The sequence below is a fragment of the Melospiza melodia genome, chromosome 12 (assembly GCF_035770615.1).
Source record: "Melospiza melodia melodia isolate bMelMel2 chromosome 12, bMelMel2.pri, whole genome shotgun sequence".
Lineage (NCBI taxonomy): Eukaryota > Metazoa > Chordata > Aves > Passeriformes > Passerellidae > Melospiza > Melospiza melodia.
Window position 1 is genome coordinate 7,902,067 of NC_086205.1, and position 121,489 is coordinate 8,023,555.

The following is a 121,489-nucleotide window of genomic DNA, read 5'->3' on the forward strand; positions in this document are numbered from 1 at the left end:
ACTCCAGCCATGAGCTGTGCACGTTCTCTGCCCGCTGGAGATGGCTCCTGCAAGCCTCAAGGGTGTCCTCAGGTCACCAGGAGCTGGTGTCACCATCTGCCTGCAGGTTAAGTGACATTTTTCTCCCTCCTTTCGAGAATAAAAGCATAATCCTTGTGGAATCGCATCGAGGACATGACTGGAGGCAGAAATAAGGGGCAGAATAATCCTGGCTGGGTGGGTGACAAGTGGCCTTGTGCTCTTAGAACAGAGCGTTGTGTGCAGGGCCAGGTGTCCCTTCCTGTGCTGAGGGGTGAAGGGCAATAATCTGAATTCCCCAGATTTTAAGGCAATTAAGGACACTTAAAGCACCACTCCTCCTGCTGCTCCATCCCACTGCCAGTCTTGCCTGGCATACGGAGATGGATGGAGTAGGAATAGCGGTGACGGGTGCTCAATGCCATGCCTACAGCAAAAATAGATGTGGTTGGGCTGCGATGATGCAAAGCCAGAAGAATCCTTCTCCTCCGATTTCTCCGGCTTTGCTTTCAGTGCAGCTCCTGCCTGGCTGTCATTTGTCACCGGTGCTCACAGCTCCTCCATCCCCAGTACATTTTTTGGGGTGATTTTAGGCTGAAATTGGTTGATAAAGTCCTTTTCAAAGATCTTGCTCAGGTCATTTCTGCCTCGTCAGGGATGAGCTGTCAGCAGGAATGGGGTAGGAAGCTGCTGGTTCATTGTGCGAGGTCACTGCTACTGGGAAGCAGTGGGAGAAACATGAGATTTTGGGATTAATTAGTGCCCACGGGATGCAATACTCATTTACTACTCCTCAAATCAGCCTTCTGCTGGAGCTGGATGTAACAGAGGAGTTACCTGCAGGAACTCATCCCTCCTGCCCCTGATTTTTGGCTTTGCAGAAAGAGCTCAACAAACTTCTGCAGATGCTTTCCCAACCCTATGGAGCTGATACTGTTTCCCAGTTTGGGTGGATCTGTCTTGGTCCAGATGTGATGTTCAAGGGAAATCTGTGCTTTAGGGAAGAAGATTTCAGAGCACTGGTACAAAACAGCTGGAGAGGTGACAACCAGATGGAAAAAAAGGTCCTAAAAGGGGTACAGGATCCAGCAGGAAAGGGAAAGCATCTTCCAAGGGTAGCCTTGTAGGCAAAATCATTCCTCCCTGGAAAGAGATGCTGGCATGGAATGAGTCTGGAATGCAGCAGCAAGACTGATAAAATGAGCAAAAGGCCATGAGAGGTTGAAGGAGGGTTTGTTTAGTCTGGAGAAGGACAGGATAACCCACTGTGTGTGAAGGGCTGCCTTGAAAAAACAGGACAAACTAGGAAAAAAACGGAGTGTTTGGTCGACTGGACACGGGAGGAGCAGGAGATGCTGTTCCTCAGCTGGAGGTTTTGGGAGGAGGTCAGGCAAACATCTGGGACTACCAAATCCATGTTGGGGCCAGCCCAGGGGGTTCCTGAGTCTCCTCCCAGCTCAGGAGAAACAGTCTGGCCCACAACTCCATTTTATCCCAAACCCTTGGTAAGCCTGTCTCAGCAGGCAGGTTGGGATCCACGAGATTCCATCACCCTGTTCTGGCAGACTGGTGTTACTGGGACTTGCACTCGGGGCACTGGTTGGGCTCCTGCTAATGGAGCAGCTGTGTTGGGGTCTCTCCTTGGATCCCACATCCCCAGAGGGTGTTGGGAACAGGACAGAGAAAGGACAGCAGGCAGAGGGAGGATCCTGCCTCGAGCCAGCAAGGATGTGGTGACTCCAGAAGTTACCCCAGGAGCTGCAGTAATCCAAGAGGGAAAAGCTCAGTAACCTGGCCAAGGAGAAACCCACCTCACCTCTCTGACCTGCAAGTTTTCCCTGAATCCTTAAGGATATTTTTCACTATTCATCACACAGAGAATCTCAGGAGAGCTTCATCCCACCCCTGCACTGTTGGGATTGGGAACAAGGTGGGAATGCAGCTGCTTATTGCTCCATGGGGGACACCTCTGGCTGCCGAGACTGCACAGGTCAGGCAGGGCCAAAACCAAGCCCTGAGTAAACCCTGTCCTAAAAACGAACCCATTTCCTTAAGGAAAGGACTTGGTTTGCTGTCCTTTGTTCTCCCCAGCCTGTGGCAGAGATGACTGTGCACAGTGGGACTGGGACATGCTGCCAGAGCAGCTCCCACCTGCCCCTCACCACTCTGAGCAAGCCACCAGGCAGCTCCAGGCTGGGCCTGATCCCAAATTTCCCTCATGTGCTGGTGATGAACTGTCTGAAATGCAATTTTTGGCTTTTAGAATCCTCCCAGCTGGAGAATGGTGCAGCTGCTATGGAGGAGAGGGAAGAGCATGAAGGACTGGCATGGAAGCAGCCCACCTTGGGAGACAGGAAGAGCAGAGCTGAGAAAATAATTCACAATTTGGTTGGAAAATGCAGCCATGCTTTTCAACCATTTTGCTCACCCTTTGCTGGGACATCAGTGAAAATTTACTCACTACTCACTGGATTTTAGAAGTTTCCAAGTCTGCAACAGTCAGGAATGCTGAGGTGGAGGGACTGGCATGGCTGGGTAATTAAATGAGTGTCTGTGTTAATTACAGCTGTGCTGGGGCTGAGCACGAGTGAGACATGAACGATGGGAATGGTGGACAGGCACCAGGAGCTCCAAGCTTTGCTGACTCTCCCGAGGTGATGCCAAAGGTATGGATCTGTGGGAACACGGTGTGGAGCACAGGCCAGGTGACACAGATTGGCACTAAAGAGGGTGCAAGCAGGAAAATGAAAGGATCAACTTCTCCCAGCTCCAAAGCAGCTCCACTGGGATGGATGGGAGCACCTGCATTTTATGTGATCAATCTGCAAAATAAATTGCTTGAACCCCAGTGAAGGAGATGCAAGGAAAAATGGGAGTTTTAGGAGCTCATGGAATTCCATGAGGAGCAGTGCAAGGGGTGCCTGAATATACTGAACCCACAACTGCCTCCATCCTGCACAGCTCCCTCAAGATCCACAATCCCTCCAGGGCCCCTCCTCATGGCCAGGGAAAGGCAGGAGATGCTGCAGGGACAGGAGCATCCCCTGCACAGGGAGAGGCTCAATCTGCCCCAGAGGAAATTCCACCTGCATGTGTGGGGAGAGGAGAGGAGAGCAGCACAAACAGCTCCTGGTTTCCTTTTTCCCCTCCACGTGCTTCCAAGGTTTTCATCAGTTTTCATCAGTCCTCTGCTGACAGGAAAGCAGGTCTGGAAAGGGCACAGCCTGTCACATCCAGCCAGCAGATGCTGCTCCAGCAGAGATTCCCTGCTGCCCTGGTGGGATTCATGCTGGGGGTCAGGGCAGGCTCCTCCTCCCATGGATGATTCCTGCCTTCCTGCTGGCAGAGCACCAGGCCAGCCAGCTGTGGGTTCCAGCACATATCCCACAGCCTCCTGCCAGCCGTGCCACAGGGCAACACTTCAGCCTGAGAGCATCAGAGCCTGGGCTGTTCCTGGACTGAGAGCCCTGGGAATGATTCAGCAGCAGGAAGGGCTGGACAGGCTCTCCTCACCAGCTACAGCAGCTCTTCCCCAAACCCCCAGAAAATCTTTAACGTGGATTATGGGGTGCACCTCAGCAAGCTGCTGCTCACAGAAAACACCCATTTCCTCTGGCACCCTTGGTGGGATTTTCATCTGGATCTGAGCCTTATCAGCACCCCCAGTCCTCACGACGACTTTGAGGGACTGGAGCGTGTCCAGGGAATGGAACAGAGCTGGGGAAGGGAATGGAGCACCAGGAGAGGCTGAGGGAGCTGGGAAGGGGCTCAGCCTGGAGCAAAGGAGGCTCAGGGGGGACCTTGTGGCTCTGCACAGCTCCTGACAGGAGGGGACAGCTGGGGGTGGTCGGGCTCTGCTCCCAGGGAACAGGGACAGGACAAGGGGAAACAGCCTCAAGCTGTGCCAGGGGAAGTTCTAGTTGGACAGCAGAAGGGATTTCTTCATGGAAAGCGTGGTCAGGCACTGGAAGGAGCTGCTGAGGGAGGTGGTGGAGTCCCCACCCCTGCAGGGATTTAAAAACCCTGTGGATATGGCTTTTGGGGACATGGGTACGTGATGGCCTTGGCAGTGCTGGGGAGTGGCTGGAATCCATCTGAGAGGGCTTTTCCAAACAAAACGATTCCATGATGCACCATGGCCTTGCAATGCTCACACCAAGCACAGACCTGGCACAGGGATTTGGGACACGCTCAGCACAGGAGCCATGTGACACACTGCAAAAAATGGGTCACCAGGAGCAGCCAACTCCAAAATGTGTCACCAGGAGCAGCTCAGACAATTTACAATAATTACTGCCATGGTCCTGTTGGACACTCTGGAGAGTAAAACCAGGGAAATTTTAACAAATACCTGGATAATTTTTAAATGCCTAAGACACCTGGTGTGCTGCTGCTGGCTACCTCCTCTCCAGGCAGCTGAAGCAGGTGGGGCCTGTTCCCTCAGTCTCTTTCTTTGCATGATGGCACACCATCCTCCTTAAACTTTGTTCCCTACATCCATACAAATACTCAGTTTTGAGTCTAGAAATTTCCATTATTTCCACAAAACCCCACATTCTCACCACAAAGCAATGTGGAAAGCTCCTCCAACACAAGATTAAAAAATAACTGGCTCAGAGATCCAAGTGCACAAATTCACTATGTGGTATGACAGATACACATGAAGTGTTGGCCCAAAAGCTTTTAAATACAAGTGGCAACAGCTAAACACTCAAATAAGGGATTCAGTGCTCATTTCACAATTGAGAAATAGACTTGAGAAGCACCTCAGATGCAATTTACTTGTGGATGTTTATGTCAAAAGACTGGTTCTTCCTGGAAGGCGTGGATGGCACTTGCCCTGGGATTACCTTCATGCTTTTGTTTTCTTGGCAAAAATAAGAAGGGAAGGAAAAAAAACAAACGTCTTTTTATTTTATTTTCTCACTTTTGGAAAGCATTTTACACAGGTTTGGATCTTGGGAATAACTTGGAATCAGTAGAAAAAACTTACTGAACAGTTTTTGTCTTTACAATAGAAACTTTTCAGGAGTCAAAATGGAGACTAAAAAAATACATGCAAAACATACTCCTTTCAAAACACAACTGGAAACAAAGCACCAAACTACACAAATATGCAGAATGAAACAGCATTGAACACCACAGAAGTTGTCTTCATAAAAGGTGTAAAAGTCACCTAATTCACTAGGCACTGTCACTTGGTTAAACAGAAGAGACAATAAAAAAATATTGTCCACAAACTTGCAATTTCAACTCAAAGGCTGTAGCTAGAAATTCCTCTATGTGTCATGCTTTAATAGCGACCTGAAAGACAAAAACCCAACAGTCAGACTTCATGGATTGAGAGATTTCTGGCTAAATCCACTGCCTCTCCTCAAACTTGCATCAGATCTGAGCTGATGGCCTAGAGGTAAGCAAACTCCCAAACTCCTGTTTTAACAGTTCTGGAGGAAGAAACAGGATCTTACACTCAAAACAAGGGCTGTTATCTCACTTGGTTTTCCCTAAGTATTTACTCTGCCCTCAAGGTTTCTCAATGAAGCAACAAAGGAACTATGGCTCAATAAAATATCCACACCAAAGTCCATCTTAGTGGACACAGCAGCTCAAAAGAAGTTCAAGGAATGACAAATTTACTTTTCAGACATGAACTTTGTGACTGGGCTAGGCCCAGGTACGGTAAGGCTGGAGGGACTTGGAGCAGCCTGGTCTATGGAAGGTGTTCCTGGCCCTGGCAGGGGTGGAATGGGATGAGCTTTAAGGTCCCTCCCAACCCAAAGCATTCCCTGAGGCCATGGCTACTTACGAGGGGAGTAGGACCGGGATCTGGACCGGGATCTGTAGCCCCCTCGGCTGTAGTACGGTGACGGTGACCTCCTCCTGTGACAGGGGTGACACAAACAATCCCCTGGTTAAAACCTGCACAGCTGAGTGGCACAGCTTTATGTGGGTAGCTCTAACCCCATCCTGGTCTCAGGAATGCTAACAAGCATGGGAGACCTGATCAACGTTTCTATTGGGTAACAAAGCAAAGATCTGAATTCTTTTTTTTTTGTTACCAGTATTATTTTTGACTAATACAACAAATACAAGCTCTTGCACTCACAATCTGCTTTCATGTGAATTTAGTTTGAAGCCAGGAGCATCCCACACAAGCAGGATAAGCCAAATCCACCTTCACTTTTAATCTGAATTACTTGTCCAAGGTGAAGATGTCCTTGACTTACAGCCAGTGCTACAGCCAGGCACCCCCAAATCCAACCCAAGCACTCCCAGGTTTTGTGTTTCCTTGTCCAGTTCCACTAATCCAGCACACACCTGTAAAACTGATCCCTGTCCTGAACAGCTCTCCAGCCTCCTCCGCCACCACCGCCTCCTCCTCTGCGAAAACAAAAGCAGAATGACTTTTAGGAATTTCAAAAATAGAAAGTTCACTGTACAAAACTCCTCCATCGAATAAGAAAATCATGTGAAGATAAGACAACATTAGTTCCTATACTGGGTGATGCTGAATTACTTAATTTAACATTGATTTTTAAACACCTATTCAAGGAAAACCCTCTTACGTATTATTTTCAAGCAGCAAGATCAACTCACTATCCAGAAGAAAAACATTTATTCCAAGGTGGAGGCAGGGAAAAACCTCCCATCCTGACATTTTAACATTTTAGAGTCACATTTAAACAAGAACTGTGATGTAACTTCTTCTGGAGAACAAAAACCAGACCATACAGCATTAACACTGAGTGGTTGGACTGGAACCTCCTCAGATTCAGATCAGCAAAACTTTACCAGGAGACTAAATCAAGTTGAAAGTCTTCCCCAGTTGTTTTTGGAGGATTGCTTTTTGAAGTTTATTCTCTTATTTACAGTTAGTTTTTCAGGCAAAATTAAACTTCCCACTGCAACAAGGAGAAACTGAAGTTTTAATAGAACAATTCCCATCTGACACTGCATTTCCCTTAGGGCATTATTTTCACACAGGGCAGGGAATGCAAAGGAATTGTTACCAATGGAATTTTTAGGGTGGGGTATGCAATGCTCCACTGCATCTTGAACAATTCCAACTCTTTCTTCCTCAGGGAAGCCCTGACAACACAGCAACACTTCTCTGTTCCTCAACCAACCCATGTCTGTAGGAGGGGAAAGTAGCACCATGACATTTTTCAAGTAGCCACAGAAGAGTCATTTGTGGCTCCATATTTCTTCACAGAATCCCAGAATGGTTTGGGTTGGGACCCTAAACACCATCCAGGGGCACACCCCTGCCACAGGCAGGGACAGCTCCCACTGGCTTTCTCCTGACCCAATAACAGCTTCTGGTAACATCCACAAACCCTATCAGAAGGAAAAGGCACCACTTAAGACTTGGGCACATTGTAACTTCAACACAGAATTCTGCAATTGCAGGAATGTTTGGTAGTGCACATAGAAAAAATCAACTCTTCTTTTTGTGTTCAACTTAAAATGGTCCCAGAAATTGTGAGGATTTTGCAGGGGACAAGGATTTTGCTAGAAAAATGCTATCACCAAAATCAATCATGATTACACACACATTCAACCTGGCAAGGGGTGTTTAAAAAGCCTTTTAATGCAGATGTCCAATTCCTTATTTTTGAGGTGCCATAATTATCAGCAGGAGCTACTGGGGACCACAGAAATTTCCCACTTTTTATCTACTACACTGTGCTCAAAATATAAATTGACACTGTAATACCAACTCAAACATTAATCTGCACTATTTCAGTGCTAACAGATGAACCTAAAGAATCTAAAATAAAGAATCTAAAATAAAACTACAAAGAACAAACTTTGTTTTTTAAAGCTTCAGTGCAGAAACATTTTGGACTAAGCTAGGCCACAGGTCAAACACCTTTAAGTATTTCTCAATCCAACCAACTTGATTTGTACTGAGCAATCATTTTGGTAGAGATGTCACAGGAAAATTCCAGAACGACATCGAGTGCAAAAATATTCTGGAATAGTTATGTAGGATGAACTGCCTAAAGCTTGCACAGGCAGATGAGAAAGCAGAGTTTAGAAAGCAGCAAAATATTGCAAATATGCTCACCTGTATGACCTGCTGTAGTAGTCACGGTCATCGTAGCCTCTGTCATAGCCTCTGTCGTAATAATCTCGTCGCCGTGAGCTGCCACTGCAGGGAGTGAAGGAAATTGCATTTACTAAGATACAGAACTTTAACTTTGTCTGTAGTCAGGTAAATTCACACTATTTAAACTAGATTGTATTATTATGTCCCATGCTTACAGCTGGAAGACTGTGAGCACTCCTGTTTTCCCATCAGTGCAGGTGGGAACAGGACTACTTAAATAACTGCTTTTTAAATGCTTGAACTTTCCTTTGTTTTCCTCAATCTTTATAAACCTCAACCTTCTGGTATCACAGGCACACAAGGAATTCCATTCTGAAGCAAGTCTTCATCCCCTTTTAACTCTGAAAAAGCTCCTGTTCTATCAACTTTGTGACTAAAAAAATCAGAAACTTGCAGTCTTAACATCACCATCAGTAAGCTGAAAGTCTTGGGAAATGAACTGGGGAATGACTTGGGAAAACAACTGACACTGCTGGCAACTTGAAGTCAAAAGTGCATGCAGTATGTGAAGACAGCACACTGCTAAGCCCTAATGCTAACTGAGCCACGCAGCTCCTTGACCAGCACTTGTTCACTCACTCTTGAAAACCTGAGCTTGCAAAGGACACGAATATTTGAAGGTACACAGGAAAACTTGACGTAATTTAGAAATTGTCAAAATGTCTTCCTGTTGACACAAGCATTACTACTGATGCTCATGTCTAGTGTTTTCAGTGTACAGCACAGCAGCCATGAATAAGGGAACACAACTTATGCATTAATGTGGAAAACCACTCAGAATCAGGTCTCAGAGGAGAAACAGGAATTTTTACAAAATAATGAATCCTATCCTGTACTGGTTGGGAAGGAAAAAACCCACCCAAACCACAGATAAAACTCACTAAGTGGGTCTTCCCATATAGATTCCAGGGGTAGGTGTGTGAGGTCTCTTTGTTATGGAAAAGTCTACCCGGATCCTTCTTCCATCCAGCTCCATTCCATTGGCACGTTCCTTTGCCTAAGGAAGGACAGAAGAGCATTAGCTGTAGGTATGAACTTTAACAACAATTTCTAACCACTGCTTTAAGTGTTAAAATGTCTTAAACACAGCTGAGTTTGGAGGCAGGTCTGAGTGTCACATCTTGCACTGAATGTACTGTGTGAGACACTCTAGGTCAGCTGAACTTCAGTGCCAGTAATCACTGAAAATGTGACTTTTAAGCCATTAAAATCCTGAAAGGAACACCACTGGGCAATTGTTTCAGTGCCTCTGACATGACTAAGAGCAATCTTTCAACATGCTGATGTAGGGAGATATAACTACTCCATCACACAACATAAAACATTTAAAGGTTAAAAGAACATCAATAAGGTATTCAAATACATCCTTCAAATTACCATAACCTTGAATAAAATATCAGAGTTACAAATAAAAAGTAAAAAACCAAAACCAATTGTGCTTTGGTTTATTTTTGTCTGGCAAGTAGCAGGACCTACATATCAAGCTGCAAACCAAAATGGAAGACTTCATGACCTGGAAAAAATGTGGAAGAGATGTGGAGAAGATGTGGAAAAAACTGGAGATTCTTTGGAGTGGAGTTTATGCAGAATGTAAGCCTTGTTCCAGCCCATAAAGGGTAGCTTTACAAGGATTGGTATGAGTGTAGGATTCTCTACTTTTTGAGAAGTGATTACAGAATTCCCAATTCATTCCGCAGCACTGGTAAGCCCAAATTCCACGATTACAAAACTCCCAAGTATTCTCCAGGCTATGAGTTTCTCCTGGCTATACCCTGTGACAGATCACACACCCCAGGAGCTCAGAGCCCAGCAAACACCTTATAAATACAAAATTAGAAGCCCACACTGTGCACCCCAACCGACCTCCTTGGCATCCTCGACGTTCTCGAAGTAGACAAAGGCGAAGCCTCGGGAGCGCCGCGACTGCTGATCGTACACGATGGAAACGTCGGCAATGGGGCCATACTTGGAGAAAACCTCCCGCAGGTCTCGTTCTGTAGTGTACAGACTCAGCCCAAACACTCCCAGACAACAGTTTGGATCAGGATTTGCCTAAAGGAAAGGACACAGATATTCAAATCAAACTGGGTTTATCTGCAGTGCAACGCGCTTCTCAAGTTGTGACTGTCAGAGCTTCAAGAAGAAAACAAACTAAGGTGGGGCTGAGATTTGGGTCATGTGAAAAACGCCAATCACTTGTTTCTTTTAAATTTTAGAAGTTTAATAGCAATAAAATGGTTACAAAAATAGTAATATAATTAGAGTAATAATAATTTGGACAATTTGAATTAGGATGAGACAACAGAGACAAAGAGTTATGGATGTCAGGATACCTTTTTCTGGGCAACACGAGCCAGAAAAAGGACACCAATTAACAAAGGATTAACCCTTAATAGCAATAGCCTGTTGCATATTCATACATGATGCATAAATTCCATTCAAAGACAGGATTCTGTCTGGTCATCCCCAACATCTTCCTCTGAATCCTAACAGCACCTTCAAGGCAGGAAGAAGTTCTTTTCTTCTGTTAAGAGGGCAATAAATTCCCTTATTCTGAAACATTTAAGTGTCCTGTGGCTGCTATCTCGCTGCGAGTCCCTTCTTTAAAAAAAATATCCTACATAGCATAGTTTCTATTTTAACATTTCTTATAACCTAAAACTATATTTAACACACTACTTAAGAGAATTAATACAGCATTACTTTCTAACACAACACATCTAATATTCATTTTAATATTTGCGAAAAGCCAATCATAACCCAGACATTTTTCACAGGTCACCTACTAATAGACAGCAATACATTAAACCTCCAGGAGCACAAGCATTTCACAAAGGCCTTTGTGTTGCTCAGGGCACAGAGCCCACGACTCATGGCTCACACACGTACCCTGTTCCCAATGTGCCGTCTGCGGGTAGACATGGGGGAATGGCTGTGGCTGTGCCGCCGCCGGTAGTCCCGACTGTACGACCTGCTCCTGGATCTCCTGTGCGAGCGCGACCGCGAGCGCGACCTGGTGTAGTGTCTGCGGGAACTCCTCCTCGACCTAGACCTGAGGGAAAGAACAGAGAGTGCTGGGCTTGTTGGGGTGTTCAATATTTTAAAAATCCAACAGGCAGTCACAAAAAGCTCAAATAATTGGTCTTCCAAAATCCTGCAGTACCACATACCTCAGGTATAATCCATTTACTCACTACTCTCAATAGATGAATCTCTCTACTCTCTGTGTGCTAAATCTTTACTATCAGATTACTGCAGATAGTCTCAGGGCATTCCTGCTGCAGTCCAGGAACTTGCACTTGATCAGTCAGCTCTTCCTTTAACAAAGCTACCTGGGTGTGACAACTTAGGGCTTAGAATATTCAGTGTTTAGGTAAAAACAAGTGGAGTGGCTTTCTTTTCACACTAATCAGTCAAATATGCTTTAACACAAAGCATGCACCACTAAGGAGGGCACTCTCTTTCTTAGTGCTGCCTTGGGTGACACTGAAATCAAATGTCCCTGGAAAAGAACTTAACACAATCTGAAGAAATCAATCCTGAGCTGGCTCATTTACCTGCTGGTATTTCAGCAGTTATTTGGCACTGTTTGTTCATGAATATTTACATGTTCTGACTCTTAAGCGCATTTATGCAACTGCTCACTAATTCTTTTTCCCCAAAAATATTTTCTTACATCATGAGCTCTGTGGACATGAGGGTCTGAAACTCTACAATTCCTTCTCCCAAAGCCTCATCCCTCCCAACACAGGCAATCCTAGAAGAAAAGCTGAGCACTCACACAGGGATACTACACCTGATCTTGGTCTGCTGATGGCTGCACTGAGTAACCTGTGCTCCACACCACTCCAAAGGAAAAACCCTCAAGGCTAAGAAGTGCAGTAAACAGTGTAAAAGTCAGTGGATCTGAGTCACAAATTCCAGATTTTCAGGCTTTCATGTCTTAAATGTCCCCTTCCTCTAATTCCACAGCAGCACCACCCCACTGGTGTGAGGGAAGCTCTGAACCTGAACTGCTTTAACTCCTGAGCATTTAACAGCTTCTTCCAAGATTTCTCACCAAGTGTCACCAGGCAGCCAAACTGTTCAATCTAGTTCCTCAAAAAACACCTCCAACCCCATCAGGAGAGAGTCAGAGAAGCTCAACTTAAAATGCATATTCATGTTCAGGAGAAATTAATTCAGCATGTCCCATTACAGCACTTCTCATTATGTATTTATAAAGAAAACATTATTTTTGGCAACAAAATAAAAAAAAAATAGAGAACTTCCCTGAAGCTGGGAAAACAGTAAAAAAAGAGAGAAAGAATATAAAAAAAAAAAGAAGCTCCACACATGCACACAGCCACATTTTAGACATTGATATAGGAAAAAAAAAATTAAGGCAAACAGAACTGATATTTCAGGTACCAGAATGGTATCAGCCAAAGATAGGAACGACAAACATCAATAAAAGTGATTTTAAAATCAAGTATATCCACACGCCAACTGATAAAAACACCAGGACACAGGTTGGTTCCCAAATCAAAGTTTAATTTATAAAGCTTGTAACTTAAAAATACATTTGCAACAGAAACTACCAAGAAATAAAAAAGTTATCACAGGGTTATTTCTCTGGGGAAAGCCAGAGTTCAAAGATCTGCCCATGACCACATCTCAACGTGTGACAGCACTGAACAGAGATTAAAGTAGGTTGTTTCTAAATATGTGCCTCGACACAATTCTGTCCAAATCTACTAATCAACACTAACTCTGGCACATAATTCCATTATTTCCAGCCAGAGGCACCTTCAAGATAGCTGTTAAATGCTCAGGAAGCTGTGGTAGTTATAAATTTCTACTGTTTGGTCATCAAAAAGTAAAAGCCAGTTGCCAGGGTATTATTTAAACACTGTTTATAGCAAAAGTAAGATGTGCCAGGTGTCTCATAAATTCTACATCTTCTATTTGCTTCCTCAGAATTGTGTACCATCTGTGACTGTATTTTCACTCAGTGTTGTGGTTATTCTGTAAGTGGGAAATATTTTAAGGAGTATGGAATCCCAGGAGTCATATGGATTAAAGGGCAGGAGAATAGGCTGGGGTGTATTGTTGTTTTAATATTAAAAGGTTTCCCCAAAGGTGTTCTACAGCTTCCCTGCCCTGAGGTTTTCAAACCCCAAGTGGATAAAGCCCTGACAGCAGGGTCAGAGGCCAGAGCAGGACCTGGGGCTGGGCCCTTCCTGAGCTGCCCCAGCATCTCTCACTGCTGGCACTCCCACAGGACACTCCAATTCCACACTCATTAATGGTACTACTCTAACAAGTATTTATTCCTTTTATTCAACACATTTCTTCTTACACTACAGGGACTGCCAGGTGCATGATATGACACTTGTGACTGTGCCTGAATTAAACAAAAACCTTCATTCTTCTGCTGTCACAGCTTCCCAATCACATTCCTTCGCACAAAAGCCTTTCTGTCTGATCTTGCAAGATTTAACACACTACTTGATTATGTTTTCAACCCTGGGTGATTGCTGACAGCACAGTATCTTCCTCCAGCCTGCCCCCCAGGCTTTGGCAATTCACTGCTTGTTCACATAGAAAGTCTGTTGTGAACAGCTCACCTGAAAACCACACTGCTGAAACCTCACTTTTTTTAGCCTGAATGTCTACAAATGAGTGAATAAATTATCAACACATTAATTACTGTAGTCAGCTGTCAACTACCTACTCTTTTTAAGAGGAATTCTGACCCTGCACACAGCTTGTTTGGCAGGTGATTATCAGGAGAGGTAATACAGTGCAATAGGCACATGGATATTTGTGCTGCCACATAACAAATACAATAAGCAAGTTCTCCACAACCTTTCTGGAAGAGCTTGCAGAGCTGTCTAATATTCAAAGCTTCCTACCCTGCTAATTTTCAAGTTAAATCAACGTATTTAAAATGTCAGACTGTGAAATTCCCATTTATCTCTACTGCTTCTTTCCACTATTCCAGGAACATCACTGCTTCCAGTGAAGAAATGTAATACAGGAATGTGGCTTAAAATGGGAAATCTGTTGATGCACAAAAAACTAAGATCTAAACTCCAGGCTCAGACACAATTTAGTACACCAAGAGATAAAAGGCAGGCACTTCCAAAATGTATCAGCAAGGATACAAAGCTCCATAGCTATTTAACTATTGGAAGAAGCAGCAGAAACATCTGAATTGATATAATTTGGCTTTCCCAATCCTGAAACCATGCATGCCCCTTTGCAGTCCATGTCCACAGAAGAGTCACTAACACTGGGAACAGAACTGGCTAAGCTGGGCCACCTCTGACAATCATCTGACTTGTGAGGAGGAGGAAGAGGTAAAAGAAGCAAACTCACCTGGATTCAGACCTGGATCTAGATTTTGACCTGGAGCGCCTGGAATCCTCCTTAGAGCGAGATCTCGCAGGGGTGTGCCTCCCCGACTTGCCAGACCCATGAGCACTTCCGCTTCTGGAAGCAGAACGGGATTCCTGCACGCAGATATTGAAAGCCTAATTTGTACACAATTCCTTGTTCACCTAGGGGCTGTAAACAAGCTCCAGTGAAATCAATGGTAAATATTCATAGCTATGTGTCCGGGCAGTCGGCATTAGCACTGCCTAGATTTTTAAGGAGGTTTTATTTTTATTTTTTTTTTCCCTGGTAGACACTTCTTTACCCTGCATGTACTTTTGCTATTAAACAGATAATGCATGCATGTTTAGCAAAATATACAGGGACACATAAACAGACTAGTAATTACTTAGCGTAGTGCTTTCAGATTCCAGATTACTTCTTATCTTAACTTCATTTTTATTCCTTTTCTTCATTCTTCCGTTTCAAATTCTGACTTCTTTCATCTTCCCCACTTCACACAAATTGCTCAATATTCTACAAGTGGGACTTCTGGTCTGATAATTAGCATGCATTCACTTTCTTTTTTTTCAAATTTCAGCTTCACTTATTCCTGAGCTTCAAATAATTCTCATTTATAAAACTTGTCAAATGGCGACTTCCGCATTTTCCTTCTTCAACATTAACCTTAATAGAAAAAGAACAGGATGAAGAATATTTAAGAACTCCAGGATAAAATCTAGTGCCAAAACTGAAACTAGAAAAAAAAAAGTGTTGTGGACTTTTACTATAAATGCAGTTCAAGAATTGAATCTACCAAAGCCCTATAATTTTATCAACAGGTTCAGTCAACTCAGTTTAACTTAACCCTAAGTAGCTGAATTTGCTATTTATGCCTGTATTTAACAGTAAGTGCAACTGGATCAACTGAGTACCTACTAAGGAATTGTAGCATCAGCAAACTCCAAATAATTTGCACTATCAGCCACACACTGAGACAAAATCACCAAGGAGTGACTCCAGTGAGGTCCTGCTGCGGCCACTGCTGGATGTGCAGAAAGCACAGCATTGGTCATTCCATGAACTCCAATTATCTGAATTTTGGGCCCCTCCTGCAGTTTGGCAGCCCTGGTGTGAAGGTTTAGGAGCACACACCCCCAGCTGCCTGCACAAGCGGCATTACATGTGCAGGCTTTGTGTTTCCACAGAAATCTGCATTCCCCACTGACCAGAACTGCACTGGAGCCCCACACTCAAACTGCTCTGGACTAACACCCCACCTGCTCTGTTATATGTTGGCAATCTCTTCTGGCAGTGACATGACCTAATTAGCAGTTTCAACTTATGTATTTTTATTTTAAAATCAGTAAAATGCTTGGTTTTAGTCATACGCCTTTAATACCTGAACACGCTAGTAGAAAATATTCTTCATTTCAAGGTATTAGAGAAAACTTAAAATTCAGCAGAATTGTACTTCTTTCTAAAAACAAGCCTTAATTTAGTGTAAATTCTGATGAAGCTCACCAATGACACTGGGTACCATTTTTTTCAAAAATCCCGTTTTAGTTTTCTAACACCTCTTAAACCTGAACACTAACTTAATGGGAATCCTGTAGCAAGCATTCAGAAATTCATTTGCTAACAAAGAAATTTACACACTTCAATCACTTCCATACAACTTCAACCAAATGTTACCATTTTACAATTCCCTTCCATACAGGGGAAAGAAACACGATGCACAGGACAAAGCAGGTTTGCAATTAATCCCAAGAGCAACAGAAATAGCACAGAGTTGGCCGAGGCTGTATTCCTCATACAGATGTTTAATGTTTTGTTTTAAACTACAGTTTTCCCATGTACTAACACTGCAAAGGGCAGGGGGAGTGTTTAGGAGCAATTTAAGTTACAATTAACTAATTTAATCTAAATCCATTAGTAACTTCCAAAAGAAAACACTCCACAGAGATGAGTTCTGAGTTAATACATTAATTTTGCCATAAGAAGTCTTAGCTCTTTAACAAAGTTAGAGAAAGCAAGATTGAAGAAGGATTAAAACCCAAACCAAGGCTGCTTTTCACCTGAGAAAAAATAATTCCATTCACAAAAGACAATCTGGGCTAAACACAAGGAGTTGTATCCAAGTACAGGTGGAGACCAGAAAGAAAAGGAGAAATGCAGGATTGGAGGGAAGCAGTTGGGAGGATTTTGCCCACAAACACACACCAAACCCTTTTTCAGAGCATTGAAAAGTCAAAAAGCTTTGAAAAAATGAGTAGAGAACAGGCAAATCTTCATATATTTGGTACATTTTTCAGGCAGTCTTTGCTGTACTATGCTAAGGTTGATATGGAATTTGGACACTGAGATGCTGAGCAGAAACTTGGGAAGAAAATGTCTAAGACAAATATCTACCAAAATAAAAACAGTTTAACAGCTGGCCTATTTTCACTCAACTCCTTTGCATTTCAAATTTTCCAGTCTTTAAAAATCCACTTTTTTTCCCAGATCATCCTTCAATCCACCCATTTTACAGGATTATTGCACTTCTTTATTCCAGCCTTAAAGGAATTCAATGCACCTCACCTGCTCTGGACAGCACCAGGACTGGTAATAAGCCCAAAATTACCAAGTTGTCCCTGTTTCACCCCAAGTCCCAGGAAATCCTCCCGATCCAAAACTCCAAGTACCAGGGGCCTGCAGCATTGCAAATTTATTTTACACCCTTGAGGGCTCACATCAGTCACTCCCACAGCTTGTTTCTTGCATCCTTTTTGGTTGTTCTTTATATTTGCTTTTCCTACTCTTTGCTCTTTCACTCTGTGAGTTTTAAGTTATTGAAAAATGCCCAAGTGTGCTCCTGGCATGACATGGGGAAGAGGGAACAAACAATTTTCTTACTCTGCCTATATTCCAGCACTGCTGGTCAGCACATCCAGACTTTTATTCACTAAACAATAACCATTTTTTCCCCCTAACCATGTCAAGTTGAATTTAACCTCCCTCCCCACATCCCCTGGTCTTTATCAACAGCTCTTCCCCTTCATCAGGCACTTCTGGAATTCACGTGGAAGCCCTGAAGCTTGTGGATTCCAAATGGTTCATTCCAGACCTTGAGCCCATTCAAACCGAGTGCTGGGGTGATTTTATCAGCTCTAAGCACATTCCCAAAGAGCCCTGCAGCCATGGACTCTGAGCAGGGAATGTCCCAGAGCAGGATTATTTGGGGGGCAGTAGGTGGGAAAGGTTTCCATGGACAGAAGCAGTAGATGATGGCCACAGTTCTTTGCACTTCTGAGATCCAGGTTTTCCTCACAGGAATCAGTTACAGATTTCAGTCAGTAATGTAAGATACAGAGAAATAAAAGTATTAAGGTTTTATAATCATATATTCCTATGAAATAATGTATTTCCACTTGTTTTCCTAAGAAAAGGTGCAGCCTCACATGACACTATCAGACCTGCAACCTCTTTATTCAAGGTGTCACTGTGCTGACTGCACATTCCCCAACCTCTCCCTGATGGAAGTTGCCTCCCTTCCCCTGAGGAACACGAGATCACTGCAGGGAGAGCAGAAACATCCCCTTCCACAGGTTTCCAAACTCCACACAGAAAGAACAGTGTGTTCTCAAAAATCAGGCCACAGCTTCCTCCCACCACCTGTGCCACCGGCTCTGTGAGCTCCTCCAGTGCCCAGGCTGGAAGGAAATTAATCCACCAGCAAAACCCAAATTATCTTCAACAGGTTTGGGCACTGAATGAGCTCCAGCCGGTGAGGGAGGAACACAGGGCACGGTCCATCCCTGGGGTGGCACTGAGTGATCAGCTCATCTCTAATCTCAAACTGCTTCCTCAGACCTCCTCACACAGTTTAGTAATAAAAACCACTCTTTCTTGAAAATACATGTATTAAATACCTTGTAAGTAATCTGCAAACTGAGCTTTTATACATAAAAAACGCCCAACCCTGACTTGCATATTAAACAGTTTCTGACCACATACCAAGCCATTACTACAATTAACTAATTCACAGGGCAGGATTCATTAATTTGGCCTTTAACCCATCTTCTTCCAAACCTTCCATGCCTAAATTCCATGTGTTTCAGTGAGAACAACTTCAGTGAAAACAAAATTAAGTTGGAAAACCATGACATTGCAACACAACGACAGCATCTCAAGTATATTCCAGTATTTAACAATTTACAGTTTCTTCAGTTCATCTCCCCATGGAGCAAAAGCTGTGAAAGAGAACTCAAGTGAGGATTTTTTCACCTTCTTATCTTTCCTCTCCCTTTTATAAACACCACAATCCAGAGTAAATTCGTGCTGCTGCTTAAACAAGTCCCATCCCTGGCAAAAGCACCTGGAATTTCTTCATCCCCAAAGCTGCCATGAGGGCTCAATCAAGTCAGGCCTGCAAACCAATGCAGCTGGAAATGGAGTAAAACAAGATCCAGCTGACTGAATTCCCAGATCTGACTGCCTAAGGAACACCAATAAAGGAGAGAGCTCAATTCCTGCTGGCAGCCTGCACCTGGGACAGTTTAAGACAGCTGCAATCATATTCCAGATTATTTATCCAAACACTAACTCAAGTCTGCAGAGACTCCAGCTTGGAAAAGCACAAAAGCCATTGACTCAGTAAAACATAAGCCTTTAGTAAGCAAAAAAAATCCATAAATAACACAGGCAAGAGCAGAAGGAAAACCAATCCCTGCTCCAGTCTGGAATAGCAGGTGTGCAGCTCTATGGTTTCACCTTTACAGACATGTCCATTTCAAACAACTTACCTATTTAAAGGTCACTAAAGTTCACACATAATTCATTCTAGGCACTGGCAAAGACTGCCTACAAATGCTTTCATACTTTTTTTATATTAAAAATATATTCTGCACAATTGTTTCACACAAAGAAACTTTGCTATAGACGCTTTATTATTTCCACTGTTTCTGACTGAAAAGATAATGCAGGTTATCCTAGCAAATTTTATTAAGACTACACTGGCTTCCAGTTTGACCTTCACAACAATTAAACCATCTTTTAAAAAAACTAACGCACAAATAATTCACCCTGAGCAAAAAACACCCCCTCACTAAAAAAACTTCTGAGTGAATGAAGATACCAATGAAAACCCAGGTGCAAGCACGAGCCTATTCCTTAATCCCTGTCTTTCACCATTCATTCCCATTTTTAGCTCCCTAGAGACCAATTTTTTCTATTTTTACCTACCTTGAAGTAGAAACACTTAGACATAACAGCTTCTAATAGTGAATTAATTAGACAAAACCGTATTCTAAGAAAGACATTGCTCAAAATTACTACGTTTTTTAATATTTATTGCCCTCTCTAATTTAAAACTTAGGAACTTATCACCTCCACAATTCCCTCCGATACTGCAACAAAATATTTGAATTATGCTAAAAAAATCCCCAAAACACAGTAATGACCCTAAATAAAGACATCAAAAGCTGATCCAGTACACAAAAAGCAACTACAGATGTGTATCAGAAACGTGAAGCTTAGCAAGGCATCTATTTGGACATTAATAAAAAGTCTTTTGGACAGTGAGATCTTTCCGAGGCTAGGAGCCCTGGCAGGGATCTGCTGCAGCTTTCACAAAGCCAAGGGATTGCCTCCATTAGCAAATTTAAATTAGAGGAGAGCCCAAGCCACCTGGACGCCAGGCCCGAGAAGCAGAGTTATTGTTACAGGGCAGATACAGCGAAAAGCGGTCTAAATTAAAGAGCAACTCAAGGGTGGATAGCGAGGCGGCTCTGGAGGGAGGATGATAACAGGATTCCCCGTCCGCAGGGCGGGATGGAGGGCGAGGGGCCCCTGAGGGCCCGGGGCCGCCATTTTGTCCCTCCCGGGCGCGCGGTCCCGGCCCAAGATGGCGCCGGGCGCCTCATGCGGGGAGCGGCCCCTCCGCCATCGACCCCGCAGCGCCGCCTCACCCGCCTCTCCGCTCCTGCGGAGGCTCCGCCACCCGCAAAAGGGTACACGGGGAGGACACGGGGGAACCGGCGCCACCCGAAGGCGATGGAGGGGTGTGTGGGTTTGGGAGGGAAAGGGGGGGCCCGGCCGCGCAGCGTGCTCGGGCTCCGTGTATTACCCGCTCGCCGTAGTTTTGCTCCCCGCTGTCGCTCATCGTCCCGTCCCGCTGCTCCCGACACCGCCGCCCGAACCGGACACGACCGACCCCGGCGACAGCGCCGTCCGCGCGGGAAGTGACGAGACCGCGGGGCCGCGCGCGCGCGCTCGGCAGGACACGCCCCCAGGGGCACATCCCTGAGCCGGAGGCCGAGCCCCCAAAGCCACGCCCCCAACCTTAGACCACGCCTTACAAAAGGGCCGCCCATGAGGCGAAACCACGCCCCCTACGTGGCCGCGCCCCTTCTCCCACCCCAAGCCCCTTAGCCGTCACTCGACTTGAGGCCACGCCCCTGACGTCAGCTGTGAGGCGACTGTCACGACCCCGCCCCCACTAAGCCCCGCCCCGCAGAGGCTCCGCCCCCGCCCTTTCCCCTCAGGTGAGGCTCCGCACCCTCGCCTCAGGTGAGGTCGCGGCCCTCGCCATGCTGCGGAAACAGTTTAAAAATGTGATTGCGAGGGAGTTTTTTTGAGTGTTAAAGCATTAGTTCAAAGCACGTGGGCAGAGAAGAGCGGGATATTTCTTAGGCACCCACTCGAGGGCAGCAGAGTGTCGCTGAAATGGCGGGTGGTCCTCTGTCCTTCGCATAGTTTCTCCACAAAATATGCACAGCAAGGAGGAGCATCACAAACGCCTCCATTGTATCTGTTTTATGTCACAAGCAGCACCAGTAAAGGGCCAGGACTGTGCAGGGATTAGTAAAGGACACACACACACAGAGGACCACCCGGATTTAAAACACACAGCTGTGGTTTAACCAAAATACTGAATCCTTCAGTGCTTTTCAAACTACAACACTGCACAAAGCTTGGAGCTGGGAGACAGGAGGAGACATTGCACCTGCTCAGCTCATCCCAGGGAGCCCCAGAATTGGCTAATTTAGACATGAAAAGCTCATCCATTTCCACCCCCTTCCACTAGCCCAGGAGCCTCAGGTGACCGGGAATTAGGGAAGCCTCCCTACCTTTGGGAACACCTGAGCCTGCTGTGCCTGGCCCCTGCAGCAGTGACACAGAGATGTGTGAGATGATCCCAAGGAGATTATCTATCTCCCTGCTCTCAGCAGCACTCAGAGAGCGAGCCTTTTGTGCAAGGAGTGCCACTGGATTGCAGAGGCATTTTTTTGTTTGCTTAGGCCACTTCCAGCTTGTATTGCAGTGCCAGTCTGGATTTGGGGGCCCCCTGGCCATGGTCTCCACAGATATATTCCTGCCAGAGTTTGTGAAACACCTTTTGCCGTTAAATTTACAGTCTCACCTGTGCTTGGACACTGTTTCCTACAGCGTTCTCCCTGAGAAACTGGCTGCTCATGGGTCCACTGTTAGCTGGGCAAAAACCTGGCTGATGGCTGGGCACAGGGAATGGTGGGAATGGAGTCACATCCAGCTTGGGCTGGGCACCACTGGAGCACCCCAGGGCTCAATGTTGGACTCAGCACTGTTTAATTCCTTTATCCGTGGTCTGGATGAGGGGATTGGCCACCCTCAGTACGTTCGTAGGTGACACCAAGTTGGGTGGGAGTGTGGAGGGCAGGAAGGCTCTGCAGAGGGATCTGGATAGGCTGGATCCATGGGCTGAGGGTCAACAAGGCCAAGTTCCTGCCCTTGGGTCACACCAAGCCTGTGGAGCTCCAGGCTGGGGACAGACTGGCTGGAAAGCTGGGACAGGCCCTGGGGGTGCTGGTGGCAGCAGCTGGACATGGATCCAGGTGTGCCCAGATGAGCAAGAGGCCAATGGCCCCTGGGCTGTCCCAGCCATGGTGTGTCCAGCAGGCCCAGGGCAGTGACTGCCCCTCTGTGCTGGGACCTGTGAGGCACCTCCAGCCCTGCGGACAGCTCTGGGCCCAGCAATTCAGGAAGGACATGGAGGGGCTGGAGTGTTCCAGGGCAGGGAACAGAGCTGGGGAAGGGGCTGGAGCACCAGGAGAGGCTGAGGGAGCTGGGAAGGGGCTCAGCCTGGAGAAAGGGAGGCTCAGGGGGGACCTTGTGGCTCTGCACAGCTCCTGACAGGAGGGGACAGCCAGGATTGGGGGTGGGCTCTGCTCCCAGGGAACAGGGACAGCATGAGAAGAAACAGCCTCATGGTTACAGCTGAAATGCTAAAATAAGGAGCAAGTTTCACTGCACCCAGTGCTCTGTAGAGACAGTTGTTATCAGTTCCTTTTGCCAATAGCATGCATCCTGTGAATACATTTACATGGGAATTGGGATCCTGCTGATTGGCAAATCAAAGTAAAATATGATGTTTCTTTATGCAGAGTGTGTGATGCTGTGAGATGCACAGGAAGGAGCCTGAAGGGATCAGGATGATATGCCCCTTTCTTATAAAGAGACCAAAAAACATGGCAAAAAGGCAAAACATTAGACTTAAGGTGGGCCAGGAGGTTCCCTCTTGCCTTCCTCCTTTCTGAGGATTTAGTGAAGGGAGCCCAAACAGAGTGGGAACTGTAGGGAATTAAAAAAGGATCTGGAGAAGGGCACAAAGAGGCACAGGGAGCTGAACCAGCACTTTTGTCCACCCAGATCTACCGAGGACAATGCTGCTTTGCAGCCAAGTTGTTTCACCTCTTAATCCTGTTCCTTCCTCACACCCCCCCTTAGGAGGTCAGTGTCATGCAAGAGCAAAGATTAAGTGATGATTAAGAACATGTAAGTGAAGATTAAAGATTAGGGACAAAGGGTGAGTGAAAATTCATGAGGAGAAAATGTTTGTGCCTCAGAGCTGCTATAACAGCTCCCAGAACAGCAATTTCCCTCTCTCCAGTTATGTGTAATTCCTAAAATTGATCCCAAGTGAAGACTGGCTCGTGCCTACACTGTTGAGGTCTCTGGGCTGCTCTGGCTACATCTAAATCAACTCCTGGTGGAAACCTTCCAGCTGTTCCTCAGCTGAGCAAAGGCTGAAGTACATCCATAAGTCCTGCTAATCCATGCTAATTGAGACTGAACTTTGAGGTTAATTTTTCAGGTTTTTTTTTTTTCCTTTGGATAACCAACCAAAGGAAAAAAAATCCAAAAAACCCATAAAAACAAAGGTGGGAATTACTTAAATTGGAAGTTTCACAAACCCACCTGCACAGTTTATTCTCAGGATTGATGGAATGAGTCACCTGCTATGCTTGCCATGTTTACCATGTAAAAGGCAAACAGGGATGCTCAGCTGGGGGGGTTGTGGCATTTGCCTGCTGAATTGCAGGCTGAAAAAGCCACACTTGTGAAGTTATGGAAAGGAGTTTGTCTGTTCCAGCAGCACACGTGTGCAGCTGCAGAGCCAGCCTGGCAGCTCCTGCTGCCCTCAGCCATTTCTGCCCCCACACCTCCCACACAGCACATGGACAGGCTTCCAGAGCAGCAGGAACCACAGGAGGCAGTGAGCCAGCTCAGGAATCCGTAGTGAATGTTGGTGGCTCTGCTGCTGAGGGGGACAGACCAGGCTCTCAAACAGCTTTTCCCTGGAGCATGTGTGGCACCTTTTCCACGTGAGCTCCCACTGCAGCCTTTCCTGGCTTTGTGCTGCCCACAGCTCTGCCACACCCAGCACCTGGGCAGCTCTCTGCTGCCAGGGGATCACAGAAACCATCCTGCTAGGAGTAACCTTTATCCCCAAGTCCCAGCTCAACTTCCTGCCAACAGAGCAGAGGGAAGTGAGCAGAACAGAATCATTTAGGTTGGAAAACTCAAGTTCAACTGAAGCCATGATATTTTCTGAAAAATCCTTTCCTTAGGATTTTTTTCTCCTGAGAAGCTGAGAGGCCTCAGGAACAAAATGTAAACAATGATTATCTGCTGCTGTGGAATGCAACAGGTGCATCTGTGATTGGTCTCATGTAGTTGTTTCTAATTAATGGCCAATCACAGCCCAGCTGTCCAGACTGTCTCAGTCAGTCACAAACCTTGGTAATTCATTATTTTTCATTCTTAGCTAGCCTTCTGATGAAATCCTTTCTTCTATTCTTTTAGTATAGTTTTAATATAATAGGTATCACAAAATAATAAATCAGCCTTCTGAAACATGGAGTCAGATCCTCATCTCTTCCCTCAGCCTCAGACCCCTGTGAACACCAATCACATTCAACCATCAACCTTACACTGCTAAGTCCACAACTTGTTCCCTGGGAACTGAGGCAGACTCCTGACCCTGTCAGGAGTTGTGCAGAGCCAGAAGGTTCCCCCTGAGCCTCTTTTTCTCCAGGCTGAGCCCCTTTCCAGCTCACTCAGCCCCTCCTGGTGCTCCAGCCCTTTTTCCCCAGCTCATTTCCCTTCTCTGGACTCACACCAGCTCCTCAATACTCGTTTTATGCTCTTGGCTGTGATTTCCCTTTACTATGGATGTCTGTCTTGGGAATTTATATTTGTTGGGTGAGATAGATCTTGTCTCTTGGGAAGTTTCTCATCCTGCTCAGTCCAATGGAGCTGTGCAGTGTCCTCAGATGGCTTCAGGTGTGGCTGTGGTGTCTGTAGAGCTGCTTTCTGGTGAAACAGAGCTAGTGCTGGTGTCATCAAAGGACAACAGAGGGAGCAGGAGTTTTCCTGGAAATCCTCTCCAAAGCTTTTCCCCAGAAATTCTGCAGAAGCTCCTCTGTTAATTTGGCACTGGAGTGCTCATCTGCCTCCCTAGCTCTGGAAGTGTCTTGTAGAGTAGACACAGGTGTTCCTCTTAGCTGGCTCTTCAGAGGGAATAAGAGGGAATATTTCCCAAAATGAAAACTGACAGAGCCTGTGTGACACGCCTGTCTCCATCCATCACTATGACATGATTATTTTGTTTGCTCTTGCCAAACTTTGACATTTCCTGCACACGTCTAAATAGTGATTGCACACGGTGTTCTGGACCCAGGGCAGTGACAGCAGCAGACAGGGCATGTCCTGTGGGTGGAAAAGCTGCTGGAGAGCTGCCATGAGCATCCTCAGAACTACAGCATGGCCAAGCCTGCCATGACCCCACACTGCCTCATTTCTGAGCAACAAGTTGTTCCTGTAACTGCTGCACTCTCAAATGCATGAGGCTTCTCCAGGGAAAAGGAAAGGGCAAGGAGCAGAGCCCATCTCAGGAGGGCTGAGCACCTCTCCAGGGTACCAGGAAAACAAAACTCTCCCAAAGCTATGTTGTTCCTCCTATCCTGTTTAACATCTTTTCCTCCATCAGGATGGTTCTTGATAGGAATCAGCTTCTGGAACACAAAGCTGCTGTGGGGTTGCACCAGAAGAGGTGGCTTGTCACAGACATCTTTTATGAAAAATCTTTTTTTTAAGATTTTTCTTCCTGAGAAGCTGAGAAGCCTCAGAAATGAAATGTAAACAATGATTATCTGCTGCTGTGGAATGCAACAGGTGCATCTTTGATTTGCTCATGTTGGTTGTTTCTAATTAATGGCCAATCACAGTCAGCTGGCTCGGACAGAGAGCCCAAGCCACAAGCTTTTGTTATCATTCTTTCTTTTTCTATTCTTAGCCAGCCTTCTGAAGAAATCCTTTCCTCTATCCTTTTAGTATAGTTTTAATGTAATATATATAATAAAATAATAAATCAAGCCTTCTGAAACATGGAGTCAGATCCTCATCTCTTCCCTCATCCTGAGACCCCTGTGAACACCGTCACAGTGGCTCTGGTTGCCCTCCCAGCTGCCAGGACTCAAGAGGTGTCTCCATACAGGCACTGCCATTCTATCTCCATCTCCACAAAGGGTTAGTGAGATCTGACATGGCCAATGGAAGAGAAAACCACTCCATGCAGGACCTGAAGGAATGTCAGCATGTTATGCTGAGGGGAGATTTGGGTTGGATAACAGGAAAAGGTTCTTCCCCCCCCGCCCCCCCCAGAAGTGGTGGAGCACTGAACAGGTTCCCAGGGAAGGGGCACAGCCCCAAGGCTGCCAGAGCTCCAGCAGCATTTGGACAATGCTCTCAGGGATGCCCAGGGTGGGATTGTTGGGGTGTCTGTGCAAGACCAGGAGTTGGACTGGATGATCCCTGTGGGTCCCTTCCAGCTTGGGGTATTGTGTGATTCTATGATTCCATGATACCTGGGAGGGCAGACAGCCATCAGTGACAAGCCTGGAGAGCAGTGTGGATGTCAGGCTGCTACTGGCAGCAAGGGCAGTCATCACTATCACTGGCAGTTCCCAGCTCCTTCAAATTCCCTGTGTGTGACCCCCACTCCAACAGCAATCCCACACCACATCCAGGTGGTTCAGTTCAGTAACCAGGACACTTGGGGGGGTTCTACCTTTTCCTTCTGAGGCTATTGTAGGTGAGCTGTGAGACCCTGCATAAAGGAATCACAGATCACAGAAATGTCCTGGTTGGAAATGAGAGGAAAAAATACATACAAGGATTACATGCAAGAAATGGCTTTCCTGCACGCTCCACAAAGCCATTAAACAGGTTCTAATAGGCTCATTTTATAAAACACTGATACAAAGGTGGAAGAGAAATATGAGGCTGCTGTATAGTACAGACCTGACTGAAGGTACTTCAGATATGAGCCCAAGTGTGCAAAGAGATTTTTGCTGTCTGGCTCCCACAGACTCAAAAAGTGTCCACAATCCAGCGCCAGGAATTAGGGGGTGAGGTGAGGCCTCATGAGGGCCATGGGGATACCTGACCCCTGCTCTGGAACATTGAAAGATCCATTAGTGACACTGCAGGGATGTGAGCAGGATGTGGATGTGATGTGCCATGGACTGTAGGTGATCCTGTGCAGCCTGGAGAGGCCACGTGCTCCCAGGCCTCAGGGGCTCTCCTGTTCTCTGCATGCACTTCACAAGCCTAAATGCATTATTTAACTGCTCTCTTTTTAAAAGACTGGGGCAGAGGTTTGCCTGAGATGATTATTGCTACTGCTTGCAGAATTAAACTGTGGATTTAAATAGGTTTTATTTAATTAACATGAATGAAATAAATGTTTGTGTCTGAATCAGTCTCAGGAGAGGTCCCAGATCAGACAGTGCCAGTAAAACTGACTGACCTGTGCTTTTTCCAGCAGGATGAGCACAAAAATCTCTCTGTGGCATCTAGACAAGATTCCTTAATCTCCTTAGGCTGTCTCAGGGACAGGCATAGCTGCCAACAGTGCAGGGGCTGGGATTGCAGGGCTGGGTGGGTAAAATCGTGCTTGGGTTCCACGTTCCAGTGGAAGTGAAAGCAGCCTGGGATTTGGTGAACAAAGTACCACAAAGTCCTGGATATTGCTCTTCCCTCAGGTCCTGCTGCTGCCCTCACTGACACACAGCCCAAGTGCCCCAATCCTGATTATCCTCGTGCCAGCTGGCCTGTGGACAGCTGCATGCAGAAAACCTAAAAATTCCAAGAATTGCTCCATCTGAGTGCTTGCATATCCAGCTCTAAAATCCTCATGCACCACCTGTGTCCTGGCTGTCTGTGGGTGTGATGGCAGCTCAGTGCTGAGGCAGAGAGAGGGAAGCGCAGTGGGATGATCTGCCAAACCTGTTTATCCCACATTTTTCCTGAAAAGTGTGTGCCCACTGATCCCAAACAATGTATCCCTCAGCCCTTCCCTTATCTTATTCCTTTATGGAAGTGTGGCAATCAAGAGGGGAGGGAGTTCAGTGCCACCCATCTCCTCTCCCAACACAAGGGCATCACCACAAACCAGGGTTCACTTCCAGCACGTTCCATAGAATCATTGAATCATTAAGGCTGGAAATGCTCTCTAATTTCAAGTCTAACCATTAACCCAGCACTACTGTGTTCACCACTGGCTCATATCAGGAACAGGGTGTCCAGCAGGCCCAGGGCAGTGACTGTCTTTCTGTGCTGGCACCTGTGAGGCACCTCCAGCCCTGGGGACAGCTCTGGGCCCTCACAGCAAGAGACACTGAGGGGCTGGAGCATATGCAGGGAATGGAATAGAGCTGGGGAAGGGAATGGAGCACCAGGAGTGGCTGAAGGAGCTGGAAAGGGGCTCAGCCTGGAGCAAAGGAGGCTCAGGGGGGACCTTGTGGCTCTGCACAACTCCTGACAGGGAGGGGACAGCTGGGGGTGGTCGGGCTCTGCTCCCAGGAAACAGGGACAGGACAAGGGGGAACAGCATCAAGTTGTGCCACAGGAGTTTCAGGTTGGATATCAGGAGGAATTTCTCCACTGTAAGGGTGCTCAGGCCTTGGAAGGGGCTGCCCAGGGAGGTTTAGAGTCCCCATCCCTGCAGGTGTCCAAGGAATACCTGGATATGGCACTCAGTGCCATAAGCTGGGTGACACAGTGGGGTGTCACAGCATATGTTGGAGTCGAGGGGGCCACAATATACAGAGCATCACCACACAAATTCAGAAAGCTTTAAGCGTTTGCTCAAGCAGAGTAACACCTTACCTCATCAGAAAGCTTCAGGCATCTGCCCATACAGAGTAACACTGTGTCACTCCAGACAGCTTCAAGCAGCTCTTTGCTGTTTTACAGTACAACCTTTTATATTCCTCATCCCACATGCCCTGCCCCTGTGTGCCCTCTGTTCCCTTTGGTGGTTGGTCAGTGCCCCTGGGCACTCCATGGCTCATTGCTGTCAGTGCTGCTCACCTGCTGCTCACAGCTGTGCCCATTGGGGCTCAGCCCCACCCCAACCACCACAAACTCTGTGCCCACAACACAGTTTGGGGATTGGTCACAGGTTGGACTTGATGAGCTTGGAGGTGTTTTCCTACCTCATTGATTCTGTGATTTTGTAAACTATGTCCCAAGGTGTCCCATTGCCACACCTGAACCCTTCCTTTTGCAGCAGCACCCAAACACCCACACAACCAAACATGGAACACCCAGCCTCCACCCTGCAGTTGCTTCTGTTGCCAAATCAGGTGGAAACACACCGAAAAACGCTGGGAAACTCTGAATTAATCCCTTTTTTTGACTAACCATACTGCTTCTCCAGATCTTTTTATTCCAGCTCTCCCATTTAACCACCTGCGGCTGTTACACCCCTGAAGATATAAATTGGAGGTTTTCCCATATCATACAGTGGTGTAGAAACCCAGGAGTCTAGAAGATTCCTAAATTACTTTGGCTCTGTGAAAACGAGTCCTGAGCCACTTGAGTCCCAAGGCTGAGTCAAAGGTGAGTGTTAGTTTTATTATTGCCACACGGGATAAGAGGAGTAAGAAACTGTAGTGCTGTATTAGTCATTCTTGAGATAGTCATAACTATTATTTGTACAATAGTTCAAGGGCTGAACTATAACCTGTTGGAATGTTTAGGAGCTGATTGAGGAGTGGGGAGCAGGCAGGGATGGGTGAGAGGGCAAAAATTATATATTTATTGTAGCAAATGTAGATATATTTTATTTATGCACACTGCATACATGCATAGATAGATGGGTATATGGGAATATATGTGTAAAGTCACATAAACCACACACGAGTGTATAAAATTATACACTCGTGTTATTCCAAGGCAGAATGGGTTCAAATTGAAGGAGTAGGTTTATATTAGATATTAGGGGGAAAAAAAATTCCCTGTGAGGGTGGCGAGGCCCTGGCACAGGTTGCCTAGAGAAGCAACCTGTGCCCAACTCTGGACATCTTCAAAGCCGGTCTGGACGGGGCTTGGAGCAACCTGGGATAGTGAAAGTTGTCCCTGCCCATGGCAGGGGTTTGGAACGAGATGGGTCCAAACCATTCCACGATTCCATGGTGATCCTTCCACATAAGCATACACCCACAAAGGCGCAGCTCTGTGTACAAAACATTCTCTAATAAACCATAATTAGACGGCTAATAGCATTTACCCGTAAACACCAATAACCACCTGAACGCGCGCCCGTTGCGGCAGCAGCGGTGCCGAGCCCGCGGCGGGGCGGGGAGGAGGCGAATCCAGCCCCGGAGCTGCCGCGGTGCCGGGGAGGAGGAGAAGGCGAATCCAGCCCCGGAGCTGCCGCCGTGCCGGGGAGGAGGAGGCGAATCCAGCCCCGGAGCTGCCGCGGTGCCGGGGAGGAGGAGAAGGCGAATCCAGCCCCGGAGCTGCCGCCGTGCCGGGGAGGAGGAGGCGAATCCAGCCCCGGAGCCGCCCCGGCCGGGCGGGGCCTGGGCCCAGCGGAGCCGCCCCTGCAGCCGCGGCCCGGCCCGGCATGAGGCTGAGCCGGGCGGCCGTGCTGGCACAGGCCAAGGCGGCCGCGCTCGACGGCGTCCGCCGCCTCAACTGCTGGTGGGCGCGGGGACAGCAGGGACAGGGGGCCGGGGGACGGCAGGGATGAGGGGGGACAGGCAGGGGTGAGGCTGAGAGGGCAGTGATGGAGAAGGGACAGGCAGGCCTGGGCTGGGGGCACAGGCTGGGATCAGGAGAGGGGACGGGCAGGGATGGATGAGGGGCGGCAGGGCAGGATGGAGAGGGGAGAGGAAGGGATGGAGATGGGATAGGCTGGGGACACGGGCAGAGATGGGGAGGGGGGACAAGGGTGAAGGGAGGGAGCTGGGTGTCAGGGATGGGGAGGAGAGACAAGGATGGAGGGAGGGAGCTGGGTGTCAGGCCGGGATGGGGAAGGAGAGGCAAAGCAAGGCCCATGGCAGGCTGTGCTAGAGCAGTTTGGTGGGGCCAGGCTGGGGGCTGGGGCTGTGAACCTGGCTGTGGGGGTGCAGGGGGAGGCTGAGCTGTGCTCTCCCTGACTCCCCTCTCCTCTTGCAGGGGCAGCCACCTGACGGATGTAAGTACTGGAGGAGCCAGAGCTGGAGCCTGGGCCCACAGCTGGAGCAGGGACACCGTGGAGGCCATGGGGTTGGCAGGGCACTGGGGAGGGCCTGGCTTCGGTCTGGCCCGGTGCCTGTGAGCTGCAGGGCTTTTCAGGCTTGATTAGCATCTCACACCATTAAAAAGGAAGTGATTGCTGCTGTTTCCACATTGGAAAATTTCTCTCCAAGGCCCAGCATGGAGTCTCGGAGAGCAGGACCCTGAGTCCTGCCTCTGTGGTGATTTTGGATGAGGTTCTGTCGCTAGGGGAGGGCTGGCAGGGGTGGGAGGGAGCCTTTCTTGCATGTGGAGGCTGCAGAGTTGCTGGAGCAGAAGAACAATGTGACACTGGCTGGTATCTGCACTTCCACTCCTGAGCAGAGGCTGGAGGAGCTGCTGACGCTGCACTCTCTGTGTCAGAAAATCTCTGGTGTTGTTAAGCTCGGGTTAGACTGAAGCAAACCCAAATTCCTGATGGTGCTTTTTGTGATTTCAATTTGGTTTATTTATATTTTCCCCCATGAGTGCCAACTTGTTGTTTCTGTCTCTCCCTGCTCAGATATCAATATGCCGGGATTTGCCCAACATCGAGGTGATCACGTTCAGGTGAATGCCAGTTTGCCAGCTTTGGAGAGGGCAGGGAAATCACCTTTTCCTGGGGGTTGTTTCTTTCCATGTTGCTGGGGTTGTGTGTGTGAGCTGCCTGGCTCTTTGTGCCCCATTTCTCAAGCAGCAGAGATACAGACAGGATTATTCCTCAGCAGCTCCTCTGCACTACTCCCTGTGCTCTTGAGAAAATATTTTCTGTTTTGACAAGTGATAAAACCCCTTAGGATTGTTGCTCCTGAAATTCTACTCCATAGTTTCGACAGGGATCTTCATGGCCTCTCTATGTGGCCTGTTTCCAAAATACTTGTTGAAATATTTTGTGGATCTCTCAAAGCTTTCCCTTTCCGTAATATGCTCAACTTTCACCTGTCCTGGGGATCCCATGGAGCGAATCTCTGTGAATTGGAGCCTTTTAACTTGGGAATCTTACGTGGGTTCTCCTTGGGTGGGTCTGAGGAGCTGCTACAGAAAAGGGGGCAGGTTTGGGGAAAGAAGAGGCTCTTTGTCATCCTCAGCAGGGTGGAGCAAGGGCTCTTTCAATTCTTCCCTCTGCTGACAAAGATGAAATGCCACAAGCCGTGGGCTGAACGCCCCTTGCTGTGCCCTGCTGGGGTGAGGCAGTTGCAGGAAGGGGCACGGGGCAGGATGGGCTCTGACTGTGTCTTTGCAGCGTGAATGGCATCTCAGACCTGGAGCCGCTGCACCAGTGCCAGAACCTGAGCGAGCTCTACCTGAGGAGGAACAACATCAGGAGCCTGGATGAGCTGTTTTACCTGAAGACGCTGCCGCGGCTGCGGGTGCTGTGGCTGGCAGAGAACCCCTGCTGCGGGCCCGACCCGCACCGCTACCGCATGACCGTGCTGCGCAACCTGCCCTGCCTGCAGAAACTCGACAACCAGGGTGGGCTTTGGTCACCTGCACGCAGCCCCGGGCCACCAGGGTGGGCTCTGTCCCCTGCACACAGCCCCGGGCCACCAGGGTGGGATTTGGTCACCTGCACACAGCCCCGGGCCACCAGGGTGGGATTTGGTCACCTGCACACAGCCCCGGGCCACCAGGGTGGGCTCTGTCCCCTGCACACAGCCCTGGGCTGCCAGGGTGGGCTCTGTCCCCTGCACACAGCCCCGGGCCACCAGGGTGGGCTCTGTCCCCTGCACGCAGCCCTGGGCCACCAGGGTGGGCTTTGGTCACCTGCACACAGCCCTGGGCCACCAGGGTGGGCTCTGTCCCCTGCACACAGCCCTGGGCCACCAGGGTGGGCTTTGGTCACCTGCACACACCCCCGGGCCACCAGGGTGGGTTCTGGTTACCTGCACACAGCCCCAGGCCACCAGGGTGGGCTCTGTCCCCTGCAAACAGCCCCAGGCCACCAGGGTGGGCTTTGGTCACCTGCAAACAGCCCCAGGCCAGTGCCACCTGGGAAATGGGGATGTGTTGGCTCCTCTTGAGGGCATCCTTTGAGTTTTGCTAGTCAGGGGATGTTAGGGGTTGAGTTAAATCTGGCGCTTCTAAGCTGTTTTCTCTCTGTCTTCCCTTTTCATTTATCTTCCCCTTTCCCATCTGCCTCCTCTTCCTCCTTCCCCTTTTCCTTTTCCTATCTCCTTTTCCTTTCCCTATCCCTGTCCCCTTTTCCCTTCCCTATCCCCTTTCCCTATCCCTTTTTCCCTATCCCTATCCCTTTTTTCCTTCCCTGTCCCCTTTTCCCTATCCTCTTTTCCCTTCCTTTCCCTTCACTATCCCTTCCCTATGGTAACAAAACAGAGTGCCTCATTATAGCTTGGACAGTACCACTAATTAGTGGTTTGTAGAGCTCTCTCTTTGCTGTGGCCAGACAAAGGTTCTATAACTGGATCTGCTGCTGTAGAAAAGCTTCTCTGTTTTCTTTTTCTTCCATCCAGTAGCAGAAATTTGGTTGCTTTTGGAGCCTTCTCCAGAGACAAGAAATAGTAAAGCACGTTTGCATCCCTCCCCGATACCCTTCTCGCTTTGGGAGGCTGGTGATTGCTTCCAGCATTCTCCTGCACTCTCTGCAGCAGCAGAACCTGCCCTGCTAGAGATGCCATCCCCCTGGGCTGCTGCAGTGGGTAGCAGCAGGCATTTGCTGTGTCCCTTGCAGCTGTGACAGAGGAGGAGCTGTCGCAGGCGCTGGTGGACGGTGTGGAGATCACGGCGCCGCCGGCCCGCAGCCCCCTGGAGAACGGCTGGTCCAGCACGGCCTGCAGCACCGCTGGAGCCACCACGGAGCCCCAGGGCCAGCTGCTCAGCTGCTGCCTGGAGGACACCAGGTGAGGGCTGGGCAGCTGCCAGCATGGCTGGGATGCTGAATTCGTGTGTAGCAAGAAAGGAGCCTGACATTCCAGGCCCACGGCCGGTGCAGCTTCCCACTGTGCTGGTTGCTGCAGTGGAGCCGTGCTGGTTCTGTGGGGCTGGTTCTGCTGTTGGGGGTGGCTTGGGCTCATCAGCTGCTTGTGCAGGCAGGAGTGGATCCTCTCCATTCCCTGGGGTCCTCCAGCTGGATTCTCCTTGCATGGCTGCCTGTGATGAGGAAGGGTTGGCCTGGCAATTCTCCCACCTGGTCATAATAACATTTGCTTTTCCTCCCTTTTTTTTAAGCAAAACTCAGGATGAGCTTGATATGAAGCTTGTTCCCAGGGATAAATACTCCTCCTTTTCCACTCAAGAGACAGACTGCAGCTGCAAGAAGACAGTGAGTATCTTTTAAAGACCAAATTGCTTTTCCTTGTACGCGGGGCTGAGCCCCAGTGTTGAAGGATGTGAAGAACTTTGGATGTCCCCAGAGGAGGGGAACAGAGCTGGAAGAAATGTCCAGGAGCAGCTGAGGGCTCTGGGTTTGTTTGATTTGGAGAGGAGGAGACCGAGGGGTGATCTCATGCCCCTCTGCATCTTCCTGAGGAGGGGATATGGGGAAGGGGTGCTGAGCTCTTCTACTTGGGATCCAGTGATAGAAGACATGGTGATGGTTCAAAGCTGTGCCAGGGCAGGTTCAGACTGGATATTAGGAAGTGTTTCTTTAGCAAGAGGAGATCAAACCTTGGGAAGTGGCTGCTTAACAGGAAACTTAAGTGGTTCCTCAGCCCCCTCCATCATGTAGCCTTGGATGAATCTGGATTTTGGTGGTTCAGCTGGGAATTGCAGAGTGCTGGACTCAGTGCCATTGCATCAATCAGCAGAGCAAGATCTAACCCATAGCTGCCTAGAGCAGCCCCACTGGCTCTGACCTTTAAAAATGGGAGAAGTAGTACCCCATTGCAGCTGAAGAGGCTCAGGTTGGATGTTGGGCAAAAGATTCTCCCTAGAAGGACAGCTATTTAGGCTGTGGAATCTCTCCCTGGAGTTCTTCAGGACATGATTTGACAGAGCCACGACCTGGCATTGGCACTGGTCCTGTGGCGGTGGCAGGGCTGGAGACCTTCAAGGGTCCTTTGCAGAGAGCACCAGCTCTCCTCATTCCTCAGAGCAGGGCTGTCCTTTCCCATCCTACACACACTGAGAGCGAGTGCAGCCGCTCCTGGCTGTGCCTCTCCTGACAGAAGGCAGGCTGGAGCGTGGCCGGCAGCCAGAGGCCGTGGGCAGAGCAGAGGATGGGTTTGTCCTGCATTCCAGCCTCATCACGTGCCTCTCCCTGCCTGTGTTTGCCCCGAGGGCTCGGCTGTGGCTGCAGGTGGCTGCTCCAAACTGCTGCCAGTCGTGGTGGTGGTGCTGGTGGAGGAGTTCCTAGAGAGAGCAGGGAAAATCGAGTGTCCTTGTCCTGGCTGGCTGGTCCAAAGCAGTGTGTGCCTTATCCCCACAGAGCAACGTCCTGGATGCCATCCTGCTTCTCATGAAGGAACTGGACGCAGAGGAGCTGGAGATCATCCAGCAGACGGTGGCCAGGAGGCTCCAGGCCTTGCAGAAGAAGGAGCTGCAGGAGGAGTGACAGCAGCCACCCCCCTTCCAGCCTCCCTGGAGCCCCAGCCCCGCCGTGCTGTCCTGCCCACACCCCTGGCTGCAGCCAAAGCCTCGGGCATGGCATGGGATGCTGCTTCTCTGGAGATTCCCTGCCACTGCAGCAGGCTCTGACACTGTACCCTGCGTGGCTGGGGCTCTTGGGTGGGAGCTGCAGGCACATCAGCAAGGCAGAACTGAACAGGGCTGCAGCCAGAGGTGCTGTGATTTGAGGGGGAGCAGAGCCTGCTGATGGCTGGGAGGGACTCCACCCTTCAGCCAGCCTGGGGGTGCACAGCACCGCTGAGGGCAGTTTGTACCACAGAGATTTGCTTTGGTAGAGTCTGACAGGGAGACGTTGCCTGAGATGGTCACCAAGACCTGTCTGTGCAGGTGCTGAAGGTCAATGTCCAGTTATTAATTTATTTTCCAGCTCCTGGCTGACTTCCTCAGGTCCTTCCTGGTGCATGCAGTGCCTGCCGGTCAGGCAGCCCAAAGGGAAGCTCAGAGCAGCCTAGGTGAACCAGGAATGACTCCCACATCCTGAATGCTCAGCTGTACTCTCACCCCAGCATTCCCTGCAGGCATTAGAGCAGCTTAAAGAAACATCCCAGTTAAAAGGCCCTGAGCATTCTGCCTGCTTTGGACAGGCATCCGGGGTGGGTGTTGCTCTTTAACTGATAAAACTGCATTTACCAAGTTTTGTAGAGCTGTTAAGAGCAAACTAAACTGTTGTGACATACCAAATAAACCCAATTATCCCTCAAGGCTGTGTGAGTGGTGGCTGGAGTTCAGCAGAGGCCTGGCTGGGGGCACTGCTCCATTACCTCTGGTTCAGGGAGTGCATTGTGAGCGCTGTGCAGGAGGAGGAGGGCTGTGCCTTCCCGCTTCACTGCGCCTCTGGAACGGTGAGCCTGCTCCCAGCACTGCCTGCAGGGCCACTGGGCTGCCTTACAACCTTCCTGCAGCCACAGCAAAGGCAGGCAGCAAAAGAGGTGCTGAGCAAAGCTCAGTGCAGAGCCACCTGGGCAGGATGTGGCCCTGAGATACAGGACACGAGGCCTCCGTGTCTCCCAGTGCTGCACTGGTGACGTGGCTGTTCCATGGCCCCTGTCCCTGTCTGAGCAGTGTCCAGCCTGTGCTACCAGGAAGGAATGCTCCTCAGGGATGGTGACAGCCTCCTTGTGTCCACAAGCCTGTTTGCCTGACCTTGGTGGGAGCAGGCACAGCTTGACCCTCATCACTCAGGGGGAGATTTGCTGATGTCTTTAACTCCTCTAAAGACCTTTGTTCTTGCCTTTTGCGTTAAACCCAGCTGCGCTTGTGTGATTTATGATGTCCCAGACTTTGACATCCAGGGCCTGGGAGACTCACCCTGCTGAGTGCAAGTCTTCTCCCAGGCCCCTGGCCTGTCCATGTCAAGGAACAAGGGAGTTGCTGTTGGGGTGAGCTGGACCCCCAGCTTCTCTGGGATGTGAGTGATCAGAGGAAGTGTCCATCAGGACCCGGTCATGGGGCTGGTGGAGCAATCACTGTGCCCTTGAGGCCACACTGACACAATTCCTGGAGAAGCTGGGCTGTTTTTTGCCTACGTGCTTGACATCCTTGGCTGTTGCTGGTGCTGCTGCCCTCGGGGCTCCCAACTGCTCCTTGCGGCATCCCCAGCGGGAGCTCAGCCCCTCCAGGGCCCTGGCAGCCTGCCTTCCCCTGCAGGATGCTTCTGGAGGCTCTGCCCTCTCTTCAGGGTGGGCTGGATGTGCTGGGAATCTGGGAGCACAGTCACGCCCCTCCTGCTCATCCTCGGAATTCAGTGGCTGTGCCTGTCCCTTTTCTCCCAGGAATTTGGCCCTCCAGGTATTTTTTTTTTGGTGGAAATGAGGCGTGGGGGCTGCTGTGATTCCTGTCCCTCAACATGCAGCTGGTCTGAGCCCTGTCCCCATTCACACCCCAAACCTGTTTGCTGCAGGGCAGTGCTGCAGACAGATTTTCCACATGACCTGCTGTCACCCTGCCCTGCCTCCGCCGGGAATATCGAGCGGTGAATGCAGATGATTCCAGCTCTGGAAAATGCCAGCAGCTGTGCTGAGCTGTTCCCTTCAAACCACCCTCAGAGACTCTGAGAGGCTGCTGGCGAGGCAGGTGTGAGGGCCATGGCTGAGGGAGGGAGGGAGGGAAGGAGTGGGCTGGGGCTCCCCCAAAGTGGAGTGGCACATGGAGAGTGGAAGAGCCCCTTTCCCACCCAGGAAATGGAGCTCCAGGAGAAGCCAGGTCTCTGCCTGGGGTCTCCAAAGCAGGTAGTTGATTTACAAGAGCAGCAATGTTGCCTCCATCAGCAAGGTCTGCTAGTTATGGGTCCAAGGAGGAGATAAAAGTACCATCTTCCTCCAGAGCCTAAAATGTGTTTAGTCAGGGGAAAAGCACTGAAATAATGGAATGGTTTTGGGTGGGAAGAGACCTGGAAGCCCATCTCATTCTACTCCCTGCCATGGGCAGGGACACCTTCCACTAGCCCAGGTTGCTCCAAGCCCTGTCCAACCTGGCCTTGGACACTCCCAGGGATCCAGGGGCATCCACAGCTGCTCCGGGCACCCTGTGCCAGGGCCCCACACCCTCACAGGGAGAAATTCCTTCCCCTTATCCCATCTAACCCTGCGGCAGTGGGAGGCCATTCCCCTTTGGTGTGTCACTCCAGGCCCTTGTCCAAAGTCCTTCTCCAGCTTCCTTGTTGGCTCCTTCAGGTACTGAAAGTGAGGTCACCCCTCAGCTTCTCCAGGTGAACAATCCCAGCTGTGCCAGCCTTTCCTCCCAGCAGAGCTGCCCCATCCCTCTGCTCACCCTGGTGCCTCCTCTGGGCTCTCTCCAGCAGCTCCAGCTCCTTCCTGTGCTGGGCCCCAGGGCTGGGGCAGCTCTGCAGGTGGGGTCTCACCTCAGCAGGGCAGAGGGGCACAATCCCAACCCCTTTCCTGCTGCCCACCCTGGGATCAGCCCAGCACAGGGGGGTCCTGGATGGGGCATGGCCAGTCCTCACCACCTGCAGCCCCAAGGCCTTCTCCAGGCCTGCTCCCTCTGCTCATCCCCAGCCTGGATTGATCCCAGGGTTGCCCTGACCCAGGGGCAGCACCAGCACTTGGTGCTGTCAAACCTCAGGAGATTCCCTTGGGTCCCTTCTGGAGCTTCTCCAGGGCCCTCTGGATGGCCCTGTCCTTCGGGAGTGTCACTGCACCCTCAGCCTGGTGTCACTGCAAACCTGCTGAGGGTGCCCCACTCCTCTGTGCCAGTGATGGAGACCCCAAATGTCGCTGGTCCCAGTACAGAGCCTGGGGCACCACTGGTCACTGATGGCCACTGTGAGCCACTGCCCCTCTGGATGTGACCCTCCAGCCAATCCCTGATCCATCTGACAGCCCATCCATGGAACCCAGCTGTCTGCAATGCAGAGAGAAGGATGTTGGATGGGATTGTGTCCAGGCTGTACAGAAACCAGGATAAATGTCATCCATAACCTTTCCCTTGCCCGCTGAGGGAGTGACTCCAGCAGAGAAAGGCAGGGGGCAAGTCAGGGGCAACTTTCACTTGGGGACAGCTCCATGGGGAGGACAAAATGCTTGACCCCAAAGGCTGTGATGCGTGCTGATGCTGTCCCACAGGCTGGAGCCGTCAGCCAGCAGCCCCAGGAGGGAAGTGGCCTGGGAAAGGGGCTCCCTGTGACCGTCTGGCACAGCCTGAGCATGCCGAGCTCAGCCAGAAGTGTGAGAAACTGCCTCACAAACAAGCCCAGCACCACCCTAAAGCACTTGGGTGGTTCCTTGGAGGTGGGAACCCAGTGATTTTTCTCTGGAATTGCAAAGCACTTGCGAAAGGATGCTGACCTTGCACCCACCACGACTTGGACAGGGAGGAACAGCTGCCTGTGCTCCCACTCTCCCAGGCTTTGAGGATGCACAAAACCAGGGAATGTCTTGGCCCAATGTAGCAGGCACAGGGCCTGCTAGGGCCCCGTGGAAGGCAGAGGCCTGAAGATAAGAAATGCCAAGTCATGGCAAGCCCGTTTTCCACCTTTCTGACCCCAGCTTATCTCTCTGTAACCCCCTAGGTCACTTCTCTTTAACCCCTGCTATTGGACAATTTTGGATCCCCCTATATCCTATGTAATGTGCTGTTTTAGCCCATTCTGGTTAGAAGAGCTGTCCCTGGAACCCTTTGCAGAACATCCAATAAAGACATCACTGTAGAATGCCAGAATGGCCTTCTCCTCTCTCGCCCTGACTCTGCTGGCCTGCCTGCAGTACCTTGCAAGCTAGGAGCTAGAATCACAAAGGGCTGATTGATAATCACTAAAAGAGCTGATAACCCTTAAGCTTGCTAAGACTGCCAGTGGCTACGAGCTGCTTGGGCTTTCAGGAGTCTGTCCCCATAAAAGCCTGAGCTATCTGGCCTTGCAGCCTGCCTGGGGGCAAACCAGCCCAACATTAACCCGGCTTGAGAAACCCATCAGGCTTTGGTGTTCCCCCCACCCCAGCCCTGTCCTGCCACCCGTTGCCCCCACAATGACCACTCCAGGAGGCAGGTTTGGCTCCAGCAGGTTTTATCTCTAGAGGAGGGGAGCAGCACCGTGGGTGGTGCAGGATCCAGGGTGAGGTGACGGACACGGCGCCCACAGCCACGCGGTGACGGTCGCAGCCAAGCGTCATGCAAGGGGACAGGGGCTCGCCAGGACCCCCGTGCTCAGCCCTCGAGACCCCCATGGGGGATGGAGCTCCGCAGGGACACCCAGAAGCTCCAAGGAACTGCTCCAACCCACTCTGATGGCTCTGCATCCTCCTCGCTCCCCTCCCGCACGTGGGGCAGGCGACTACAAGCAGCAGCAGTTGGCTCAGGCGGTCAAGCCGCTAAATAAGGACTCAAAATACCCCAAGATTAAATAATAATAAACTATAAGGGAAGATTAAGGGTCTGGGCTGCACGGCTGGCTCAAGCAACTCTTCTGCATCCGCACAGGGACCAGAACCTGCAGCAGTGATTGTGCCGTTCTGGGACACAGCACCAGGCTCTGCCTGCTGTAAGGGGTCGATGGCAAAGCTACAGGGCTACTGAGAACAGAGGGGACCAGTGCTCCCCCAGCAGCATGTGGGCACAGAGAGGACACGGCGGGGGCTGTGGGCCAGGCTGGTGGGACTAGAAGCCCTTCTCGATGCTGAGGGTGCGCCGGGTGACGTGCTCCATCTGGCCTGAGATGTACTCGGTGAGGCTGATCTGGTAGTTGGCGAGCATCTTCAGCATCAGCCGTAGGTTCAGCCACCACTGCTCCTGGGGCAGCCTGTGCCTGTGCAGGGGACACAGCTCTGGAGCAGACACCCCAGGAAGGTTCCCCCAGGAGCTGGTGAACCGCTGGGGCATGGGGACTTACTCAAAATCCGTGACTTTCTTGAGCTCTGTCACAGGGCTGAAGGCCACCACCTTCTTCCGCAGCCCAATCACACAGGCAGTGTCTCCAGAGTTGGCAAACACACGTCCTGGGAAAAGGACACTGCTGACCTTGGCCACCTCACTGGGGACCAAGCCTGGAAGCCTGGAGCAGCAGCCACCAGCCTTCCCTACCCCCTGTGGGATCCCCAGCCCTCGGCTCACCCTTGCTGTAGACTTGCTGCAGCTTCTCTGACATCCACAGCACCGCCTTCACTCCCAGCTTGGTCCCGTAGTTCCGGTCAAAGGGGGTCGGGGCTCCCCCCTGGGGACAAAGAAATGGGGATGTCAGGCCTTGCCCAGCTCTCAGGGCCAGCAGGGCCCTTGCCACCCTGTACCTCTGTACCTGCTGCAGGTGGCCCAGGACATTGATCCTGCAGTCGAAGATGCCTTTGCCCTCGGAGGAGTAAAGGTTGTAGAGGAACTCGGTGGTGTAGTGCTCGTGGCACTTCTCATTGCTGGGGAGCAGAGGAAGGGTTTGGGGGGCTGCTCCTTCCCCTGGCATGACCAGGGGATCTCCCTTTGTTTCCCATAACACCTTTCTTGTGGTGTTTTGTTCTCCCTGAGGCCCAGAACCCCAGTTTGTGTCTCCAGGACGACCCTGGGGCTGAAGAGGCACCCAGTGTCTCCAGGGCCAAGTGCCAAACCTCACCATGCCTAGGACCCCTCTCTGGCCATGGGAAGGGCTCAGCTCCAGCCTTGCTCCCTGCCGTGGGGCTGGGGTTTGCAGTGACTGTTCCCAAGTGCCCCCAACTCACCGCAGCACCAGCCCTCTCTGGATATCCGTCTTCATTTTGTCAGTCAAGTGCTCCACGTTGGCCTGCAGGATGAACACCAAGATGCCAGCAGCCATCCCACAGCCCTCCTGTCCTGACATCAACCCAGCACGGCCATGTCCTCCAGCCCTGCTCTGGAGCCCTCCCTTCTCCAACTTTCCTTCTCATTTTAGCCAGAGAGCCTCTCCTGCCCGCCCACCTTTAAGTCGTGGATAGTGAAGGGATCCTCGTAGACGTAGGCAGCGTCGGCGCCCACGGCGATGCCGGTGACCGTGGACAGGTACCCGCAGTAGCCCCCCATGGTCTCCACGATGAACACGCGGCGCTTGGTGCCCGAGGCCGACTGCTTGATGCGGTCACAGCTCTGCGCCCAGACAGGGGGAGGTCACACCAGGGAAAGCCACCTTGCATGGGACATTGGCCGCTCCGGGCTGTGATGGAAGTTGGTGGAGCACAGCGAGCTGTCCCTGTTGGTGTCCCTCACCTCCATGGCAGCGTTGACGGCCGTGTCAGAGCCCAGGCTGAAGTCGGTGCCGGGCACGTTGTTGCTGATGGTGGCGGGGATGACGCACATGACGATGCAGAGCTCCTCGTACTGCCCGCGCGCCTCCACCAGCTGCAGCACCCCCTCGTACGCCTGCAAGCAGACAAAGGATTGGGAAATGCTGGCCCTCCCTGCAGCCAGGTCTGCATCCCAGAAAGATTCCTCTGGGGTGCCCACAGCCACCATGGTCCCCACTGATTCACCTCAAAGCCCCCAATGACCAGCAGCCCCTGGATGTTGAATTTGCGCACGTTCTCCACGATCTTCTCCATGCAGGTCTTGGGCAGTGTCCTGTGGTGGGGGAGGGGGGCAGACAGTGGGGTGAGGATGGTGGGAACACCCTTCCCCTATGTCCCCGTCCCCAGGGCTGCACTCACCGCTTGGTGCCCAGCATGGAGCCACCACGGCCCAGCCATCCTGCCACGTCATGCCAGCCCACCTCGCGGACCTGTGGGCATCACCAACAAGTTAGGGGAGGGGAGAATCCCCCCATCCCCAAGCCCAATCCCATCCTCCAGGACATCCCAGGTGCTCCTTACCTGCCCCTTGGCCAGGCCCTCGAAGCCGTCATTGACCACGTAGATGGTGTGTCCCTGGCAGATGCCGATGCGCACGGCCGAGCGCACCGCAGCGTTCATGCCGGCGGCCGGCGCTCCCACGTTCAGAATGGCCATGCTAAAGGGGCTCTGCGGGGACAGGGATGGCAACAGCACATCCCCACATGTCCCCAGAGCAGGGATAGTGTACCCTCCTGCTCCCCGTCACCCCTCACCTTCTCCTGAGCCGGCTTCTGGTGCGCCAGCAGCTTGTAGATGTTCCAGTTGTTCTCAAAGCTCCTGCAAGGACACGGTGATGTGTCTGCAAGGCACGTCTGGGAGAAGGGGAAGTCTCCCCACCGCCCCTGGGTGTGACTGGGGACACCCTTCTGGCTGCAGGAGCCAACAGCTTCCCCAGAATGAGAAGCCTCTATCCAAGAGGGATGTCTCCCCTGGTCCTGGTCCCTCCTCCTCACCTTCCACGGAGCTGGATGGCCTCGTCGAACCTCTTCTCATCCATGGCCTTCTGCACATCCTTTGTCTTGAGGAGGGGGAAAGATGCAACACCATAACACCCACATTCACAGGGAGGGGAGTGAGACCCCCAGCCAGCTTCCCTGGTACTCACCACCTGGACACACTCCATGAGTGGCAGCCGCACCGACTGGTTCCCGGAGTGGCTGACCACACAGGCTGGGGTGTCTGGCGTGGCCTCCAGCAGCGCCATCACCGCCTCCATCCCCATCTTGCTGCTCTGCAAAGGGACATGGGCACCCCTGTGACACTGGGGCCCACCAGCGCCCGCTGGGTGGGATGCTCAGGGATACTCCCACAGGTTTGGAAACCACGTGGCTGCTGATTCACTGCTGGAAAGCTGATGGGTTTATTTAAAAATCCATTAAATTTGGAGTAAATGAGGAGAAATGGGTGCAGGGCCGAGCCCATGTGAGCCTCACCCCTTTCCATTGGGCAGAGGGATGGCAGGAGCAGGGTTCCCCCTCTCTGTGTCCTCCCCTGCACCTACCAGCACGCGGTCAAAGGCGGACGGGGTCCCTCCGCGCTGCACGTGGCCGAGGACGGTGACCCGCGTGTCGAAGCCCAGGCGCTGCACCACCAGCTGTGGGGAAGAGGGGACACCACGTTGGGGACCCGCCGGTGTCCATGGGTGCCAGGGTGGTGCCGGGGCTGTCCCTTACGTCCTTCACGTAGTTGGAGGAGATGGGTTTGCCGCTGCGGTCGATGGCGCCCTCGGCGATGATGATGATGTTGAGCCGCGAGCCCCGGCTGCGTGTCTGCCACGAGGGGAGGACAAACGGCCACCCCCTGAGCGATGTGTGAGCGCCCTGCCCTCCCCTTGCCACCCTCTGTGCTGCCCTGGGGGTGCTCAGGTCACGGGCAGCCGAGCCCCCAAGCCAGCGCTGCCCCTGGCACGCGAGGGCTGGATTTGCGCTCGGCTGAGTGCCCCGGCTCACAGGGACAATGGCGGCAGCTCCCGAAGCTTCGCGGGGGCCGGGCACGGCTGCAGGGCTCAGCCTGGGCCCGTGCAGGGACTCCCCAGGGGGAACAGGGCATGGATGGGATGGCAGGAACCCCCCCTCACCTCCCCGAGCCTCTCGCACATGAGGTCCTCCCAGCCGTCCTCTGGAGGGGATTCAGGGATGAAGAGCCAGTCAGCGCCCGAGGCCAGGCCGGACACCAGCGCCAGGTACCTGGGGGGACACGGAGGTGGGCAGCACTGGCCCCGAAATGTGGCATCCCATCCCACCAATGGCTTCCCCACCCACAGGGACTTACCCGCAGTGGCGACCCATCACCTCCAGCACGAACGTCCGCTGGTGGCTGCAAGGACACAGGTGAGAAGAGAAGGTGAGTGGGTGGGTGGGTGTGATGGTTGGGGCGCTGCAGCGCCCAGCCCCCCGTTCCCCTCACCTCTGCGCTGTGGTGGTGATGGCGTCCACGACCTCCATGATGCGGTGCAGCGCCGAGTCGGTGCCGATGGTCATGTCGGTGCCGCAGAAGTCGTTGTCGATGGAGCCCACCAGCCCCACGATGTTCAGGTGGCAGTTCTTCCTCGCCACCTCCTCGCTGATCTGCCCTGGAAGGGAGTCACGGCCACCACACCGGTTATTTCAGGGCACCATCACGGGGCTGGAGCCCAGGCCTCCTTGGGGTCATGGCACTGGGGTGACCCTCCGGACATCACCACCCCAAAGAGGGGCTCACCCACCATCTCGCACCAGCTCCTCGAGCAGCCCGGCCCACTCGGAGCGGAAGATGTCGGCCCCGGTGAGGCTGCCGTCGCCGCCGATGACGCACAGGTTGGTGATGCCGTGCTCCACCAGGTTGCGGGCGGCGCGGAGCCGGCCCGCCCGCGTGGTGAAGGCCTTGCAGCGGGCACTGCCGATCACCGTCCCGCCCTGGGGACAGAAGGGGACACGGGGCTCGTCACACACCTCTGGGGGGCTGGGAGCTGGAGTCCCGCGGCCCCACGGTGGCCCTCACCAGCTGGATGATGTTGGAGACGCTGAGCCAGTTGGCTTGCTTGATGTTGTCACCCCCCTCCACCAGCCCCTCGTAGCCCTGTGGAGAAGCAGAGGGTGGAGGTGAAAGGTACCCCAGCAGAAGGGGGGGGGAGATCCCCCCAGCCATGATGGGGAGCAGGGGGGAACCCCAACCTCGTAGATGAGGAAGACCTTGGCTCCCACGTATATCCCCATGCGGGTGACAGCGCGGACAGCGGCGTTCATGCCTGGAAAAGGGATATGTGAGTGGAGCATTCCCATGGAATCCTGCAGATATAGGATCCTACAGGTGACCCTGAGGCGTCCCTTCAAGCGGGGGGAACCCCATGGGACCCCGCATCTCACAGGGAATGCGATCCCATAGGTGACCCTGAGGTGTCCCCTTGAGTGGGCGGGGAGCCACGTGGGCTGAGAGCGGGGAAACTCAGCGCAGAGCCGGGGACGAGAAACAGCCCGGGAGCGAGAGAGTCGCTTATCCCGGGGGGAAACGGGATGGGGACAGGGACGGGCACACCCCCTCCGTGGGGCTGCCCCCCGTGGGGCCCCTGCCCTCCCACGGCCCGAGGGCGCCGGGGACGGGGACGCGGGGCGGGCACACGGCAGGGGGGTCCCCATCCATCCGCCCGCCCGGGAGCAGCGCGGGCCGCGGGCTCCGGCCCCGGGCGGTCGCGGTCACGGGCACGGACACGCGGGGACCCCGCGGGCCCGGGCCGAGCCCCCCGCCCCGCCGGGCGCACCTTGCGCGTCGCCGCCGCTGGTGAGGACGGCGATGGCCATGCCGGCCCCCGCCATCCGCAGCCGCTCCAGCTCCGCCGCCGCCGCCATCGCTGCGCTCCCGGTGCCGGCGCCGCCGCCGAGGACACGCCCCGGGACACGCACGGACCGGCGACACGCCCCGCGACACGCCCCGAGCCAGGGGACACGCCCCGGGACACGCCCCGGCCGCCGCCACGGAGCGACGGACGGCGGGACACGTCGCTCCATGTCGCGACATGGTGCGCTGTTATATCGTGCCGGGCAGTGGGGTCATGCCCCGCCGTCCCGCTCCGCGCCATCCTGCCGGAGATCCGTCATTGAATCCTGAAGGATTTGGCTGATGGAGCTGCCCAGCTGGTCTCCAGGATGTTTGGAAGGTCCTGGATGCCCGGTCAGGCCCCAGGTGCCTGGAATGAAACGGGGTCCTTGTCCCCATCATGAAGAAGGGTGGAAAGGAGGAGCCTGGGGCGCGGAGCTGCCGGCCGCCAGCCTCCCCTCTGTGCTCGGGAAGATGGAGCTGTCCCCAAGTGAAAGTTGCCCCTGACTCGCCCCCTGCCTTTCTCTGATGGAGTCACTCCCTCAGTGGGCAAGGGAAAGGTTATGGATGACATTTATCCTGGTTTCTGTACAGCCTGGACACAATCCCACCCAACATCCTTCTCTCTGCATTGCAGACAGCTGGGTTCCATGGATGGGCTGTCAGATGGATCAGGGATTGGCTGGAGGGTCACATCCAGAGGGGCAGTGGCTCACAGTGGCCATCAGTGACCAGTGGTGCCCCAGGCTCTGTACTGGGACCAGCGACATTTGGGGTCTCCATCACTGGCACAGAGGGGTGGGGCACCCTCAGCAGGTTTGCAGTGACACCAGGCTGAGGGTGCAGTGACACTCCCGAAGGACAGGGCCATCCAGAGGGCCCTGGAGAAGCTCCAGAAGGGACCCATGGGAATCTCCTGAGGTTTGACAGCACCAAGTGCTGGTGCTGCCCCTGGGTCAGGGCAACCCCTGGGATCAATCCAGGCTGGGGATGAGCAGAGGGAGCAGGCCTGGAGAAGGCCTTGGGGCTGCAGGTGGTGAGGGCTGGCCATGCCCCAGCCAGGACCCCCCTGTGCTGGGCTGATCCCAGGGTGGGCAGCAGGAAAGGGGTTGGGATTGTGCCCCTCTGCCCTGCTCAGGTGAGACCCCACCTGCAGAGCTGCCCCAGCCCTGGGGCCCAGCACAGGAAGGAGCTGAAGCTGCTGGAGAGAGCCCAGAGGAGGCACCAGGGTGAGCAGAGGGATGGGGCAGCTCTGCTGGGAGGGAAGGCTGGCACAGCTGGGAGTGTTCAGCCTGCAGAAGCTCTGGGGTGACCTCACTGTGGCCCTCCAGTACCTGAAGGAGCCAACAAGAAACATGGAGAGAGAATATTCCCAAGGGCCCTGACAGGGGGAATGGCTTCAAACTGCCAGAAGATAGGTTCAGATGGGATACTGGGAAGAAATTCTTGGCTGTGAGTGTGGGGAGGCCCTGGCACAGGGTGCTCAGAGCAGCTGTGACTGCCCCTGAATCCCTGGGAGTGTCCAAGGCCAGGTTGGACAGGGCTTGGAGCAAACCTGGGTGTCCCTGACTATGGCACGGGATGGAATGAGCTGGGCTTTCAGATCTCTGCCCACCCAGAGCATTCCATGCCTGTATTCCATGCCATGGCATTGATGCTATTATGTTCCATGCCAGGCTGTGCCATGCTCTGCCGATGAGACAAGCTGGACCTTTTAGCACAAATTTCCCATTTTAAAATTTTTAATTTATAATTATTTTAGATGTAATTAAAAAACAAACCTATGGAGGTTTGGCCCTGCCATTGATTTCTCATCCCCACTGCCCATCTCAGCTACCCAGTGTCACCCCTTTCCAGGGAGAGGGGTCCTGTTGCTGGATGCCCTCTCCGCAGGGGATGGGATCCTATAGGTGACACCCTGAGGTGTCCCTTCGAGCAGGGGGAACCCCATGGGACCCTAAACCCTTCAGGGAATGGGATGCAGGTGGGTGCAGTGAGGTGTTGGGAGGCTGCTCCCTCCAATGGTCCCCATCACCCTGCTCCCCCTGCTCCCCCACATCCCCCAGGGGAGTGGGACAGCGCCCTGCCCATGGGGAAACTGAGTCAGGTGCTGGCAGCTCGCCCAATTCCAACTGTGCCAGGAGGAGCTGGAGCCTCATCCTGCATCCTCAGGCACCGCGGGGCCCGGCACATCCGGCAGGGAAGGGGTGGCTCGGCTTAAGGAAATGGGAGAGACCTGGCCGGAGTCCCGCTCTCCTCCCCCCGCAGCCCCACCTCCCTCCCCGGCCCGCTTAACATCCCCCGGGCCAGCAGCGGGGACAGCAGAGCGATCCGAGCCCGGAGCGGGGCAGGGGCTGAGCTGCGAGCCGGGACAGCTGCAGGGACATCAGCGTGTCCCCAGCGCCGTGCCAGGGCTGAGCTGCGAACCGGGACAGCAGCAGGGCCACCAGCGCCGTGCCAGGGCTGAGCTGCGAGCCGGGACAGCAGCGCGAACCCAGAGCGGTGCCCAGGCTGAGCTGCGAGCCAGGACAGCAGCAGGGCCACCAGCGTGTCCCCAGCGCCGTGCCAGGGCTGAGCTGCGAGCCGGGACAGCAGCAGGGCCACCAGCGTGTCCCCAGCGTGTCCCCAGCGCGGTTCCCGTCCCCACGATGCTGCGGCTGCTGCTGCTCGCCGGGATCCTGGGCTGCGGGGCTGAGCAGGCAGGTAAGGCTGGTTGGGGACAGCGGGGCTGGCGTGGGGACACACGGGGCTCGGGGAGGGTGACGGGACGGTGGCTGATGTCCCGCGTCTCTCGCAGCTCCGCTCGCCTTCACCATGCTGCAGCTGACCCGCGTCTACAAGGGCAATTCCATGTTCCGGGGGAACGCCAGCTTGAATGGGCAGCTCAGCCATGTCCTGGAAGGGAATAATGTCACCCAGGTGATCCCGCTGGAGTCCCCGGACGCCTGGGCCCGGCGGCAGGACGAGGTGATCGCCTACCTGGGGAACTTCAGGCAGCTGGTGATGCTCTTCAACAAGGAGAGACCCACCGATTGTGAGTGGTGCCCGGGGGACGGGGGTGGGTGCCCCGGGGAATGGGAGCCTCTTCCGTGCTATCAGGGACAGATGGGCGAAGGGATGGGGATACAGCCATGTGCAAAACCTCCCTGTGGGCAAAGGGAGCCCTTCTGCCGAGCCGGGAATTTCTTACCCGGAGCACACCCTGTGAACGGGATGATGCCCAACCTGTTGCTGCTCGTCAGGAAAAGGGCTGGGGGCTGCAGCCTGTGGGGTGGTGAGGTGTAGGAACCCTGTCTGCTCCCGGCCTGTGCTCTGCCTGCATCCTACCTGTATCCCACTGACACCCTGCCTGCATCCCGCCTGCATCCCGCAGCCTGTGGGAGCTGTGGGACGCTGCTGCCGATGGTTTTGTGCTCCTGCTCGCTCTGCCCCACAAGCCCTGTCACCTCTGCTGCTCCTGCCCGAGGTGTCTTTTCCTTTTCCTTTTCCCTTTCCTTTTCCCTTTCCTTTCCTTTCCTTTCCTTTCCTTTCCTTTCCTTTCCTTTCCTTTCCTTTCCTTTCCTTTCCTTTCCTTTCCTTTCCTTTCCTTTCCTTTCCTTTCCTTTCCTTTCCTTTCCTTTCCTTTCCTTTCCTTTCCTTTCCTTTCCTTTCCTTTCCTTTCCTTTCCTTTCCTTTCCTTTCCTTTCCTTTCCTTTCCTTCCCCCAAACCGGTTTTGCCCCAGCCCCACACTCCTGTACCCTTGGGGAGCCCGGTGTCACCGCGGAGTCTCAGGCATGACCTGTCCCTGTCCCGGTGTCCCTGTCCCGGTGTCCCTGTCCCGGTGTCTTGCTCCATCCACAAGAGCCACGAGCAGCTCTGTGCCCAGAGCCTCCCTCTCTGCAGAATCTGTGCTGTGTGGGGATAAGGGAGGGGAAGTAATCCTGGTCACTGCCATGCTCAAACCGAGGGGAAGCAAAGCTGTGCCTGGTGCTGAGGCTGGGTGAGCTCCGTGCCCAGTTTGCCGCTGGTGCTCCGGGCGGGAGCGTGGTGACCCTGTTCCCTCCCTCTGTCCCCGCAGTCATCCATCACCTGTGCTGCCACCTCGGCTGCCGCCTCTACCCCAACGGCACGGCCCAGAGCTTCTACGAGGTGACCCTCAACAGGACGGCGTTCCTGAGCTTCCACGTCCCCAGTGCCACCTGGGAGCGGCGCTGGCCCGGAGAGCTCCCGGTGGCTGCCTTTGCACAGGCCCAGCTGATGAAATACCCCATAACCACGCAGGACCTGCAGTATTTCCTCAACACCACCTGTGTCAGCCTCCTGCAGGCTCAGAGCGCCAGGACAGGTCCGTGCTGGGCCGGGGATGGGGATGGGGACGTGGTGGCGCGGCCTGGTTGTCACCTCTGTCCCTCTCGCCTCTTGCAGGAAGAGTCAGCGGCCGATCGCGCACCCCGCTGGTGCTGGGGCTGGTGCTGGGCAGCCTCGGCCTGCTGGGCATGGCCCTGGGCATCTTCCTGTGCACGGGAGGGAGCTGCTAGTGTGGGCAGATGCCCCATGTCACCCCATGGACACAGGGGATGGACCTGTCATCTCCTCGTGCAGCCATCACCACCCCATGGAGGCAGGGGACAGACCCATCATGTCCCTGGGGAGGCAGGGATGGACCCATCATCTTCCCAAGGATCCAGCAACTCTCCACGGATCCATCATCACCCTGGGGAGTCAGGGATGGATCCATTATCTTCCCAAGGACCCAGGAACTTTCCATGGATCCATCATCACCCTGGGGAGACAGGGATGGATCCACCATCTCCATGTGGAGACAGGGATGGATCCATCATCACCCTGGGGAGGCAGGGATGGACCCATCATCTTCCCAAGGATCCAGCAACTCTCCACGGATCCATCATCACCCTGGGGAGGCAGGGATGGACCCATCATCTTCCCAAGGACCCAGGAACTTTCCATGGATCCATCATCACCCTGGGGAGGCAGGGATGGATCCATCATCCCTGCATAGAGACAGAGGCTGGATCCATCATCCCTCTGTGGAGGCAGGGACCAAGCCCATCCCTGACAAGGGATACATGTCCCCATTGCTGCAGGCTTTGCTCCCCAAGGACACCAGTGGCTTCCCAGTCCTGTCCCAGCTGGGCTGACCTCTCCAGCAGCCCCCAGCCCTGTGGATGGTTCTCACTTCAGGCAATGCACTGAGGATCCACACAGAAACATTGGGCATGGATGGGAAAATGGCGGGGGAGAGGCATGGGGGAAAGCAGCAGGAGGAACAGCCATGGAATGGTTAAAAGGATGGTGTTAAACCCTCATTCATCCCTGTTCCAGTGGGGATGGAGGCAGGATGTCACACCTTGTGTAATAAAACCGCCCATCAGCTCCCACCACACCTCTGGCTGCTCTTGTTTCCCCTGGCAGCACCAAAGTGGGGCTGTGGATCCATCCTGGGCCATGGCTGCTGCTGCTGCTGGGTGGGCTCGCTGGTGTTGCCAGCCCCTGTGCCAGACCCTGGGTTGTGTGCTAAGTTTTCCAGGTCCCTGGAAAGACACTGGTGGTGTTTGCACCTCCTGAACTCATTTCAACCCTCTCCCAGCTTTGGTTTGACTCAATTGAGTAATTTTCTCAACGTTTTTAATTTCCTTGCTCGATGTGAGATGCTGAGGTCAAGTACACACAGCTGTGAGGGGACAGTTTTCCACAATCCAAATCTGAGCTAAAACCTCCACTCTGACTGTTTAAACTTTGATTGTGTTGATAAGAAACTCTTGGCCACATTTCCCTTTCACCCAAAAGTGGATTTTGAGCTCTCCTGTGCATCTCCACTGCTCTGGCAGCAGGAAGGGAGCCAGGAGCTGGCTGGGGACAGCACAGGAGAGAGGCTTTCCTGGATTAGCTTCCAGCTCTTTCTTTCCTAAACACCCTGTGAGCAAGAGAGGGTGGGATGAGGGAAGATGAGAAAAGAGATGAGGGACAGAAGGGATGCGAGGATGACCTTAGGGGTTGGAGGGATGGAGGAGGTCACATCTCATCACCCTGGCCCCCAGCCACCCCTGGAGCAGCCCCCGCCTCCCCCAGGCTCCTGGGGCAGGGGCTGGGGCGCTCCCCGCCCTTGGCGGGCTCCGAGAGGCCGGAGAATCCAAAACAACGCGGCCGAGGCCCGGCAACGTCACGGCTCAGCCCTTGGAGCAGCGCCCTTGGCAGGAGCTGTGCTGTGGGCTGAGTGCTCCAGGCACATCCAGGGACACCAGGGCAGTGCCCAAGGTCACACGTGCTGCATCTGCTGCCTGCAAAGGCATGCAATCCCTTGCAGCTGGGAGGAACCGCTGCATTCCCAGCTCTGCTTTGAGTTTCACACTCAGATGTTGCACTGTGGTCCCCAAGACTTGGAGGGATTGCTGATCTCAGTCCCCTCTCCCTGAGCTGCAGCTCCTTGCTCTGGCTGGGATGGCTGAGTGTGGATGCAGTGGGGTGCCCATGGCTGGGATGGAGCAGGGATGGCACCCACAATGGACAGACCCAGGGGGCAAACACTGGAACAGCAGAGCTTGCTTTGCCTTTTGCTCCAGAAATGTGTCATCTTTTGGACAGATGAGCAAGTCTGAGCTTGCCCACTTCACACAGCTCTGGAAAAGCCTTTTTCCTGCCCCCGAGCTCCCTGTGTGTGTCTGGAGAATGCTCCAGAACAGAGCTGACCCTGCTGCTGCTCTTTAGTTTCCACAAGGGACTGGGCAGTGAGGATCCCCCAAAAGTGCAGAACCCCAAGGAACAGCTTCATCTCCATTGGTGTCCATGGGCAATGCACCCAAACCTGGCACCTCCACCCCAAAGCAACTCCCTGGCAGTGACAATCAGTGTCTGACCTGGATGTGGGGGCCAGCAGCAAAGGATTATGGTGGCAGCATCCACCTCCAACACATCATAGCCCCAGAATTTCTCTTCCTCTCCCCAAAACCCTCAAGTGCCTCATGGTGAGGCCTGTCTGGGTGTGGCAGCTGGGGACAGTAGTTCAGCTGCCTCAGAACAGGGAGCTGGGCTCCTGTTCCACACACACTCCAACAGCAGCCACATGCACAGCTTATCCCTTCCCAAATTTGGTTGCTCTCCCGCTCCGTTCACAGCTCGGGACAGGCGCCAGTGTGTATCCCATCAGCGAGGGATGGTTTCAATTTTCTCCTTGGAGGACTTCTGGGCTCTGCAGGAGGGTGAATGAACCCACATGGAAGCCTCTGGCAGCTTTAGCCAGCTCCCAGAGTGATCCATCCCTGTTATCTGCAGGGATTGCTGGGCAAGGCTTTGTTTTCCATGCATGGTTTCCATCAGCCTGCTCTGCTGCTGCTGTCTTGGATAAGGGCTCAGATAAGACACCCAAGCCTTGATCCAGCAAGTGATCCTCACTAGTTCCAGTGAGGCAATGTCCTTGTGCACCAGCTCTTTCCTTCAGCCATCCCATGGGGAACTTGGATGGGATGGGCATCACCCTGTTTCCTTTTGGACATCAGCTCCCTCTGCAAGGTTGGTATCTCCACCTGTGTCCTTTGGGAGACAAAGGGCTGGATGGCTCCAGGAGCTGCCCAAAACCAGACTCTGGTGTCTGCTGGGGTGGGAGGGGGGGAAAAAAGTGGGGCTGATGGGATCCATCTGGAAGGAAGCGGGATTATCCCTGTAAACACCTCTTACGCACTCGGCGCCTGCACTGGTGTCATTGTGGCTTTTCAGGACTAAACAAACCCCATCCTTCCAAATCCTCAGAGGTCACAGTGTCACAGCCACAGATGTTTGAATTCCTGACCTTTGGGACGTGCTTGTTAACACCAGGGGCTGCACTGGGGGTGAGGGGATCTGCCTCCCAGCAGCCTCCTGCTCCCACATGGGAAGGAGCAGCTCCCTGGAAAGGAAAGCCTCTGAGCACAGGGAAGGGCCGTGCTGGCCACTCCCTCCTCGCAGGGCCATCGGTGCCCAGCGCTGCCCTCTTCCCTTCCTGCTCACCTCCCAGGTCAGCAGGAGGAAAGGGGAGGAGAGAGCTGGCTGCTGGCCAGGAGCAGGGAGAGGTGGCAGGCAGTGGGTATCAGCCACCCCACACCTCCGCCCTGCCCCTGGGGGCTGCTCCACCAGCCCCTGCAATGCAGGGAGCAGGGATGGGATGGAGACTCCTGGCTGGGAATCACAGTCAGGATTCCAGCAAAAAATCATTGCTTCACCTTCTTTCCCAGCTGGAGGTTGCCACTCCAAACCCAGCAAACTTCTCCTGGCACCAGTCCCTTCTTCCTCCACTGCCCAGCCCTGGAGCAGAAAGGCTCAGAGGGAGATAAACATGTGAAAAAACAAGATTTTTCTTTGCAAAAAACCCAAGCTTGCTTTCAGAGAGGTTTCCCTGGAAAAATGGCTGTTTGGGAACATTTTCACCCACTTCCCAGAGTTGGGAGCAGCCTTTGGTGTGACTGAGGCCATTGGGAGCAAAGCCCTCCTCCAAAGACCCCCATACTATGGGTTGAATCTCTTTGGAGCAGCCCCAAAACTTCACCATCCAGCCTGGGATGGGGCATGTGTTTCTCAGTGCAGCCAGCCCAGGCTGTGGAGGGACAGAAAACACAGACAAGGCTGCAGGGCATGGTGGATCTGAGCCCTGTATTCCCTCCCATCATCAACCTGCTATGGAATCCTCATCCCATCTGCTCCTTGCCCTCCCCTGGGATGGGAGGGATCCAGCCAGAGGGTGGGAACACAGCTGATGGAGGTGATGACATCTAACAGCCAGCCTGTGGTGAGGCCCTGAAAGAACACACACAGCTTTGGAGGTGCTGAAAACCATTCCTTTCAGGAATAAACCAGGACCCCATCTCAGCCAGGCCTTCCCAAAGCAGCAGGGACTTCTGGGAGTGCATTCCAAGGACAAGTGTTTTCCTAGAAGACTTGAACAAGATGCCTTCATCTGAACCCTCACAATCCTCACTGTTCCAAGGATTTAGGTTAAAAGAAGCCCAGGAAATTTGTGTTTATTTGTTCCAATTTGGGAATGGCGTTGCTTAGAAAGGACTGGAAATTCAAGCTGTGCATTACAGAATTCCCAGCCTGGAGGTTCAGTCAGGATCCTTGTTTGGTGCCAGAACAAGATATGAACATCTAAAACTCATGGCAAGCATTTCTATGGGTAAAGGAGTCCACGTGTGCCATAACTTGCTCCCATCAGCTCCATGTCACAGGAGAAGGGGACAGAGGACACCCAGCACCCTCTGCAACCCCAGTCCTTGGAGGACAAATATTCCATGTGCTGAAACAAGCACAGTGAGTGGGCCAGGACCAAAACCACTGGGAATGTTTGAACAAGCGCTGCTGAGGCTGCTGGGCAACAGCATGGAACCCTGGAAGCTTTGTCTGGAGGTGGGAAAGGCATTGGAAGCTGGCTCTGAACACACCCCATAGCATGGGGGGAAGGGTGGAAGGAAGCAAGTGGTTTTGGTTGTAATTTGGGGCTTTTTTTTTTCCTGCCTTTCTCCCTGCTGGTGTGCAAGCTGGGGCTCTGCAGCCATTGTTGTGTTCTCCAAAGAGTCTGGCCCCACAATGCAGTAAAAACAAACCACAGGAAGGAAAGGAATTAGCAGGGAAAGGAAAAGCAGCAGTGGGAACAAGAACTCAGGCCCAAAATAAACCTGCATGCTGCTGCTGGGGGTGCAGGTAGGAGAGGTTACACAATGGAGCTTAGGGGTAAAATCCTGGCTTTTTGGATTTATTGCTACAGGTGAACAGGGTTGCAAGGGGCTGGAATAACAGGAAACGGTCCCAGGAACAGGGATATGGGAAGGAACTTCTTTGAAATTTGAGGTTTCCTAGAAACTTGAGCTAAGGGGGAGCAGAGGCAGCACCTGGAAAAGACTGGGCATTGTGGGCAGAGGAAGCAGCCTCAGCTGGGGTTACCACTTTATCCTTATGGATTCTGAGCAGAAGCAGGAGTTTGGCATTTGGGGTTGGTCTCAGCTGCTCTCCAAGCCCCTGCTGTGCTCTGCCAAGGCAAATGTACACAAGATCCAACAGGAAATCTTCCCGGGGCTGCTGCTTCCCCTGCGTCACTGTCCTGGAGCTGCAGGGAGGGTGGGACTTGCTGGAGCAAGGGCAGCATGGACACAGGGGCTGTGCCCACCTTGAGCTGCTTCCTGCTCCCAGGGAATAAACTGAAAACAAAACCACCCCGAGGCTGCATCTGCTGCTCCTCAGCAAACACCTCCCTGCAGGCAAACCAGAGCCCATCCACTTCCCAAAGACGGAATGGAATAGGGAGAAGGTGGAAGATTCACAGCCCCAAGATTCCTGAAGGAATTGGAAGGAGTGTGGAGCCAGGTGACATTGGGCTCTTCTCCCAGGGAACAAGCAACAGGACAAGAGGAAATGGCTCCAGACTGTTCCAGGGAAGGTTTAGATTGGAAGACAGAAAATTCCTTGCCTAAAAGGGTGGTCAAGCATTGGCACAGCTGCCCGGGGCAGTGGTGGAGTCCCCATCCCTGAGAGGTTTCACAGATGTGTGGATGTGGCACCTGGGGACATGGGTTAAAGGTGGCCTTGGCAGTGCTGGGGGAATGGTTGGACTTTACCTCAGAGGGCTTTTCCAGCCTTACTGATTCCATGATTTCTGCTGCTGCCTGGCACAGGGAAGCCCAGGTCTGTCCCAGAAACACATCACCAGGGAGGTTTTGCCATTCCAACTCCAACAAACACTTTATTCCCATCAGCCTCACCCGTCCTCACAGAGGACAGAGCGCAGGAGGGGAGGGAGCTTTTCCAGACTGGTTCCATGTGGGGGCAACGAGGGACAACCAGGGCCATGAGGAGCCATTCCCAAATTCCACCATGACCAAGGAGTCCTTGCTAAGCTGGTGCAACTTCAAATTTCAGATCAATTTTTGGGACTTTGTAGTTAGGAGAGCCCACAGAGGCCTTGAAAGATTCTTTTCCCAATCAATTGTGGGGCCTGACACAGCCCAGTGCACTTCCAACAGCACCAGTATTCCTGACCCAAAACCAGACTCTGAACCAATACCACACTCTGGACTCAGAGGGGAAGGGGAGGAAGGGCTAGGATTAAAAATATCACCCCAAAACAACAGGAATTTGGAAGAAATTGACACGAAGGACGTAAAAAGCAGGAGCAGCTATGAAAATATGTTGAGATGGCCAAGAAAAGTCACATCAAAATATATTTAAAAACCAGAAATTCCAATCTGTGTGGAATTTAAAACTCCTTTCCCCCACCTATGTTTTCCTGCTCAAGGAATCTCTGTTGTTCCAGGACGTGGAACATGATAGGCAGCACCAGTTATGTCCTGAAAAAGTATTTCCCCAAACTGTGAGCACTTCCATAATTTACAAACCAAAGATGAGCTAAACCTCAACCATCACCCCCCTCCCTCTTCCCCCTTCTACAGTGGGCAGGAGAAAAGACTGCAAACAAATCTGACTTTGCATTTCCAGGGAAGTCCAATTTTTCCACACATCAATATCCCTGCAATCCATTGTAGACCTTCTGCACTGATCCTTGCTTCAACAGCTGCTTGAGACCTGCAAGGGAAGGGAGAGCGTCACACACAGAGCACAGCAAAGATGGCAGGATGACTCTTCCAGCACTTCTTCCCCATTCCTGAAATCCCATGCACTAAACACTCCAAGGAACAGGCAGTTCAAGGATCTGGCAGTATCAAATTCTTACCAAACAGGCTAAAGAGTGAGTCAGCCCTTCAATCCATAATAGCTCATTCTCCTGGGGTCGGCACGACAGGGAAGGGCTGGCAGGTCTCCACTGCTGCCTAAAGGGCAAGCCCAGAGGGAGCAGAGGAAGCAGAGTGGCAAGGGTGGATGTGTCACTGTTTTTCCAGAGATTACAGAGGGAGTCCCCTCTGATGAACTCAGCCTGGTCACTCACTGCCCTGGAACCCCTCAGGACACAGCTCAGAGCAGCCTCAAAAACCACTGAGCCCAAAACAGAGGGAAACTCCCAACACTGTGGGCGACCTTCAGATAACTAAAAGAAGGACATTGAGGGCTGGAGCGTGTCCAGAGAATGGAATGGAGCACCAGGAGTGGCCTGAGGGAGCTGGGAAAGGGGCTCAGCCTGGAGAAAAAGAGGCTCAGGGGGAACATTCTGCCTCTGCACAACTCCTGACAGGAGGCAGCCAGGTGGGGGTCAGACTCTGCTAAGGAGAACAAGTGACAGGATGAGAGGAAATGGCCTCAAGTTGCTCCAGGGGAGATTTAGATTGACTATCAGTAATGAAACCAACCAATTTACTTGTACAGAAGAAAATTCCAACCTTCAGGCATGCAAATCCTTCAGGAAATCCTGCTAAAAAACAGTTTGTCTCCCTGCAACCCTTGTCCTGCTAGTCTATCCTTAAACCTTTTCAGCTACACATTCTACTGTCCTTGAAAACCAGTGATGGGATGCATAAGGGTCACAGCAGCTGTGTTAAAATCCTGGAAAACTGCCCTGGAAGTAGTAACTGGAAGCAGGATGTCTCTCTGCCAGGCAAGAACTTCTCATGCCTAGCCTGATGGCCAGAGATTCCTGAACTTTTTTTAGGAACACCAGGACAAAGTGAACTCCTGGCAAAGAGCTGCTCATTATTAGAACAGGTCATTCTCTAAGGCAAATTCACTTCCTGAGGAGCCTTCAAGTCACTTTCCAGCTGGTGGGTGAGACGATGTGGCACCTGGGTGTCTGGTTCTTAGAAAGGAAGGCTGTAGCTGGAGAAAGGTGTAATCCTGAGAAAAACTGGGATTAGCACCATCCCACACCTCATTTCCCAGCAGCTCCCACACCTCTGGCGGAACACCCCCTGTAGTGCACAGGATATTTCATCATGTACCAGAGTTTTAATTAGGAATTCCAACCAGGAATCCCAACAATTGGTGCTACTGCACTTCCCTGAAGTGCAGCCTGAAGTCAATTTTTCCTTTGAAATGTTGTTGATACCAACAAGAAGTGACAGGTTACAGCACAGAGGGAGAGGAAGCCCCGATCAGCAGTGATCAAGTCCATCTGCAGGAAAGAAGGGATATTATTTCTGTGACTCCAAAGCTGGGGGTGGTGCTCTTGGAGCCAGAGTATCTTCTGACAGCCCCAGGAGCTGGATATGTGGTCAGGAGATAAGAAATGAGGAGCACTGCCAACAATAAGGAAAAAAGGGATGTTTTGAATTCTGAAGCCCACAGTTTTCCACTGAATGTGTACACTGAGCTGCTGCCACACACAGGGATAGACCTATTCCCTCATAAAACTCCTGATATCGTGGATGTTTGGAGATACCCAGCACACAGAAAGGCATCTGACTGCCTACCCAGTCACCTTCCCCTGGGAAATGTGTAATTGCTTTGGGAGGGAGAGAAACACCCAAGGCCCTGTGCCTGAACACACCCTTGCCAGTGCCATCATCTCTGTTCCTGGATATCTGTAGAGGTGTGTGAGCAATTCTGTCAAAAACATGGAGGCTTCTGTCACTGCTCCTTGCTCAGTGTCCTCTAAACTGCCAAGAGCAACAGCTGGAATAACCTCACATGTGTTTCAGAGCTGCTGTTGCCTGATGAAGCTTCTGGAAGGGCAGCAGAGCCTGGACTGAGACTCCACAGTGAGGAGGCCATTGTGCCCTGTACAACACTCTTGGAACAGGGATAAATCCACAAAGCAGGATCACACTAAGCCCAGCCCAGAGGTACAGAGCTCTCAGCCCTGTAGAGCTGCAGGAGGAGCCTCAGGACATCTGGAGCTGCAGCCACCAGATGGACTGCACAGGGCAGCTGGAACAGCGTGGCCAAGGCAGTGGAATAGAAAACTACTGGCAGTGGAATAAAACACCACTTGAGGAGTCCAGGAAATCCACTAAAAGAAGTCAATCCACTTCAGAAGAAGCCCTGGAAGAAGTTCTGGGGATTTCCTAAAGAGCTGCACTAGTACATGCCAGGAATAACTTTGTCCCATGGCAGAGGATGAGGCCCTTGATTCCTACTCTGATGTGGAGCAGCAGAACCACAGAGGCTGCTGGAGCAAAAAATTCCCTGCTGGGAGTACAGGATTTAAGGATTTACCCTCCTGGAAATTTTAGGATTCCGACATGGTTCATCAGGTTTCCATTTGAAGCTGAGCAGCAGATCTAGAGGGAATAGGGTGGAAGGAGCTGTGGGAAGGAACAAGCTTTCTCCTGACAGTGTGACATTCCTTCCCCTCAGCAGCAGAGGGATTTCCACAAGTCTTGCCTCCAAGAAAGTAGCAGCAGGGGCTGGAAAACCCTTTGTGATCCCATTCCAGCCGAGGCAAAGCAGACAGAGGCTGAGCCCAGCAAGGCTGTGGGGTCAGACAGATGGGCAGCACCAAAACAAAGCACTGCACACTTGCCAAGAGCTGCATTCCAGCAGCAGCACATCCCAACCTCAGCAGCCAAGCTCCCTCACTTCCAAGGGATGTGGGAGTCCATCACAGGCCACCAGCCAACTGTGCTATGTTGGACAAGGGGCACAGGGACAGGAGAGCCCCTCCTGACTGCTCCAGCCCCTGGAGGAGCTGTGCCAGGGCCAGCCTGAGGGCTCTGGGCGCTCACCTTCCCGCTGCTCTGGTGTCAGCTGCTCCTTGGGGAACTCCACATCAAAGGTGATTATTAGGGAGCCTTTGATGTTGTTGTTATCAAAGTTTGGAAGCCCTTCTCCCTTCTTCCACAGCTTGGCGCCGGGTTTTGTGGTTTTATCCCGCACAATGTGAACCTGGAGGGAAAAGGAAAGTTAGAACATTAGTGGTGTTACAGGATCACTGAAGTTTGGAAAGACTTCCAAGATTACTGAGTCCAAGCCATGACTGATTCTGACCTTGTCAACCAGAAGAGAGCACTGAGGGCCACATCCAGATGTTCCTTGAACACATGCAGGGATGGGGACTCCAGTACCTCCCTGGGTAGTCCATGTTCTGTGTGTGCACCCCAATACTCCAACACTCTTTCCAACCCACTGGAAAGCTCCAACTGGCATTGATTCCTTGCCAAAACCAGTGATATCCCATGGGCTGTTTCACTGGACACATGCCAGAACTAACACCACCCTCTGCTGCTGGGACAGCATGGAAGTGAGGCACCCCTCATTGGCCTGGAATGCTCCAACAGAGGGAATACTGTAGATAACCAGATCCTAAGCAAGCCAACCCTCAGCACAGAGCTGCAGGTGAAATTTGGGATGCACACAACACCCTGGGCCTCACCTTGTGCCCATCCAAGTGGGCAATATCCATCTCAAAGCCTGTCAGTGCCTCGACCAGCGAGATTGTCACGTTTGTGTACAAGTCATCTCCTCTCCTTTCAAACACTGGGTGCCTGTGGAAATAAGAGCCATTGAACTTTACTCCTTCCCCAGAGGGGAAACAGGTCCTCGAGCTTCTTTCCTTCCATTTGGGAGGTTGGAGAAATCATAAATAGGAGGGGAAGTGAGGAATGAATCAAATTTAGCTTCATTTTCCTGTATAAGATATGCACTGATAAATGCCTTTTCTATTTCTAGGGCACTGAGTGGTGAGGTGTGGCAAGAAGTCCTGACTCACACAGCAATTTTCTTAGTAGTGCATTTCCTTACAACAGCAACATTGTGTGCTAGGGAAAAGGAGATATTTGTTCTGAATCACACAAGGTGAATTCAAGCCAAAAACAATAAGATACTTTGATAATTCTACTTTTAACAGCATCAAGTCCAGCTCCTCCAGCACCATGAGGGCTGAGCATCCTGCACAGCCCTGAGTGCCAGACCTGCAGCTGCCCTGCTGAAGGACAAGCTCCATCTGGCCAAGCAAGAGCACACCTAGGCCAGAGACTTACTTGAGAACTTTTATTCGGAAGCGCAAATCTCCTGGCTCCCCATCCACGTGGGGCTCACCTGTAGGGGAGAAAAAAAAGTTTGGTTTAAAGGAAATAGTTAGGAATGAGTGGAGAGACAAGCAGGATATTACAGTTAAAGGAAAAAAAACCCCAACTAATTGATCTTTAGATGATCAAAATTCTGCTTAAACATCTCCTAAAGAGCTTAGGGCTTTATGGGTGTTGCCTCAGCAAGGTCACAGCTCTGCTTTTCTGGAAGATCTGTCTCATGTTAATGATGTCCTTTAGCCACAGAAGGGCAGAGGGGATCCCTTCAAAGCCAAAAGCTTGGAACAGATGCTCCTGCTCAGGTGTTGTGCATCTCCCCACTCCCAGCTAAGGGAGTGGAACTGTTAGGAACATGCTCCTGGATTTCAGCACATGCAGAGAACACTTCCAACCACATGGAAACCATGTGCCAGAGGAGCATGGAGGAGAAGCAGCTCAGAGCTGAGCACACACTCACCTTCCCCAATGAAGGGATACTCCATGCCATCCCTCACCCCTGGCTCTATCTCCACTTCCAGTGTCCTCTCTTCATTCACCAGCCTGAAAACGGGAAGAGCAACTCAGCACTCAGTTTGCAACTTTATTTATTTATTTCAGCTTCATCTCAACTTTTTATTTGTGTCCCTGGGGTAAGGAGAGCACCCCCACAAGCTCACACATACTGTCCTTGCTCACATCTAAACCTAGAGAGTCAGAGCTGCCTTTTTGGTGAGCTGAGACTCAGGGAGCAGAGAAGGTGAAGTTGAAAGCTCCCAAATACCCAGCCAGCACCAGGGGGTGTGCTGGCATTCCACTTCAGCATGGCATTCCACATCCAGCTGTTCCCAGCTGTGTGCTCCCCGTTCAGATCTAGCTGTGGAACTTTGTGCAAGGAATAAAAAGCTGGAAGGGGAAATTGGGGAGCTCTGCATCCAACAGATGTAAGAATCAAGAGTGGCTCCCTGGAAATAAGAACTCAGTGTTAAACCTTTTCCGAAGTGCCCAGCTCTCCCTGGGAACGCAGGCGCGCTCCCCCATCTAGCGGTGGGTTTTGGAATAAACATCCCTACACTGACGTCCCTACATAAAATCACGGAATTTAGGATCCTGTGGAGCAGGAAAGAGCACCAAACTCACTTGACGTTGGGACACTCATCACAAACAACTTCCTGAGTCATCTGGAAGCGCCCAGGGCCCAGCTGGGTGGTTCTCATCTCCTGCCTGCAGTTGCATTTCCGTTTGCCAGGTGCCTGTCTTGCCACTGGCTTGTTCCTGACAACCTGCAGGGAAGAGGGAGAGGCTGATGTCAGTGTTCCTGGGTCTCCACAAGAGTCTGGATTTCTCTGAACAGAGAATTTGGGGTGGAAGGGACCTTAAAGATCACCTAATTCCAGCCTTGTGCCACGGACAGGGACATGTTGTGTGGTGCTGCCACAATAGCTCCAAATGTGGCCTTGGCAAAACAATGACAAGTTTTCACCTTGTGATCACATGTTAAACAGCAAAAAAACTCCCTGTGACATCACTATTGCCATTCTCTTTCCACACTTTTCCACACAGGAAAGGTAACTCTAGGATGGGACACTCTACACTTTGGTTATGATACTTCCTTGCCCCACACAATGGAGAAATTATCTGGACACAACACAAAATCAACCAAAGGAAAGCCAGCCAACAGACAGGAGGGACTGTCAGCACCAGAGATGGAGCTTGCTTGAAAGAAAATAATAATTTTCCACATACTCTTCTCAGTTATATAATCTAGAAACTTGCAGTGGCACATTTGGCAGTAAAGAGAGACTGAAAAATCCTCAATGTGGTTTTACAAGAATTGCAAAGCGAATTTGAAGCTTATCAACAGCCCCTGAAATATTCCTAAATTCTACAGAGGGACAATTTGCACCTCTTTCAAGTGGGCTGCTGCACTAATCAAGCTGAGCTGGTGACTGACAGCCAACAAATCAGTATTATCACATTTATGGAGACACTGCCAGATGCAAAAGATGAAAAAATGTGTGGGTTTTTCAATAAACAGCACCACAACATCCTCCACTGCCAGCACAGAAATGCAGCATCTATTTCAGCTCTAATTTTTGGGAGAAGATATTCTGTACTCTGGTCAGGCACCTCAAACCTGGGAACAGAAGAAACACTGAGAGAAATAAACTTACTTCTACAAAGTTTCCTGAATACACCTCCTCCAGTGTGACCTCCAGGTCCACGATGATGTCACTTCCCCGGGGAATATTCCTGTCCTGCTGCCGAGGGCTCCCTCCAAACATGAATCCAAAGTCCCCAAAGAAACTGGAGTTAAGCACACTGGTTAGCTCAGGAAGGAATTCTAGACAAATGCTTCTACTCCACTAAAAAGCATCCTCCTGGCAGTCCTAAAGCTCCAGAGTGAACCCAGAAACCTCTTTTTGTTAAGACAACTAAAGTCTTCAAACGCAGCAGCCATTTTGGAAGAGTTTTCTCTACTAAAGAAAATAAAATTTGGAGCAAGACACTCAAATTCTGACCTCTCCACATTGCACTGCTGCTCAGCTGCCATCACTAAAAGGTGTAAACTCTGAGTAGCACTGCAAGGTACTGCTAGCAGGTTGGTTTTTTGTAGTTTAAAGACAAGAGGGATGAGGAAAACTCCCTAGGAATAATGTCCCTCAAAACAGAGCAGAGCAGAGCAGAGCAGCAGTGCAAGTCCTCATCCAGTATTACAAGAACTGAGCAACTTCTGGAATAATTTTAGGAAATTTATCCAAAGAGACAGAAAATCAGGTTCTGTCCAAGCAATGTGTCAGTGCCTTTGGTTTTTAATGCTCCAAATTCTACAGGGGCTGTGCAAGTAACCACAGCATTGCTTTGCAGAAGGCAACGTGTCCCCAAAGTGATGTGTGACAACAGGTTAAACCCCAATCACACACAGATAACCTGAGAAAGTTTCCACATGTTTGAAGCAGGTGCTGCACCTGAAAAATCACCCACAGTGCCCAGAGGTGCCCATGTGGGAAGTCTCTACTGGATCCTGCTTGCAGCAAGGAGTGGGGCACACCAAAACTGGAAATTACATGTAGTGCATCTCTTCAAATTCTCAACTTGCACATCAGCAACCTTGGGCCAGGTAAAACTCCCACCAAAAGGGTGCTTGAGCATCACAGAATCAGAGCAGCAGCTGCAAAGGGGTGAAAACAGCCCCAAAGGGTTAAAACTCCTTACTGGGAGAAGATGTCTCCATGGGAGCTCTGGTGGCCATCCTTCAGGCCCTCCTCTCCATAGGCATCGTACTGCTTCCTCTTCTCCTCATCTGACAGCACCTGGAAAAGGCAGGGATGGAGCAAAGGCTCACCTGGAGCTCAGGGGAGGTGTTGGACAAGGCTCTGAGGGCCCCCAGCACTTTTCACTGGGGACTCTACAGGAGCCCAGCTTGCTGTGCTGTCTGCAAAAGGTAACCCCATAAAAAACATATTTCATTCACTAAAAAAGCAGAAGCAGCCTGGAAAACATAAACATTGAGTTTATCTTAAATATTAAAAAAAGAATCACAGGGAATAACTCAAATTCTACAAAGCAGGACATGTTGAGACAAATAATCACATCCCACCATGCCTGTGTCTCAGCCATGACTTTTAAGCATTGATTTTATTTCCTAAGTTTTGATCTTTGCTCTTTCCTGCCTCAGAGATCCACAAGTCTCTGGTCACATTTAGTCTTCCTTGCCCTTCCTCCCTCATTGATCAGATTTGGAAAAGCCAGAGTTGACAGGTTGGCTTTCAGAAGGCTGCAGAGGAGTGGGAACAGATGGAGAAGCAACTCAAAAGGTGGAGAAGCAACTGAAAGAGGAAAAGCAGCTGAATTTGGGGTGTTTGGAGAAGCTGTGGCTGCCCCATCCCTGGAAATGTCCAAGGCCAGGTGGGATGTGGCTTGGAGCAACCTGGGATGGTGGGAGGTGTCCCTGCCCATGGCAGGGAGTGGAACTGGATGGGCTTTAAGGTCCCCCCCAACTCAAACCATGCTGAGATTCTGTGAAATCATAACCACTGATAAATGTTAGCAACAGGGGAAAATTAGCAGTGACTTCAGCAATTCCACCCAGCAGGTAAGGGTTCACTTGAGACTCCCATGGAAACTCCTCCCAAACCCATCCTGAGACTCATGGCTCTTTGCAAAAGAGTCTCACTCCCTCTCCTGGGATCAGTCTCTTTCCTGGTTCCAACAGCTGAATTCAGAGCACACAGCTCTGGGCTGGAATCACTGAGCCTGTGAAAATGAACACACTGAGCAGGTTCATTAACCTATTTTCCCCTCAATTTTTTGGGAAAGCTTTGCCATAATCAGCTACCCAGCCCCTGAGCAGCAGTGCTATTAACAGAGGCTTTATGGTGAGGAAAATTCTGCTTTATAAGGGACACCCAATTCTGGTTCCATTCTGCCCAAAAATCAACTCACTGTGTCCCACAGCTAACTCAGCAGAAGGGTTTCCAAGCTGTCCTGGCTAAACACAGATAAAAACCAGGCAGGGAGGGCATCAAAAGCTTCCTCCAAACCTCACACACATGAATACTGGATTTCTGATTTGATTTTACAACCATTTTTTCACTCAGCTCTTAAATAGAAAGAATAATCTCAGCTGCTGGCAAACACTTAAACCAGCTGGAACTCGAGGAAGAGGCAGAGGAATCCTCTGCCAGCAGGAAGTGCCAACAAGATCCCAGCTCACAGAAGCAGCACCAAGCTCACAGCTCCATCAATCCTGAAGTGCTCACAGTTCCATCCTGAGGTGCTGCAAATGACAGAGAATTACTTTTTCCCACAAAAAATGTCTTTATGTTCATTTTCCCTGTGATAATAAAGCCAGTTTGTTTAAGTCAGAACCAAAAAGGGGTCCCAGCTTTTAGAGAAAACAAAGTGAACAGTTTTCTTTCTCAACACAAAGAAACAAATGCCAGCTGTTCTCTCACTTCCTCTTTTGGGGCATATTTGCATAGCTGAGGAGCACCAGGGATGGAAGCAGGAGCCAGGCTGCAAACCCTTTTTCCTGCAGCTGGGTTTTTCCCAAAGGACCCCAAGCTCCCACCCAAAGAGCAATTCACTGCTAGGAATTTCTGCTAATGGAATTTTTCAGCATCATCTTCCTCTCTGCTGCACAGGGGGGAGCAGGAGCAGATGGAGTGACAAAAAGGACAGAAAACATGGAGGAAACAGCCTCTGTTCCATTCACTATGCATGTACAGCCAAGGAAAGCAGGCTTTCACTTCACACCTTTGGGCAATACAATGATCTGAATTTGAATTATTTAATGCACTGGGCTATTAGTGTGGGGGATCATTTGCATGCCACAACATCATCATGGAATAACAGGAATCCTGCTGTGTCCCACAATTACTTTTCTCACTTAATATCCTCTGCACCCAAGGCCAGCCCCTTTCACTTCCCATCAGCTCAGACTAATCTCAGCCAGGCCCTACACACACTTGGAGCTGCTGCACCTCCCTTTAGGAACTGGGAATAAATTCCAAAGAACTTTAATCTGGTGCCTTGGCTTCCTCCTGGCTGAGAGAGGTGAGAGGTGTTGGATTGTCCTCTGGCAGGAGCAGCTCTCCAAGCAACCTGGTAGGCTCTGGATCTCTGTTTTTTATTTGGGAGAGTATCTGGAACTGGATGTATTAACAGGGGCTGGATGGAATTTGGTGTAGTAATAGGGGGAGGATGGAAAGCAACCTGCCCTTCCTTGCAAGGTCTTTATCAGTGTTTAGCCAGGACAGCTTGGAAATCCTTCTGCTGAATTGGCTGTGGGACGCAGTGAGTCGATTTGGTTGTTCTGGGTGAAATGGAACCAGAATTGGGTGTCCCTTTTAAAGCCACTTGGTATGCTCTGGATCTCTGCTTTTCATTTGGGAGAGTATCTGGAATTTGTTGTATTAACAGAGGCAGGATGGAATTTGGTGTAGTAATAGGAGGAGGATGGAAATTGATGAGGAGGAGAAGGAATAAAGGAAATTTGATGTGGAAGGTGTCCATGGCCATGGTGAAGGGATGAAATGAGATCATCTTTAAGTTCCTTCGAACCTAAACCATCCTGGGATTCTGTAACAATAAGAGATGTGGGATAGAATTCAATATATTAACAGGGGGAAGATGGAATTTCACATGGTACAGGGGAAGGACGGATTCCAGCTGCACCTTGGGGAAAAGCCTTTAATTCCCTACAAACCTTCTTTTCCATCCCCTGAACGCTCCAGGATGAATCCTACGAGCCACATCCACCCATCCCAGCCCGGGGAGGCCATTCCCGGCTCCCTTAGGGACACTCCCAGCTCCCGGCCTCACCTCGTAGGCAGCGCCCAGGTCCTGGAACTTCTCCTGGGCGCGGGGGTCGTCGGGGTTCCTGTCGGGATGGAGCTGCAGCGCCAGTTTGCGATAGGCCTTCTTGATGTCCTTGATGGAGGCGCCGCGGGACACCCCCAGGATCTTGTAGAAGTCTCTCCTGCCGTGGGGGGAGAGAGAAGGTGAGGGAAGGGGAGCGGGGACAGCGTGAAGGAGAACGGGGATGGGAGAGGCGGGAAGCGAGAGGGGAGAGGGGGAACAGGGGAGCGATGAGGGGAAGAGAGAGAGGTCCCGTCAGCGCCGCGCCCGCCGACCCTCAGCAGGGGGAAGGCCGGTGCTGAGGCGGAACCTGCGGGCCGTGGGCGCGGCCCGGCGCACTCACCCCGCGGCGGCCTCCCCGCAGAGGCACAGCAGGAGCAGGCAGAGGCGGCCGATCCAGGCGGGGGCCATGGCGGGCCCGGCCCTGCCGGCTGAGGGGGAGCGGCGGGAGCGGCGCGTCCCGGCGGCTCCGCAGCGCCGCGGCCCCAGCCAATGGCAGCGCCGGGTGTTCCACGCTAGCCAATCCGAGCGCGCCGCCGCGCGACGCCGGCCAATGGGCTGCTCACACTTCACCGCCGCCGGCCAATCGCCTGCCGGAGCGTCGCCGCGGAGCGCGCCGGCCACGCTTCGCCGCCCCTCCGGGGTGACTTCCTTCCGAACAGCCAATCAGCGAGCGCACCGCTTTTTCCCGCCCTCGCGCTGGCAGTCTCAGCCAATGGGCGGCGGCTCCCGGCGGGCGGGAACGGCCGTCTCTATGGTGCCCGCGGCGGAACTCGGAAGTGGCGGCGGCGATGGCGGCGGGGCCGGTGCGGCTGTGGGTGCGCACGGAGCCGTTCCTGGTGGGAGCGCTCCCGGCCCCGCCGCCCGCCCGCCTCGCCCCGCACTACCTGCGCAAGGCGGCCGCCTACGCCCGCGCTCGGGCGGACCAGGGCTGCTTCCCGCGGCTGAGCTGGCCCAGCTGGCGGCACCTTGCCTGCGGGAAGCTGCTGCTGAGCCCCGACATCGCCTGGCTCTACTTCGAGCTCTACCGCGGCCTCCGCGGGCCCTCCCCGCCGCTCCGCCTGCGCTGGGCCGAGGCTGAGGCGGCCTGCAGCAGCGCCGAGGAGCTGGAGTGGGAGCGGAGCAAGGCAAGAGCCCGAGCCCGGCCTGGGGCAGGGGGAGCCCCGACCCCGCCGAAAGGGGAGCCCGGCCCAGGCTGACACTTCTCTGTCTCTCCGCAGCTCTCCGTGGACACGCTGCAGTTCCTGCTGTTCCTGTACGTGCAGCAGTTCCACAACGTGTCCCTGCGGCGCTCTCTGCTCGGGGACGAGTGGCCCAGCCCCAGGACCAAGTCTCCCTGCCTGTCAGAGAAATCGGGCACCGGGAATAAGGTACTCGTGCCTCCGGGATTGTCCGTGTGCAGGAGGAGCCTCTTCTCTCTGAGGGGGCTTGGGAAAGGGGCTGGTTTGTTCCCCGGAGGGTTTCACCTGTGAGCAGAGCTCCAGCTGCAGAGCTCCTGTTCCATAGTAAACAAAGTGAAGTTGTTGTGATCTCTACAGTTTATAAAAAGCTTCTTTAAATTTTTCCATGAGACTTTCCTGGAGTCCAAACCCAACTGAATATTCCCTGAGAGTCTTAGCAAATCTCCTTTTGAGAAGCAACAGCCTTTTTTGTTTTGTTAGTCAAGCAGGGTGCTGTTCTCATGCTCATAGCACCTTTCCCGTGATCCAGTGTGGAATTTTTGATTCCAGGGTGTCACATTCTGTTTCTGAGAGGGGAGTTGGTTGTTCAGCTGTAGATCAACCACGTGGAAATGCTGTTTCCTTTTAAAATACTGCCAGGTATTTAGGAAGGAGTGGGTTGGATGTGCCCTGTGGATAGCTCTGTGTGGGGGAATGCATTACAATTTGCAACCCTATGTAAGGCCATGCCAGCCTCTGGAATTCTGGCACAGATGTGCTGCTGTGAGTGGGTGGGATGAGCTGGTGAAATGTAGCTTGGGGCAAGTTGGAGTGATTAAAAATAGGAGCTGGATAACTTTATCCTGAAATGTTGAACAAAAGTGGTGAGGACAAGGTGTAATCACAGCCCTGTGTTCCTGCAGCAAAACTCAGCTTTATGAAGCTCTGCCTGAATTGCAGTCTCCTGCTTTTATTGGGCTAGGGCCTTTTAAAATTTGAAATAAGGATTCTTTCAGAGGGTTTGGTTTATTGGAGAAATGACCCTCTGCTTTTTATCCTGGCACTCAATCCTGGCTGCAGGGATTTTCCATTGAAGCAGCTCCAGGACCTTGAGTGTCAATTATTGATTTGTGTCCTCCCTTTGAATGCCAGCAGCAGTGGCCTGGGTTTGTGTGGGGCTGTAGAAGAGCCTGGTGCTACTCTCTAGAATGAAATACTTGGTACTTGAGTTGGAATGAAATGCTTTATTTTGAGTTTTTGGGAGGAGGTGTCTTTCCAGCTTTGTGAGAGCAGAGCAGCAGGAATGAGCACTGTGTCTGACTGGCTTTCCTTCTTCTAGAAGGATTCTAAGCAAGGATTTGTATCCATGATGTCCTTGCAGCTTCTTGGAGAACTCACCCCCTCCTGTGTTTTCCTGCCCCTCCAGAACTGGAATGAATACTTGGTACTCGAGTTGGAATGAAATGCTTTATTTTGAGTTTTTGGGAGGAGGTGTCTTTCCAGCTTTGTGAGAGCAGAGCAAGAGGAATGAGCACTGTGCCTGACTGGCTTCCCTTGTTTTAGAAGGGTTCTGAGCAAGGATTTATATACATGATGTCCATGGAGCTTCTCAGCTTGGAGAACTCACTCCCTCATGTGTTTTTCTGCCCCTTCAGAACTGGGACGACCAGGAGCACCTTGCCTTTGTTCAGAGCCACCTCTTGGATATCTTGGAGCTGCTGCTGGAGCCAGAGCAGCTCTCAGCCTCCTCCCATTCCAGCTGCAGCAGCCTGGTGTCCTTGGAAGCCGTGTGTGCCCTCAGCTTCCTGCTGGAGGGCACCGTCAGCAATTCGGGCACCGTCCGTCCCCTGCACAAGCTGGCACTCAGGCAGCCCTGCCATGGCCTCAATGGGTACTCCAAAGGTTCCAGAACCTTCTCCCTGCTCAAGCTGGAGAGCTGGCTGCGCTCCTCCCTCACTGCCAATCCCCTGGGAATAACTGTCTGCGTCAGTGCTGGCAAGAATCTCGTACGGGCACAGCAAGGTGGGCAAAACTGCTGGGGAGGTGTTGTTAGATAGACAGAAATATGGGGGGAAATGGGGGTGTCGGGGGATATTGGGATGTGGGGGGACACTGGGATGTGGGGGGGAATGGAAATGTGGGAGCAAAATAGAAATATACAGAAATATCTATTTCTATATACAGAAATACGGTAAGTACGAGTGTGGAAAAACAAAAGCAGAAGTGCACAGAAATGTAGAAATAAATATATAAAAATAAATGTAGTAAATATATAAATATAATAAAAATATAGAAATAAATAGAATTACAAAAGTGTGTGGGGAGATTGGGATGTGGGAGGGTAGTGGGATGTGGGACAGAATGGAAATATGGGAGCAAAATAGAAATATATAGAAATATACAGAAATTCAGTAAGTATGAGTATGGAAAAACAAAAGCAGAAGTGCACAGAAATGTAGAAATAAATATATAAAAATAAATATATAAATATAATAAATATACTAATATAATATAATACATATGATAAAGATATAAATATAATAAAATATATAGAAATAAATACAATTATTTATTATAAAACAAAAAAGTGTGTGGGGACATTAGGATGTGGAGGGGAATGGAAAAATGTGAGCAAAATAGAAATTCTATATAGAAATATACAGAAATATGGTAAGTACGAGTATGGAAAAACAAAAGCAGAAGTGCACAGAAATGTAGAAAAAATAGAAATAAAGATATATAAAATATAAAAATAAATATAATAAATAAATAAATATAATAAATATATGACTATAATATAAAAATATGACAAATATATAAATATAATAAATCAAATAAATATATAGATAAATAAATAGAATTACAAAAGTGTAGAGAAATCGAAAAATAGAGAAAATTCGAAATACAGAAATCAATTTAGAAATACAGAAAAATAAATCTAGATAAATGGTATAAATAAAATTTAAAGGAAAAAAACCCAGAAATGAGGACTCAGCTCTTGTTGCTGAGCAGGGATGTGGCAGTGGGGTGTGATCTGGTCTAGGTTTCCTTGTCTCCAATCCAGCCCCTCTCCTTCAGGGATGTGGCAGTGGAGCCAAGACACTTTCCCCCTTAGAATAAGGAATTTAACTCAATGTTTTGTTTCCCTGACTGCAGGGTCCCAGGAGGGGCAGGGAGGATAGAGAAGGGCTTAATGATTGTGTCCTAGAGGGAGCATTTCCCTTTTTGAAATACACAATTCCTGCTTAAAACTCACCCTCAGGATCTTCCTGCTGAGCTGAATCTCGTGTTCAGCAACAGGCTTGTGGAACTGGAGATTCTTGAGCTTGTGGGAGGCTTTGACTGCTCCTAGGTAATCTTGAAATGGTTTTGGTCCTTCAGTGTCTCTCAGTTTCTGAAATTTCTGGTGCCTCGTGCTGCTGACCTGCCCAGGAGGCATCAGGGATGCTGTGACTGCTGTGGGATATATCATCCTTGAACTTTGGGGCTGATTATTTTCCTGAGGGATTGCTGCACCCAGAACTTCTGTGGGCTTTGTTTTGCAGGGGGAGGATCAACCAGGAAAGCCAAGATTGCCTGCAGTGCCCGGGTGGTGCCAGAGGTGTCCCCCCTGGTGATGATGAGCCACGTGTACAAGCAGACCGTGGCCAAGAGCTCGGACACCCTGGTGGGGGCTCACGTCAGCATCTGTCGCTGCCACGATTCCTTCATTTACCTCCTGTCCCCTCTGAGGTGAGTTTGGCTTCTCCTGGACACAGCTGGGCTCCTGGCTGACCATGAGTGTGTCCTGGGGCCCAGGAGGCCAGTGGGATACTGGGGGATGTTAGGAAGAGCATTCCTAGTTGGTCAAGGAGTGATGCTGTTCATCTGCTCAGCCCTGTGAGGCACAGCTGGGATGTCGGGTTCAGGTCTGGGTTCCTCAGGAGGGGCAAGGAGCTCCTGAGAGGGTCCAGTGGATGATACAGAGATGATGAAGGGACTGGAGAGTCTCCCTGACAAGGAAAGGCTGAGGGAGCTGGGCCTGGTTAGTCTGGAGAAGACCAGACTGAGGTGGGGTCACATCAATCCATACAGAGATCTCCAGGTGGTGCCAGGCTTTGCTCAGCGCTGACAGTGACAGGATAAGGAGCAATGGCCATAAACTAAAACACAACAGAACTTCCTTCTATTGCAGCTGCCCAGGGAAGAGGTGGAGTCTCCCTCTTTGGAGACATTCTAAATCCACCTGGACACGTCCCTGTGTCACCTGCTGCAGGTGACCCTGTGGTGGTGTTCACAGGGGTCCCAGGATGAGGGAAGAGATGAGAATCTTGATTCCATGTTTCAGAAGGCTGATTTATTATTTTATGATATTTATTATATTAAAAGAAAATTATATATTAAAACTACACTAAAAGAATAGAGAGAAAAGGATTTCATCAGAAGGCCAGCAAAGGAAAGAAAAATGATAATAAAATCTTGTGACTGACCAGAGAGTCCGAGGCAGCTGGACTGTGGTCATTAATTAAAAACAACCACATGGACCAATCAAAGATCAACCTGTTGCATTCCACTGCAGCAGATAATTATTGTTTTTCTTTTCCTCTGAGGCTTCTCAGCTTCTCAGGAGAAAAAAATCCTGTGTCACAGACCTGTTTTATGAAAAATCCTTTCCTTAGGATTTTTTCTCCTGAGAAGCTGAGAGGCCTCAGGAACAAAATGTAAACAATGGTTATCTGCTGCTGTGGAATGCAACAGGTGCACCTGTGATTGGTCTCATGTGGTTGTTTTTAATTAATGGCCAATCGCAGTGAGCTGGCTCAGACTGTCTCATCAGTGATAAGATTTTGTTATCATTCCATTCTTTTGCTTTCCTTGCTAGCCTTCTGATGAAATTCTTTCTTCTTTTAGTATAGTTTTAATAATTTATTATTTTATTTTATATATATTAGATTTTTGAAACATGGAGTCAGATCCTCATCTCTTCCCTCATCCTGGGACCCCTGTGAGCACCACCACAATCCTGGCAAAAGGATTTTTCATAAATATGTCTGTGACAGTGACCCTGCCTTGGGCTGGATGGAGGTTCCTTCCACCCCTGATGGTTCTGTACTTCCTTGGCAGGTCTGTGACCATCGAGAAGTGCCGGAACAGCACCTTTGTCCTGGGCCCTGTGGAGGTATCAGTGCACGTCCAGGGCTGTGACAACGTCAAGGTCATCGCGGTTTGCTATCGCTTGTCCCTTTCGTCCACCAAGGGCTGCACTTTCCACACCCTCACACCCACGCAGCCCCTCATCCTCTCTGGGAACCAGGACGTCAGCTTTGCCCCTTTCCACACCCATTATCCCATGCTGGAAGACCACATGGCTCAGGTGGGCTTGGCCACTCTGCCAAACTACTGGGACAGCCCCATGCTGGTGTGCAGGGACAGCGGTGACACCAGCGTCTTCCGGCTTCTGCCCCCCTCGGACTTCTACACCTTTGTGATTCCCTTTGAGATGGAAGGAGACACCACAGAGACCCCAGGGGGGCTTCCCCAGGAGTACCAGGAGGTGCTGAAGAAGCGGGAGCAGAAGGTGCAGGTGTGGCAGCGCATGGTGAAGGAGGCAGGGCTGAGCAGGTGAGTGTTCCCCTCAGCCACGTGGACAGAGGGTTGTTTGATGGGGATTTCCACAGAAATCCTTGAAGGGTGGCTTGGGTTGTGTGAGCCATGCCTTGCAGGCCAGTCCTAGAGCATTAGTAATTAGCAATCGTGGGATTCTGCTTGGTGATGGGGGAAGGCAAATGCTCACAGGCATAGCTCAGGGAGAATCCCAAAATGCCTTGGGTTGGAAGGGATCTTAAAGCTGATCCTGTTCCACCCCCTGCTGTGGAACACCCTCCACTATCCCAGGTTGCTCCAAGCCCTGTCCAACCTGGCCTTCAACAGTTCAGGGATGGAGCAGCCACAGCTTCTCTGGGCACCCTGTGCCAGGGCCTCACCACCCTCACAGGGAAGAATTTATTCCCAATACCCCGTCTAGCCCTGCCCTCTGGCAGTGGGAAGCCATTCCCTGTGTCCTGTCACTCCAGTCCCTTGTCCAAAGTCCCTCTCCAGCTCTCCTGGAGCCCCTTTAGGCACTGGAAGGTGTGTGATGTCTCCCTGGAGCCTTCTTCTCTCCAGGTGAACACCCCCAGCTCTCCCAGCCTGGCTCCAGCCCCTGGAGCACCTCCATGGCCTCCTCTGGATTCCAGCAGCAGCACATCCTTGTTGTGCTGGGTATCCCAGAGCTGAAGGCAGCTCTGCAGGTGGGGCCTCACCAAATGGAGTGAAGGGGGACAATCCCCTCCCTCACCCACGCTGCTCCTGAGGAGGTGCTTTCTCATGGCTGCATTTTTCCAACTTGTGAGGCTCCAGGAAAAGCATTCCCAGATGCTGCTGAGGTGAGGGATCCCCCCTGGCAGTGGATTGGGCCAGGGCTGGGTGTGCACCCTGAGCTGCCTGGGGTCCCTCTTAGCCCAGCCTTCCCCTTGGATTGAAGCTGTAAATGGCTGTCCCAGCCCTTGTTGAGGGAATGTGCTCGTGGATCATTGTAGCAGATCACCTTTGGGCAGTAACTTTGAAATTCCTCTGCCCAGCTTCCTTGGCAAGCACAAAATGGGGATAAAACCCCATTTCAAATATCTGTTGCTCTTCCCAGGCTTCTGCTGCTTCCCTGCACAGTTTTGGGAAGGAGTTTGGCCTGTCAGAACCTTCCTGTGAAAGAAATATGAGGAAATAGGGATTGATGTGCTTAGATTTGCCATCATCTGCTGCAGTCACAGGAAGCAAGAGCTTGCTGCTTATTCCATAAAAGGGGGGAAACTCTGGCAAGTTTAGAAGCTTGTTGAAAAGAAAGTGGGCAGCTGACAGTGGAAAATGTCTGTTGTCTCCTGCAGGCAGGGAAACAAGAAGGGAGACAAGTAGGAGGCTTAGAGCAAACAGGATATCAGGCTTGTAGAAAGAAAAAAGCTGCTGTGCTCGAGCGGGGAGGTGAAAGAGAGTGTTAGAAATAAGAAGACATCTTTCAAGAAGTTGAAGTTGTCTGATTGAGGAAAGTGGGGCAAAAAAAGAATGTAAATCCTGCCAGGCTGAAAGTAAAACCCCCGTAAGACAGGACCAAGAAGACAGCTTGAGGAACAACTTGCAAAAGCATAAAATCCTGTTTATTCATTTTCCTGAGCGTATCAGACAGAAAGTCTTTCAGGGTCAGCAGCAGATCAAGGTAGAGAAAAAGCTCTTGGAGAAGATAAATCCACAAGGGAAGAAAGAAGTGGCTGCCTTTGTGTTCACTGGGGAGGAATTTGGGTTAGTTTGTGTTCCAAAACCCTGCTTTGTGGGGAATGGCTCAAATGGAAGAGAACACACACACAGCAGCCTTAACTTGGAAAAAGGGTGTGGATACATGGAGCCTGTCTGAGGGTGAGTGGGACAAAACTGAATAGAATGGCCTGAATTGGAAGGGACCTTAAAAAGGGAAGGGACCAAGCAGATTCCCCTCCTGCCATGGCAGGGACACCTCCCACTGTCCCAGGTTGCTCCAAGCCCTGTCCAGCCTGACCTTGGACACTGCCAGGGATCCAGGGGCAGCCCCAGCTGCTCTGGGCACCCTGTGCCAGGGCCTCACCACCCTCACAGTGAGGAATTCCTTCCCAGGATCCCATCTGACCCTGCTCTCTGGCAGTGGGAAGCCATTCCCCTTGTGCTGTCACTTCAGGCTCTTGCAAAGAGTCTCTCTCCTTGTTTCTTGTAGCTCCTTCAGGCACTTGATGGCCACAGTGGTTTCACCCCTAAGTTTCTCTTCACCAGGCTGAACAATTCCAAATCTCCCAGCTTTTACTTAGAGGAGGGATGCTCCATCCCTCTGATCACCTTTGTGGTCTCCTGTGGAGCTGGTTTCCTGCTTTTCCCAGTACAGAATGGGGTCAGCACATCAAATTGGGAATGGGTTCAAAGCAAACCTACATAAAACCTCCAGAATACTGAAAAGTGTTCATTTTCATTGCTGTTCAGAAATGAATTGTGTCAACTGCTTGAAAAAGTCCATCAGGAGCTACTCAACAGCTGTGCCACCTTTGGCTTGAGAAATTCCAGATGTGAGCTGATCCCAGAGGGCTGGGATGCTGTTCTGGAGATGCTTTTGGGCATCTGACCAGTGCCAGTTAGCCTGAGCTGAGTGGCCTGCCCTGTTAGGCTTGCCAAAAACACCCCAAACAGAAAATGATGTGAGATTTGTTTATAGGTGCATTTTCTTTTCCTGATCTTCTTCCTCTCTGGTGCTGTCAGAACAGAATTTGGTGTCCTTAGTGCTTAACCACTGGTTGTTAATTTTAGTCTTCCTTTTCAGACAGTTTTTCAGCTGTGCCCTGAGGAGAAAGTGGAGGCAGCCCTGGAGCAGGGTGGTTGTGGTGGTGGGATGGAGAATTTTGTATGACTTCTCCAATTCCACCAGGTTCTGTCTTTGGGGTTCATTATCATCACATTGACTTGGTAAAAACCTTTCCTGGATGTCTCTGCAAGGTTCAGGAACCAAGCCTGGCTCTTCCTGATCCATCTGGAGGCTTGTTTGGATAATGAAGGCGTGGTAGAAGTATAATACTGTGAATAAATGTGAATTTTTCCATATTTCCCTGCTGCTGTGTCTGTTTCAGGGATCAGAGGAAACAGCTCCAGGCTGTGGTAGAAGACAAATTCTATGAGTGGCTGGTTCAGACGGGCAACAGGCAGCAGCTGGACAGCCTGGTCCCTCCTGCCCTGGGCTCCAAGCAGGCAGCAGGATAACATTCCTGGCCAGGATAACATTCCTGGGCAGCAGGAGGAAAGGGAGGTGAGTAAAAGGCTTCCTTCTCTTCATTCATCTCTCCCCCCAAGAACTGTCCCATGTTGGTGTGCGCAGCCAAGGCAGAGGTAGGAGAAGGGAGTGTTCTCACAAGAGCCTGGCATTTGGGTTTAGTTCTTACTTTCCTATCAAAACCCATTTTTAGCTGAAATCTCTGACCTCAGCATGGCCTTGCTGCCAAGTTTGATTTGTTGGAGGCATCTCTAAGGCAGATGGGCAAATTGCACATAATGTGATACAAAACTGATTGGAATAGCTGCTCTTTCAAAGAAACTGTATATTGATGTCCACCCATCTCACTTCTTGCTAAAGAGAGCTGAGTGAGACTTTGGGTCATTCTTACAATAAGACTTTGGATAATTCTTACAATAAGACTTTAGATAATTCTCACTCTTCCCAAGCAGAAGTGGTTTAGGAGCTGGAGACCTGCCTTTATTGTGCTCTTCTGCCATGGCGTGTTTCAAACTGTTAGAAAATTGTTTTATTTTTGATTTAGCCTTTGAATTCCTTTTTCTTTGCTGGTGTTAGAAGTAAAATTGTCTCCTTTTATTTTGTTCCAGAGCTCTGGGAGCAGCCAGTGATCCACTCAGCCCAGTTCTCATTAAGACTTTGTGCCATCCCAGCTGCACCCACTGGATCTGCCAGCCAGCCCTGGTGTGGATGGGACTGCCTGGCTGCTGTAGGATTCCTGAGCGTTGCTGCTTTCCCAGGAATGTGCTGTAGCCATCCTGTAGGTGACAGAGAGGTGCCTGGCACTGGGGGAAGATGAAGTGTGCCTTGTTGCAGAGCTGTCACAGCAGTCCATAGTGTCCAACACACCAGCTTTCCTGGGACAAAGCTGGATGCAGGCCGTGGGCATCACCTGCATCCTCATGGTACAAACCAGTGGTGCTGTTTTAATAAATGTGAAAATGAAATGTTTAATTTTTTTATGAATGAAATCAAACAGGTTCTTTTTTAATATGAAGATGGCACTTTTAGAAGATAAATTTTTGTATATGGTTGCATTGTTTTGACGAATGTCAATAAACCAGATTTGTTGGATAAACCTGGCGCATGTCCTGGGGAAGGGGTTTTACCTGTACAGTTGATCTTAGGGGGACACAGCATCTTTTATCTTAATGAAATGTGAACCTGTCAGACAGAGAAACTGCTAATTTATGGGGAAAGTGGGTCAAAAAAAGAATGTAAGTCCTGCCAGGCTGAAAGCAAAACTCCTGTAAACTTCAGCCATGCAGCTGAAGGCTGCCCTGGCACAAAGTTTTGAAACCAGCCCTATTCCTGTCTCTCATAATTTTCATAAAGATTATCAGCTTGAATAAGCACCATTCTCATGTGCTGGTGGGATGTGTTTTGGGGAGATGTGCTCATAGCTGAGCACTTAAATAAGCTTGGAAAATAGGCAAAGGCATTGCATGGATGAGTGGAGGCAGCAGCTGGTGGTGCCTTGGGAAGAGCTCTCCAAGCTGAGTGAGGGGAAGGCACAGTGCTCTTGAGTGCAGATCCTCAGAGTTCCTCTGAAGGTCTCCTGGGCAGGCAGGTGAGGTGAGTTTATTATATTTATTCTATTTATTTAAGATGATTTATTATATTTAACCAAACTCTAAAGGAGGGATGTGTGAAGTGACCACAGCTTTGAGCTGTGAACCTGCTGATAGAACCCACCTTGTGCTTGAACTGTGATCTTCAGGAGTTAAAAACTAAATCAGTCCAAGTGGCCTCAGTGAGAACAACAGCTCTGGGTGATTCAAGGCTCCTAAAATGGGAAGAGGAGCAGCTGCTGATTGTGTGTGCCCCAGGCTCTCCCATCTGCCTGCATTTACAGAGCTGCTGTTGCGAGAGTGCTTGTCCTGACAGATTTGAAAGAGGGGCTGCGTGTTTCGGGCGCTGCTGTGCCAAATTCGTGTCCCTTTGTCTCGCTAAGCCTTTGGGCTGGGGCACTGAATAGCTGCAGAGGTGGTTTTTCATAATGCACTGCCGGGGGGGTGGCTGTGGAAGCCAGTGATCCTCGGCCTGCCTGCTCCCAGGGCCAGAGTGTGGCCGAGGGAAAACTCCTCTGCTCCAGCCTCAGGTGCTGGGCTGAGAGTTGGGGTTCAATTTGTGACACTTGAAGAGACAACAGAAATCTGGGCGTCGTTTGATGTGTGAAATCACTCACTTTGTGGGGAGTGGGGAGGTGGCCACGCTTCCTTCTTTCCCTCTATGTCAGGAGGTGTTTGGAGCAGTGTGGCTCCAGCTGAGGGTGTCCCTGGAAAATCTGCAGCCTCTTTGCTGCACAGATGTCTCCACTGAGAGCTTTCAATGCACAGCTGGTCTTTGCAATCCTCTGGTGTCTGCCCTGAGCACTTGTTTGTCATTCTTTAACTGCACCCTTCACTGCACCAGAACATTCCCTGATGAATACCAGGTGCCCTCCTTACAAATGGGGTGGGTCTCCAAGAGCCAACGAGGATTCCTTCTTGTTTAACAAGCTTGGAAGGGAGGGAGCAGCCAAGTGACCACTTGTCCTTGGCAGGGGGCTGCGTGTTTTGAGTGCATTTGGCAGAGTTTTGGTGTTCTGACTCAGCAAATGGTAACAAAGGGAGGATGGCGAAGCCTTCCTTTATTCCATAATCCTGTTTGCTTTTCTGGAAATCGGCTATAGCCTCAGAATCACTGACTCAATTTTTGGATCCTATTCTCATGACAAAGCGGCTGTCTGGTTTAAAACAAGCCCGTTATAAAAAGGGCACCTCGGATCCTGGCTGTTTGTAACAGCTGCTGACGTTCCTCCGGCACAGGGGAGCTTGGCTGGAACGGAAAATGTCCAGAGCTGGAACCAAGGTAGGTTTGTTTGCAGTGTATATTCATGATTTTGGCTGAAAGTGCAGAATTTTGCAGGGATGAATTGTGGAGAAACTTTGGGTTTTTTTTGTTCTGCTGACAGCTTTCTCCTTCTGTCAGTGTGTGGGCAGGGGGAGATGCTTGAAATCCCTCCTCACGTGGAGGGAAGCTGGAGCTGAGCCCTCCCAAGTATTTTCCCAGATTTTGGCTGGTTCCTCTAGGTGTGGCTCTGCCAGAGGATGGAGTCAAACACAGTGACTGGTGAGAGGCATTTTGAAATGGTCCTAAATCCGCAGGGTCTGATGCCTTGTGAATTGGGGGTGGAGGGGCTGTGCCAGCTGGGAATCACTGCACCTCCAGAGTGGGGTGTCATGGAAAGGTCCCTTGGAGAGAATCTGACTGCCAGCACCAGCAGGGCAGCCACATCCCTTTTCCATGGTGGAGCAGAGGGTGTGCTGGGACAGAAAGGCTCCATGGATGGCCATGGCACAGAAGGGAAGAGTGCTCCCTGAGGGATGATGCACACCGGCCTTGGGATTCGGTGCAATCGGCAGGGATGAACTGAAATCAGAGAAGGAGGTAGGTTGGGAAGCTCAGCTTCAGCTGGAGAGACATCTCAGGTGGGGATGCAGCTCCTCAGGCTTGGGTTTAGCAGAGCTGAGCTGGCTGATCCCACAGAACTTGTACTGGGTCTGGGACTGGGCAGGGAGAAACAGCTGGGAAAGGAAAGGAAAGGAGGGTGGGGACTTGGGCCAGTGTCCCCTATGGAATACCGAACACTAGGAAGCTGTAGGAAGAGCTTTATGTGAGTTTAGCTTTTGGGCTGGTTTCCTTTCAGCCTGTGGAGGCTGTGAGACCCAAGGGGCTTTGGAAGCACAGTGGGTTTGGCACATCTGGCCCCGGCTTTTCCGCGTCCTTCGGCTCTGTGGCTCTCAGGCTGTTGGGCTGGGAAGCTGAGGAGGGTGTGTTGGTGGCTCCTGGATCCTGGGGTGCAAACTTTCTGCACATAAACCTAAAAAAGGTGCCGGGGAAATGCAACTGCTCCGTCCTTGAGTCTCCTCTCAACTTGGAAAGCCTTGAGCCTTTCCCCGGCCGAAAGCCGTGTCCCCTCGGAGTGTGCCACGGGGAATTTGTGGAATATATACTGCTGGGTGGCAGCAAGATGGCCAGAAGGAGTTATCTCCTATTTCTGTATGCTGTCCTCTTTTTTAGCACATTCCAGGGAGAAGAAAAGGGCAAAATAGGGAATTAAAAACCATTTCTCACAGCCTCGGTGAGTGATCGGCCCTGGAAAGGGATCACTCCTGATAGAGGAGTGGATGTTTTTTTATGAGTTGGATACTATTTTATGAGTAAAAATTTTATATTTTTTATGAGTTTCCTTTTAGCTAAGCTACTGTTGAAAAGCAATATGTGATAACTCAGGTGAGGTGACCAAAGTGAGAGTTTTACATTCCTGCAAGCAAGATCTGCTCTGGCAAATGTGAGATGTGCCTGGTAACCCCCAAAAGGCAAGGTTTGGGCATGGAGAGGTTAACAGGGGAGTGCTGGAGCAGAGCTCCTGCAGGGTTTGGCTGAAGGAAAGCAATTTCCCTGCGAGTGAGAGGGGACAGAAACAAAGCTGCAAATCTGGAATTAGAATCTGTAATTAGTCTATGGGTGAAAACATCAGCCTGAATCCATGCAGGAAAGCTGGGAAGCAGAGGACTGAAAGGAGCTGTGGGTGTGTCTGAAGGGCTGTGCTGGAGAATGGGTGGGGAGGACCCCTTAAATTCTGAAACTGAACCAGGGAGCAGCACTTAGGTTGTAATTAGGAACAGCCATATCCTTAATGTGTATATATATACAAGCCTTTGGATTTCTTTGGCTTTGTGCTTTTATAGATACAGGGAAAATTCCCCCCTGGAAACATCAGGCTCCAGTTTGGTTGTGTGAGGCTGGGTGGGGAAGGAGCATCACTGAATCCCAGAACAGTTTGGGTTGGAAAGGACCTTAAAGCCCGTCCAGTTCCACCCCCTTCCATGGGCAGGGACATCTTCCACTATCTCAGGTTGCTGCAAGTTCCATCCAAGCTGGCCTTGAACTCATCCAGGTTCCCTCTGGCCAGAAAGCAGATCCACACTGGGCAGAGTTCATCATCATCAACCATATTGGGCAGGAGTGGGACAGGATCAGAGCTTGGGACTGATATTGGAGAGAGGGATCAGCTATCCCAGCAGAGGATAATGCTGAACTGGGAATAAATGAATCACTGCAGAGGCTTTTCCAGGGCTGCTGTGGCTTCCTTGAACACTGGCTTCAAGAAGAGGGTGACTGGCGATGCATGACTGCCAAACCCAGTGAGCAGAGCTTTCGGCGTTGCCTTTGGGTCAGACTGGCAGATTTTTTGGGTGATACCTTTAGGGACAGTGATCCAGAAGCAGCAGATGTGGAAAAGGCAGTGGGCTGTGGCCAGGAAGACCTGGCCAGCGTGGTTAACTGCCCAAGAGTGGGAAAATCAGGAGCTGGGCATTTCAGTGCTCTCCTTTCACAGCCCTCATTCACTGCTGGAAAGGTCAGAGTGATTCCCAGCTCTCCACTGAAGGTGGAAAGAGCTTGCTCAGGATGTTAGGGGACAGGTTGTTTTGTGTGCACCAATTGCTTTGTGATTGCAAATCAGTCCTTGAAATTAAAAGGAAAATAGCATTATCCTAATAAATGTTCAGTAACAGGCCACAAGATCAAGGGCATGAATCTTCTGGCATGACCAGTCTGACTCCCCAGATCACTTGGTCAGGCTGGTGGGGCACGCTGACCAACCAGCTCCAGGAAAACTCCAGCTAATTTAATTTTAAGCACAAAACAAATGATTAAAAATAAAAAGTGAGAGAGTTGTCCTGGATTTGTGTTGAAACACTGACAATTAAAGATTTTTGAAGAGCAGGGAGGTTACATCGATACCAGTAGCCAAAGCACTGTAGGTGAAGTACTGCAGGTGGGGATGTGTCTTAATAATCACACTATGGAAAAAAAACCTGGGAAAAATGGATTGTGGACCACTGCATGTTGGGTGTGGCCAGAAAGATTCTCTTTAGATCATCTGGTGTTGTGAGCAAGCGAGGGGTGTAGTCAAGATAGATCAGATGGTTTGGGAATCCTTTTGGAGAAGAGCAAAGTTTGATGAGTAATTGGCACCTGGGAGGATCTAAAAATGGGGCTGGAGAAAGGACTGGTCACGTCTAGGGCTTGGTAATATTTAAATGAAGGGATTTTTGAGGAAAACTGTCTCCTCTCCAGGGCTGGCTGGGTGGGTGTTGCCTCGGGTGGGAGGAATGGAATTCACTCATCAGCTCTCAAGATCATCTCAAGCCAGGCTGTGTTCAAGGATAAAGTGCTTTGGGGTCAGCAGCCTGGCTTAAAACAGCTCTTGGGAAAAAAATGTGGGGATGGATTGTGAATTTGTCAGAGGTTTCATTGACTTGCAACAACCAAAGCAAAATGAGCCAACTGCAAATACAATCCTTGAATATCCATAAAACTGCTCCCCACCACACACATGGAATGCTCCCTTAGTTTCTCCTGGCTTGGGCAAAGCTTGTGTGATGTCCAGCTTTGGGCAGTGAGTTTTGAGAAAGGAAGTTTTGGGTTGTTCAAGTGGGAGCAAGGACGGGCTAGAAGACATGATCTGGGAGGAGAGAGACTTCTCCACCCCCTTCAGATCAGTTAAGATCTCACTGCAAACACTTGGTAAGTCAGTATAAAGGAAATAATAGAATTGTTAAGGCTGGAAAAGCCCTCTAAGGGCATCAAGTCCAACTGCTAAGCCAGTGCTTCCGGACCCACCCATGTCCCCAGAAACCTGCTTTGTAAATTCCATTGACTTCTCACAGCTCTCCAGCCATAATTTAGTAACTCCTGATCTAGAGAGGGTAGGAGGGAATTGCTTTGATGGTGTTTTGCTGGAAAAAAGACAGGGACTTCTCTGTGGGAGTGTTGTGTTGGACTGGGGCAGAACAAAGGTCTGAGAAGGGCAGAACACTGTTGGCAGTGGAGGCATTGAGGCCAGACAGGTGAATTAGTCTGTCTGACTGCAGTTGGTCCCGTTCCAAGGCTGGGCTTGATGATTTCTGATATCTCGAGTATTGTATTTGGGGGGTGCCCAAATGAAGGGAGGAATGATGAATCTGACTCCATGTTCTCAGAAGATTATTATTTTATGATGCTATATTATATTGAAGAATACTAAACTAAACTATACTAAAGAATACAGAAAGGATACTTACAGAATGCTAAAAAGATACTAATGAAAACTCGTGACTCCTTCCAGAGTCCCAATACAGCTTGGCTCTGATTGGCCAAAGAGTGAAAACAACTCACAGCAGAATCCAATGGAACAATCACCTGTGGATAAACAATCTCCAAACACATTCCAAAGGGGCAAAACAATAGGAGAAGCAAATGAGATAAGAATTGTTTTCCTTTCTCTCTGAGCCTTCTCAGCCTCCCAGGAGAAGAATCCTGGGTGATTTTTCAGAGAATGGGAATGCCACTCTCGAGGGCTCTGCTTTCCGATATTTCCTGCCGTGGTGTGGCTGGAATATAGAGATGTTCTGGATGAGGAACCTCCCCTCTCTGCCCCCTCTGCTCGTTTCAGGTCACCTTCTATGAAGACAAGAACTTCCTGGGCCGTTACTACGAGTGCGACAGCGACTGCCCCGATTTCCACAGCTACCTGAGCCGCTGCAACTCCATCCGTGTGGATGGAGGCACCTGGGTGGCCTACGAGAGGCCCAACTATGCTGGGAACATGTACGTGCTGACCCACGGGGAGTACCCCGACTACCACCACTGGATGGGCCTCAACGACCGCCTGGGCTCCTGCAAGTACATCCAGATCGTAGGTGTCACCCCTCGCCAGGGGATGCTGCCATTTATCCCATCCTGGGAGGGTTTCATGGGGGGGAACGTGGTGTTCATCTTCCTGGGGAGCCACAGAGGGTGGGCTGCAAGGATTTGGTCCCACAGTCCTGCTCTGGGAGTAGCAAGGTGTTTGGTGTGGGGAGAAGGTGAGTGTGTCCCAGTCTGGATTGCAGTGGGAAAAGGCAGATCTGTGGTGGTCTTCACAGGGGCCCCAGAATGAGGGAAGAGATGAGAATCTTGACTCCATGTTTCAGAAGGCTGACTTATTATTTTATGATATATATATTATATTAAAACTTTACTAAAAGAATAGAAGAAAGGATTTCATCAGAAGGCTTGAAAGGAAGGGAATGGAGTGATAATAAAATCTTGACTGACCAGAGAGTCTGATACAGCTGACTGTGATTGGCCATTAATTCAAAACAACCACATGAGACCAATCACAGATCCACCTGCTGCATTCCACAGCAGCAGATAATCATTGTTTACATTTCATTTCTGACACCTCTCAGCTTCTCAGGAGGAAAAATCCTAAGGAAAAGATTTTTCATGGAAGTTGTCTGCCACACCCACCCACCGCAGGGAGGTAGAACTGGATCATCTTTAAATCCCTTCCAACCCAAACTCTATAATTTTCTCTTCCCCCACCCTTCTATTTTTTCTTTTTCTAGCCAAGTGGAGGCCGAGGCCACATCCAGGTGTTTGAGAAGGGAGATTTTGGCGGGCAGATGTTCGAAGCCACCGAAGACTGCCCCTCCATCATGGAGGAGTGGCACATGCGTGAGGTGCACGCCTGCAGGGTGCTGGAGGGCGTCTGGGTGTTCTACGAGCACCCCAACTACCGGGGCCGGCAGTACGTGCTGCCCAAGGGGGAGTACCGCAAGCCCGTGGAGTGGGGCGCGGCCAGCCCCGCCGTCCAGTCCTTCCGCAGCATCTCCGAGTGAGCCAGCCCCGTGCTGGGCTGCTACAGCCCCCAATAAAGCAACTGAGTCGCTCAGCTCCGCCTTGTCCTGCTTATTCTTGGGATTTGGGTGCGACATGTCCTGCCTCCGGGGAGGTGGGATGGAGCGGAGCCTTCCCTGCCTCATTGTCACCATCCCCATCCCCTGCCCTTCTGATCCCGGGGGAGCTGGGGTGGAGCAGAGCCTTCCCTGCCTCATTGTCACCTTCCCCATCCCCTGCCCTTCTGATCCCGGGGGAGCTGGGATGGAGCAGAGCCTTCCCTGCCTCATTGTCACCTTCCCCATCCCCTGCCCTTCTGATCCCGGGGGAGCTGGGATGGAGCAGAGCCTTCCCTGCCTCATTGTTACCCCCTTTCCCATCCCCTGCCCTTCTGATCCCGGGGGAGCTGGGGTGGAGCGGAGCCTCCTGTGTTTCATTGTCATCCCCTTCCCCATCCCCTGCCCTTCTGATCCCGAGGGAGCAGAGCCTTCTCTGCCTCATTGTCACCTTCCCCATCCCCTGCCCCTCTGATCCTGGGGGAGCTGGGGTGGAGCAGAGCCTTCCCTGCCTCATTGTCATCCCCTTCCCCATCCCCTGCCCTTCTGATCCTGGGGGAGCTTTAGTGGAGCAGAGCCTTCCCTGTCAACTCCTTCCCCATCCCCTGCCCCTCTGATCCTTTAGGAAAAAGCCACCCCCAAGCTGGAGTTTGTGGCCCAGCATTTGGCCATCACCATCAGTGGTGAGACCACACATCCCTGGGTTCCATTTGTTGGTGGTGGCTGCGGGTGGCTCAGTCTATCATGTTCCTGTGGAGTCCTTGCCTTCTCTGTTGCTGCTCCATGGTGGCTTGGGAGAAGGGATGAGGTTTTTGTCAGTGCCATGTGTCCTCCTGGACACCCTGAGCAGGCAGCTGCTGTTCTGGTCCTGGATCAGTTTGTCCTCCCAGGACTGTCCCAAAGCCCTCCCAGCCGTGCTCTGCAGTCCCTTCCCCCTGATGTATGAGGTTATTACAGAGCAGGGAGCCAGGGGAAGGGATCCTCATCAAGCCACAGGGCTGCCACCTCCTGGGAAAGCTGCTGCCGGTGGGGAATGGGATGGGAAGGAGCCACCAAGTCCAGCCCCCTGGACTTCCCCCAGCGCAAAGATGAGCTGAGGGGTTGCTTTCCCCTTCTTCCTCTTCCTCCTCTCCCTGCTGTCACCTCCTCCCTTAGCACCCTGCCCCATTCCAGCCTTTCCCTACAAATGATGATGCATCTTCACCCACTTCCATCTTTCCTCCACTCCTCTCCATCATGGATCAGCAGGATTCAGATGATCCAACAACACAGTTGGCTTTCACTGTATTTTTCCCCATAATATTTCTCCAGGACCAGCCCTCAGCTCCAGGTCCCCTTTTCCCCCTGGCTCCATGCAAAACTCTCCGAGGGCAGCAGTTTGAGCACAGCCTGGCTCCTGGCTTTTTTTTGACAGTGAGCCTGTTGCTGTCCCTGTTGTGAATGAAAATTCTGTAGGTGGGTGAGCTCCACCCAGTGCATTTCTAGCCACCTCCCACCCTGATTTTGGGGACTGTCCCTCTGCCCCCATCCCACATGCCCTGCACTGGATGGGTTTGGGATACTCCAGCTCTGTGGTTGCTGTATGCATCCACCCCAGAGCATTGGAGGAGACAGACCTGGATCTGATTTGCCCTTAATGTTTTCCCCTGTCCTTCCCTTTCACTGCTGATCTCCCCACTTTTAAAACCCAATTATCCCAAGTCCTCCCTCCTTCTCCTTGTCCTCCAGGCTTGTTTGGGTGTTGTGGGTCTCCAGGATGAGATGAGAGATGAGAATTTGACTCCAAGTTCTCAGAAGGCTGATTTATTATTTTATGATATTATATGAAAATAAATATTAAAATAATACTAAAGAAAGAGAAGGATACATCAGAAGGTTAGACAAGAATGAATAATAAAAACTTGTGACTGACCAGAGTCCTGGCACAACTGGACTGGGATTGGTCATTAAGTTAAAACAATTCACATGCTGGGTAAACAATTCTCCAAATCACATTCCAGGGGAGCAAAACATGGAGAAGCTGAGGCTTCTCACCTTGCCAGGAGAAGAAATCCTGGTGAAGGAATTTTTCATAAAATATCACAGCGACACAGGCTCTTGCCCTTGGGTGAACATTGTGTCCTCAACATTTGCAGCCGACACAAATAACAATAAACTGCTACTTGGGTGGTTTTTTTTTACCATTAGTTTTTATTTTATTGTGATTCCAGATGACTTTTTCCATTTTTCCCCTGCCACAGCAGAGCAGGGTGCCTGTGGAGATGAGCGGGGAGCGCAGCCGTGCTGATGCCGGGTTTTCCTTGACAGCTAATTTCCATTCCCCAGTATCAGGGGGTCTGCTCCTGTAATTGGCATGCAGATTGTGTCCGGTGGGCCTGTTAGACATGAGCAAAGGCTCTGCTGCTTGGAATAAGCCAACCCCAGGCTGATGGATGGGGTGTAAGGAGGTCATGGGGAGAGAGAATTTCCAGATGCCCACGTGCACACACCTACGAAATTTCCCATTCCATGCCCTCCCCCCCATCCCTACTTGCTTTATCCAGCAAACTCTAATCTATCATATTTCATTGAGACAAATCCTGCTCCATTTCTCTGTCTCTCCCTTTTTCCCTCTAAGGGAAATGTGATGGAACCTGCTCCTGGGTTTAATGAGAAGATGGTGCGGCATAGCAGGAATTAAAGCGGTGCCATGCTTCATTAGCAGCTGGGGATCACATGGAGCAGGCCCAGATGTTAATTACACTTTGGGAATTAATTGGTATAAGTCATTCCTCTCCTCATCATCCCTAATCCGGTGGGTGTGTGAGGACTTCTGGAAGCAGAGACCTCCAGGCAGGTGTCTGTCTGTCTGTCCCCCCTCCTCAGCCTTCCTGACACAGGCTGGTTTGGAAATTTTGAAGTCACCTTCATTTCCATCCCCTTGGTGCCCAAGGACCTGCTGTAATTTTCCCCTCTTTTCCTTCCTGCGCCACTCTCCTCCAAAGTTTTTCTCCAGCTGCTGGAGAAAGTGGGTCTGGATGGGATGGGGTGATGGTGGGAGATGGCAGTGTGTTGAAGGAGGAAAGAACACCCCCCTCAGAGCGGGTCATTCCCAGTGGATTCCAGGACAGCCTGATCCTTTCTCCTGCTCCTTGACCTGGCCCAACCCTTCCCTCCATCTCTGGAGGCAGACAGGGGAGCCTCAATCTGCCCCCACGGCCCCTCTGCTGCTGAAATCTCCCCAGTTGTCAAAGGCCAAAGGTCTCCAGTTTCCTCCCTTTTCCATCTTGGGTTCAGCCTGACAAAATGCAAAAGGTGAGGGGGGTGTTATTTTGCCAGAGGACAGAAATTATATGCTTGGAAATGAAGAATGTTGCCACAGTAGAGACAGCCACCATACACAGAGTATCACCACACAATTTCAGAATGCTTCAATCCATACAGAGTAACACGTTACCCCATCAGAAGGCTGCAAGCTCTGCCCTTCTTGTTCTTTAGCCCAGCCTTTTATCCCCTCCTGTTGATGCCCTGCCCCTGTGTGCCCTCTGTTCCCTTTGGTGGTTGGTCAGTGCCCCTGGGCACTCCGTGGCTCGTTGCTGTCAGTGCTGCTCACCTGCTGCTCACAGCTGTGCTCATTGGGGCTCAGCCCCACTCCCAATTACCACAAACTGTGTGCCTACAGAATATTCCTCTGAATGCTGCCAATTTGTTCCTTTCCTGAGCTGGCTGGTGGTGGCCCAGTGTGGGGCACGGATGTCACTGAGATGGGGCAGCACATCTCTGGGATCTGATCTGGAATTTGCTGCACAGCCCCAGTGGGACACTCAAACTCAGCTCTGCTCCCCCACAAACTGCTCACAGGCCCTGACAGTGGGACACAGCCACTATAACCAGCCCAGGCTCCCATTTTCCCTCCTTTTCCCAATGTCCTCAGGGCTTTGTGGGTCTTCCCTTGGTGTTGCTGATGCTCTTTGGTCTCAAGGCGTCAGCACCTTGATGCATTTTTGTTCTTCCAGCAAAGATCATTCCTGGATGGGAGCCACCGTCTCTCCCTCCCATCCTCCAAAAGTGTGTGGATGTGGCACTTAGGGACAGAGATGTGGCAAAACAGCAGTTCAAGGCCACTTTGGTAGAAGTTATAGAAAAACTGCAAAATTTTCAAAACCGCAAAATTAATGGTTTTGGTGTTGGATAGAGAAAGAAGAGGAGATGTTCAATCCTTTTGTTTAAATTTTCTTGATTTTTGGTTTAGGGTTGGGCATGGCAGTGCTGGGGAAACAATTGGTGCTTTTTGGGGACTTTTCCAACTTAAGCAATTCTATAATTCTGTGATTTCACAATTCCATGATTCTATGATTCCATGATTCTATGGTCTATGATTCTATGCTTTCATGACTCTGTGATTCAGGGTAGCACTGCATTGCCACCTGGTTCCCTTGGAGCCCTGCCACTTCAGATCCTGCATTTCCCACCATCTGCTCACTAAACCCCAAGTCCCTGAATCAGGGATTCAACCTCCACCTCAACCCCTGCCTGTGCAGTCTGAAGATTACTGCAGCCCCCACTTTGGTTTTGGCAAAAACACTTCCCAGGTGTTGTTTGTCTTCTGTTTTATATCTGACCCACCCTGTGCATTCCCTGTTGGCCCTGGCTGAGCTGTGGTTCCAGGATGCTCCTTCCATCCTGTGAGCCTGTGGGCGATGCTTTGTGAGGCTGACCTAGAACGGAGGCTGGACAGAGTTAAAGAATAAAGCAGGAATTTATTAAAAGGGTCTCCTCAATGCATACACCTTGGGCAACAGAGGAGCCCAGCCAGTGCTGCACCCAAGATGAACCAAAATGGTCCCAAAATGCATAACTGGGCATGGGGTCTCTCACTTTGATCAGTTCTGCTCTATTTGCATATTGCAGTTAATTGTCCAGTTCCAGCTTTAGCCCATGCAGTCCCATCCTGCTTGTTTTTCTCTCTTCAGGCCATGTTGTTTGTGCTCTTGGACTGAGATTTGGATCATTTGTCTTTGGTCCCCAGCTAGGGAAGGAATTGTTTTTTCTCCCTACTCTGTGCAGAGAGCTCACCATCCCCTCATATGAAGCCCAGACCCACACACTAAAGCAGCACAGAATCTGAAAAAGATAAAAGCTGAAACCTGAGACATCATGGGGAAAGTGTGGCCCAAATCTGGGCGGGGAGAGATGGAGCTGGTTTGTATCTCTCATACAGATGTTCTGGAGACCCCATCAGTGTCTGGCCACTGTCACACGTGTCCTGTCACCCAGAGGTGCCGGGCTGGCCGTGTCTGTGAGTGTGTGAATGGTGCCAGGGGAGGGAGCTGCCTCTCCAGGATGTGTGCACGGCCTTGAGGGATGCTGGCACCTCAAATAGGGCTCTGAGATCTCCTAGAATTGCTGAGGAAAAGGAGAGGAGAGGGCACTTCCCAGGACGCCATCCTTCCCTTTGCCAGAGCCCAGCAGAGGGCAATAGAAGCAAATGGAAGAGACGAGACCTTGCGAGGGATGTGCGGCAGGAGCAGATTCCAAGGCAGAGCGGAGGGATGTGCAGGAGGGATGTGCAGGAGGATGTACAGGCAGAGGGATGTGCAAGAGCGGGGACCGTGCGCCCGGAGCGCTGTGCGGGGAGCAGGGCTGGGGGCGGCTGCTGAAGGAGCAAAACAGCAATTAAAGATTATTTTGGGAAGGAGTTAAAGCAAACCGATGCTTTCCCAACTCCTACATTCAGTGTTTTGGGGTTGGATGGAGAAGGAAAGGGAAATATTTAACTCTTTTGTTTAAACTTTCTGGATTTGATGTCAGTTTTTACGAGAAGCGCTGCATGGCTGAGCACCTCCAGTGGGTGATGCTGGGAGGGGAAGCTCTGAGAATTCCCAGCCCTGATTATGTTCCACCTGGTTAATTGTGTGACTGAGCTCAGCTCAGTTTCTCTTGGAAACCAAATTCCACGCGTGCCTGGAGCGTTCTGTGGGATCTGCCTGAGCCCTGGCAGGAGGGATGTGCTGGGCTGGGGCTGGCAGTGCCCATGGGCTCCCTTCCTCCCCTCAGAGGGAAAACCACGGCAGGCTGTGGCGGTGAAGAGGCAGGGAAGAGTTGGGAACAGCATCCCCTTCCACCTTCCTGCAGAAGCTGGACCAGCTGGGACAGAGCTTGGGCAGCAGCTCCTCTCCTGCTCTCTGTCCCTGCTCCCTGCACGCTCCTGCCTGGCTAGGCAGGTATTCCCAACTGGATTTCCTACATATCCAGGTCACCTCCCTATGGTTTTTAAGCTTTTTTTTTTGGTCCAAATTCTTTGGTGTCATGGATGTTTAACAAGGAAAATGTCCCATGGCAGGAGTGTGATCCTACAGCTGCCCAGATCGTACAGATGCCCTCCGGGACAGGGCATCTGCAGAGCCACAAGGGGAAGTCACACCTGGCAGATTCCCGCTTGAGACCTCGTCATTTTGGAAGGGGAAACAACAATTATTTCAAAGGGAAGGTCAAATCCCTATGGCTGGGAGCTGCAGAAGGCCTGGATGTAGGATGCCTGGGAGGGCTGGACACGCCAGGAAGCAGCTCTGGGGGTTTTTTGGGCAGAGCCCCACCCCGGTGCTGCTGCTGCAGGGTGCGACCTTAGGAAAAAGGATGGTTTTTTTTTGCAAGTCTGGTGTAAGCTTTTTTTTTTGAGTTGCTGCTGCTTGGAGTGAGGGCTCTGGTCTTAGAGGAGAAGAAGGAAGGGTCGTTCCCACCTTCCTCTGCGGAGCCCCCCACCCGCCTCATTAAGGCCGTCCTTGGCGAGACGAGCGCGATCTGCCCATCTCAGCGTTATCTCCCGATCTGCCTCCTGCGCTGCCACGCTTCCAGATGCTCCTTATCTCCTCTCACCTTCCCGGGGAGCCGGCGTGCTGGGGGCAGGGCCGGCTGCCCACACTCCCCGCCTGTGATCTCCCCGGCTCTTATCAGGCTCCCTGAGTCCTGATCGAGCCCCTGGCTCAAAGTCAAACGGATTTTGTGGCGGGGCGGGCGCGCCCAAGGTCGGGCGGTGGCGGGGAGGCTGCGGGGACCCCGCTCTCCCCCTGCGCCCCGCTCCAGCCCATTCCCCAGGTAGCGCCTTTCCCCGATTATTCTCCAACATTATCAATTACATTTGGATTATTATTCCTCATTGAAGCCCAAGCGAGCCGCAGACAGCTATTTCCTAATGGGGAAACGTTACAGGCAACTTATTAAGGAACAATGCGTCATTAAGGGGGGAGAGCTTCAAAGGCTCCTAAATGCGTTTCAAAGGACACAATGCGGAGCGGATCCTGCCGCCGCATATCTGGGGGACATGGGCAAAATTTGTGACAAGGAATAGACCGGGCCCAATGTAATTAACTAATTCTCGATCAAAGGGGTTTTAGAACTGAATGGTCAGGGAATTCAATTATGGGTTTCCTAATGAAGCGCTCTGTGCCGAGGCAAGGGGGATGTTTTCTTCTGGAGTAGCAGGGCTGAAGATCAGGGCTGGGACTGGGAGAGAAACACCAGAGAGATCCTCCCGGGTGGATTTGGTGCAGGGGGGACAGAGATCATTGAATCATGGAATCCCAGAATGGTTTGGGTTGGAAGGGACCTTAAATCTCATCTCATTCCAATGTGCCATGGGCAGGGGCACCTTCCACTAGGCAGGGTTGCTGTGAGCTCCACGTGCCACCATCCAGGCTCTCTTTGATGGCTGTCCGTCCTGGACATGTCCCTGTGGTGGGATGTGTTCCCCCACCTCTGAGTTTGGGCAGATCCACAGCTCTTTGGAGCCAGACCTGCTGGAAGGAGCTGTGGGATGCAGCGGGACGGCTGTGCCAGGGCTGGCATCTCCTTGATCCCCTCCCTGGAAAACCTGGGCAAGGGAGATTTCCTTCTCTGCTGCCTGAATCCAGCCTTTGGCAAAAATAGCATGGTTTTCTGCTCATGAAAGGAGCATCTTCTAGTCCTCCACTAGTTTTCTCTTATTATAGAAAGTTGATTTGCTCACTTTACAAAGGGAAATGTATTATGAATTTTCCCTTCATTCTCCTTCTTTTTTTTGCCCTGTTTAACAACCGATTTGTGTGTTGCATGAAAGTTACACAGTTCTTTAGATGCATTTGCTATTTTATTTTCTTTCATTCAAAAATATGTCAGTAATCTTTTTGTTAACATGAAAGATAAAGGATTAGTAATGCAAGATGCAGTTTTCTTGTAACCTTCTTGAAAGCAGACTATAGTTTCTTATCTGGCTCTAACATTCATTTTCCTGAAATGAAAAAAAAAAAAAAGAAAAAGGACTTCTTAAAATGAAATAAACTATATTCGATTCAGATGAGCAGCGCCAGCAAAGGAATTTATTGCAGCTGGCAGAATGGAGCAGCTGCACTGAAGTCGTTGTGCTGCAGCACTGGGGACCTTCCCCAGGAACAGCTCACATGGATCATTGGGCACCTGGGAAATGCTGCAGAGAAGAGAAACCACTGTAGAATCATGGAATCATGGAAAGGTTTAGCTTGGAAAGGTCAGTGAGATCACTGAGTCCAGCTGCTCCCCCAGCACTGCCAAAGCCACCTTTAACCCATGTCCCCAAGTGCCACATCCACATGGCTTTTAAATCCCTTCAGGGATGGAGATTCCACCACTGCCCTGGCAGCTGTGCCAAGGCTGGAGAGACATAATAAAAGATCCAACCTGAACCTCCTCTGATTCAGCTTGAAACTATTTCTTCTAGTCCTATCAAGAGCAAACCTTGTGATGACGTCATGACATCTCCCAAGATGTGCCTGTCCTGTTGACTTTGGCAGCCACCACGTTTACCTTGGGGACATCCAGGATGTCCCAAACTGGAGATGGGCCACTATTTCCTGGGCTTGGTGCTCACTGCAGATGCACAAAGAAGCTGCCAGGGAAGCTATGGCTGCCCCTGGATCCCTGGAAGTGTCCCAGTCCAGGTTAGTCGGGGCTTGGAGCAACCCAGGATAGGGGTGGGAATGGATGAAGTTTAAATTTCTCCCAACCCAAACAATTCTGAGACTGTGACTACACCATCTTCCACTCATAGCCCATGAGGAAACAGGGATTTGCAGGACTTCCAGCTACTGACAATTTATTTGAGCAGCGTTGGGTCTCCAGGAGGTCCCACCTTGTGTCACCCTACCTGTCCTGGCTCCTGTCCTCCCTGCCAGCTGACAGGGCTCCTGCTTTGGGCTGTGCAGGCTGGCAGGGGCAGCCAGGGAGAAAGGACATGGAAAAACACCAAAGAGGGGAAAAGGAGAAATGGGGACAGTGAGAGGGACTACCAGGGACCAGCAAGTGTTTGAGAAGAAAACAGCTTAATTTTCATGAAATGGTTTGGGTTAGAAGGGACTTAAAAGACCAACCCTCTCCAAATTTGATGAAGTTGATTTCTTTGTAGATACAGAGGATGAAAGGAAACTCAGGGCGAGCAGGGGCTGGTTTTCACAGCACCACGATCCTCCAGCCTGTAAAACCAGGGTAGCAGACAGGGAATGGCACAGCCCAGGAGGAGAGGAGATCCATGTGGGGGCACCAGGATGTCCTCCTGCCCTTCCTGCCCTGCCCACCCTGCTGCTGTGCCAGCCACGCTCTCCCACCAGCCTGACAGCTCCTCAGGGGTTAAATCCTTATATAAACTGCTGGATTTCTGTGGCAATCAGCTAATGGGTGCTCAGCATCTAAACAAGGTATTTTCCCTCCTTCAGGTGGATTTTGTTATTATTGAGTTGGCCTGACAAGGAACCAGCATTTACAACTTTGTTTATAAGCTTTGTTTTGCTCCAGAGAAACTTGATATTTTCTATTGCAGAGGGGAATGGTGATTTCTGTCCCACACAATGCAGATTGCAGGGCTTAATAATCAAATAAAATAAAGAAAAGCATCATCCTGTGGGCTCAAATCTTTGCCTCCAGTGTTTAATGGGGCTCTTGTCCTGCGCTAACAGATCTGTGGTTTCATTTGAGGAAAAAGTGTGTTTTCATATCAAAGGAGCCCCCCTGCACTGACCCAGCCTTCCCTTCCCCCTCTCTGCCCTGGCACACATGCTATTTTAATATTTCATATATTTCATAAGCTTTTATGCTTCTAAAAGAGAAGTGAATTTGTGGAGAGTTGAGCTCTCCAGAGCTGTACTTCAGAGCTGGGAAGTAATTCAGGGTGAAGCCTGTATTAATCTCAGGTGAGAGAGATATTTAAATTCAGGCTACCAGTGTGAATATAAAATGGGGATCTCTTTACAAAAATTTCAAATTGTAATATGCAAAGCTTAAAGAAAAGAAACCCCAAGGGAACAGCTTTCTTCTAGAACATTTTGCTCCAACCATCATCTCTTTACCTTTATTTTTTTATTTAAAAAACCCTCCCTTTGCCATTTTGTATTTTTAAATTAAATCTTTCAGTTTTTAAAATGAAATTCTTTATTGCTGGGAGATGGTGATGGGGAAGGGGGAGCAGGATGTAAGTGCCTGGCTGTGAAAAATGGTGCGTGGACCCAAATTTTAGCTGGCACAGAAGGAATAGTGACCAGTGGGAAAATAAATCCCTGTTTTGTTGGTCCAAGGAATGTGGGACCACCTTCCCACTTGGGGGATGCTGCTCAAATCTTGTTTTTGGAGAAAAATCTCTGCTTGGAGGGAGCCGAGAGGCAGCACAGCCATGTCCTTGCATCCTCCCCTGCCAGCACTGGGGAGCACTGGGGTGAACTGGCCCATCTCATCAGCTCCTCCTTCTCCACAGATAAACCTCAGAATGGATTTATGACCCTGAGTGCATTTTGGTAGGAGGGGGATCACCTGCAGGTGTCTGTGCTGGGCATAATGAGCCAGAATATCCCAAATCCCATGGTAGCATTCCTGGGAGAGCCCTGTGTTTGTATCCATGGCAAACACCTCTGGCTGCATAACCAACTCCCAGGTCAGGAGAACTGGTGACAGATGACATGCTATTATCAGCTCTGTCAATTAATTAAATTATACATTATGCTTATGAGGGTGATATACTGAGCGACTCTAGATTAAGTGTTGCAATTAAGTCTTTAATTTCTATTTAATAAGTAAGTTATTATATGTTAATAAAAGATCAATTAGTTGCTAACAGAGCATTGATCCAGGTACAATGAGTGTGTCAGGGAAACATCAGGGCTGACACGGAAAGGGCTGGGGGATTTTGTGCACGACATGTGTACAATTAGGATTTTAATAAAGACAAGCTAGAGTGGGCAGGAGGCATCCAGGTGGGTTTGAGATACTGCTGTATGTGTGAAACCTGCCTCTTCCCAGGCTGGCAGGGCTGGGACAGGCAGGACAGACCGAGTCAGATAATCCCAGAATGGTTTGGGTTGGGACCTTAAAGCCCATCCTATTCCACCCCCTGCCATGGGCAGGGACACCTTCCACTAGCCCAGGTTGCTGCAAGCCCTGTCCAACCTGACCTTGGACTCTTCCAGGGATCCAGGGGCAGCCACAGCTTCTGTGGGCAGCCTGTGCCAGGGCCTCACCACCCTAACAGTCAAGAATTCATTCCCAATATCCCATCTAACCCTAGTGTCTGGCAGTGGGAAGCCATTCCCCTTTGTCCTGTCACTCCAGGTCCTTGTCCAATATCCCTCTTCACCTATCCTGGAACCCTTTTAGGCACTGGAAGGGGCTCTGAGGTCTCCTTGGAATCTTCTGTTCTCCAGGTTAGCACCCCCAGCTCTCTCTCCTGCGATGTCAGTGGCAACAGATGCTTCTCCTGTGTGGGATGCCCCCAAGGAAGGACCTTCCCCCAGGATGGTTTCCAAGCCAGGTGTTTTATTGTTTCCTGCTCTATAAACTGTGCATCATGGCGTTTTAACATGTGGCAGGACTCCCTTCCTCCCTTATCTGTTGCAGTGTGATTTCATGGTTTACCTCAGAACCCTGGTTCCTCCCCTGATGATCCCTCCCAGGTGTGGCAGTCACCTCTCCTTTCCCCACCTTGACCCCTGCCAAGCTCTGTCTGTCAATCCTGGCATTCCAGAAGGGTGTTGGGTGATTGGGCAGATACAAAAGATGCCCCACTCCTGAGGAGACATTGGGCCATCCAGGTGACCTCTGTCCCTTAAGACCTCCTCTCCTGTACCTGGTTGGTGGGATTTCTACCCCTTCCCTTCTCCCCTCCCCTGGGTAAAAGAGTGAACAACCACACAATTCAGGGAGTTCTGTTGGAGCTGTTGCTGAATTCAGAGGTGTGTGGGCCAGAATAAAGCTCTGGATTAAAACCCTCCGTCAGAGCTGACTCCTTTCCTTCACCATCATCTTAAATCTTCTCCATCAGAGGTAAACCTGAGGAGCAGCCCCTTCACGGGAGGAAGCTCCATCCCACCACCACTGGAGCTCCTGCATGCTGGACTTGTCTCCAAGTGCTCAGATGCAATATCCAGCCAGCCAAAAGTGTCTGTGGGGTGAAACACCACACACCCACAGCCAAAAGTGTCTCTGAGGTGAAACACCACACACCCAGCCAGCCAAAAGTGTCTCTGAGGTGAAACACCACACACCCAGCCAGCCAAAAGTGTCTCTGGGGTGAAACACCACACACCCAGCCAGCCAAAAGTGTCTCTGGGGTGAAACACCACATCCAGCTAGCCAAAAGTGTCTGTGGGGTGAAACACCACACATCCAGCTAGCCAAAAGTGTCTCTGGGGTGAAACACCACACATCCAGCTAGCCAAAAGTGTCTCTGGGGTGAAACATCACAGTGCCACTATTTAGTTCAGCACCAAAGGGCCAGACAAGCCAAGGCACGTCCCGTCCCCAATATTGGTGATACCAATACCCATCCGAGCACGCTCATTCCCGCTGGGAAATTCCAGGTGAGCGCGGAGCAGTGGGGAGCCTGCGGCTGAGCTTCCAGCAGGAGAGGAGGGAAGCGCTGGGCTCCAGCAGAGCCAAGATTCCAGCTGAATATGGATGACATCATTATACGGGTGATCCTTTCAGCAACAGCGAGCCGGGTTTTAAAGTAGCGACCTACAGCATACAAATGATGGGTTTAAAGGAAATAAAAAAAGAGATGATTTGAATAGCAGACATTTAGAGAAGAAAAGCTTCCCCCCCTCCCTTTCCCCGTTTCTAATATCTTCCGATGGGGCAGGCGCTCTGCATTCGAAAAGAAATTAAAACACTCCTCCTAAATACACTCCAGGCAGTAACAATGGCAAAGTTAAGAAGGTTACGAGACTTAGTTGTCCCAGCAACATGTCATCAAGTTGGAATGAGCGGGAAACACAGATAACGGGGGAGAAGGAGGAGGGGGGGAGGAGAGGAATAAAACCACAGGAGGAAAAATGCCAAGAGATTGAGGAAGAAAAGGGAAACCCCTTTTTATTTGCTGTTTCGTTAGGATGAATCTGATTTTATAGTCCCTAAAAGAGGCTAAAATATAATCTCCTTTTGTGTAATGTGTGTGTTAGGAAAATGTGTCATCAGCAATTCTTCTGTACATGCCAGCAATAGTCAGAAAATTAGCAGGGATATTCAGGGCGGGCTACAAAGAAAAACAAACAGAAGGCTCACATTTCCAGCCTGAGCTGTCATTTAAGAGTGTTTCCAACTTTTTTGTTCACCTTTTTGATTGTTCCTTACGGTTTGTCTCCGCTGCAGCAGCAGAGCTTGGTGTTTCCAAAGGAAGACAAAGCAGAGGAGGAGGTTTGGGATGTGGCTGTAACTGCCTGGAGAGCCCAGGGCTCTCCCAGTACTGAGGGCTTTTGTGCTCAGCACTGGCAGAGAACAGAGAAAAGGAGAAAAAAGAGAAATGAGAGGCTCATCAGAGCCATAACCCCAAATTTCATCACACATGGGCCAGTTGTTCTTATTCCAGGCGCCAGCCTGGTGCTGAGGCTGTGTGGCACATCCACCCCAACTGGCTCCCATAGAGGTGCAATTCCAATTTTCACAGGAGCCCACAGGTTTTAGTGGATGTGTCTCCAAGGCCCTGTGGCGCTCATCAGTGCCCACCACTGCCAAGTGTGTTGGTTTTGGGCTCTCCAGAAGGACATGTGTTCACTTCAGGTCAACATCTTCTCTTGGAAGTGTTCCAGGCCAGGTTGGATGGGGCTTGGAGCTACCTGGAATAGTGGAAGGCATCCCTGCCCGTGGCAGGGGATAAGATGGGCTATAATGTTCCTTCCAAACCATTCCATGATTCTCTGGTTCCATGATATTGATGTTTGATTCCTGACCAGAGTTATAAGGCAAAACTTCAATTAAAATAGTAATTAATCACTCAGCCTGTGGTCGTGGCAGGAAGTTTGGGTGCTGCTTCCTCTACTCCCAGACAGAGTGCACTGGAGTGGTTGGCAGCTCATTTGAATGTAAGGGGATGATGACACTGGGAGAAATGGGGCTGAACTGGAAGAAACTTCAGCTTCAGTTCCTTGAACCAATTCCTGAGGGCAGAGCAGGGGCCTGGGGAGAAGCCCCTCCACCATCCCCCATACTCAGCCCTCCCTGGAGAGGAATGAGGTTTGTGCTGACATGGGGAGTGAGGAGAGGATGAAGCAGGATGAGGGAGGATGGACTTGATGATCCCAGAGAGCTCTTCCAGCCCTGTGTCCCTAAATTGGACTGAGTAACCCAATTTTATGTGCTACTTTAAAAAATCCTGACCCATCTTTTTTGTGTGGGCTACCCCAAACCTCACAACACCCCCAAGTCCCTCAGTTACATCTGAAGCCTCACACTGTGCCATGGCTTGCTCCATGCTGAGACATTTTTGGTGCTTGCATGTGGCATACAACTACCCAAAATGATACTGATCTCTGACAAAAATCCCTCCTCTCTCCTTCCCATCAGTTTCTTCCACAAATATTTATATGTTATGTGTTTAAAAAAAAATTAATTCTCTCTTGCTGTGGCTTCTTTTGGTGGATTACATTTTACAGCAAGCCTTGGTTTAGTTAATTGATGGAGAGCTTTGCCTGTGAGGATTCTGTAATCCTTGGCATTTTATCTTTGCAATAATTGCTGTGTTTGTGATTATTTCAAAGGACTCAGGGAAAATAGACAACAAGGAAACAACTCATCCACTCCTCTTTTGCAGCTTGTCCAGGCACCTGGGTGGGCTCCTTCTCTGCAAGGTGTTCCCTGTGCAGCAGAGAAGCAAAACCAGGGTGAAGACCTGGGGACCTGGAGCAGGCACAGCAATGTTGTGAGGTCACTGAGGGCCTTGGTGACACAGTGGCACTGAGGACTGAGAGTCATCTTTCATCGTAAGAAGCTGCCTTTTGGTAAAAAGGGTTTCATTGGGGTGTTGGTCTCTTCTCCCAGAAAAAATTAACAGGACAAGAGGAAAAGGCCTCAGGTGGCACCAGGGGAGGTTTAGATTGGTTAGTTGGGAAAAAATTCATCCCAGAAGTGTTGTCCAGCCCTGGAACATTAGTGCAGGGCAGTGGTGGAGTTCTCATCCCTGGAGGGCTTTAACACTGTGTGGATGTGGCACTTGGGGACATGAGTCAGTGGTGTCTTTGGCAGCACTGAAGGAACAGTTGGACACGACGATCTCAGAGGGCTTTTCCAGCCTTAGTGATTCCATGATTCAATGGTTGACACCTTTCTGGCTTTGGGCCAACTGTGAGCCCCTGAGGGCTTGGATCTGACAGGAGGGATGGTGGGGACATGCCACACGGAGGACACAGGGTGCACAGACATGCCTGTGTTTGCTGTAGGACTTGGGGTGCGAGGCTGTGTTGGTGTTTGCTGTGGGATGTCAGGAACAGGGCCACACTGGTGTTCACCAGGGAATGTTGAATACATGGCCACATTGATAGTGGCCTTGGGCCACTGGATGTGAGGCCAAACTGGAATTCACCATGAGACACTGGGGATGAAACCACACTGATGTGGTGTTTGCTGTGTGAGGCCACACTGGTGTCGGCTGTGGGTGATCAGACACGAGGCCACACTGGTATTTTCATGGCGTGCTGGACATGAGACCATGTCTGGTGGCTGTGGGATGGCTGTGGGATGTCTGTGGGACATCAGGGGTGAGGCCACACTGGCATTGGCCAGGGGACATTGGACATGAGGCTACAGTGGTGCTGGCAGTGGGACATTGAGGATGAAACCACATTGGTGTTGGCCATAGGACTCAAGGCCTCATTGGTTTTGGCTGTGGGACCTCCGATACAAGTGTTGGGTGTGAGGCCACACTGGTCTTTGCTGTGAGACAGCTGGGCACAAAACCACACTGGTGTTGGCTGTGAGGTGTTGAGGATGAAACCACACTGGCCATAAGGCCACTCTGGTGCTGGCTGGGGAACACTGGACACAAGGCCAGAGTGGTATGGGCCATGGGACACTGGGGATGAAATCACTCTGGCCATAAGGCCACTCTGGTGCTGGCTGAGGGACACTGGACACAAGGCCACAGTGGTGTGGGCCATGGAACACTGGGGATGAAACCATGCTGGCCATAATGCCACTCTGGTGCTGGCTGAGGACACTAGACACACTGATGTTGGTCATGGGACACTGGGGATGAAACCACGCTAGCCATAATGCCACAGTGGTGTAGGCCATGGGACACTGGACAAAAGACCACAGTGGTGTAGGCCATGGGACTCTGGATGCAAGGCCACAGTGCTGTAGGCCATGGGACCTGGGGCTGAAACCACGCTGGTGCTGGCCATGGTACATGGCCACGAGGCCCCGCTGACATTTGTGTGGGACACTGTCCAGGCTGCCACGCTGGTGCTGTTTGCCAGCTGGCCACTGGAGGCTGCTGCTGTCTTTGCAGTCACCGGCAGCTGCCTGAGGTCCCGGAGCACCCTCGGAGCTCTGCCCGGCCAGCAGGGCTGGACAGGAGGCTGAGGCTCCTGGTGCTCCCCCAGCAGCCCGAGGCTGAGCTGGGAAACATTCTCCTCCCTTGTCTTTCTGTCCTTCATAGCAAGAAGGCCAAGAATCTGGGTAGGGATCCTAGGCTTCTGGGAAGGAGGAGGCATTTCTGTGCCACACTTTGAAGCAGCATGGTCTTCCAACCTCTCAGTGCCCAGGCGTGTTTTTAATAAGGAATAGAGACTTTTCAATGCTCTCTGTGCATTTTCATAGATTTAGAAGCTGATTAAAAGGGAGTCAGCCCTGGTATTGTGGACAGCCCTGGCATAAACAGAGCCCTGAGTGTGCTGATGCCTCTTGGCTGCTCTGAGCAGGTTCACCTGGGACCCTGCCCCACACACACCCAGCTGCCCATGGAATCAAGAACTCCATTTAAGCCCAGACCTGGGTGTTTGCTCCTGGCAAAGGCCCTGCTGTAAGTTTGCTTGCCACCAGCCTTGCCTTTCTCCTGGGTAGGGCTGGAATGTGTGCTGGGTTTAGCTTGTCTTTAGCCCATTTTTTGAGGGGACTCTTGGGGTGGGCCTTGGGCTGGTCCAGCCCCTCATTGTGTCAGGTGTCCATTACCAGCACAGGGTGGGCTCTGTGGTGCTGAAGGGCTGTGCCAGGGTTGGTGAGGGCACTGCTTGTTCTGGGATCACCCTTGGCTCCCAGCTCATCCCACCTTGGACAGTAGTGGAGTTTCCTGCTGTGTGGTACCGGTGCAACCTCGTTGGAATGACCCTGCTGTGTGTGACTTGCTGGTTGTCAAACTAAGGGCTTCCCAGTACTTTGAAATTTATGGATGAAAAACATAATCCAGATGGGACAAGCTCTGAATGCAACTAAATTTAAAGCTTGGGTGGGAAGCAAATTCTGAGTTGGACACCCAACCATAAAATCATGGAATGGTTTGGGTTGGAAGTGACCTTAAAAATCATCCTATCCAGTCCCACTCCTAGGGACAGGGATAACTTCCACTGTCCCAGATTTCTCCAAACCCCTCCAACCTGGCCTTGGACACTTCCAGGGATCCAGGGGCAGCCACAGCTGCTCTGGGCACCCTGTGCCAGCACCTCACCTCCCTCACAGGGAGGAATTTCTTCCTAATATCAAATCCAAACATCTCTTACTTAGTTTAAAACATGGAGAGACTTGACTTCTCCCATGGACATGCTGTCACTCATGCTTTCATGATCCAGCTGCTTTTTGTGAATGCATTATACAAAATGTGATACTTTTGGTGAATCCCAAGGGAAACAGAGGTCATTTGAGTTCCGTGGTGTTGTCTGGAGAAGGATGAAGGTGTTGTCTGGAGAAGGATGACTCCTGCTGTGCTGTTTTTTAAGAGCTTCCAAGGATTTGGTGAGTGGAGAGCAGGCAAATAGTAAAAAATCACAGGATATGTTTCAGCCATAGAGGGAAAAATGTCCTGAAAAGATTCTGTAGCTTGTCAGGATGCTGGGAATGTGCATTTACCTGCTTGGCTCTTGGGATAGTGGGAGGCACAGCTTCCCTCAAAGATGGCAGTACACACACTGCATTTAAGAAAAACTCTTCCACACTTCTCCCTGCTATAACTGGAGTTTTGGTGACTTCATTTGAGTTGATTCTCTGGGCTTTTTTTGCCTGTTATAATTTGCTCAAACCCTTGGAATACACAGGAAAACTCCATAAGTTACACAGGTCTCACGATGAAATGCTTTCAGTGTGTGTGGTCTGCCATGCTCCAGCAATCACAGGTGATGTTTCTCACCTTCTCTAGGTGTCCTGACCATCCTCTCAAGCTCTGCCTCATCTTGGGGTGATGTGCATCAGCTCTCTCATACCTTTGTCTGGGTGTGGGGGTGCTGTGAGCTCTGTGCTAGGATTGGGGGGCAGTGAGATGTGGAGTCTCCCCCAAGCCCTCTGTGAGGCAGAACTGTGCAGGATTGAGAGCTCAGGGCACAGGAGGGAGCCTTCATCAGCCTGAGGAGACTGGATTAGCTCCTGGAGATGCCTAGGGGGTCATTGCTCTCCTGCTGCTGCTTCATAAGCATGCTCCTGGTGCTAAATCCAGGGAAGTGTCATGATTGCAGGAGTCGAGCTCTGCTTGATCAGTTCCCAAGGCTGGCTGCTGAATTCCTGTGTTTTCCTAAACCTGTAAGGGCTGGAATTGCTCATGATGTTCCTGAGTTTAAGACCTGCCCAACACTGGGCATTAAAATCAGCTTCTGTCCCTGGAAGAAAGGAACATCAGGGTTATCTTTGGGACCTAATCCTCAGGATCACCTCCCTGTAATGTTGGCACCAGGGAAAGAGGTTGAGTCAATTGCTGGGCAGAGATCCTACAGCTCTGCATGAGACCAACAAACACAGACCCACAGAGATTGGAAACCCCTCTAAGATGATTAAGTCCAACCATTGGCCCTGGAAAAGAAAACTGGGCTTGCCTGAGGTTCTAGGAAGCTTCAGTCCAGAGTCTTGTCAACATACCCTAGGAATGAACCTCCAAACCCAGGTATTTGGGTGCTGAAGGGTAGAAATAGGTGCTGAAATACAGAGGCTGGATTTGGGAGAAAAGGAAATGTTTTCCTCATGAAGAAGGCAGGTATTTGAAGGAAATAAATCCAGAGAGCAAGTGGGAGAACAGCTGATGAGGAAGTGGAGGGTCTGAGGCTGTGCTCTTGGCACACAGGAATGGCTGCATATTCCCTCTCCAGATCCTCTACTCATGTGACGAGCAGAGGTCTCCAAGGTCATTGATTTCTGTTCCTCCTGCTCAACTGCAGATGAATCCCAGGGGCCACCATGGCCTCTCTCATGTCCTCAGACTTGTTTCCAATACCTGTAGCAGATCTGTGATGCCCTGAGGTCTCTGTGCACTGATGGTGACTGCCTGAGATTCTGGCTTTGCTCCCAGAGCTGACCCCAACTTGGAGGTGTTCAGGGAAGGATTTTATGAGTAAAAATAAAATAAGCTGGTGCAATAACTTCTGAGAAAGACTAATTGTGACGCAGAGATAGTGGAGGCTCATGTGGCAGCTCTACCAAGGCCATGAAACTCACCCCATTCCAGTACCTCCCTGCCAATAACACCATAACAGAACCACTCCCCATAAGAAAAACCTGGCATTTGAGGCAGCTTCTCTTCTGGCAGAGAAGAGGTGTTTTTTATTCCACATGGGGAGAAATTTATATGCAAAATGATGGACACAATTGACTCCCTGCCTTGAGGCATGTAGGGGAAGAGCTAAAAGAGGTTGTGAGTGCAAAGGGAGGAAGATGTGGAGAGCTGTGGCCAAAATGAGACAGCACTGCAGGAGCAGGTTAACATCATCTTTGTATCCCAAATGCAGGGGAATTTGGGATCATTGCTGATGCAAGGAGACTCTAAAAAGGGAGCAGATTGACAGTGGAGAGATGGAAGTGCTCCTTAGTGTGTATTTAAGCTGCTGGCTGTAATGGCCCTGGATGGTCATCCCAGGTCTGTGCTGGGTCTTCTGGATAAATTCTTGAGCTACCTTTGTGAGCTACTGTTCTGCTAAACCAGGCCTGAGGGCATGGCCTCTACTAGATCACAACAGTATTCTGTGTCCCTCAAATCCCTTTTGTTTTGGACCATAAAGGGGGAAATGCAGTGCATTTCCTGCAAAAGCCTTGCTCTGCCAGCCCTGTCCCTGACCCCACTCTTTGTATGCAGAACTTGTGGCTGGGAGTCCTTAATGGTTGTGCTGCTTCATCTTCCCAGGGTTTGGATCTGGCACGAGGGGAGTGAGCCATTTCCCAAGAGCCTCAAGCATTTGGGCAGCATTTCCATCCTCTGGCTGCCAAGGTTTTCCTGCTGCCTGGGGAAGCAGCAGCAGGAGCACTCCAGAAATGACAGAGATGGGAGTGCTGCTGTTTGGAAGCAGCAGCACTGAGGGAAGAAACTGTCCTTCCCTTCATCCACAGAGTCAATCCTTGATCACCTCCTGTTTTTCATATGCTGGTGAAGGCAGGGAGCAGGGAGGGAAATCTCATTAAAGACCTTGCTGTTGGGAATGGCTGGATAGCTCATTAGAGTGGGCAAAATGACTCGTTTCGTCTCTGCAGGTTTTTTTTCCCAGGAACTCCGTGGAGGGAAGGAGTTCATTTAAAAACAAATATTCACAGCAGCGTGCCTGCAGGACACACTGCTCCAGCACGGGATTCAATCCCAGCACCAGGAAAGAGCTCAGCGCTCCTTCCCAAAAGAAAAACCTCATTTAGGAGCATTTTTTTGGGTGCTGCTTGATCTGTCACATCTCAGATTGTGGGGATGGGTATTCCATGCTGGAAGAAGTGGGAAGGAAGAGGTGGAGTTGGGGGTGGCTGTCCTTTAGCATGGGATTCAATCCCAGCACCCAGGGAAGAGCTCAGCGCTCCTTTCCAAAAGGAAGACCTCATTTAGGAGCATTTTTTGGGTGCTGCTTGATCTGCCACATCTCAGATTGTGGGGATGGGTATTCCATGCTGGAAAAAGTGGGAAGCAAGAGGAGAGAGAGGTGGAGTTGGGGGTGGCTGTCCTTTAGCATGGGATTCAATCCCAGCACCCAGGGAAGAGCTTAGCGCTCCTTTCCAAAAGGAAGACCTCATTTAGGAGCATTTTTTGTGTGCTGCTTGATCTGCCACGTCTCAGATTGTGGGGATGGGTATTCTATGCTGGAAAAAGTGGGAAGCAAGAGGAAGGAGAGGTGGAGTTGGGGGTGGCTGTCCCTTCCCAGCACCCCACCCCATGCTCGGTGCACATTTGCGCACGCGGCCGCTGCCGTAGCGCCGTGCTCCTGCCAAGAGAAACTTGGGAAGGGGGGAGAGCCAGGCAGAGACAGCAAGCACACTTATCAAGTGGCTTGGACCGTAGCCGATTTGAAATATTACTAACCTTGCATTTTCAAATTTGATGCACAACAACCAAGATGCTAATACTTTCCTTAGTTTAGAAAAAAAAATCCTTTCACCCATCTCTTCTAGCCGAAGATTAGGAGAGAAGCTTTAAGAAGATTTAAAAAAAAAAAAAATCAACTTCTGAGCAGCGGAAAAAATGGTTTGTGATTCAGGGGCTCCGGGCAATTCATCATGGAAATTGGGTTTCTTAGCCGACATCATGTGAATCCTTTCGGCCCTGTCAACTTTTTAATACATTACATTGAGAATGTAAATCGTGTTGGTGAGGGGGAAAGAAGAGGGGAAAAAAAAAAAGGGAGAAAAAAGAGAGCTGCTTCATTTTGGGTTTAGAGGGGAGGCAGCTTGAGGCCTGTAATTCATATTAACTAAATAATAATACTAAAAAAAAACCCCTCTCTAAATCTACAGATATGGATATACACCTAGGGAGGGAGGGGGGAGGGAAGTGAACGAGACAGCCCAAAATTGAAACCATTTTATCCTTTTGAAGGGTGAGTATTTGAGAGGGGTTTGTTATGGATTTATTTTTATTTTCTTTATTTTTTTTATTTGGGTTTATTTTATCCCTTTCTCAGCTTGAGCTCATTCTTCCATCAAAGAGAAGAGCAAAATGAATGTTTTGGATGTGGAGGAAGATGGAGGAAACAGAAGAGGGAAAAGCTGCAGTAATATCTGGGATCTTTTTGGAGTTTGGTGGATTTTTTTTGCTCACATCCAGGTGATTTGGATTAACTCTTTCATGGGTGGTGGAAGCTCATGCTAATTTTTTTTACTTTTTAGAGAGTGTGAAAATAAAGCTCTGGAAGGGGAGTAGCAGATAGTGCTGTGAGATCCCTGAGACTGGGCTTCATGGAATTGCAAGCACGAACCTCTCGGTGCATTTATTCCCTGAAAATGTCCTTTGGGAGGTTCACTGTGAGCTAAATGGAGCACAAAGGCTCCACATAAACCCCTGGATAGGGCTTAGCTGCTGCATGGGCTCCCAGCTGGCTGGGAGGTGGGGAAGCTTCACCAGGCATGTTCTTGTTATAGCTGGTGGCTTCTCCTGTGCCTTGAAATGCTCCTGGCATTAGAAAAGGAGGATTGAAGCAGGGAAAACACATAGTCTCTGGCCTTGCAGTGAAAATACCTTTATTTTTTCTCATTGGGTGGTGCTGCACGGAGATTGAGACTTATTTAATGCCAGCCATAAAATAATTCAGGGTGCAAAGGACTTCTGTGGCGCTGTACATGGGTGTCCTGGTCAGAGCTGGGCTGGCTCCTGCACTCCAAACCTCTCTGCTTAAGGGCTACTTGGGGAAAAAACAGGAACAGAGGTGGAAGGATGTGTCAGGAGGGATTATAACAAATAGGACAAAGAGTTGATTGGTTTCAACACAAATTATGAGCATTGAAGTAATTGTATGAGAATAGAGTTATGAAGAAGGCTCCTTCAGTACCCACAGAGAAGGGAAAATGGCTGGAAATGGGAACTGTAGCTGGGACACATCTATAAAAATCAGGGAGTCAAGCTTGTTTGGTCTGCAAAAGACTTCTTGGAAAGCATCTGAGCAGTTAAAACCCCTCTCAGAAAAGCCAGATGGACTCTCTCCCTCTGGAATGCTGCTGCCAGTTTTGGATGCTGGCCACTGGCAGAGGGTGCTGGGGAATGGAAAGGCCTGGAGCACGAGGGCCAAACTCCTGGCTGGGGGATCTGAGAGTGGCTTGGAGCTGATAACACAACGTGCTTTTGCCAGCAGTGTCTGCTCTGCAAAGTGACACCCAAATGGAGTGTTGGAGGAGTCACCAGTGTGGCACAGGTGGCACAAGGCTGGGTGTGTCATCCCTTGGGGTTGGGTAGATCCAGCACACAAAAAAATCTGTCCCCAAACTGCTGTGTGGGGAGGAGCTCCTTTAAAAGGGTCATTAGTGGCTATTTTGGGGAGGGTTAATCAGGTGATTCCAACACTTCATCCCTCTCCCTTTCTTTCCCAGCCATAACAGGAAGGACTGAGAACTTCCCACCTCTCCCATGGGACAACTGGTTTATCACTGATGCCTTCCTTGCTTGGCATCTGTGAAGGTCTTGAAAGAATGATGTAAGCTGAAGGTGTTCCCTTTACTTGTGACTTATTAACTGCAGTTGAACCATTTAAACAACAAATATAAACCCTGAATGCTTCTGTTAGGGTTAACAATCCCCAGTTTTATTCTTCTTTTGGCTGCTACTCCTCACTCCAGACTGACAGCAAACACTGCTCCTGCCATTTTTCTGGAGACATTTGCAGGTGAATTTGTAGGCACACACATGTGGACTGTGCAGTTATGCAAATCAAGGGGGTTGATATTAATAATGCACAAGGAAAGAGGCTGGGTGTTATTTTTATGCATGGGAATATTTCTGTGTGTGACTTTGAATTCCACAGTCAAGCAGTTGATGTCATCAATGTATTATTTAGTCTGAGGCTGGGTACAGCATTTCCAGAGGGGTTTTTGGGCCTGGTGTCCTTCAGAAATAATTAATTTCCCTTTTTGCTGCTTCGAGGTCTGCACAGCTGCAGCTGGAAAACAGCCCTTCTCCTATCTTGTTTCCATTTAGACATTGCACCCATGGCCAGAACCTAATTGTGGATGTCTCCAATTCCTGCCAAGAGCCTGGTCTGCTTCAGCTTCAAAAGGCTCTGGAAGGGTGAAACCAACACTCTTTGGGAGTAGACTCCAAAGTACTGGAGTTCATTCATACGATGATATCCAAGGACTTTTGAACCCACTTCCCTGTGAGGGTGGGCAGGCCCTGGCACAGGGTGCCCAGAGAAGCTGTGGCTGCCCCTGGATCCCTGAGAGTGTCCAAGGCCAGGGCTTGGAGCTACCTGGGATAGTGGAAGCTGTCCCTGCCCATGGCAAGGGGTGGCATGAGATGAGCTGTGAGGTCCCTTCCAATCCAGGCCATACTAGGATGAAAATTCCATTGGCGGGGTCACCTCTGAGGGGCTGAAGAAAGGATTTCCCACCTTCCTCTGTCAGTCAGGAGAGACAAATCTCAGGCGAGGAGAGACCCTTATCACCTGATAAAGGCTGTGTGGGCAATTCCCTGCTGAAGCCTGGACACATCCTCCCCTCATTCTGCACAACCTGGCTGCCTCTAACCTCAACACCTGCGATCCTACAGGAATCTCCCTCAAGAGGAGCTTCCAGAGCCTTTGGAATGTGCACACTCTCACCGATGAATGTGCACATTCCCAAGTCCTTCTAGGAAAGCCTTAGGCAAGTTACTTTTTTCTTTTTTTTTCCCTCTGGTGCTTCAATCCTCAATTGCCACTTGCTGGGATGGTGGGAATGAGTTGTTGAGGCTGTCAGGGCTGTGCAGCACATAATGAAGTGCACACACGTACATCTATACATTCATACGTGGGCAGGCTTATGTTGTGATGCTGTAATACAGCTTAATTAGGACATCACTCAGGCATCTGGGACTATGCCTAAGCTGGAGATTTTTTTTTATTTTGGTTTTCTCATTTAGGTTTTAGTCAGGTTCCCAAGTGAAATAAACAAAAGGCTAATTGCTTTTGGATTTTAATTACCACTGCAATACCTGGGTTTATTGTATGAATTGTGTTTTATAGGTGGTGAAAGGACACCGCCAGCCAGTGACAGATTCTCAGCTGACAACAGCTCTGTTCAAACCAAAGGAATTCTTTGCAGTGGGATCCAAAGGACGGCACATTCATTTGCTAAACTCCTAATATTTTTTGTTGTGGAATGTAACTTCAAGACTTGGCTGACTTTTAAACATGATATAATTAAGCACGCCTGAAAATGCAGTTACAAAAAAAAAAAAAAAAAGAGACACAAAAGTAGAAGTACTTTATAATCCACAGTGTTAAGTCTCTTCAAAATTCCTTGGATAGTTACACTGCTGCTTTAGTCGGGGTCACACAGCACAGTCCTAATACCTAATCCCAAGTGACTCTTCCCACAGTGACTCAGTTACCAGAGCTGTTTGGCTCCTATCTGGTTATCTTTAATACCTTGATCCATACATCTTCTTTCTGCTTTGCCAGGAGGGTTATTCCACTGATTTTCAAGACTACAAAATAGGCAAATCCCCATTCTACATCTATTTATTAATCCTAAAAATATTTGACATCTTTTTATCAACCCAGCTGTATTTCCTTGCCCATGATGTCCTGACTGATCAATTGCAGAAAAAAAAGAAATTCTTCCTTGAACTGCTTTTAAATTTTATTTTCACAAGCTGGAAACTCCGGATTTCCATTTTCATTGATGGTCAAAGGAAGTAGCAGCAGTCAGATAATGTATTTCAAGTGTATTTATTCCAAATATGTCTATTTGGGAGTAATGTTGAGACTTACATAAATTTTTATATAACAAGCCTTGCACATCTCTAAACCCAAGTTGTTCTCACCTGAACAACTTTGAGATTTCTCCTTCAGAGTGAAAAGAATAAGAGGGGAAGAGTGAATTCATAGTTGAATGAACCATCAGATCCTGAGAGCCCTTGGCAGAAGCTGAGTGTGGATTTGATGGAAATCCTGATATTTTTGAACCTATGGGTGAGAGATTTGTGGAAGGACGAAGCATCTTCTGTGTTGAGGCTTCTTTGGACGTGTCCCCACAGGTAAGTTAATTGTAATTTTGGAAGGATTTAAGGTTCATCTGTAGGGAATTTGGTAAAAGGGCCATACAGATTTGAAGCATGGTGGTTGCTTTCAGCAAAAGTCTAAAAGAATGTCTTGTAAACCAAATTTTTGAAGTCATGAGAAGTAACAATTTAAATTAAATTGTGTTTCTTTGGAAGTCCTGTGCTGAAAGTATAATGAGTCATAGAATTACTGGTTTGGGTTGGAAGGGCTCTTAAGCCCATCCAGTCCCACCCCTGCCATGGGCAGGGACTCCTTCCACCATCCCAGGCTGCTCCAAGCCCTGTCCAAGCTGTCCTGGAACACTGCCAGGGATCCAGGGGCAGCCCCAGCTGCTCTGGGCACCCTGTGCCAGGGCCTCACCACCCTCACAGGGAGGAATTCCTTCCCAATATCCATCTAACCCTGCCCTCTGGCAGTGGGAAGCCATTCCCCCTTGGCCTGGCGCTCCATCCTTTGGAAATATTCTCTCTCCATATTTTTTGTTCGCTCCTTCAGGCAGTGGAAGGCCATAATTAAGTCATCCTGAAGCTCCTCTTCTCCAGGCAGAGCAATTTTAACTCTCCCAGCCTTTCACCTGGTTTTAGCTCAAGACTGGAGATGAGAGCACACTCAGGCCTGTTCAAAGAAGGGTTTGCTCACACCATTGTGCAGCTCCAGCTGGTGCCTTTCTCTTTCAGCCCAGGGTTTTATCTCTTTCAGAGAGGCTGTAGAAATCTCCTGCATCTCTGTTGCCTTGACTGTTTGATCCAGAAAAGGCGACAAACCTTGGTTGTCCCAGTGTCCTGGGTTAGGGCCCCACATCAGAAGGATTTCCCCTAAAACCATTTAACAAAATTGTCCTGTAATTTAGAGAAAGAAAAAAAATATCTGAATGGGAAGGCTGGGACCTCCTGGGTGACTGCTGTGGGCCTTTCTGGTTGGAGAGAAAAAAATGAGTTTATAGAATTCATCTAGGCTATATGAATTGGTAAAATGTATTGATTGATCCAAAAGGACCCAAATCAAACAATGTACTTTTCAATGCCATCAAATGCAAGATCAAATAGCAAGAAAGATTAGGAAGTAATGATGGGCTCCAGGAGGTTATAATTTAGATATATATTTCTGAAAGGTGGCAGTGAATTAGAAGGGATTTTTGAATTTGAAGGGATTTTTTGTGTCCTTCCTTTTGGTGTCCTCAGACATGGAGGGTTTTGTGACACCTGTAGAGCAATTTAGAGCAAATAAGGAATATTATCTCCACTAATGAAGCTGGGATGTTCCATTTTGGGAGGCAGGACTCAGACATGGTGTACACACACTATGAGGGGGCATAAGAGTTTCAAAAGCTGTGGGTTCAGCAAACAGCTGCAAATGAGATGGAGTCAGGGGACCAAAAGGAAGCTCTGGAGGGTAATTTGACTGTGGTATCTCAATGTCAACACCTGCACCAGATGCTTGAAGCATCTTTGCTCTGAGGGACACAGCACTTCCCACTGAACTCCTAGAACAGAGAGCTCCTAACAGGAGCACTTGGTGGGGCTGAAGTATGATAAATTCCCAAGGAAAATAAGATGCTGTCAGTGACAGCAATTAACTGCTGGAGCAGCCTCTCCTGAATCCCTCAGGACTGTTTGCCTCTTTATTCATGACAAAAGGGCTCTCTGAAAGGTGCCATCACATTCAGCCACTGCCACGGAATAGGCTTCAACTCTCTAAGGAGGTGGAAATCCTTCTACTGCTACACTTGGGAGATGAAACTCTGTGATCCTCAGGGCCAGCACAGCCTTTTCCAGGCTTGGCTCCCACTCACTCCAGGTAATGCATTCAGGCACAAACCTACACTCCTCTTCACAAATGGCACAGCTGCTTCCCTGGAACCAGGAAGGAAAATCTCATGAAGCCACTGTGATCTAATGAAAAAGAATTTCCCAGATCCCAGACCCACCAGAATTCCTGGATACAAGATGTCCCTGCTGCATTTTAAAATAGGAATTACACAATGGGGCTGTAATGCCTGACTGGCCCTGGGTTTCTTATGGGGATTGGAAACTTGTCTCCAGCCAGAAGATACATCCAGCCATAGGAAGTCATACTCTTCCAACACCCCTTTTACACTCACTGTGCCTCAGCTTGGCTTTGAGACAAGTGTTTTAAGTTTCTTTTGTAAAATTGGATAGGTTTTCCTGCTTTTGGGATGAATTCTGCTGAAGATAATAGAAGCAGATTTCACTTTCTGACCTTAATCCTTCTGTCTCTTCCTGGCAGCTGGAGCAGGTTGTGCCCAGGAGCTGGCAGAAGGAACCCTTGGCTGTGAAAAAACAGGCACAAGGTGTGAAAGGTGCCAAGGATGAGGCATCTATATATGATAACAACTTGTTAGTACTTTCTTTACAATTATTTCATTCCCCCTTTCCCCTCTCTCATCTCCTCTTTTACATTTATTTTGCTTTTTCTCTTTCTGCTTCTCTCTCCCAGTCTTGTTTCCCCTTCCCTCTATTCTGTCTTGCATGTATCAGCCTTTCCTGCCACAAATCAACCCTATTAGAAGCTCCAAAGGGATTCTTTCCAATGGCCTCTCTTTGTGAACTCTGCCTTTTTTTTCTTTTTAATCTGCAGTGTTCCACATTACATTGCCATTGATTTAATAGACCACCATGAATTTTACTGCCTGTCAAACAACAGCACAATTATTTTGAATTCTATTGTGGCAGAGCTTGACACCCAGCTCTGGATCACCTTACACTTTTCACCTTTGCTAGAGTGCACTTGAAAATCCAGGATAATGTTATGTGTGATTCCAGGATGGCATTTTGTGGCATTGTTTTAATTCAGCATTTTAGGGATTGAATGGTTTGGCAGGTGATGGATAAGGATGGTCCCACTTACCTGATCTGGAAATGACACATGGAATGTGGAAGTTATTACAGCGTTTTAAAAACCCCAAACCAATTCTGTTCTTCTCTCTCTCTGCTCCCAGCTCTGAATAAGTGAGATAGGAAGAAAACTTGTTGGTTCATTGGGTATGGGCTGGTCCCAAAAGCTTCCCAAGCAGGATGCTGAGTCCTCTCTTGCTGGGCATTAATGGGTTGCTCTGTGTGGAAAAAGGCTGGATCCATGTTCCTGGAGGCACATCACCTATGGAGAGGCAAAAACTGTCTTTGAGTACTTTGAGAGCTGATGTTGGCACTCACCAGTGTCCAGCAGATTTCTGACATGGAACGAGTGGATTACAGCTGTATCCAAATAAAGGAAGGATTGGTTCAGTCAGGATCAATCAACTCTTTGTATCCCTGTTTAAAGAGCTCTTTCTATCATCTTGCATGCCCAGGATAAATTGTTTTCCTGATGACAGTGATAACAGATTGGGTCTGTGTTGTCCCAGGGGCTGCACATGCAGAAAAGCTCCAACTCTGACACTGAACATATTAAGAAATGATATCCTGTGAATATATTAAGGAATAGAAACAGGTTTGTTGGTGAAAGTTTGGACTCAGAAGACTAAATGGCTTACTAAGGGCAAGAGTGAATCTGAGTTGTGCCTGGGACCTGTTTCCAGTGTCCTGAAGTTTTATTCCACAATGTTTTCCCATCCCTGCTGAACATGGTTCTTCCCACAGAGAAATGTCCTCCTCGGGATCTGAGGCAGATGGATTTGGAGTGTGAGTGATCACAGAAAGCTGTTTTGATAATCCAGATTGACGATGAGCTTTTCCTTTTACAGAACCTCCCTGTTCCTAGGAGATCTCCTGGTTGTGTTAAGGGTGTAATGTCAGTGTGTGAGGATGCTCATCCTTGCCCAGTCCTGAGCTAGGGCTTTGGGGGAGATTTGCTCCACCTGTTCTTGCAGTGGAGAAGGTTTATTGTCTCCTCTCAGGAAACTGGTGGATGATACACACATCTCGTTGGTCTTCATCACACACAGGGCTCAAATTTGTTCTGTTGCAGACAAAATTTGTCCAGTTTTTAGTTCAGGGTGGGAAATTCATGGCCTGAATAAATCTCCCAGGGAACTCATGCAAGATGTCATGGCTCTGCAGGGCATATGCTGGGAACCTGGCAGAGCAGGCAGGTCTCTGTGCTTTATGGCCTGTGCAGAAGTAGGATTGAGCCCAGGTCCCAAAAATTTAAAGTTTAAAAGGGCCAGTGCCCTCCTTCCCCAGCATTGTGACAAATATGCCTTGTGATCCATTGTGGAGATCCCAGTCAGCCAGAATAATTAGGTGGCAACTCAATTTATTGTCTGCAGCCCTCTAAAGCTCAGGAAGTGCTCTTTCAGCCCTCAGCTAGTATTTAATCAACATACCATAACTTTCATTAAGCCTAAATGCAATGCTCCTGAGATACTAAATTTAAAGTGCTCCTGAAAACCAGGGGTGCTTTTTGTTTGATTTACATATCACAGCATCATGCAAAATGGGACCAGGTTGACAAGGAGCCTGCATCACAGGCTCAGGAGGCTCCAGAGAGTCTTGTCCTGCTCTGACACCTCTCATACATCACCAGGTACCAAGAAGGTGGGAGAGAGGTTGGAAAATTTTTGAGGCTTTTAATTACAGATGAAGAAATGGAATTGCAGTGACAGTGGTTTCACCTGAGCATCAAAGGGCACATCTGGGTCCTTGCAGAGGTGTCTCCTGCAGGTCTACAGGCAGGGAAAAATGCTCACACCCTTCCCAGGAATGAAAAGAAATGCTGTGTTTGTATGTTGAGCTCTCCTGGGCATCGAATGACACCTCCCTGGGAACATTGTCCATCTGGAGTCCCCATCCCTGGAGGGACTGAAAAGCCCTGTGGATGTGGCACTTGGGGACATGGGCCAGCGGGGCTGTGCTGGGGGAGTGGGTGGACTCTGATCCTGGAGGTCTTTTCCAACCCAAAGAATTCTTTGGTTTGGACACCTCCTTTGCCCTCCCACATCCAGTGCTCCTCAAAGAGGACTCCACCCCTGAGTCCCCTGCACCTGCACATGGGCAGAGAAGCTCTGCTTGTACCTCCCTGCTGAGCTGCCTTTGCCAGCTTCTGAGCTGGGCAATTCCAGAGGCACCCAGCTCCAAATGGTCAGAACAGGTGGTTGCAGTGCGGCTTGGCCAATTTGTGCCCAAATCGTGCCAGTTCCTGCATTGGCCAAAAAAATCTCTGTAACTGGTGACACCAACTTCCCTGGGCTGAACAATGGGACACCCGTGTCCAGCTGGGATGGATGGGAAGGGTGAGGGAGACACAATCACACCCTGGTTTCTGACTCTACAAGATTCCCAGGAGGTTTGCCAGGAAATGTAAAACTTTGGCAAGTGTTGGAGATTGGCTTAAAATGCTGAAGACAATATTTAAACCCCATGGAAATTCTAAAACAAGGATGTTATTAAAGTGGAATTAAGGACAAAGGAGTTGCTAATATCTACAAGAAAAGGGAGAATTAAGAATTTTTGGGTTTAAAATAGTATTAGAATATTAGCTGAAACCTAGAAATAAGGTTTATCTGTAAAACATTGTCTCTAAGAAGGTTTCAATTCATGGAAGAGATAATAACTTGATTTCAGACATTTCATAACATGTTCCCTTGTGCCAGAGCTATCCTGGAGCTGGGATGGAAGGGTGCTGTGTGTTAGTCTAAATTATAGAGCCACTCAAATGGCAAGGGACAGGATTAAATCCCAGCATTAATACCCTTTGGAAAGAATATGAATCCTTGTGCCTCAAGGGAAAAGCCAAATTCAAGTGAGAAGAGGAAACTTTTGAAAGGAGAAGCTCAATTTTGAATCAGGAAATTTTAACCATGGTAAAACTTTTTTATTGTCTGGCTGGTTTCTAACCTGGGAAGGCATAGAGGAGCTACATTTTAATCTCAAAAAAATAAGGATTCTCAAAGTGTAGTATTCCCTAATCACTATGTTCTAAATGTGAGTTAGTGGTGAATGTTTTTACACTTATCAAAGACTTTCCCTTTGTTTGTTTGTTTGTTTTTTAACACTGATTGTGTTAATTAAATTGTGTTAATTTACTGTGGTAAAATGAGCAACTTGAGGAGGATAGAGTTGTATCCTAGGCTTGCCTGGAGGCTGACGGTCTGGCCTGGTACAGGTCTGGTCCTTGGCCATAATTTAATTGTTAAGGCACAAAAGCTGTGGGTCCCAGGATGTTGCCATGGCCAGCAGGTCAAGAGAAGGGATATTTCTTCAACAGTGTTGAAGAAATGTGTAAGGACACATCTGGAATACTGTGGACAGTTTGGGGACCCCAGTACAAAAGATGCTGCCAAACTGGATCAAGTCCAGTGGAGATCAATGAAATGGTTGTGGGGTTGGAGCCCAGAACAAATGGAAGGTGCTGGGACAGGGACAGAGATCTGGGAGAATTTCATTCTTCGGAGATATTTACTATTTGGCATTTTCTTCTTTGAGGTTTGTAGAATCCCAGAAAGGGTTGGAAAGGACCTTAAAGCTCATCCAGTGTCACCTCCTCCCATGGGAAGGGACACTTCCACTGTCCCAGGGGGCTCCAAGCCCTGTCCAGCCTGGCCTTGGACACTTGCAGGGATCCAGGGGCAGCCACAGCTGCTCTGGATAGCTGTGCCAGGGCCTCAGCACCCTCACAGGGAAGAATTTCTCCCTAATATCCAATCTACAACTGCCTCGTTCAGGTTCCTCCAGAGGTGGCTTGGTGGAGCCCCACTTGGACCAGGGCCATCAGAATTAGCAGAGTTGGCTTCCAGTGCCTGGTATTGAATGAGTCCAGAGACACCTGGCAGCTGGAAAAGTGGTAAAGAGCCAGACAGGGACAGGTTCAGCTCTCAGCCTGAGCCTTCCAGTGGGAGAATGGTTGTCATGTGCACAAAGCAGCAGAGTTTGGATGGAGCTGTTGGAATTTGTGCATGCACAGAAAATTTTTTGAAGCTGCCTGGCTCCACTGGAAAGCTGTGGAGCAGAGAGAGACTGTGTTGTTTACCTTCTCTGAATCATTGCAGACTTCATGAAGATTCAAGAGATTTTCTTGCTGGTTGTCCATGGGGAATTAGGCATCACCTTATATATAAAGATAAGATGTTTTTCCTCTGCCTGAGGCAGGTTAGAGATGGAAGGGAGCCAAAGCATCCTTGAGGCTTGTCTAAAATACCCAGTGGAGCAGCTCCCTGTGGCTCAGGGAGAAGGTCTGGAGGCAAACAGGCAGGGCAAGGCCATTCCTGCATCCATGACTCCTAGTCAGTTGGAAGTTGGATATCACTGGCAAATGCTCTTGTCGTTAAATATATTCTTTAGCACACAGATGATCACTAAACTAAGCAATAATTATTGGTGGAGCTGGCAGTGCTGCCTGCAATTCAGGTTGCCAAACATTTCCCATTAAAAGATTCTCTTTTCCAATGCTAAATCCTTGCCAACATGGAACAGTTCAGGCTGAAATTTTCAGTTGCAGGCCGTTGGCTCAGGCTGGGCTTTGTGCACATGAATATATGTGTGTGTGAGGAAACAGGAGGGAAATAGAGTTTAACCAGATCCAAGAGTGTGATATGGGGAAAAAGCATTGTTTTACAGTTATTTAAGGGGAAAAAATCCATCACCCACATTGTTGATAAATTCTGTTGCTTTCATGCTTTATTTTTATTTTCACAGGGGCTTGAAATTTGGCTCTGGGACTGATCTGGGACTTTAACTCCTTCAAACTCCCTGGTTTTGGCCAAGTCAGATGCCTCTGCAGATGTGCTGAGAA

At 50.4% G+C, this 121,489-nt stretch overlaps 7 protein-coding genes across 8 annotated transcripts; 4 read left to right on the forward strand and 3 right to left on the reverse strand.

Moving 5' to 3' along the window:
• Positions 1–4,908: 4,908 nt before the first annotated feature.
• On the reverse strand, positions 4,909–20,724 carry TRA2B (transformer 2 beta homolog). 2 transcript variants are annotated; one of them, XM_063166656.1, is made up of 9 exons: positions 20,601–20,724; positions 14,495–14,628; positions 11,021–11,183; positions 9,995–10,183; positions 9,013–9,128; positions 8,090–8,173; positions 6,337–6,399; positions 5,825–5,898; positions 4,909–5,322 (listed from the first exon to the last, which is right to left on the reverse strand). In XM_063166656.1, the coding sequence occupies exons 1-9, from the start codon at positions 20,634–20,636 to the stop codon at positions 5,312–5,314; spliced, it is 870 nt and encodes a 289-aa protein (XP_063022726.1). In that variant the 5' UTR covers positions 20,637–20,724; the 3' UTR covers positions 4,909–5,311. The 2 variants fall into 2 exon arrangements, with proteins under 2 accessions (XP_063022726.1, XP_063022727.1); XM_063166657.1 differs by lacking the exon at positions 4,909–5,322 and having other exon boundaries at positions 5,817–5,898.
• Positions 20,725–30,688: 9,964 nt separating this feature from the next.
• CFAP410 (cilia and flagella associated protein 410) lies at positions 30,689–36,627 on the forward strand. Its single transcript, XM_063166658.1, has 7 exons — positions 30,689–30,787; positions 31,265–31,283; positions 31,866–31,912; positions 32,586–32,815; positions 34,032–34,200; positions 34,529–34,622; positions 35,727–36,627. Exons 1-7 carry the CDS (start codon positions 30,711–30,713, stop codon positions 35,850–35,852), a joined length of 762 nt encoding a protein of 253 aa, XP_063022728.1. The 5' UTR covers positions 30,689–30,710; the 3' UTR covers positions 35,853–36,627.
• Positions 36,628–40,428: 3,801 nt separating this feature from the next.
• PFKL (phosphofructokinase, liver type) lies at positions 40,429–46,550 on the reverse strand. The gene is made up of 22 exons (XM_063166659.1): positions 46,439–46,550; positions 45,855–45,928; positions 45,682–45,759; positions 45,407–45,596; positions 45,109–45,274; positions 44,974–45,018; positions 44,780–44,888; positions 44,376–44,471; positions 44,204–44,296; positions 43,808–43,933; positions 43,656–43,720; positions 43,416–43,479; positions 43,183–43,329; positions 43,021–43,091; positions 42,847–42,934; positions 42,584–42,736; positions 42,299–42,463; positions 42,082–42,143; positions 41,670–41,781; positions 41,489–41,588; positions 41,268–41,373; positions 40,429–41,183 (listed from the first exon to the last, which is right to left on the reverse strand). Exons 1-22 carry the CDS (start codon positions 46,524–46,526, stop codon positions 41,036–41,038), a joined length of 2,346 nt encoding a protein of 781 aa, XP_063022729.1. The 5' UTR covers positions 46,527–46,550; the 3' UTR covers positions 40,429–41,035.
• A 2,286-nt stretch (positions 46,551–48,836) lies between these two features.
• Positions 48,837–51,876, forward strand: PROCR (protein C receptor). Its single transcript, XM_063166660.1, has 4 exons — positions 48,837–49,197; positions 49,292–49,528; positions 50,553–50,819; positions 50,900–51,876. Exons 1-4 carry the CDS (start codon positions 49,143–49,145, stop codon positions 51,010–51,012), a joined length of 672 nt encoding a protein of 223 aa, XP_063022730.1. The 5' UTR covers positions 48,837–49,142; the 3' UTR covers positions 51,013–51,876.
• Positions 51,877–57,639: 5,763 nt separating this feature from the next.
• DNAJB11 (DnaJ heat shock protein family (Hsp40) member B11) lies at positions 57,640–69,165 on the reverse strand. The gene is made up of 10 exons (XM_063166662.1): positions 69,050–69,165; positions 68,671–68,827; positions 65,560–65,657; positions 64,518–64,650; positions 63,484–63,626; positions 62,825–62,907; positions 62,320–62,377; positions 61,713–61,824; positions 61,066–61,225; positions 57,640–58,036 (listed from the first exon to the last, which is right to left on the reverse strand). The coding sequence occupies exons 1-10, from the start codon at positions 69,115–69,117 to the stop codon at positions 57,972–57,974; spliced, it is 1,077 nt and encodes a 358-aa protein (XP_063022732.1). The 5' UTR covers positions 69,118–69,165; the 3' UTR covers positions 57,640–57,971.
• On the forward strand, positions 69,116–79,622 carry TBCCD1 (TBCC domain containing 1). Its single transcript, XM_063167395.1, has 8 exons — positions 69,116–69,201; positions 69,413–69,833; positions 69,927–70,076; positions 71,522–71,888; positions 73,412–73,598; positions 74,970–75,467; positions 78,518–78,693; positions 79,266–79,622. The coding sequence occupies exons 1-7, from the start codon at positions 69,116–69,118 to the stop codon at positions 78,645–78,647; spliced, it is 1,839 nt and encodes a 612-aa protein (XP_063023465.1). The 3' UTR covers positions 78,648–78,693; positions 79,266–79,622.
• A 1,520-nt stretch (positions 79,623–81,142) lies between these two features.
• CRYGS (crystallin gamma S) lies at positions 81,143–87,424 on the forward strand. Its single transcript, XM_063166663.1, has 3 exons — positions 81,143–81,528; positions 86,162–86,404; positions 87,099–87,424. The coding sequence occupies exons 1-3, from the start codon at positions 81,508–81,510 to the stop codon at positions 87,369–87,371; spliced, it is 537 nt and encodes a 178-aa protein (XP_063022733.1). The 5' UTR covers positions 81,143–81,507; the 3' UTR covers positions 87,372–87,424.
• The last annotated feature ends 34,065 nt before the right edge of the window (positions 87,425–121,489 follow it).

Bases quoted from the DNA above. Each gene is read 5' to 3' on its own strand.
- TRA2B (XM_063166656.1), bottom strand. From the start codon at position 20,636: ATGAGCGACAGCGGGGAGCAAAACTACGGCGAGCGG. The intron at 11,184-14,494 runs GTGAGTTTGCTT...TCTTTCCCTCAG, and splicing joins AGATCCAGGTCTGAATCCAG to GTCTAGGTCGAGGAGGAGTT. The intron at 10,184-11,020 runs GTACGTGTGTGA...CCTTTCCTTTAG, and splicing joins GACGGCACATTGGGAACAGG to GCAAATCCTGATCCAAACTG.
- CFAP410 (XM_063166658.1), top strand. From the start codon at position 30,711: ATGAGGCTGAGCCGGGCGGCCGTGCTGGCACAGGCCAAGGCGGCCGCG. The intron at 32,816-34,031 runs GTGGGCTTTGGT...TGTCCCTTGCAG, and splicing joins GCAGAAACTCGACAACCAGG to CTGTGACAGAGGAGGAGCTG. The intron at 34,623-35,726 runs GTGAGTATCTTT...TTATCCCCACAG, and splicing joins ACTGCAGCTGCAAGAAGACA to AGCAACGTCCTGGATGCCAT.
- PFKL (XM_063166659.1), bottom strand. From the start codon at position 46,526: ATGGCGGCGGCGGCGGAGCTGGAGCGGCTGCGGATGGCGGGGGCCGGC. The intron at 45,760-45,854 runs GTTGGGGTTCCC...GCTTCTCCACAG, and splicing joins AGGTCTTCCTCATCTACGAG to GGCTACGAGGGGCTGGTGGA. The intron at 43,721-43,807 runs GTGAGTACCAGG...CCCCTCCTCAAG, and splicing joins TCATGGAGTGTGTCCAGGTG to ACAAAGGATGTGCAGAAGGC.
- PROCR (XM_063166660.1), top strand. From the start codon at position 49,143: ATGCTGCGGCTGCTGCTGCTCGCCGGGATCCTGGGCTGCGGGGCTGAG. The intron at 49,198-49,291 runs GTAAGGCTGGTT...CGTCTCTCGCAG, and splicing joins CTGCGGGGCTGAGCAGGCAG to CTCCGCTCGCCTTCACCATG. The intron at 49,529-50,552 runs GTGAGTGGTGCC...CTGTCCCCGCAG, and splicing joins CAAGGAGAGACCCACCGATT to TCATCCATCACCTGTGCTGC.
- TBCCD1 (XM_063167395.1), top strand. From the start codon at position 69,116: ATGGCGGGCCCGGCCCTGCCGGCTGAGGGGGAGCGGCGGGAGCGGCGC. The intron at 70,077-71,521 runs GTACTCGTGCCT...CTGCCCCTTCAG, and splicing joins AATCGGGCACCGGGAATAAG to AACTGGGACGACCAGGAGCA. The intron at 71,889-73,411 runs GTGGGCAAAACT...TTTGTTTTGCAG, and splicing joins TCTCGTACGGGCACAGCAAG to GGGGAGGATCAACCAGGAAA.
- DNAJB11 (XM_063166662.1), bottom strand. From the start codon at position 69,117: ATGGCCCCCGCCTGGATCGGCCGCCTCTGCCTGCTCCTGCTGTGCCTC. The intron at 61,226-61,712 runs GTGAGGCCCAGG...TTTTCCCTCCAG, and splicing joins CCCACTTGGATGGGCACAAG to GTTCACATTGTGCGGGATAA. The intron at 58,037-61,065 runs GTGAGCGCCCAG...CTTCCCTTGCAG, and splicing joins GACACCAGAGCAGCGGGAAG to GTCTCAAGCAGCTGTTGAAG.
- CRYGS (XM_063166663.1), top strand. From the start codon at position 81,508: ATGTCCAGAGCTGGAACCAAG. The intron at 81,529-86,161 runs GTAGGTTTGTTT...TGCTCGTTTCAG, and splicing joins TGTCCAGAGCTGGAACCAAG to GTCACCTTCTATGAAGACAA. The intron at 86,405-87,098 runs GTAGGTGTCACC...TTCTTTTTCTAG, and splicing joins CCTGCAAGTACATCCAGATC to CCAAGTGGAGGCCGAGGCCA.